The 121,896-nt window shown below is 42.2% G+C and overlaps 1 protein-coding gene across 1 annotated transcript; it reads left to right on the top strand.

Annotated features, from left to right (window-relative positions):
• The first annotated feature begins 482 nt into the window (after positions 1–482).
• SLC6A11 (solute carrier family 6 member 11) lies at positions 483–84,977 on the top strand. The gene is made up of 14 exons (XM_062500442.1): positions 483–702; positions 3,451–3,585; positions 3,756–3,896; positions 5,321–5,411; positions 22,569–22,701; positions 42,361–42,495; positions 70,104–70,207; positions 75,416–75,540; positions 77,203–77,315; positions 79,126–79,263; positions 80,950–81,052; positions 81,746–81,846; positions 83,185–83,355; positions 84,731–84,977. The coding sequence occupies exons 1-14, from the start codon at positions 483–485 to the stop codon at positions 84,881–84,883; spliced, it is 1,863 nt and encodes a 620-aa protein (XP_062356426.1). The 3' UTR covers positions 84,884–84,977.
• The last annotated feature ends 36,919 nt before the right edge of the window (positions 84,978–121,896 follow it).

The following is a 121,896-nucleotide window of genomic DNA, read 5'->3' as shown; positions in this document are numbered from 1 at the left end:
CCGGCGCGCAGGCACGGGCAGAGCCCTGGGTGAGTAATCCCGGAGCTCCCCCGCTCCTCCCGGCAGGCCACGACCATTCCAGCCCTTGAACGCATCCCCGAGAGCGCCCGGCTCAGGTGTGCGCCTGGAAGGTGCAGCAGATCCCTGTCCTCTGGTAGGTCAGCCAGGCTGGAGTCCTTGCCTGGGGAGGGATTTTTGAAAGGCTTCCCTCTCTGCTGGGAAGTTACCCGTCCCTACTTGGAATAAGTCCTTCCCTTGCACAGAACCTTTTCTCTTGTTCCCACCCCTTTATTTTCCTTTTCCCATGCTTTACAATTTTCCCAGTCTTGTGGAGTTGCCTCCTTCATTTTCACCCGCAGATTTCCATGGGTAACAAGAAGCCAATGCCACCCTGGGAGATTTCAGTCGCCGAAGATCAGCACCAGCAAGTGTCTTAACACACCTGTGTGTTTTTCTTTTGTTCTCCTCTAGGCTGAAAAGTCATGACAGCTGAAAAGACTATTCCTATAATTAATGGCAAGCCAGAAGATGCTTTGGACCCGGAAGCTTCAAGTACCAACCTTGTTCACAGCAATGATAAGAAAGTTCATGAAAGAGGCCACTGGAACAATAAGGTTGAATTTGTGCTTTCTGTAGCAGGGGAGATTATTGGGTTGGGAAACGTCTGGAGATTCCCATATCTTTGCTACAAGAATGGAGGAGGTAAGATGGCATCGTGTGTGGATTTCCATGGGAATTAAACACGGGAATGTAACAGTTAAGAATGTCTTGCAGTGATTTATTGCACTAGTAAGAGATATGTGGTCAGGATTTCAGTGCATGTGCAGACAGGGAAGCATTAAACATCTGACAACTAAGAAAAATCATTGTGTTCCTCTTTTGTTCTCTCCAAACGCCATATGGTTTATTTTTACAAGTTTCTGTTGAGTTAGTAAATGGAAGTATTTTTTTCAGTAGCATTTTTCATGCAGGAGAAGCTAGCATTCTGTTGTAGTAGTACATGCTGTCTTCTGCATGTGAATGCACACCCAGGCATGCTTAACTAAATTTGTCTGACACAGAAAAGAAGGCAGCACTCTATTTGTCACTACAGTGTACTTTGGGGAGGATGAATATATTTTTTCTAATAATGCCACAAAGACAAAATATACTTTCTTTGTCACATGAAATTTTTTATACCTCAGTGTTCTTTTTGTTTCCCTCAGTATTTCCCCAATTCCTACAGCGAGGTAGGGAGAGATGTAAAACTATGGGTTACTCAAAGAAGAGAGCAAACCCTAAGAAGTATAAAATATAAATGTTATTTGAGAGAGAAAAGAGCAGACTCAACTTCTACAGGAGTATAACATGCAGCATGTGTTTTTTTCTAGCCAACTATAAACTGTATAAGATAAATGACAGTTGAGAATAAGCACATCAGCTGTGACTTGGGCAGCAATTAAGAAAGAAAAGTAAATTACAAACTCAGTTTAGAATTCTGTGGACTGGGTTCAACCTTCTCCCCACTTAAGGCCTGAGTCAGTGGCAGTATAAACACAGAGGCTGGAAGAAAAATAGGATGTTCAGGGCTGTGATAAGCACAGATCTGCTCTTTGATGGGTTGTTTGCTGTGCCAAATTTCCATTCCTTGTCCCTCCTTATCTGAACTCAGGGAGGGTTTTTTAGCCTGTTTCGTGTGCTGTTTCTACAAGACAAATCCCACTGTGCAAGTTGTGTTTGTTGTTGGAAGTTCCTTTGTTTACATCTCTGTATTTTGGCCAAACTTAGGTAACAAAAGTTCAGCTCTTTAGAGAATGCTGCTACCAAACCCTGAATATTAATATGTATCATGTACACAACCCTTTCTTGTCTGTGGTCAAAGTGTTCCCAGAGAGCTTTTGGCAGAGGAAATGACTGGAATGTATTTTTGGTGTGTAATTTTTTTGGTTCCTACAGCCACCTTTAGCTGTCTATTTGTAGGTGTGTGCCAGCTTGTCAAAAGGTGATGCTACCATTTTTAAGGCTGTAACATGAGGTAGAAAGAATTTTAATCATTATTTTGGGTGATTTGATGAAAAAGTGGTTCCTTAAATATATTTAGTCACCACTGTATTCTTTAAGAATAGAATAAGTGGGTGTGATTTAATTGGTTGTGTCCTGGCACCATGGGACGTTTGCCATTGACCAGTTTCAGTCAATGAAAGCTCAGTCTGTGACCTGTGGCTTTGTAACCCCCTGCTGGAATTAGACCAGAGTTTGTTTGTAGTGCTTTAATCGATGCATCCAACCCTTTGGTGTGTGCTAGGGGAAGACAGTGGTAAATATCTGAGCTAGTTGTGAAATAACTTGCTTTTTACAGAACAAATCTAGAAGCTGTAGTTTGGAACTTGTGAGGTGTGACTTGTCTGGTGCCTACTCCAAGTCATAACAGGGAGTGTAGGAATAATCATCCACAATTTTAGGTTGTGGATGTTCAGGTTTTGAGGAAAATTAATTTCTTTGTGTGTTTAGAATTAGGTGTTTCTTGGAATATGATCTTTTTGCAAGCTGGGAATCCCGATGTTTTCTAATGTTCCTAAGCCTGTTGGAACAGTGCTGGAAAAAGAGTCCAAGCTGATGCTTTGGATTTCCACGGGTTGCCCTGTTAAACTCACTATGATTGTATGAGAGTGCCAAGCTAGATTTGATACTGGTCAGTAAATTGTCCAGAAGAGCCGTACAAGCATTCCATCTTCATGGAATCCCTGTGGATTGCTGGAGAGGCACCTGGTATTCATCTCTAGGGAAATTTCCTGGCTGAGGGACCAGACTCGTGGTGATGAGATGAGAAACTGCCAGTCAGAGCAGGTGGATGTAGTTGTCTCAACTTTCTGATCAAGGTGACTGAAACACCACAGTTGTTGCAGGCTGTGGGCATGCAGTATTTGGGTTTTGCTGCGGTTCACTACCTGTACTAGAGTTTCTTGTCAGCATCCAATAAAAATGTTGATGCTTTGTTATGTTCCTAGCATTTCACATCATTACTTCTGGCTGATAAGGCCAAGTCCTGCTTTCCTGTCCTTGTAAGTAGTTGTAAAGTTTGTTTGCTCATTGCCTTTTCACAATCCTTATCATCAAGCTCATATAAATAACATGAAAATAATTTCTCAGATTTAATATCTGTAATGCTTCCTCATCCCTGGAAAAAGCAAGGAAGGTAGAGCAGACTGACATGGTGCTGAGCATGGCTGGGATCTTTTCTGTGTTTGAGAGACCCCTGGGCTGACTTTATGCAGAGGAACTTTGATCTAGTCTGTTTTAGTCTCTGGCCCTGGCTTACAGGTTAACTTTGGATATTTGGGGTGGGAGTAAACCCTTCCTGCACTGCACTGACGGCTCACAGCCAATCCTTCCTTTACTGGGAAAATCCTCACTGTGCTGCTGAGGAGCCCTGTTCATTCTAACCAGCACTCCCTCAATATTCACCTGCAGGTGCTTTCCTCATCCCCTATGTGGTCTTTTTTATTTGCTGTGGAATACCAGTATTTTTCTTGGAGACGGCCTTGGGACAGTTTACAAGTGAAGGAGGCATCACATGCTGGAGGAAAGTTTGCCCTCTCTTTGAAGGTAACAATTCCGTGTTCTACTGCAAGAGAAAGCGTTCCATTTGAAGTAAAATGAAATAAATTGTATCAAAACTGAGGTTAAGATGTACTTAAGAGTAAGCATTTGTTTTAAATTAAATTCCGCCTGAACAGCAGAAGTTTTGTATCTCACTTTTTCTTTTGCTCCTCCAGGCATTGGCTATGCTACCCAAGTTATAGAGGCACACCTAAATGTGTATTACATCATCATTTTAGCATGGGCTATCTTTTATTTGTTCAACTGCTTTACTACAGAGCTTCCCTGGGCTTCCTGTGGCCACGAATGGAATACAGGTATGGCCTCAGCAGAGATTGCCACTATAGAAATCTGCCAAGTGATTGATTCATATATTGAAAGGTCATGAACAAAGCTATTGGTGTAGCTTTGTATTGTCTGTGGAAAGGGGCCAATCTCATCCCACTACAGCCAGAGAAAGGAAACCTGGAGTGAAAGTGCCTTAGACCTTTTTGGGTTAGGTCTTTGTAAAGCATTTACTCCTCTAGAATAGAATGTCAGCAGAAAAAGACTATGGATTTGTTAATTCTGTAAGATCTGGCTAAATCCCAAGACTCTCATTTTCAATCATATCTATTCTCTGTGAACACAGTGAGTGAATTCTGCAGCAGAGAATGACCTGATGACAGGTTGCAATCTTGCTCTTTCACTCTAATGAAGTCAGGAGGAGTTTGAATGGAGAGGGAAAAATATTAAATGTGGATCTTTGGATTTGCTCTTTTAAATGCCAGATGTTGAGGGATAATGTTCATCAAGCTACTTCTGGAAATTTAGTCTCATAAATAATCCTTGCTGCATGTAAAGTAGCCTCCTGCATGAAGGATAAGGTGTGTATTCAGAAGGGTTTGTGGGGCTCTGTATCTGTCCTTCCATTGATACTTACATCTGTAATTCTCTGCTTATTGAGCCTGTAGATCCCAAACATCCATGGGGAGGATCTCATCCCAGTTCCCACGTTTCTGAAGTTTTAGCTTTTATCCCATATATACAGGATAATTTCAAATCAAGTACCCATTATGTTGTCCTTCATAGTGTTCACTGATTGGCCTTTTATTGTGTTCTTTGAGCACGCTTAAAGCTGCCTGAAATCTTACTGTCTGTCAGGGTGGTAATTCTGGGCCCAGTGGATGAGGAAGGCTTTGGTATCAACTCTGGCAGCCCTGCAAAGGAGTTTGGCCCGCGTTAGCACTGCTCAAATGCTCCACAATGCTGAGCTGCTTTGGCCTTTGTGTTAGAGACAATAATAATAATAATAGTAATAATCACAATGATGAGCCAGGGGAAACATCCACTTGCCCTACCAGGAAAAAGTGGGAGTTTATGGCTGGCCATGTTGCATAAGCTGTTTGTAGCCATAAACCATGGAGCCAGCAGCTGCAGTAGGGGCATGTTTTAATTCCCAATCCATTGCCTCGGTTTCTCAACGTTTCTCTCTTCTGCCTGAGGTGAGATTTTGGCCCTGTGCCTTTGGGAAGTGTTGTAGGAGATTCCTCATGGATGTTTTTCTGGGTTATCATAACCTGGTGCTGCAGAAGTAGCAGCTCTGGCATTTAGTGTACCCAGAAACCCTTTAACCGCATCCAGAAAATGTGCTGCAGAATGGGGGCTTTCCAAGCTGCACAAACTGGGACATGAACAAGAACCGTACTTGCATGTCCACAGTGTCAACATAGCTTTTTTGTTTTGTTTTGTTCTTTTCTAGAAAACTGTGTGGAATTTCAAAAACTTAACATGAGCAACTGCAGTCAAGTCTCTTTACAGAATGCCACCTCTCCAGTGATGGAATTCTGGGAGTAAGTGCACACAAACCTTCTATTTGATCAGACTATTCATTACCTTGCAGTGATTTGATCTTTTACACCTCATAACCGTATAGCACTTAAGGATGTGAGTTCAGCTGGAAATTTTCTTATCCAGCCACAGTCAGAAGGAAAGTTTATAACTCTTTTTTTTTAGGGGGTACAAGGAAAGGAATTCCATATCCTGAAAGGACGTAGAACAAAGTGTGCCACTTGCTCGGGAGCTTGGCTCCTGCTGCTGGAGGAAAGAGCCTCCAACCCATACTAATGAGGAGGCAAAGGTGAAAGAAAGAAGATGATTTACAATATTCCTTTTTTTCTTTTTTCTTTCTTTCTTTCTTTTTTTTTTTTTTCTTCACAAATGTTTCTTCCCTTAGGAGTTTGAGAGCTGTATCTTCATTCTTGTTTCAGCTAACTAATACTCTGGCTCCTGGATCTCATTATTTTTTAAAGGACTGTGTAAGTGTTAGTTATTCAGCCAGAATAACAGGAGAGTTTAACTCTCTCCTGTCCCCCCACTCTGATTTCTGGTAAGACTAAGGGAAGAAAATCAGATCTTTGCAAAAGATGATCTGCTTTTCTGGTGACATCTTTTTTCTGATTATAAATATTTAATCAGTGCAGTGTAGCCTCCCATTTGTTCCTTGCAGGGTGTAGTGTATGTTAAGCCAATCAGAGAAATTGAATGTTTCATTGAATTCTGAGTGACTTTACAGTTCAAAGCCTGGGTTGCTGTAATTTCTTGAGGAGGCATTAATTTTATTTTTAAGACAGAGCCTTATTCTGAGGTTGTTTTGTGTTCAGGACAGCAACAGCTACACTTTAAAGAACGAGGAATTAAAGCTCCGTGAAGGGAGAACTCTACACTGACATAATTTCCTTGAATCTTGGGACATGCTGTTGTCTGCCTGAATCTCTTTTTCCTGCAACATCAGTAAACTAAGACTTCATGAGTTGTTCCAGAAAATATTACTGTTTCATTTAAAAATAAAACACTCCCCCCTCAAGCAAACTAAACCTGAACAATGAGACACATGCATTCTGGGTAAAACTGAAATTTTATTTTCTGTTAAAACTTTCAATAATCTGAACACCTTGTATCATAAAATCTATCTACTCCAGTGTTTCAGAATAAACAAGAGTTTCTCAGGTGGCATCCCTTAATGCTACCATTTCATTTTATTTTAGCAAAAACCTCTTATGGTGCTTTGAGAAAATGAGCATTAAGACTTAGTATTTATTCTTAGATGAAAAAATGAATAATATATTTTCTCAAGTATTAGCCAATTTGCCCCCTGCATTTATATGATTTTTCAACAACATTCCCAACTCAGCCACTGATGGTAGCCCCAGTTATCCAAAGTAAGAAATGTTTAGCTCAATTTTATGAAGGGGACAAAGTTTTTTACTCTCATATTTCTATGGATTTGTGGGTTTTGTGTTAGTGCTCATCTCTGGATCGCCTGAATTCCTGTGTTGGTGTTATTTTGAAGCTCATACAAATCCATTTTAAGCACATCCCTTCTCAGAAATCTCTGAAAATGAAGATCAACAAGATTCTGTAGCTCAACTTGCAATCAAGTTGCAGTGGGTTTAAAACCCTTCAATTTTGGGGCATATTTCCCAACCTAAATCAGGAATAAATTATGAAACTAGAAGAGATATTCAGATTAGGCCTTTTCTCTATCTGCTTTTATAGTCTTGTCTATAAAAAGTTGGAAATACACTTTCCAAACCTTTTAAAATCATAAACAGCAAATAAAAAAATGTAAATTAAATAACCCATTATTTATTTGAAACATCTTTCTTTATTGTGTCACAGACAAAATTTTCATAGCACTAACAGTTTGCTGGCCAAAATAACTTAAGATATTAAACTTATCTATTTTCTCTGTCCAAGCAAAACTGGAGTTGCATAGTTTTGCACATGGAAAGTAAATGTACTCTCTTCCTGCCAAGGAAGGTGCTTGGCTTGTTTGAAATTTAAGTAGTTATGACATTGCAGGACTTCAAAATTAAAAAAATAAAAACTCACAAAAAACTCATTTTAAAGTGGAAGAATGAGCCTTACTAAAAATCAAGATTGATTTTTGCCTTGAAATACCTCATTGGAATTAAGATTATAATTAAATTACATGTCTTAAATATCAGACCTAAAAGCACAGCAGGGTTTTTCTGTATAAAGAGCAGATGGCAGAGCAGTTAATACAAAGTAAATATTGCTAGAAGAGTTAATTTGTCTGGAGATAGCTGTTACCAGCAATGTTATTTCCCTCAGCCAGAGGTGCTGTTCTCCTGATGCTGCTTTATTATTTTGTAAATTCTGCTGCCAGGAGCCATAAACTCGTTGTAAACTTGTTGGAACAAATAGTAAAGAGTCAAGCTCCTGGAGTAGGGAAGGGGGAGGCTTCAGGTTTTGTCAGAGTAACCATTCAGAACCTTCACACTTTGCTCCCTGCAGTGCCAAGGCTGCCATTGAAATTCCTCTAAGTTGTGGCCACATAAAGCCAATTTATTGTGTGAAGGGTTGGCTGTGGGGGGAAAAAAATGGGGTTTTGTGGGATTTTTTTTTTTTTTGTTTGATGAGTTAATCTCTGGATTAGACTGGTAATTATTGTGCACAGCAATCCTGTTTGCTTTTTGTGAGTGAGCTTGTTTACATGTGAGACTCAGTCCTGCATTTGTGAAGTATCAGGCTGATGCTGCAGCTTTCCTTCCACAGCCATATCTCATTGCCACAGCCTTGTAGGATAATCACAATATCTTCAGATGGTTTTAATTAAAGCCAGCCTAACAAGCAAAGACCCAGTAATTCCCCCCTGCTCTTGCTGTTGCTCTCAAGCCCAGTGCTCCCAGTCTGAGAGTTCCTCATGCTGGGGAGGTTCAGGTTGCTGTGTTTCATTTCACACAAGATTTACGTTCTCTTAGTGCCAGCAGAGGTTGGGAGCAGGGGCGACAAGTTGGATTTGGGTTTAAGTGTGTAAATGAATACACCAGGCCCAGAACATCTTTCTTTCTGGCTTTGGAAAGGAATTTTTTCTCTTTTGCCTGGTGCTGCTCAGTCTTTTCCACTAGCTGGGCTGTAAGGTTCAGCTCTTACTCACTCACGACTGGAAGCAAATCCAAATCCTCAGCTGGCTTGAGGATTGCAAACCAAAACTCCAGCCTTTCTGCTGAAATATTTGCAGATTTTGCTGCTTCTACAGCCTTGGCAACTCCTGAAGCTGTGGCTCAAGTCAGGCAGGGACTGACTCAGGAGCAGAGGTGCCAGAAGATATCTGGCAGTGCTCTGAAGCTTTTCCAGCTCCCCTTCCTCAGGTGTGCCCAGAGGATGCTGTTCCCTTGCTCCCTTAACAGGAACTGATAATTCATCCTTCTCTCCCTGCTTTGGCAACTGCCTCACACAGAGGGTGAAAGTTAAATTTTTGTCTTACAAGGATTGCTTCTTTGTTAAAACAAACAAATCAACCAAAAATGATTCAGAGAGAAATCCTGCAGCAGGTCCTAGGTGCTGTACTCCCTTTGGTGCACTCCAGAGAATCTCATTAAAGTTCAAAACTTGAAATATTTTTGTGAGACGGTAATTGATAACCACATCCCTGTAGCTACACAGTGAAAATGGGATGATTCTGCTGGAAGTGCAGCAAAATCTGGCAGTTTGGACACTCTTTTCTTCTTCTCCTGCTTAAAAATATCTATCCCTGTTAGTGTTTTAAGACTTCATTTGAGCGAGCAGACACCACTGACAACTGATCAAAATTTAGGGGATTAAAGGATTTCTTGCTCAAAAAAGCCTTGCAAGCCCCAGCCTTGAGAAGTTCCACATTCTGTGTGTACAGTCTCTAAGGGAAGCAGCTAAACTGATAAAAATTCAATTTTTATTCTTCAAGCTCCCTGCTGCTGTGTTCCAAAGGATAGACAAGAGCCTGAATTTCCACATTTCCCTTCATACTAGTGCCACCATTCAGAGACTTGACCTGTTTTCTCCCACTTATGACCTTTCACTCATCCCAGCTGTATAGTTTGTTTAGGGATTTTCTACGAAAAAGTAATAATCACAGTTTCAAGGTGTGGCACATAGAATTTTTAGTGTCCAAACTTTAAGTAGCTAATAGTAGCTGCTAATTACTGGTAAATTAGAGCAAGATATGGAAAAGAGCTGTGGTTGTAGGTGAGGATGTTTTTGCAGCCTGGGAAACAGAGGGGAGATGCTCTGCTCCATCATTTTCAGCTTTCCTAGGAGAGGAACTTGCCTGGCAGGTGGGGGGGCTGCAGCCATCCATGCCCGTGTGCTCTTCTGGCTGCTGCTCCAGTCTGTCACCACGGGCAGGAATTGGAGCTTTCCAGTGCCTGGGAAGGGAGCTGGACAGAAAGAGGAGCCGTGGTTTTGTGGCTGATTCCACCTCAATAGTTTTTTATTGGCTGTGTAGCAACAACTTGGTGCTCTGTTAAAGGAGGTCTGGTTGTTGGCCTGTCACCCTCTGGAGGGGATGACACATCCTCAGCGTTTCCAAGTAAAGCCCAGTGAGAAAAAACATTGGTTTTGTCTGGGCAAAAAGAAAAGGGGCTGTTCTCAGCAAAAAGAAAAAGGCACAAACCCTTGCCTCGCAAAGTCAAAAAAGAGGTTTTTCCTGTTTCATTCAGGCTGCAAACGAGTGCAGGAGTCACACTGTGGTTAATCTTCAGCACACTGAAAAGTCAGGGGTGAGCTGAGCCTGGTCCTGCAGTGCTCAGTGCCCAGGGGAGCCAGCACCACCCCGAACCAGCCCCTTTGTGGGTGTCTTGTAGGACATTAAATCGTGCCAGACCCTCTTCTTGCTGCCCAGCTCATAAGGGACCCTGTGAAAATTGCTGTTTGTTTGGAGCCTTGTGAGCTCTCCCTCAGGACGGCTGACTTTGCCTGACTTCAGCTGAAAAAAGCGAATGGCACTGTGTCCAAGTGCTGCCAGTTTTTCCTCTATTGAGGGCTGGACCCTAAGCCAGGTAGAAGAACTTCCACAGGTTTTGATTTTCCCATTTCCCGTTGTAAATAACACTTTCTCTTTGGATGGTGAAAAAATGACCTTCAAGTTTGCAAGTTCTCCTGACTTTTCTGCTGCTTCGGGAATTTGAAGCATTTGGTTGGTTCCTGTGTTAAAATACAGTCAAGTTTTGGCTTGCAGAAATTAAGTTTTTGTATCAAAGCTTGTACATGATCTACTTATAATATCCCTTAATTGCACAATTGTTAAAGTTCTAGAAGTGCTATTATTGTTACTAATGGTAGGTAAACATGCACAAAAATGGAGAGAGGCGCTTAAAAACTATGATCTTTAGAAGCTGCTGGCTTAGATATCCAATTTTTCTGAAAACTAGTAAATCTTTTTTATTTGTAGCAATGAGGGCATATTCATTACTCCAGTTAATGCAGGAATGTGGGTTTACAGACTTGTACATCTCGATATGCACTTTTTGCTGTTGTGGGGCAAGAATTACATTTTGCTTGAAGGGGTGAAATTAATATAAATTGAAAGGTCTAAAATAGCAAAACCTCATTTGTGCCATGATGGGCTTGGCCAAATCAGCCAGGAGCGGCACAAGCCAGAATAACCAGGAGTGTTTCTCCTGCCTTTGCCAGGGGTTCACTGCTTTCTCATAGCTTGTTGGTTTGCTGGGTTTGTTGTGGGGGGGTTAATTTTTTTTTTTTAATTTATGTACAGAACCCCTCTATTGAAAGGCCTCCCTTCAGCTATGTCTGGTTTTATGCAATTATAAAACCAGCTCATTCCCTTTTTCCTGAGTTGCTATGTACAACCTCCTACAAATATCTACACAAAGTTTTAAATCTTCTAGAAAACTGAGAGTAGGAAGTGTCTATATAAACTTTTAAATCCAGAAAAGTGAAAGCAGAAAGTGTCTACACAAGCTTTTAAATCTAGAAAAATGAAAGTGGGAAGTATCTACACAAACTTTTAAATCTCAAAAAGTGAAAGTAGGATACTTCTGGTGCCATTTGCTGCCTGAGAACAATTAGTCCCCTCCAGTAGCTCCCAATGGAGCTGAAATGTCCCATCCATGTTTGACAAAGTTGCCCAGTCCAAGAATTATTTTCTTTACTGGTTGACCACAGGAAAAAGATGTGGAAGACTGGATGTGCCAACATATAACATGGAGCTCTTCCAAAGGCATGTTTTTTCATATCTCTGCAATCCCTTAAATATCCAAGTAATAAGAGACTTCTATTTCCAACTGTCCAGGAATACGTCCATTACATTTATTCCCTCTCTTGGAATTGGGAATGTGAAGGGCTTTGGTGAGAAGGATTTTAGAGCTGCACAAGTAACTGAAAACATCACTTAACAGGAATCACATTCCTCTGGTTTTTGGCTATCTCAGCATGGATATTGTGTAAAGGACAGATTTCCATACAATTCATGAAGCCCCTGTCTGGTTTTGGACTTGAAAAAGTACCATCATAAGAAAAATAAAATATTTAGACACTTTTTAAAAGAGTATTTCCAAATATGGCTTTGTAGATTCAGGGTGTTAACAGAAAGGCTTGGGATTTTAAATTGAATTAAATGCTCAAAGGAGAGGTGTTTTTACTGTGCAAAAATTATAGTGAGCACAGGCTGGGAAAACAAAACAAAGCAACCATACTTTGTAAAAAATATTCACTGTTTTGCAAGATATTCTTATATATTCTAATATATCCTATATATTGCACTGTATTCTTACATGGCAGCAAAATTGCTCTGCTGTGTCAGGAGGACTTCCAGAGGAAAGTCATTAAATATTGCACTGGAATTCCTGGAAAGGCTTCAGAACATTAATCAGTACAAGCCTTGGAACAGCAGTGTGGGCACTGCTGTCCTCTGGGTGCAAAGGAAATTACTGATACCTCCCCCAGATCCCTTCAACAATTCTTTAATTATTTCATATCTGATGTCCACAGGTTTTAGTTCATAAATGACAAATTGATCCAGTAGAATTAATCTGGATTTAATTAATAATTCTGTAATTTGCAAGTGCTACAGCAGAATGATATTTTATGAAGACCCAGGAGCTGCAAGTGTGGACAAAGCATTCAGACCTCCCAAAATAACTCTTGCCCATTTGTAGATCGCTTTTTATCCTTTTGGGCTGTAAATTATTCTTTACTCCTTGTGCCCCTGCACCTTTTCACGCCTTAGGGGAATTTTTGTGACTGGAGTTCAGTCCAAGGCCAAGCGAGATAAGAAATATGTAGACAGAGGAATTTTTTAAATTTTTAATTTTTTTTTTTCAGTCAGGTAATGGATTTTTTTTGGCCTGTTCTGTGAGGAAGAGATAAGAGCTTATCACCATTCATTTGTTACATGAATTTGTAGCCAAAAACTCATTTTTGAAGGTCTGTTTTACAAGATCATGCAGTAGTTCTCAATATTTTGTGCCCAGTAGTTCTCATTTGATGAACAGTTAATTAATAGTGAAAAGCTGAGTATAACTGTACAGGTTTTCTAAAAGGCTCCACACAAATTCTGAGAGGCATCAGCTTGACTTCATTTCTCCTGTGTGCTTTCAGTTCACAGCTGGTGCTGTGTGCTGAGCTAATTTGTACCACTCAAGGTGAATAAAAAGAGAATTTTGTTGCTAGATGACTTCTTCAGAGAGGAGAAGAGGGAAAATTACACAAAAAGCCTGAAGGAGTCATTGGATATATTGAGAAAAGAGACTGTAGAGCAGAGGTGAAAGGAACAGCACAAAAAGTGATTTAACAGGATTAAACCCTTGGGGTTGGGTAAGGAGAAGTTGCCATGACTTCACTGAAAGAGGGGTAAGGAAAATAGGTCAGGAATGGGATGTTCTGTGTGAGAGATACACAGACACACACGTGTAAAAATGAAAAAAAAATATATATACACACACACATATGCTCAGAGCCAAATAACCTGTACTGACCTTAATGAGACAGGTGATGGCACAAGAAATATGTCATTATTGTCATTTTTTTGCAATCTGTGCTATAAATTTCAGAGGAAAATCTGCAGAGGAAAGCCTAATTTTTCCTTTTAACTGGATGTGCTTAGAAATGGGTAAGGAATGGAACAGCATTCAACCCTATCAGGAATTTAAGGAGAAGGAACTAGGCTGGATAGCAGCAAATGTGGCTCAGCCAGGGATGATTCGTTCTGTTATGTGTTATTCATACAGGATCTGCTGGAAGAGGTAAATATTTCAGAATAATGTAGCTGAGGGATTCTTGCTAATGTGACCACTGGGAATTGTCTGTCTGCTGCGTTGAGGAACAAGTCAAGTATGGAACTAAGTGGATTTCCAGAAAAGGAGAATGAAAGAATTTAACTTTAAAGAATTTCCAATAAATTTCTCTCCATCTGTAACCCATGGATTATCTTCTAAAAGCTGAACTATTTCTTTCTAGTCCTTGAGCACTGATGGCTGGGGAGCACACCAATCCAGCAATATCTGTCAATGACTGTTTTTAGCTCTTTTAGAAACCTGTGGCTATATTTGCTGTTTTAGAGTTTCCATGAAACCTCCAAAAGAGAGGTCTGGACACTACTCAGAGCCTCCTACTCTTGTTCTGGATATTCCAGAAAAGCCAAAGTGTCAGCTCATGTTGACTTGCAGGGAGTTTGGCATCTAGACTGTCTCTCTTGATTTTAAACACTTTTAGTGACTAAATCCACAAAAAATCCACTGGGATTTGTTTAACTTTGCAGTTGTAGTTGTGCTTGTTCTGGAGGTGTTTCAGTGATTACCACACCAGGGCCCTGGGAAAACACTTGGCACAACCAGCCCCTTTTTAGTTTCCCAATTATCAGACTCTAGAGGGGGAAAGGAAAGGCTGAAAGGAGTAATCCCTTTCACTTTTAAGGCATTTTCTGTGTCAGACATTTGCTCTCTGTAGGGTGTTAATGCTGTCACTGTGCCACTCCTGCCCATGTCATCATCACATCACTGAGCTCCTCAGGGCGGCAAGACAAAGCAGGGACAAACAGTACCCAGAGGGTCTCTGCTAATCCAGATTGTAGAGTTTGGGTGGAAGTTAGGTCAGAACCAATTAAATGCAGCCTGGGTTGTGTCCTGCTGAATTCTGACACTGATTCAGTGTGTGCTCTGCTCAGCAGTGTCCAGCCCTGTCACAGCACAGGCAGGACCTGGAGCTGCTGGGGAGGGCCCAGAGGAGGCTCCAGGATGTCCCCAGGGATGGAGCAGCTCTGCTGGGAGGAAAGGCTGGGAGAGCTGGGATTGCTCACCTGGACAGGAGAGGCTTTGGGGTCACTGAACTGTGACCTTGCAGTGCCTGAAGGGGCTGCAGGAGAGATGGAAAGGGACTGAGGACAAGGGATGGAGGGACAGGACATGGAATGGCTCCCAGTGCCAGAGGGCAGGGCTGGATGGGATATTGGGAATTAGGAATTGTTCCCTGGCAGGGTGGGCAGGCCCTGGCACAGGGTGCCCAGAGCAGCTGGGGCTGCCCCTGGATCCCTGGCAGTGCCCAGGGCCAGGTTGGACACTGGGGCTGGGAGCAGCCTGGGGCAGTGGAAGGAGTCCCTGCCCATGGCAGGGGGTAGAACTTGGTGATTTTTAAGGTCCCTTCCAACCCAAACTATTCCATGATTCTGTGCTGCTCTGGGGCTAAAACTCATAAAGGTTATCATTGCTCAAATATGTGTTCCCTTCCTGGAAAAGGGAGAAGCCTCTTATCACATCTTCTATTACTTTTTTTTATGCAGTGAAACTCAAAAAGTCTCTAATTTGACAGTTATCTTTTACAGTCCTGTAATATATAGAAGAGAATATTTAAGTGTTAAAGCTGAAAAATGTTTCACAGCTTTGATATTTCCAGGACATAGAATGTTCTAGACAATTGTTCTTCAGCAATATTGTCTCTAAGACAATATTGCAGCATTCTTTACATTTTCAGTGTCAGAAGATAACAAACCACAACGGAGAAGAGAAATGTTGCAAACCAGTACAAGAAATGCAGTAATGAATTGACTGGAGAATCAACAAGTGTTTTTAGGTTCATTTTATTGAAGGATAATTTTCTTTTTACCTTGATCTGTATAAAGTATATTTATCTTAAGTAAAAAAATCCAAGGACTTCACAAAGTAAGCTGCCAGCTCTTTGGTTTCACAGTTTCATATTTAGCTTTCAGCATAGATTTTTTTAAGTTTACCAGTATCATTTTCCAAAGTTATCATATAAGTAGATAAGGCAGTGGAGAACATCTCAAACCTTTAATATCATCTTGTCTCCTCTGGTTCTTTCAAAACAACTTGTTCCTTCTCAGCTGTTTCATTGCCACCTTGGAGTTATGCAGTCTGGATGCATGGATCTGCATCTCCCAAATCAGACAGCAATTAGCTCAGATTAGACAGCCAAAGGGAAATGTTTCACCTTCCTGACAGGTGTTTTGGCATGGGAAGGCTCCTGGCACTTCAAGCATCACAGAGGATTCTGGTGCATGGAATTGCAATCCTACAATTTTCAGAATTCAGTAATATCTGCTCAAGTTTCTGAGTCAGAAACTGGATATTTGCACAGGATACCTGAATGCATTTGGGTATGAAATATTCAAACCAACAGATTTTCACAGAAATAAATGAATATTAATTGCATACAGTGCAATGAGAGAAAGAAAGATGTGAGTTAAGGAAATGTCTTTAGATAGAAACTTGAATTCACTTCCTCACAGAAATAGAGGATGTCTAAAAGACCTCAATCCTTTTCTCCTAAACTGATGGGGAATCTGTGCAGCACTGGCCCTCAGGTGTGTTCTGGTTTTTAAGGAGGAGCTCAGTGACGAGGTTCACGAGGTAAATGTGTGCTGGGTTTGACCTCTGCAGGGATAAAATATAAAATATAAATATATATTTATATCTATAGCTATAACTATAAATATAAAATAAGAAAGGGCTCTGTACAGGGACACTGCTCAGTGGCATGATTCTGTGTCCCTTCAGCCCCTCAGAATGCTCTGAGGGCAGAGCCTGGCCCAGGGTCAAAGGGAATTTTGCCCCCTGAGTTCCTGGCTGGACACATTCCCATGGACAAGGCACCTCAAGAGGCTCCTCTGTTTGGGTGCTGTTTGTTTTGGGTATGGAAAGCCAAGTGTCTTGGAAACTGCTCCAAATGAAAGTGGGAATATGAAGGGACCTTTCTCAAATAGACTGGAGCTGTTCTTCAGCTTTCCAAATCATGAAATAACGCAAGGAGCACCCCAGGACATTCCTTTCAACAATGCGTTGGCAGCTGTTAATCCTCTTTCTGTCTTTCTGTTCAAGGGCCTGGTCCAGCTGCTCAGACTTTAATAAAGACACTCTTTCCCAGGAAAATCCAGTGTTCCCATAGCCAATAAGCAGTGTGTAAGCTTTCAGAATGTTTGTTTTCAAATTTGGGTGGAAAGGTTGTTTTTCAACTATCTCATAGCATTTCCCTCTCCAGCAATTCCAACAAGAGGGGCCCTTCTTACTCTCCATGAACTGAGGCACCAAACTGAAATGTGTTTTAGTACTTTCTCAAAAAAACTAGTCCCATTTTCAGTAGGTATCTAATATTTGTGAAAATCATCTCCCAGGGGATTTTGTGTGTGTGAATTCTGTGTAAAGTTTGCACTCAGTGCAGTGATGTGAAAGGAGAGGACAGAGGTGACCCTTGGCAGTGGGGCATCCCTGGCATGTGGGGACCACAAGGTCCTTGGATGAGGTCTAATTGCTTTCTGTGTTCGTTATTTTATACGTACTGTAAATATGCTGAAATTTATCTTTATATGTTCCTGACTGTCCATTTTCATTTTCTTGCTAATCCACATTTATATTTAGATTCAAGTGAGATTTAAGCCAGGCCTACAGTATTTGTTACTCTAAGTAGAATTAATCTACGCTGGAGTAATTTTGTCATGGTTTTGTTCAGCCCAACTGCACAGACCCTTGTGACCAAACCTCAGCATTTCTGACAGCTACCCTTTGGAGATGTGCCCTATTATTCCACCCAAATGTATCCTTTATTCATTAGATGCCTGGAACTTTTGCCACTTTTATTCTGTGTTATTTACAAGAAGAAATGTAACAGTCTTCACTGACATTTAGCCAATTTAAATGTGTGTAATGAAACCTTCAAGCACAGTGTGAGACACCACAAATCTACCCTGGCTGGGGTTTAATATTCTGCTTACAAGCAAGATATGCTGTGGAGAATTAATACTTTGCTACTACTGAATTAAAACCTTGCCCTGGTTTGAATTAACCTTTGATTCCAAACTCCCCCCCATGGCAGTGGAATCTTTTTCCCTCAATATTCTGCTCAAGAAGCTCACATGCCACCAATCCCTTGGCCTCCCTCCCCTCCCAGCCTCTGGGTGGGTTCAGGGGGCTGAAGTGCTGAGTATTTTTATACAACAAAACAACTCCCTCCTCAAGCAGCTACAATAGCAAAACAACTCAATACCGACAATAAACACTTTCAAACTCCCATCAATTTCTGTTTTCAGTGACATCCAACAGTAATGAATGATTTGTTTCTTCAGTGCAGGACAAATGTTTCTCACAGTGAAGTCTCACACAGCCTGAAGTTGTTGCCAGCAAATTCTGTTTAAACGGACTTGTTCCAAACAGAGTTTGATGTTCTGGAGTAATTCAGATGATTACCTGCAGTTGTGCTGCCAACTACAGGGGTATCCCAGGTTCTTGGGTCTTTACCTATTAAGGAATATTGTTGATAATAATTCCTTCAAAAAAAAAAAAGTGGCAGTGCATTCTAGTGAGAAAAGAGTCAAGCCATTTCTGTATTTCTCAAGAAATAGCTGTTATTTCTCGTTCAATTTAAGGGGGTTTTAAACATGCTCAGCTTTAACAAGTCTTAATGTACAGGATAAAATTATTTCTTTTCACCCAAGTGTGGTGCAAAGCAGCTGTGGGTTCACTACAGAACTTTTCTTCAAATGTTTGTTCCTTCAGACCAGAGAGGAGCACATTCAGGGTTGATTTTACTGCTTGTTTTTCTGTATGCTGTGCATGAAGAGTGGAGAACAAGGCAGTGCAGGGCTCTTGCAGGTAAGAGAGGAGGAAGAAGGCCTGGAGGAAGTAACAGGACATTTTTGTGTTGTTTTCAGTGCTTTATGTGAGGTCACGGCAGCTTTTAGATAAAAGCCGTGGTGCTGAGGAGCAGAGCTGTGATCTGACCCCTGAATGTCAACCTCACTTGTCAGACACAGGGGACAATCATATGTTTTCAAAATGCTTCCCCTTTCCCTGTTATTTCAGTCGAATAATATAATAATATAAGAATCGGGGTAGATTCGACTGAACTGAGGCTTTGTGAGAAGAACTGCGCATTCAGACTGCTCCCTGCCAGGAGAGATCTCTCACACGGGTCCAGCAGCAGAATTGAGGCGCGGCTTTAGGGAGAGCTCCGGGGCAGGACTTCGCCCTCCTTGCATCCATTCTTGGCATGAATTTTATCTTACAGGTTAATTTTCACTTCTGGACTTGTTGCTGCTCCCTTTCTGAGGGAAACGCCAGCCCTTTGTTGTGCTGGAATAAAGGAAAGCCGAACTGATTTACAGCACCCCAGGGTAATGAAATCCTCATTATGGCGCGGACGTTCCCGTCGATTGGCACCACGTCCCTGTTTCACATAGGACCCGCAGGGATAATTAATTGTGGCGAGCCCATTCATTTGCCATTTGCTTTGTGGAACACTTGACAGAAATATCCGAGAGTCCTGGGTGGGTAAAGGAGGTGTCTCTGCTCTTTGGGACTTCCCAAAGCATCCAGAGAACTCTGAGCTCTTTCTGCTCCCAGGAATTGGTTGCCTTTAAAAATCTTCATCTCGAGCCTTCATTAAAATTTATGTTCTTAAGGCAAAGGCGTCTTTTGGTGTGTGAAATGTTTCAGTCATGAGACAGAGAACATTTATTTATGAAGTTGTTTTGTGGCTTGGGAAGAACGGTGTAGGAATTGAATTTTCCTTTTGGAAAAGGAATTTCACTCATGTTTAGGTTCACATGTACATAAATAAATCCAAACGGCCATAAACCCCCCGGTTCGATTAAAACATTAGGATTTTTTTTCAATATTATTTTGCAGTGAAAATATAGCCAAATGAAAAAGCTTTCCATTTCACTATTATTGTGGCCCAAACACAAATATTTTGTCTCAGTTTTCATCTTAAAACTGTACTATTTGAAAAGGAATTTTATTATTTATTGCCCTATATTATTTATTACTTTTTTATCATACTATGCCAGTTTTTATCCTGGTTCTCCTGCAATTAATTCTTCTTCCGGGTGATCTATGAATTCAAGGATTTCATTTGGGTTTTGAATGAGAATTTGTAAGGAGGGTGGACTTCATCCTAGCTAAAATCCCACATTCATCTGTCAAACATCTTAGAAGAACGTGAATTTAAACGACGCATTTCATCACCTCTGCATAATTATCTCTCAGTGATGCTGTTTGCAGGTATCAATTATGTCCTTCCTCTTCTTGATTAAAATAACCCTTCATTAAAAGCCACCTCTCTTCCTTTGGGTGCTTTTTGATGACAGAACTTCAGGCACTTTGCAGGTCTTGGCTAACTGAGGGTGCTTCATGCTGGATCATTTCTCTCCCAAATTAGCTGATGATAGATTTGAAGAATAAGGATTTGAAGAATAAGGATTTGAAGAATAAGGATTTGAAGAATAAAACCAGTTCCAGGATGGGGAGCAAACATAGATGAGGTGGCAGCAATTTTACATTTCAGCAGACAATACTCAAAAAGTTTGTCTTGACTTCCTTTCCCCCCTTTTTTTTCTTCTTTCTTTTTTTTTTTTTTTGACTGGGAAGATCTATCTTTATTAATTGGGAAATATGGAGATAAATTTTCTTTACCCTGTTAATTCTGTCATTCCCCAGCTAAAGGGGATATTTTAAACACACATTTTATGAGTGGCTGCATCCCTCAGGAGCAGCAGAAACATGGAAAACCTGGGAAACAAAAAACCATGGAAAACCTGGAAAACCTGGGCGTGGTTCAATATTTCCATTTTCCCTCTCTTGGCATCTCCCACTCCATCCACTATGGGGATTTCCCTCCATCCTCACCTGCTTCATGAGACAGAGCAAATTCCTCCTTTTTTTCATTTTTTAATATAATTTTATTTCATTTAAATATTTATATTTCATGTAAATATTATATGTTTCATATAAATATTCTGTATTGTTTAAATATTATATTTTATTTGCTGGAATTACAGGATCAGTCTTTATATCCCTGAATTTATTGCCTGGGACAATAAATGAACCAAATACAAGGGGAATAATTATTTTATATATTTATCTCTAGTTTGATTGGTTTAAATTTAATACTTAACTTTTCTACTAAACTGTAATTAAATTACGTGTATAACCTATGTAGATATTAATTATATAATCAATTGAAACAAGTGAAAATCAAACAATTAATTTTCACTCACAATGTGGAGGGAGAGGAGTATAAGTCTGAGGTTGGAATAATTTATATTTCTATTAACTTGAAATACAGATTTCAAAGAAATCTCTGCTCATGGATGGTTTATTTTAGGTTGAGTGGTAAAAACTTTTATGTGAATGTCTTTATGTGGGCATCTGTTCCTTTGAGTTGCTTCAAAGTCTTGAGGTTTTGAAAAGAAATAACTTAATCTTATAGTTCCAATTAGCAAAGGAAATTAATTAAAATTAAGGTTAACAGGTAAAAATAAAGGTTAGAATTTTGGGGGGGGGGGGGGGGGGGGTTAAAACCAAATTGAAAAAAACATTTATTTAGGAAGTGTTTTCTTTTTGGCTCATGTGTGCTGGTAACAAATTCAAATAATTTCTTTTTCTTTGACTGTAAGGAAAAGTTGTTCTAAAATTAAAATTTTTGTCGCTGACCTGAAATGGGGAAACATTTGTTCATTTATAACCAGATATAAAATACTGGGAATATTCAGTTTTTTTCTTTTGTCTTCCTTTCTACCTTAGTATGGGGTATTTTCAGTAGTGAGGAACGAGGAGTCCTTGAATCAAATTAATTCAGTTTTAACCCCACAAGTAATGCTGTTTTCTTCAACATTATAATCTCTTTTTTTTTTGCAATTAATTCTGTTTTTCCCAGTATTTCACATGTAGTGCTATTTTAGCTCAATATTATATTTTTTCCAATTAATTCAATTAATTTTTTTCCAATTAATCCTGGTTTTTCATATGTAATGCTGTTTTTTTTCAATAGCACCACTTTTTTTTGTAATTAATTTTATTCCAGTGTTTCATATGTAATGCTGTTTTTTCAATATTATAATAATTTCTGTAATTAATTCAGTTTTATCCCAGTATTTCACATGTAGTGCTGTTTTAGCTCAATATTAATTTTTTTTTTTGCAATTAATTCAATTTTATCCTGGTTTTTCATGTGTAATGTTATTTTCTTCAATACTATAATCTCTTTTTTGTAATTAATTCAGTTTTATCCCATTTTTTCCCATGTAGTGTTGGTTTTCTTTAATACTATATTTTTTTCATAATTAATTGAGTTTTATCCTGTTTTTTCATAAGTAATTTTTTTTCAATAACATCGCCTGTTTTATGTAATTAATTTAATTTTATTCCAGTGTTTCATATGTAACATTGTTTTTTCAATATTATAATATTTTTGTAATTAATTCAGTTTTATCCCAGTATTTCACATGTAGTGCTGGTTTGCTTTAATATTATATTTTTTTCATAATTAGTTCAGTTTTAAGCTGTTTTTTCATATGTAATGCTGTTTTTTTTTCAATATCACCATATTTTTTCATAATTAATTTAATTTTATCCCAGTGTTTCATATGTAATGCTGATTTTTTTCCATTATTATCATCTTTTTTTGTAATTAATTCAGTTTTATCCCAGTTTTTCATATGCAGTGTTTTTTTCAATATCACCATCGTTTTTTGTGATGAATTCACTTTTATACCACTATTTCACAGGCAGTGCTGTTTTAGCTCGATATTTTTTTTTGTAATGAACTTAGTTTCATCCCAGTATTTCATATGTAGTGCTGTTTTAGCTTAATGCTGTGATGATTTTTTTTGTGATGAGTTCGCTTTTATCCCAGTATTTCACATGTGGTGCTGTTTTAGCTCAATATTATAATTTTTTCTCCTGTTTTTTTTCCCGTGGAAGACGAAGGGTGCTGGCAATTTCCGATGGGATCGAGCACATTGGGAACCTGCGCTGGGAGCTCGCCCTGTGCCTCCTGGCTGCTTGGACTATTTGTTATTTCTGCATCTGGAAAGGCACCAAATCCACTGGAAAGGTGAGGCTGAAATTCCGTGTGGCACCTTGAACCCAAACCTCTGCTGGCATTCATTTTCATTTCCATCAGAACGGGAGAATTTCATGAGGAACTACACTTGGGAGGTGTATCAGTTGCAAAATTATTGTTGTTAAGAGTTCCTTGCATTTTTTTTTTGTTTTGTGATTTGCTTTGCTCCTAATTCTCTTGGGTGGTTTTGTTTAATTTTTGTGAATTTAGCAATAAGCTTTATTGGCCCGTCCTTGAACTCTGAAACCAGGTTGTGCTGATTTCTGTGCACAATTTCTGCAAAATTTGGATCTTGCCCCACGCTGAAGCCAAAACTCTCAGTCCCACAAAAGGGCCATGGAGAGTTTTGATGCACATATAAAGAGAATTTTGAAATAACAAATTGAATACTGAGAGCAGAAATAATGGAAGCACTCAGAGAAGGACCAAGATGGGCATATTATGGGGGAAAATAAAAATATTTAGCACTTTTTGAGTGAATTTGAGCCACTCAGTCCTGGGAGCAGGGAGAAGGAGCCATGGGATGAGGGAGATGCTGCCCCTGGAGTGGTATCAGCCACAGCTCTGAGCAGAATCTGTGAATAATCAACTGCACTGACACAGGAAAAGAGCCTCTGGTCTGCAGGGAGGATCCAAAACAAGCCTTGCTTTCTCATCTTGGAACTAAAGGAGATCAGTAACAAAACTGATGCATAGAAATATTTAATTTTCAATTCTTTCTTACATAGTTTGGGTTGTGGACTTTTTTTTGTTTCTACTTTAGCAACCTCAGTTTATAAATGAATTATTCGAAATGTACTGGATTTTTGAAATTTAGAAAACGCCAGAGTGAAATTTTTGAGCCGTGTCAACTGCACACATCTTTCACACTATCGATATTTTAACATTCTGGCTGTTCCCTGTTGCTGGTTGTGGGTGTATTTGCCAACTGTGCCACTCGATCTGGTGCTGCGTTTCCCATTCGAGTATTTCCACCCAGAGATTTCTGCAGCCCCACTTCCATCGAGTGACTGCCGGGAAAATGCTGAGAAACGCTGCCCAGGGATAGGCATGGGAATGAATTGTTTAGAGGAGGGAGGAATGCTCAAGAGAGGGCTAAGGAGAAGCCAAAGGGATCAAGGGGATGACAAGATAAATGTGCTCACGTCTCAGAGCGCTCCGGGGAGCTGCACCAGCACTTTGGAGTTCTCCGAGGGGCTGCAGATGGCAGGGAAGAAATGAAACTGAGCAAAACTGATTTTTTATCTTTTTTCTCCATCAGAAGGAATGACTGAGGATGGCAATGTATTCTAGCATGGTTTAATCTGCCCAGGGGTGCGGGGAAGAGCTCTGTGGCTGCCCGTGTGCGCACGCACGCGAGGCTGGGCCGAAGGTGCTCACAGAGAGAGTGGGAGCAATCCTGGGCTCAGAAGGGGCTGAAGTGACTTGAAAAAGATTTATTTTTACATTTCTGAAGTTTACATCCAGGATTTGTATTGTTCTTCCATTCTTTCAGTTTATACCATTTCCCCAGAACCAGATCTTGTGCTGAATGTCGATAACCTGTCTGACCCTGTTTTTTTTTTTTCTTTCTCTGATAGCTTAGCTAAACCCTCAGCTTTAGGTAGATGGAATAAATTGATTTTATTTCAGTGTGATTTTGATAACCACCTCTCTGATGAGGTCAGGCTAGAAAAGAACAGCCTGTCTTGGGCACATGAAATGGGGTAATAAACTTTACAACAAGCAGTAATAACTTCTAGTCTTGCAACAGAAGTGGGAAGAAAAGGGAATTAACACCCAGTATTCAGCTTTATAGGTGTCAAGCTTAAAACATTTAGATCAGGGTTCTGTAAGAGGCAGACTCATGGCATATTTGCACCATTTAAATCAGTTTGAGCAGCTGTTCTGTTTCCAGAATCCTGAGGAATTCCTCAGGACTGGTAAATTCCCACATTTCTTAGGGGGCTCTGTGGTATCCATGAATCTGCCTTCCCAGAGGGTCTCAATAATGATCTGTCCTAACCAAAATTGAAAATTTCTTTTTTCCAGCTCTGTTGCTGTGCTGCAGGATTTTTTCCCTGGGCATACATTTACTGTTTATTAATTCATTGATTTACTGTTTATTCAATATTCTTCCACTTGCCACTTTTTCCAGCCTAATCTCTGGTTATCTGGGCCATGGCACTGCCTTCCCAGAGCAGCAATCTCCCCAGCTAAGAAACAAAGGCAGCACTCAGGTGTAGGGGATGCTATAGAAAGATTAAATGTTCTGAAATATAAATCATGCAGCAGATTTCTGGGCTGAAGTTTCCATTTCAAATCTAGTGCCATTTCTAAAATTCATATTTAAGCTCAGCCATAAGCCTTCCCAGTAAACTGAATTTATTATATGCTCATTTCCAGGAAACATTTAAAATTGACTTTTGGGTTTTTTAATTATAGTAATATAACTGTCTGTTAAATTTATTACATGCTTTAATTGGATTGAAAAATTTCAGCGAAAAATTACATTTACTCAAAGCAAAAAACTTCTTAAAGTTTTATCACATTTGCAACTTTTTCAAAGGGAGGTGTCTGTGGGACAGGATAGTGGAGAGAAAGAGGACAAGGGAAACAGAGGTGAGATGGAGAAGGTGAGGAGAGACTTCCTCTCCATACCCTTGTGCTTTGTGAAATATTCAGGATGTTGGTTCACCCTTTTCCTCTTTTTTTACTCTGCATTCTAATGCATGGTGAGAAAAGAATCCAGGCCTTAAAAGCTGTTATAAAATAACCCCATCGTTCTCCAACCAGCACTCCCACAGATCATGAATGTTTAATATTTCAGGATATTCAATATATTAAGACTAACATAAAGTTTAACTCCAGAGGAAGTGCTTATTACACTGTTAACAGGATGTTCCAAACTTTTCCATTACTGTTCTTGAAATTCATCACTTTCTCACAAAGCACTTCCATTTTCCATTCCAGCAGAAGTGAAATAGCAGAATAAATCCAGGTGATTCTGGCAGCTTTCAGGTGAAATAGATTTGTGCCCTTTCAGAGGTTCTTGTCCTTAATTATTCACACTTTCTTGCCCTGAATTATCCAGTCTTAGATCCAAAGATATTTGTGTGCCAGCTTTCACATTTTAAATGTTACAAATATGCAAAATACAGAATCTTTCAATGAGAAACTCAAAATCAGAAGGAGAAAAACTGCCAATGCACTGTTACCATAATGTGATGTGTCTTTTGAAACTTGCTTGATAATACCTGATCTCCATCTCATGGAGAAGAGTTTTCAGTAGCTGAGGTCAAATGCTTCCAAAGATGAGGTAAGAACTGTCTAGAAGACTGATGATTTTAATTTTTTAACATTTAAATTATTAAATTATTATTCCAGTCTTTGATCATTAGGTGTGGTTCAGTATCTGATTTTTCCAAAATACTTTTGATTTCTGGTTTATGATAATTCTGAGTTCTTCTGTTATGTACATGGAGCTGCTGAGTCTTCCTCATTTTTTGATCTTCCTATTTCATTAATGAAATCTTCAGGAAGAAGGGAACCTGTTCTTTTATGGATCTAGATTATCCATTCATTAATTTAACTGGATGTCCTTGTGCTTTAAACTTTGAGAGAGCAACACCAGTAGTTGCCAATGTATTTTTCCTCAATTAGTTGCTGAAGGCAGTAACCCTTATATTTTCCTTTTTATTTTTTATTTTCATGGAAGTTTCTGCAACCAAAGCATTCCACTGAGCTCAGTCGTGTCTTGCTGCACCTTCTGCCTAATTCCTTTTGAAGGGAGGAGTCTGCTGGACTCAAAGTTGTAGAAAAGCATTTTAAGTCTTCTTTCCTGCTCTTTCTTAATTTTTGGGTGCATCAACACATCCCTTTCTTGGGCTGACATCCCTAGTCTGAAACCTTGGCAGGGACTTGGATTTCTAGAATTCCAAAGGTTGGGAGCGACCTTAGAATGTCTCTGGTAAAACTTCTGGGTTAAAGAAGGATCAGTACTGAACTTGGAACTGTTGTCTTGATGTTTGGCCAAAACCACCAAGGACAGGGATTGCTCATGTCTTGGGGCAACCTCTTCCAGTACCTAATTTCCCTCATTATATGAGCCATTAATCAATTATGTCCTACATATTGCTTCATTACAATATCTATGGTTTTAAAAAAATGCTTTCATTTTTATTACCTGGTTATGTTTCTATTATCCAGCCCAAATCAAAGCCCATTTGTTGTATCATCTGTGTCACTGTGGACCATAGGTTTGAGTGTCTCCAATTATTGATTTGAAAAGACTTCTATTCCAATAATCTAAATTAATAGACTCAAGTTAAAAAATAACCCAACTTTCCTGCCTGGACATCTTGAGTGGGGACAAGAGCTAATCAGCATTGATGTGCTTCAGCTTTTTGTGCTGTAGATGAGGTAAAGTTGAATCAAAAGTATTAAACCTCCAACCCCCCCACAGTCTCTGTATAATTTTTAATTTATTGATATTAGAACATTTTACCCCACCCACAGCACATTAATTAAACTGTAGATGAGGTTTTTGTCATGTTATGACTCAACACTAAGCCAGCATTTTCTGATGTGAAGTGTTAAAAGAACATTCTTCCTCCAGGATTTTACTGAGCATTAAATATCACACAGATTGCAGGAGCACTGAGACCAATTCTCATATATTTGGGGTCTTTTTGAACGGGTTCTTGATAACATCATGGAAATATTCCTTTGCCAGAGCTAAGCTCCAATAGTTCTTGCATGGTGATTTTTACTTCTCCACTAGTTACTGGTTAATAAGTGATGAGAAATCCTTTTCATTGTGCAGAACCAGCTGCAAGAGAGAAAAATCTCACAGGAATCCATTCTTCAGCATTTCCCGGAACTATTCTACACACCATAATCACTGGATATTATTCTATCTGATTCTGACTTCGGAATATTTTGATACTTTCCTTCTCTTGGTGCTCAGTTCCCTGAAGTTGCACTTCATAGTGATGTTAGAAGCTGCTGAATTTAAGCTGCCTCTCAATTTGATGAATTTTGGAGCTGCCCCAGGAGCAGAGACTCGTAAATGCAGAGGCTGATGGGAGAGGTGGGAGCAGGGATGTTGTAGACAGAGAGCCAAGAGGCTGGGATGTTACACCTAAAAGCAGCCGCTCTAAAATAAATCTGCTCAGCTTTTCAGGTCATAATCAAATTTGCAAATGCCTTGCACGTTCTCACCGAGCCTGTGATAATATTGTAGTTCTGTCTGTCACTTTTTATCCCTTTCCACTCTGCAGCTGCTCTAACCACAGCCCAGAGAGCGCTGCTGGGAGGTTTTGCTGTGCTACATGAGAAAAAGCTCTGATGGAGCTTCTCTCTCTCCATAAACATGAGCTAAGATGCTTGATTAAATAGTCCTGTGAGTCAAAAATCTAAAATAACAGGTTCGTGATTGCACAGGAACTCCTTTATACACTGCATGTCTAAAAGGACACTGCTCAGTGTGCAGCTCATCACTGTAAACCCTCAGAAATGACCTGGTAAGCTTTCTTGGTGGTGTAGTTGTTGAATATAAACAAAAAGGATGAGGGGCTCTGATATTGTCCTTGTCACCTTCATTATTCATTAAAGTGTTTGACTTTCTACCACAACCCCAATGGAAAAGTTACAAACACCAGAGCAAAGCAGAGAACTACTTTTTTTTTTTTTTTTTTAAATCAAAGGAGCAGCTCTGCTGCTGTAGCTACCAAAAGAAGTAGGATTTTGGGTTGAATATGTGCAGATGAGGGCATCATTTCTTGTTTTACTCTTTTGCTATTGATTTTTTTCTCTCTTTTTTTTTTTTCCCTTTCCCTCCAACTGTGCCTATTGCCTTAATCTGTAACGTTCTCTAAAAATTACATTTAGGAAAATGAGTTAGATTCCGTTCGGACCCCCAGCTATTTCCTGCTTTGAGCATTTAATTGAACCTTTCCATACAAAACTTAGACCAGAGTCCTGCAAAGGCTGCTGAATGCACTGGAGCTGTGATCAGCCTGAGGGGTTTAAGATGAACATGCTGGGGGAACTGAGGATGTCCAGCCTGGAGAAAAGGTGGCTCAAGGAGGGCCCTCTTGCTCTCTCCAGTTATCAGTTTATCATTATTCTTAGGAGGGTGCAGCCAGGTGGGGTCAGGTTCTGCTCCCAGGGAACAAGGGACAGGATGAGAGGAGATGGCCTCAGGCTGCAGCAGGTTTAGGTCAGATATTAGGAAAAATTCCTTCCCTGGAAAGGTGCTCAGGCACAGGAAAAGGCTCCCAGGGTTTAATCACACCCCTGGAAGTGCTCAAAGGACACGTGGATGTGGCACTTGGGGACAGTGGTGGCTTTGGCAGAGCTGGGTTAAAGGTTGGTCTTTTCCAACCTTAATTATTCTGTGATTCTCTGAAATTCATTTTCTAACTGCACAGCTGCTGTCCTTTGCAATGCTGCACTGTTCCTCACTTGTTAATTAGTGCCATTGATCACTTTGATTTGCTGAGCTGAAGGCAGTTAAGGGCCAGTTAAGCGTCAGGAAAATTCTGGAAGTCTATATTAATTATATCTGTCAAAAAAACAGAGATGAAAGAGAACAGGTACAGCCCATTTGCTGGGATATCTTGACATAGAATCCTATTAACAATAACAGAAAAATTGTCCTGGAAGGGTTTATTGATATTATTGTTAATCTCTGAATGTGATGTGCAGGAAACGGTCAATGAGAACTGGACCATTTATAATGAATAAATGAGGTGGCCAAGGAAATGTACTGAAATGTCCTTAATTCACACTCACATTTTAACAAGGTCCAACTAAAGGTGGAGAGCCCTGTTTTGTTTTGTTGTTTTTAGTTTTTTGGGGTTTTTTTATTTTATAATGCTTTTGAGGACCACTTGTCCCAGGCTGCAGTTCTGAATAATTCAATATAAAATAGACACCTGACCTGTTGGGAGTTTATTCCAACAAATTAAACTCTTCACTATGCACTACTAAAATCAATATATAAAAACCAGCTGCAACTGTAGTTAACATTGGGTTATATTTTTTCATTTTGCTGTTGATGAAAATGCCCAGAATTTTTGTAAACAACTTAAAATGCAACGTGGGAGCTCCCAGGCCTTGCTGGCTGAGTGTGGTGTCACCTCTCACTATTGAACTCCAAATATTCCCCCTTAGCTCTGGTTTTATAGTTCTGCTCCCTCCTCCACCTGCATTTGCAGGGCAAGGGAGCAGGGGGTGGTTCATGGATGTTTCAGAAAACTTCATTATCCAGACATAATAAAATACTTTTGCACCCCCCTTCCTCCCAGCTCATATTTCTTTCTATTTTGTGGATGATTTATGTCAATCTGAGAACTTTGACGGTTTCCTCCTTTCTTCCCAAGGCTTTTTGTCCTGGTTCTGAGGTGGATTTCAGCTCTCTTGGTTTGAATGGGGCTTTGGTGGCTTTGAAATAATCCACCACACCATGAGCAGGTCTGAACAGTGCTTATATTCTGACTGGGGGTAATTTTGTGTTAATTAGGGACCTCTCTCAGCTTCTCTTGAGGCCTTGCAATTTCCAGTTGTGCAAAAATCACTGCCACACGGACCTAAAAGGAGAGAATATATTGATCTGTTGGAAGATGCAAGCAGAAAGAGAACTCAGTGTGTCAAGATTGATGCATAAGAGAAGTGGGAAAATTTGTGGGATTAGTTTATTCCTTTTCCTTGAGGAGCAAGACATTGCAAGGTATCCAGTGTGCTTGAAGAGCCCAAACTCTGAGATGGGTTTTTTTATATATTTTACCCATCATTTTCCCTCCCCTTAGGAGTTAAGCCTTGCTTGCCAGCAGCTGAGACTCAGTCACTAGTCTGAAATAAAATTTATTTCTCAATAGCAGGCCATCTAAAGGCCTTAATGGATTCAATGAGGCAGAAAGAAGGAGCAAAAGGACAGAAACAAAAAAAATAAGAGAAAGATGTGTGGAAGGAAAAAAAAAAAGAAGAAAGAAAGAAAGAACTAGGGCCCATTGTAGGAGCCCAGGAAAAGGAACTGGGCAGCAATGATTGTATCTCCTGAAGTGTCTTTTGTTTTAGGCTGAAGTAACAGCAAAGAATGGCCCTTCATGGTGAGGCTTTAACTCTGGCCAAGGCTGATCTCTGTATTCAGAGGAGGAAAGTAGAACATTCATGAGATGCATGCAGAGTTCCTGCTCTCCGCCTCCTCTGTGTGAGGTTTCAAAACTAATTTTTTTTCCACTCTCCTGTGCTCTGAGCATTTAAGGACACCTCGGGTTTGTTTAAAGAAAGTAATTTTTGTGCTTCTCAGTGGTTTTCCTGACCTCGTGTTTGACAGCTGGGGAAGGTATCATATAGGAAACTTCAATCAAAATCGTGTCTTCGTGATTTCAGTCCTTCCCAGCTGCGCCTTGGGGGGGAAATTCACTTTCATATGAATCTTTAGGGTGGATCTAAGCCCTGGTCCACAGCCGAAGAGAGTAAAAAGCGTTCCAGTGCGCTGAGGCAGCTCAGCTCAGGGCACACGCAGGTGGGTGTGAGACGTTTTGGGCAGAGAAACCACCTGGTCTGTGACCATACAGTATGAAAAAGCAGAAGGGGTAGAGAGAAGCAGAGGGTGCGTGCCAGTTGTGATAGTTGCTGTGGCAGTGCAGGGAAAATTTGCTGCAAAATTAAAGGGAAAACCCAAAGGCACAGAGTAACACAGCAATTTCTGTAGGAAAAATGCACCGATTGGCCAAAGGTAACAAAAAAAAATATTTTTGCCATTGAGGTTACCAGGGGCTTTTAGCTCATTGTCAAAATTCCACTGACCCAACAAAGAGGCTTCAGAAATGTGACAGTTCCAGTCACTTCTTCCTGGATGATCTCTTCATGGTTCTCTTCTCTCACAGAACCTGCCCTTCCTCACCCATTGCCTTCCTCCCCTCCCTGCAATCAGTGAACGATTCCCTGCAGCAGAGCATCCAACAGGACCCAAAATACAAAATGTCCTGTTTATTACCATTGTTGATGCACGTGTCAGGGCTAATATATTATCCCTTCAGGTGCATGGCCCTGCTGCTGGCTGGGATTTACAACTGAGGGGTTTCCAAAGCTGCGCTTCCCAAAACTGTGTGGTTGCCATGTCCTGGTCTCTGTGTGTGCACAGAATTTCTCCACAGAAACTGCAATGAATGTTGCTTTTCTTGAGTCTTCCTATGTGTATTTGGAGTATTATTTGCACCTTTTCTTCTGAAGGAGCAGACAGGGTCCCTCAGTTCAGATACACAAATTTTCATAGCTCTTTCTTAATGCCATTCCAATTTCATATTTCTTCCCCTGAAACAGAATAGCTACAACTCCCTATTCTCACACAGATAGTTTGTCCTCAGCTCCTGTTAATCTATCCAGCTTCAAGACTGACTCCTTAATTGCAATTTTAGGTATCCATCCCCACAATGGATAAGTCTGTACGCCAGGGTTATATTAAACCTAACTCCTGCCAGTGGGAAGGCAGTCTCTGCTTTCTGCAGCCAGCAAAGTCCAGATTTCTGCTTTTATCCACAATGTGAAGATGTCTTTGTAATACAAGTTTTATTTACAAGGCTGTTCTTGTGAGATTTACAAACTTGAGTCCTGTATCCCACCCCAGTGTCAGCTCCTGTGGCTCAGATCCAAACTCATTCCCAAAAATGGCCAAGCTTAATGAAATAAATTGCCTCAGAAGCAACAAAGGCAGCTCCAGGCAGCTGCTGGTGCTGGGCTGGTAACTAAAACACAGCCCCAGGAGGGAGCTGGCTGCTGTGCACCTGCTATTCACTCCTGCTGCTGGAAAAAACTTGTCTGCTTCAGGAGAGAAAGGGAGAAACTCAAAACATCCTGTGTAAGCTTGATTGTGTCACGGAAAGTAGACCCTTCACACAATTAGTAGATAGTTGTGTTGTAGAAAGCGTAAGGCACTGCTCTTAATTAACTGTAGTAATAATATCTGGGTTCTTTCATGTGGGTGTAAAATATATTTGGGAGAATTTCAGTGGTCGAGGTCGGTGAGGATTTTTGTGCTTTGGTTTGTGTGTCCCTTTTTACTGGAGTGCCTTGCTGAGGTCAGAATCTCAGTGGTCTGAGTATGGGATGAGCACAGAGAAAGGTCTCTGCTCCCCAGGGAGAGACCCTTGATATCCACAGAGCAGCCACTCAGGGATCTCTGCTGAGCTGAGGGGATGAAGGGAGGGCTGACAGATCAAAGCATTTCCCTAAGAGAGAAAAATAAATCTGTGGCAGCCACGTTCTCCTCAGTCACCCTGTCTTCAGCCTGAGGTTTTTATCGTGTGATCCCTCTCATTTTCTCTATGCATTACCTCACCTTTTCTTCTCACCTGAAAATCTGCTCAAACCCACAAATTAATTGCAGCAGTGTCAGATTGGTGTTCTACAAGTCAGCCTGGAGGTGATTCATCAGCTGGAGTCAGAGGCTGCTGAGAGGGGAAGTTGCAGGGCAGTGAGCCCTCAGTCAAGGTGTGACTAACTGTGTTAGGAGGGATGGAGTAGCCCCAGGGAAGCGCAGTGTGCACAGTCAGGGTCAGGATGTTTGTTAGTTTGGGTGGTGAGGCTATTTATTATACTTTTGTTATTATACTTAATGTACAAGCAGTATTGCAAATGCTTCATGGTGCATCCATCTCTCAGCTGTCACCATGGAGATAAGAGCTTGTGTTCCTCAGTGGCTGGCAGGAACTGGGGCACACAAACACACCTTTTCCCATATAAACGTGAGCTCTTTATTCTCCTACAAAACTCCTGAACTTCCCAACAGAATCACAGAATGGTTTTGGTTGGAAGGGACAAGACAGTTTGTGGAATCAGGGATTATTCTGAGTTAGGAGAGACCCACAAGGATCACCCAGTCCAACCCCTGTCCCTGCACAGACACCCAACAATCCCTGAGTGAGCATCCCTGGAGCGTTGTTCCTGGAGCTCTGGCAGTCTCGGGGCCGTGCCCGTTCCCTGGGGAGCCTGGGCAGTGACAGCACCCTCTGGGGTAGAACCTTCCCCTGAGATCCAACCTGACCCTCCCTGACACAGCTCCAGCCCTTCCCTGGGTCCTGTCCCTGTCCCAGACAGAAACATTGGAGCTGCTCCTGTGCTCCTGTCCTGTCCCTCCCGAGGGAGCTGCAGCCCCAGCCCCAGTGAGGTCTGACCCGTTTCCTTCGTTTCATGATTGCAAAAATCACCAAAAAAAAAAAAAAAAAAGGAGGTCTGTGTGTTCTATAGGATATCTTTGCCTGCCAGCTTACAAATATTTATTTTTGTTTCCCAGAATTTACTGCAAGAGATTAAATAATGCTGTGGCTGATAGATTTGGAGATGGCTACTAACAAACGTGCTGGAGTGCTTGGAGGATTGATAGGATAATTTTCAAAGAAAATTTCACATATGATTAGTTTTGGAGCAAAATTCTTATTAGCACTGAATTAATGTTTTGCATTTTTAATATTTGCAATTATTTGAAATGTTATGCATTTATTTGGTGACTTCTCAAATGCTGATTACAGTTCCTAATTTTCACCTCAGCTCTTTGTCAGGCAAGGTGACAGCAGAGTCTGGCTGACACCCTGACCTTTTCCAACTTCTACCTTTTGAGGCCACCTGGATAGAGTTCTGGAAAACCTCCCCTATAATCCTCTTGGTCACAGCATTGTTTCCACTTCCCAGACTTCATCCAGCTTTTTTTAACCTGAAATTCATTTGGGAGTGTGTTTTTGTGTTGTTTTTTGTTTGTTTAAGGTTTTGGGGTTTTTTTTTAAAAACAGTGAGGAAAATCAAGCAGGAATCTAAGTTGAAGATGATAAGGAATGCTCTGGCAAATCCCGATTTTTGCTGGGAAATGTTTCACTGAAATTAATCATTTAAGGGAATCTAATCATTCCGTGAGGACAACACTTCTCCAGGAAACCCAGCTGCATGTTCTCCAGGAAGAACCAGAGAGCAAACAAACCCTGAATCAGGAGAAGGAGCTGAATATTTTTTGCATTTTGGTTGTGAAACCAAAAGCTTTGCATCCATTCCAATTCCAATTAAAGATGAGTGATAGGAAAAATCACCTCCTGCCCTGTTCTGACCTTTGCATTTCTATCTGCTCAAAGGTTAAACATTTTTAAGGTGGGTCAGGACCTGAGGAGTGAGAACTGGAAGGTCTGTCTAGAATAAGTAAAATTTCCAGTTCATGTGGTGCCTTATTGAACCTCTATTTCTGTCTGTGCAAAATCGATTACACAACTGGAAATCCAGGTGCCACTGTGGGATCACTGTGAATTATTTTCACAGAAATGGGATTGCTATGAGGAATAGTCATCCCATATTACACTTTTTTTTTTTTAAGCAAAAGGCAAACTTCTGGGTATATGTGCAACACAATATCTGGTTTATGAGGGTAAACTAGATGGCACTGAGAGATCTGAAAATCCCAGAAGGTTCTGGAAAGGAACAGCTTTGTTTTATGAAAGCTTGTACATTTTAAAGACCTTCACAAAAAAAAAAAAAACCAAAAAAAAACCCACTTAAAAAACCCCCCAAAAACAGCCCAAACAAAAAACCCAACCCTCAGTTGATTAATTACTCCTAATTTATATTTAAAATTCTTCCTGACTGATTTTTAAAGTTGACTTTTACTTGATTAAATAGCAGTCTTTAATTGAGGTATCTGTGGCTCTGCAGATTCCCTCCATGATGGGAGCTCTACATAAACACTTGGATTGCAGTGATGAGCTCAGCCAAGATGCTGAAATTTGCTTCCTCCCCATCAGTCTTCCTCTCCCTGCCCACAACCAGTGGGCAGCTCTTCCTCTTTGTGCCCTTGAATGTTAAACAAAAAAAATAGATCACATTATACTTATAGGATGCTGTTATTTCTCTGGTTTATCAGCACCATTTATGGTGGAGATAAAATAATAAACTTCAATTAATTGTCTTTTCTGGGTAAAAATTCATCCAATCCCAAAACTTCCACTGCTTTTAGAGAAAACCCTCCAACAGACACACTCCAGGTTCCAGGGACAATAACACCATGATTTTAGCATTGGAAATCTGCTTTTGCATTTGCGCTTTTTGTATTTGGGAGAGCAATATCTGCTTGCCAAATTGTAGTGTTCGTTTTGCTCAAGGTTTTCTGCAATTTCTGCCTTTGAGAAATTCCACCACAGACCTTGCCCTGCTTCCCAGAGTTATTCTGGGCACGCTGTGTTACAACTGCTGGGATTTCTGTAAGAGCAGTGTGCTAACAGCACATCAGCAGCGTGAGGAACATGCTTTCCTACACAGGGAAACATTTTTGGGATGATGGTGCTCAGGGTTGTTGCAGCCTTCACTTTTTCCATCAACATAACTGCTCTAAGAACAGTTGGCAAGTGGAGGATTAACGTTGAGTGTGGAAAATATAATTTTGGAGGCTGAGAAAGCGGTGGGAGGAGGCACTGAGCTCCTGAGTTGTATTTACTACAGATATTGAGCTCTAAAATAGAGAAATGCTTTTCATTATGGCATTTAATGACAGCCAAAATGTAATAATATCAATGCAACATTTCCAACAGTCACTCAGTTTTTAGTTCAGGTTGATCCTTGTTTAGTGTGGATTCACTTGTGAACATTTAAAAACACTTCAGAGCAGTCAAAAAATCTGAACTGATTTGCACAGTGTGTAAATTTTACTGTGAATTTGGTTCTGTGAACTTGAGTGAGGCCTATTCAGGCTGGAATAAATCCTTGAAATAAAAGGAACTGTGACTTAAAGTAGTTTTTTTTGGGATTCAGCCCATTATTTATAATCACTCCCACTTTTTTAGAAGCTGTTGGCACATTATTTGTCACTGATTAGGTCATTATTAAGCTGTGCATGTATCAAGAATTAATCTGGTTATCTGCATTTGCCATTGTTTATTTATTTCTTCTTATTAATTTATTATTAATAAACTTATTTGCCATTATTACTTATTTATTAATTTAATTTATTATAGCTTTTAAATGCAGGATCTCACATAAAAGATTGCAATAATGGGATAAAAATCACCATTTCTACATTTTCTCTAGGTACTTTTGTACACTTTTTGAACTCTTTTTGTGTTCTGGTCTCCGTGACTGGGATTTTTGGATATGTCTGCATATTCTGTTCTTGGTATTCTTGCAAATTTTAGAGGCAAGATCTGCTAATTAAAGAATTTTTTTTCCAAATACAAGGAAATCTACCTTTACATTAGCTCCAGACAGTACACTGATTTTTATTTTCTTTATTATCAAGCAGGAGGTCTGTAGACCTCAAAAGAACCAGCAAGCCTGAAGAGCAATTTTAGCAGAAAGAAGCCAGGTCTTGATTTTAATGCTCCTGGATGAGCTGGAAACAAACCCAGCTGCTGGAATTAGCTGGGAAATAACACATATTTAGAAAACTTGCTGCTGCTTCAGGAATATTTATGGGGAGAAGTGGAAGTGAATTGTTCACTCAATTCAGCTGGGAAAATGAGCTGCTGCTGTGCATGGATATTGTCTGCCCTTGATGCTTTCTCATTGTTTTCCAATTTTAGCTGCATCCCTTGGTTTCCAATAGAGCACTTTTGATTCAACCTTCCACCATAACTTCTCTTTCTTTTGGAACTTTTGACTTCAGGCAGGCAGCTTTTTGAACACAGAATATTTGAAATGGAATTTGGGAAGTGCTGAAAACTCTATAAGGTCAGACCCAATGTGAAGAATAATTCATGCTGCAAAAAAATTATGGAAAATAGGTTTTTTCACCCATTTTTAACTTGGGATTAAGGCTTCTAAATAACAACTTTGAGCTTGTTAAAGCATTTTTCATTCAAGAGAGATCTCCCATTCAGTTAAAAGAATGCCAAACTAAAATTAAACAGAACATTTTGTGGGTTTTTTGATTTTTTTTAATTGACTCAATGAATTTTGGAGTGAAGTTTTCATTTCATTGTGAAGGATACCATTCCAACTCAGACTTCCATTTATTTATTTCTTGCCTTCACCACCATGTGTAAAAAACCTGGGACTTGCACAGCTCTGCCAGGTAGGGATTTTTCCTTGTCCTGGGCAATGAGCTCAGTGTGATGTGGTGCTGGAATCATTCCTTTGTGCAGTTCTTATTTCATGGGGAATCTTTCACTTCCTGTGATCACTCAGGATCTTCACTGAGTGTCCTCTCTGGCCCCTCTTTTCTGGCTCATCTCACTGAATTTTCATTCCCAGTGAACTTTTCCCCTTTGCTACTTATTTCTCAGTCTTCAAATCTCAGTAAATTTTCTTAGCTGCTGGGTTTTGAATTTATTCCTGCTCAGAGTGAAGCTGTCTGCATTTACACATGATTCAATGGTAATTTAGAAGGAATTCTGCAGTTCACAGGCAATCTGGTTAAGGATGGTTTACCAGAACTATCCTGGAAAAAGACTCCCTCTGTGGATAAACAAAGATGACAAGAAGATGCAGAATAAATCTATAGAACACACAGAGAAAATAGAAAAAAAATCCATTTTTTCTAATCGGCCGTTTTGCTGATTCTAACCACCTCTCTTCATCCTGATTATACAAATCCACTTACCTGGTGTTCTGTCGGGATTTTGCTTTCATTTCTTTTTCTGCATGTGAAATTTAACTTTAAAATGTTGTGGACCTGAAATGTTTTCCCCCTTTTGACATGCTTTTAAAAACTTTGTGAATCAGCTCTCATTCCTTTATATCACTTTATGCCATTTTTCACCGTTTTTCTTGTAAATCCAATTAAGGTGGAAAATCTCCCTTTTCAGTTGTCACTCGTAGCTCCACAGATGGTGTACAGTCAGATGAACAAAAGGGTTTTTTTCCAAACAATGCTGCATGGAATATTTTAAAATATCCCATGGCAGTTGAAAAAGAAAATCTTTTATCATGTTTATCATCTGCTGGTATCATCTAGGAAGTCAGAATCTGTGAAACTGGCAAATATCAGTGAGGCCAAGTCTGGTTTGACTGTTGCTTTTGGGACAATTAAAAAAAAAAAATGATGGAAATCCTGCCCAAATTAGTGGTTCCTGGGTGTGTCTACTCAGACAGCAGGGCTGCCAGGCAGGGGTATGATAATTATATTTCTATATTTGTGACTCTTTTCCTTCTCACATCACTGGGTGAAATTTTGGTTCCTGAGTAATTTGTCCACACAGGAGTGTAGTGCAGCATGGGCCCAGCTGTGGGTTTCACTCTGGTTCGCCATGGTGTGGTTTCAAATAAATAAACAAACAAATAAATGAATAGGTTAAATGACACCAGGATGAAAACACTCCATGAAAAACAGGATGAGCAGGGCATGGGGGCAGGTCTGGTTTTACATTAACACTTTAATAGTGAGTTCTGACAATTCCTGCACTGATATTCCTCGTTGACAGCCCATAGAGGATTTTAGGGGACAGGGATTAACAAGCCAGTAATTTCCCGAAGAATCAAGATAAATTTTATCCCATTTATAAAATGCAGTTGGCTCATTGTAGTGCAAACAATTGCAGCTGAACATTGCAGCTTGCAGGGGAGAATTCCATCAGAATTCCTGGCCTCCAAGTGATATTTAGTTCAGGAATTCCGGCTGTGTGTTCTCAGCAAGAGCCAAGCAAAGGAGGAAGGTTCACTGCTTCATGATGCTGTGAGGAAGAGTGTGGAGCTCAGGAGGAGCTGTAGTTCTGTAGGAGCTTTGGCCAAAGAGATCTGATTTGGGGCTTGGAGATTTCTGTGGGCTGGGGCTCAGTTCACTGTATGGAAATCTTCCTTCTTATTCTCAGCAGGGTTATCCTGAATTTCTAATTCTCACAAGCCAGATCCCCCTCACCCTGCAGCATCATCTGCCTGGAGTGTTGAGAAAAAGTCCTTTTTGTTTAGGACAAAGAGTTCAACAGTGCCAGGGGGCAAATTGGTACACAGGCACAAATTTGTGCTGTTAAGATATTAAAGTATGAAAAGATGAAACTGAAATCTAGCTCAGTTCTCAAAATCTTTACGGTGCCTCACTCATGAAATAATTTCATAGGTTCCTCAATATCCATATATTAACCTTGAGTGACATCTAAGCATCTTTAAGTTCTTGGAATTTAAATTTCCAGTACTTGGTACTCAACTTATTTCCTATTCTTTGATATTTAATGCTCATGGCAGTCAATAAAATATCCATTCTCAGGATCTTTGGTTCCAATGTACTTTGAGTTTAGCACCCAAGTATAGTTCAGAGTTGCATTTCCACCTACTTGTATGTCTAAAGATCATTGTATATTTTTCTTTCAACCACATTGTAAGAGGAGAACTTGGTGCAAAAACTCGCCTGCCAGAAATTTTTATTTTGTTTCCAACTGCTTAAACATTGGCATGGCTCTGACAAGGGTTTAAAAAAAGCATTTTGAGCATTGGGATGCAAATTAACATACCAAGCAATTAAAGTCAATTAAAACAGGATGTGGTGTAATTAGAAACAGTTGTGCTCACATTGATATTCAGAGAGGTTCGATGTGTTGAAAGAAAAGAAAACAATTCGGGGAAACTTTTAATGCCCAACAGATGTGGTGATGATGCTAATAATGGCGCTGATTCCTAAATTCCCCATCCTGCCTCACCTCAGGAGCTCCTGGGGAGGGGGAGAAAATGGGAATGAGTGGCTCTTTCCTGTCACTCACCTGTTGAGGTAAAAGAGAACCCGCAAGAGCCGTGTGATCCATCCCCAGCAGTGCCAGTGGCTCGGGAAGAGGGGATCTTTCCACCTTTCCCACTTCTGCTTCCTTGGTGTCCCTCTTGCTGTAATTCTGGATATCTGCATTGGTGTTTGTTGCCAGAAATACGGAGCCAGTGGTGCTTTATTTTTATTTTCTTGTTGCATGGCAACCAGAGAGCAGGGAGAGCCCTTGTTCCTCTAAAGCTGGGGCAGAGCTGCCCTGGTGGCCAAAAAATTCATTAGAGGTTGTGGTTGCAGCCCTTGCTGCTGTGGGGTTGCACAGAGCCCTTGACTTGGCCTGTCCTGGCTGCAGAGATAAATGGCTTTGGCTTTTCCTTGATGGAGATGAGAGAGGAAATCCTCCCAGCACAACCTGGGAAGGAATCTGCCTCTGCCAGATCACGAGGTTTGCTCAGGCAGAATGCTCCAGGCACTGTGGGATGTCCAGGGAGCAGTGGATGTGGGTGCAGCACACACAGCAGTGCAGAGAAGAAGGAAATGCAAGGAAATATTACAGATATTCAGGTGCAAGGCCTTCAGTGCCATCAAATGGATGTGTCTGCTGACTACCCTCTGTTAAATGCAACTTTTGATTTAAAACGAGGAGGAAAAAATAGCTGGCAAAGAAGTAAATAAATTAAAACCATTAGCTGGTTACTCCATCCTTTCCAGCTAATTTAAGGCTCAGAGCAGGATGGTGTCCATCCATGTGTTTATTTTTTAATTCTCATTAACTGCTGATCCTTTTTTATTTGAAACCCCAATGTGGAAAGACAAGGTCTATTTGAATTCAGTCAGTCGTGGCAGTTTGCATTCCCACTAACAGTCAACAAATGTAAGCACTGGGATAAAACTTCTCATTTTGCATTGTACTGACCTAGGAATTCATCAGCTCAGGCTTTTGGGACTTATAGGTCCCAAGCAGAATGGTGCTGTCCATTTCCTGGGAAATTCAAGTTCCTCCATTATTTGGGATACCTGATGAGGTACATGAGATCATTTAAAGCTTGGGGTTAAATAGTCTGAAAATCTAATTTCAGTTCATTAATTACATGAAAATGTCTGAGAATCCTTTCACAGGTCTGTTCTTTGATGTATCCCTTTCATTTACATAGGAGACAGATATTGGGCTCCTGAGGTTAAAATGCATATTTTTTGAGGTTGCATTTCTCACCAAATGACGTTTTCCTTTCTTGCAGCTTAACTAATTTTTACTGGTGCAAGGCAGGTGTAAGAGTAACATCTCACAGGTGGAAATGGCCACCAGCAGTTATAGAGAGTCAAATTTATACAGAAGTGGTTGTCACATAAAGAAAATACTGATAGTGCCATGGAATTTATAATTTAATCCTTCTCCTTCTTTAAGCTATGTACTGCACTCAGGTTTGGGATTGTGAAAAAAGGACCAATTCTGCTCCATTTTTCCTTTGGAAAACGTGACTTCTTCCAGGTTTCCTGTTGCTCCCCAAACAAACTGATTTCTGGGGGAAAAAAAAAAAAATAACAAACAAGTGTGACCATGTATGTGAAAATAGAAATTGCTGAGGTTCTCTGGAAGGCTCTTTATAAGATAAGGGCTCTCTATGAAATCCCAAGGAGATATGGGTATGATGAAATGCTTACTCCTCAAACCCAGACATGCAGGCACAGCAGTCTGAAAAGAAATCAGTTTAGTGATTTTGGGGTGACTGAGAATCCATTGCTTGTATTGTTATAATATATATAATTAATTACTTGCTATCATGAGTACCTGTGTTTGGAAATCATACACTTACAGAGAACTTCCCAATCTCTGTAAAAAATGTGCTGACCTCTCCCACAAAACCTAAGGAGCTCAGAAGGGAATATGGTTGTAGGGTAAAAACCCCCTGCACAAAGGCATTCAAAGCACTTTTCCTGCAGCAGACGTGAAAATAAGGTGGTTCTGCAGCTGGAAGAAAATCCTTTTGTGATGTTTCTTTCCCCCCCAGGTTGTGTACGTGACAGCCACGTTCCCCTACATCATGCTGATGATCCTCCTGATTCGGGGGGTGACGTTACCCGGCGCTTCCGAGGGCATCAAGTTCTACCTTTACCCCGACATCTCCCGCCTCTCTGACCCACAGGTAGGACCATGTGCTGCACGTTTATTTGGGAAAAGCTGCAGGAGTTCCTTGGCTTGGATGTCTGAGCACAGGTGTGACTGCTGGGGAGCTGCTCCTCGTTGGAGGTGTGGAATTGGGGATAGGGCTGTAAAACACACGTATTTTAAATTGGAAAGTACCTCGGTTGATAAGTGAGGATTTTCAGAGCCAGTTGCAGTTGGTGCTTCTGCCACTGATGGACAAAAGTGTTGCCACCAGTTCAGTGGGGACAAATTTAACTGGGATTTGGCCATTCTTTGGTTCTTTGCCCGCTCCAAGTCTGAATCTCAGGCAGAATCAACAAGAGAAATTGTTCATTCAGATGATTGCTGTCTTTATAGCAGAATATGGAACCGAGGAGGAATGTAGTACTCAAACCAGGAAATCAGCCTGTTTTGTTGTTTCCAATGTAGACTAGAACATGGAAATAATGGATTAAGGTTTGGAGTTTTTTTATATCCAGCAACAGAGAATTACAATAAAACTGTATTGTCCATCATCTGTGTGATATTGAAGGGGGAAACGACACAATCTCTATAGAATCTGACAGGTTGCAGACAGCATTTTACTGATCTGATTTGGCACTGTAAAAGACATTATACAGTGTTTCTCCTGGGGCTATTACATTATTAAATGGATCCTGAGAAGGAGACAGAAAGGAATTTGGGAATACTTGTCAAAATGGATTTTTTTAATCCGCTTACTGAAGAGGCGTCAGCATAATTTTTCAAAATCTCAGTTTATTTCAAACATGTATTTTGATGCTTTTGTTGATGTATTTTGATGCAAAAGACAATAGAGGGGCTCCTTCAGGTAATTTTCTTGGGGCATCTGAAATAGCTGTAACATTTTCTTTAAACAAATAGCATTTCTACAGAAAAAAAAAAGACAACCAACCAAATAAAAACAAAATGGAAAGAAAAAGATTATTTTAAAAGATTGAAAAATTTAGATGAAAATTTGATCTTGTTGTGTCTTTTGGACTTGACAATATTTGTGTTGTGTGCCAACAGGGGTGGGAAGTGAAAGGGCTGTGGAAGTGCTAGTGCTGGCTGTGGAATTCTGCACCTCCAGCAGAGATGGCCCCAGGTCACCTGAGGAATGAGCCCTGGGACAGAGGGAAAACCAGGATTCTCTGGCACACTCCCAGTTTGCACTTTCCAGCAGGCTCAGTCTGCAGTGAATCCAGCAATCCAGGGTGGCTCCAGCTCAGCCCCAGGTGCCAGGACAAGGACCTGTCTGCCCTGTTGAAGGAGCACAGGGGTGGCAGTGCTCTGTTCTGCCCAGCTGGAGCTGGTGACCCTGATCTTGTGCCACACCCTGGGCTGTGCTCCACTTGCAGTGTCTGTGTGCAGTTATGGAATGGTTTGCGCTGGGAGGGATCCTACAGATCCTCCAGTGCCACCCCTGCCATGGGCAGGGACTCCTTCCACTGCCCCAGGCTGCTCCCAGCCCCAGTGTCCAACCTGGCCCTGGGCACTGCCAGGGATCCAGGGGCAGCCCCAGCTGCTCTGGGCACCCTGTGCCAGGGCCTGCCCACCCTGCCAGGGAACAATTCCTAATTCCCAATATCCCATCCAGCCCTGCCCTCTGGCACTGGGAGCCATTCCATGTCCTGTCCCTCCATCCCTTGTCCCCAGTCCCTTTCCATCTCTCCTGCAGCCCCTTCAGGCACTGCAAGGTCACAGTTCAGTGACCCCAAAGCCTCTCCTGTCCAGGTGAGCAATCCCAGCTCTCCCAGCCTTTCCTCCCAGGAGAACTGAACTCCTCCTCTGAACAGGGGTCAGTCCTGCTGTTTAAGAGCTGGTTCCTTCCCTTGCCCCGTGCTTTTCCAGAGGCTCTTAACAGGATTTTGCCCTGCCTGTGGATTTCCCACGTGCCACTGACACCCTTGTTGTGTTTGTCATTGAGGGAGGGCACGCCAGCTTAAAGGACATTACTGGCAGCTTAAGGGACATTATTGGCAGCTCCAAGGAGGGTTTATATGCCTATTTACTATCCTGGTGCCACTTGTAAAGACATTATCGTGTCCAGGACAGTTTGCAAAGCCCATGAGCTGGTGGGAGCAGCCTGGGAAGCACAAAGCCCTGGAGACAGGTGGTTGTGTCTGTTTGTCCCAGCATGGGAGCCTGAATTCCTTTTGGGAATGCTTTGAGGAGCCAAATACTCCTCAGGCTCAGGGAGACTTTCGCTGACAGTTCTTGTCCTTCAGCTGTATTTTAAACACCTTTTAGTAGAAAGAAGCTGAAGTAAAATGTGCTGTAACAGAGATAGTGAACACCAATGCAGGTAATTGAACTGGAGTATTCATTGGGTTTGGAAAAAAACCCTGTCATTCCACCAAAATTGAAATATGTTATTGAGAATAATTAATTCAATACTTGAAGAAAGCTTTCAGGCTAGTGGGTACAATCTCTAGTCACTTAGTTCTTGAGACTTAAAACTAGAATTTGGCACAACTAGTTTTATTTTTAAAATAGCCTTTGGTTCAGCTTTAGTGTAACTTGTAATGGTAGTAAGATGGATACGTAGGCATTCTCCATTTTATGGAAATGTAGAATTCAATGTTCAAACCCACACATATTAGGATAACCTTCCCCACTCCCTAAACCTCTTGTCAATTGGCTCTAGAGCTTTTTGCCAGGGAGCACAAATGAAACTGCCTGGAGGTTTGTGCTTCCAGTTTCCATGTTTACTCATTTCAGTGGATTTACTCCCTAATGCCAAAGCATAAATCATGTGTACCAGCAGAATTTGTTTTCCTCTTCAGTTGCAGGACTGTTTCAATAATATTTCAGGGAGGGTGCTGGGTCTGCATTAGGAGAGAGGTATTTGAGACCCACAGCCAGCTGTGTTTACTGGGGATTAAATAAATCAAGTTTCTCTTCAAGGCTCACTTCAGTTTGAAGTTCTGGACTCTTTTGTTTTTGTGCAATTTGCATTCCATGGTGGGTAAAAGCTTTGTGAGCAGCTATTCATCCTTGCAGCTCCCCTCAGCTTCCAAGGGCAGTGGTCTCCATTTCATTTTTATGTTCTATCTCTCCAGCAGACTCAGTCCTCTCACTCTGAAAATGCCAGTTTTTGTCCTGAGCATGTGTAGAGCTCACACCAATTACTTCGTTTTGCATCAGTGGAAGCTGGAACACTCCAGAGCTCTATTTAAGCCTCAGAAGTGTTTTCCTTCATCAACAAAAAGGTCTCAATAATCTTCATGCTCAAATTGGCTTGAAAGATAGCCCTCTGCCCTAATCTGCAAGATACAGGTGCTGTTTATGGCTTAAATAAGGGATCTTTGCTGAGTGTTAACTCCCACAAAAGTAGTGCTTCAGCAAGTTAATGGGATTGTTATGGGGTTTGTGTGCAGGCCTGACTCAGAATGTGGTTCTGCTTGTCCCTGGACTGATTTAAGGCACTCACTATGTGATTGTACTTGTGTGTGGCGCTCAGTGAGCCTTTCTGGACAAAACATTTGCCTCTTTGTAAGAGGATTTTGCAAACATTCATGCCTGGAAGAAGTTTAGGGAGTAGCAGATGTAGCAGTTTGATGGGTGAGGAAGTAACAGCATGGATAATCCTATGGAAAACCACTCCAATTTAACCCCTGCTCTAACAGCAGGTTGTTAAAAAGGGGAGGAAAATAAAGCTTTCTTGTTTATTGTGTGTTTCTATGCTAAAAATTGGCCAAGTTGCTGGTTCTTTTTTTTTTAAATTTTAAAGCTGTGAATCGTTTTGTTGAACATAAGCATCTATCAAGAGCAACTATCAACACAGCAACAGCTGCACACACCTCTGAACAGCTGATTTCCAAAATCTTGGACAAATTTCCATTTCTCTGTGGAAAGAGTACAGGTTGCACCTCATCTCTTATAAACTCTGATGTGAATTTTGAGCTTGAGGAACGAAGCCAAATTAATCAGGTACAGGAAAATCAGAGCCATGGCAGGTAAATTGATTTCAGCTTTCTCAGCTCTTTTATTTGCAAGGGGGAAACATTCAAATTACAGTAAGAGTTGTGATGGCAGAAATATTTCTGCAATTCTTTGGTCGCTCAGCCAGGAGAATTCACTTTTAGGCAGCTGGGATGTGCAGGTGACAAGTGGGAAATGGCTTCCAGAAGGACTTTCCCCATAAATTTCCTTGGCATTGAGATTTGGCTGATTGGATTGAAGCCCACTGTATTTTCCTTCTTGAAAATGAATATCATAACATGAATGCACATCAGTAAGAATCAGCTTAACCTGAAAACACACTTACTCTGGGTAGCTTTTATACTGCTAAGATCCATCTCCTCCTTACATTGCCCTCTGGATCACAAAATTGCTTTTTCCTGTGTGGCATTCAGGCATTTTCATGCGTGGTTGTAGAGAAAAAGGGAATGTTAGAACATCTCTTTCATAGTAGTAAACACTTATTTTTCTGGTAGAAAGACACTAAAATAAATGCACATAAGGTGTTTTTCCCCTCTGGAAATTGTATTTTTTCATTACATTTCCTTAGTTTTCGTATTAGCATGAATTTATTGTGGTGGTTTTCCCCTCCTTAACATGACATGAATCTGTTTCAGCACATGAATAACAATAGTTTTTTAAAAAGATGCTGCTCACTAAAACTGCAAACAATTGCTTTCCAATTAGTCTAATTACAATATACATACAGGTGAGAGAAGTTTGGGAATACCCCCGTGTGGAGGTGATATTTCCTTAAATCCTGATCTGAAAACCCAAACTGCAAAAGCATTTGGGAAAGTCTCTTCCCTTAACTTTTTTATTTCCAAGATTTAGGGAGGCTGAGTTGCTCCAGGAAGAAGAAATAATGCAGATTGATTCAATTTTAGGATTTGCAGCCCCGGAATCCACAATCCTATCGCCACCTCGAGGCCAGTGAAACTTTTTTCTAAGGCAGAGGAAAATCCTCTTTTCTGCCTCTGAGAATGGAGCAAACTGCTGCATTCAAACATTAATGTTGGGCTCTGTTTCTCTAAAAAATAAATGGTAGTTAAAGAAATTGTAATTTCATTTTTGGGTGCTCTCATGCTCAGAAAATCCAGGTTGCTGAGTAGTGGATTTCAGACCTGTCCTGCATTTCAACCAGCTGATCCTTACAATAGAGACCTTGGAATTTTCAGATCTTGGCAATGAATTTATCTCTGATTGCTGGAGAATTTTTGGATGCTTTTATTTTTTTGAAAGGTGACAAGGTAATAACCTTGGAGTTCTTTTCCAACCTTAATGAGTCCATGATTCCCCACGTGAAAAACTTGCAGTGGAATGAGAAACTGCTCCATAGGATTTCTTCAGTACTGTATGGTGAGTTTCTAAGGATAGTACTTGGAAAAATGGTTCAGAGACAGGTCAAGCACCCGAAATCTTACCAGAATTTTGGCACTGATAAATCACTAAACCCTTCAGTGATTTACTGCATTTTTGACTTTTACAAGAGTTTGGGAAGCAATTTTTTAAAAAGAAATTAACTGGGAAAAAATAGTAACAATGAGAGGAGGAAGATGTCCAGCTCCTATCACACTCGTGCAGTTCTGCCAAGGGTATGGAATTTGCTCTTTTTCCTCCCACTTCCTGCCAATTGTCTGGATTGTTTCCCTCAGCAGGTATTCATAGTCTGAACCAGGCATGAGGTGCAGTAAATTAAAATGAGTAAAAGTCAGAAATCCATACAAAGGCTGCAAGGATGAAAATCCTCAGTTGAATTTATTATATGTATAACTACAGCTGCCCCTTTACCTGGACCTTTGAACAATCAACAATCTAAATTTCAACCTTTTCTCTAAGTAAAAGGAAAAAGTCTTGCTGCTGGAGGTGAGGCTCTTGTACTGCTGTTAGGTAGGAATCCCCGCCCAAACTTTTCAAATTTAATGTGGGAAAAGAAGTAATTGTTCTTCAGGTCTGCTGTTTGTACCATCGTTACAAACTCCTGAGGTTTGAAATTGTTAGGAGTTAAATTCAAGGATACAGCCCAGTGTGATGCATAGAGCTATTTTTCCTATAATGCAATTATAACCGCCCCAATGAGGAATTATTTAATTTAATACGTCCTGCAGATTTTGTACTACAGATTACGTGGCTTTAAAGAGTAGAGAGAGCAACAAATCCCAAATGCAGTGAAAGGGCAGAGGTGTTGAACAAGGCCAGAAATCCCTCTTGGGATGGATTCCCCATTTTCCCCAAATCATCCCTGAAGGGCCAGCCTGGGAGCACATTGCATCTTCACTGCTCCAAGGCAGCTGCATCCCGTTCTTTGGCAGGAATCTGCTTGGCAACACGCCTTCCAAAAGAATGGGATGGAACTCCCAGGACCTTCTCCTGGGGCAGAAAATAACTCTGAGATGCCTGGAGCAGCAGTTTTTATATTGTGCAAATGTTTTGGGAATATTTAAGTGCAAAAATTAAGTGGAAAGGTTTTGGGTAAATTTAATTATTCGGTGGGAAAGGCTCAGTCTAAATTCCACACACTTCCAAACTTTCCAATAAGTTCCACACACTTCCAAACTTTCCAATAAATTCCACACAATTCCAAGCTTTTGGGGTGTGTCAATGCACATAACTCACCTTTTCATAGCTCACCGGACAACTCTGGTTCATTTATTACAGCACAGTGTTGTGACTGTTAATTTTATGTGGCAAATGTGCTTTCTGAACTCCAGCTACGGCTCTGGGATGTTATTTCAAGCCCTGACCACATAATTTGCCTCCTTCCCCCCATGGTTTCTCCCTGTATTTCTTGCCCTTGCTACACAAGCTACAGCAAGCTGAGCAGGTTTGGGCACTGTGAAGAGACTTGTTGAAAGAATGGGCTCATTTTGGAATTTCTCTGGGATTTCTGAGCCACAGGGAATCTCCTCCAGCTGTCCCTGCAGCCCCTTAGCAGTCGTGGCAATGGAGAGGCATCATCTGAGTTTCAGAGGCTTTAATTGCACTCCAATATCAGATTTTATGGCTGGTGCAGTTGCCACTGGAGGGAGACAGGATCCACACATTAACTCGGAGTGTGGGCATGACAGCCAGAGATCTCCCACTGCTTTCATGATGGAACCTGAAAAGAAATACAAGAGAAACTTAAAGAGCGGTTTTTGCCCAAATTGGAACATTTAAGGGATTACAAATAACATCAATGACTTCACTCTGTCAGCTACTTTAGAAGTCCAGTCTTCAAGCAGAGAAAAGCTGTTGTTATAAGTTCATCTTTCAGATGGAATTCAGAATTGGTAAAATAAAATGCTAAGTGACAGATGGGTATTAATGAGGAAATAATAAGGGAGCTTGCACACAGTGGGGGGAGTCAGTAAGTGAAGCAAATGAATCTCCCATGTTATTTCTGTGATACAAGTGGGTTTATGATGCCTTATAAATAGAGGCACTGGAAATATAGAGCTATTTTAAGAATTGCTAGTAGGATTCTTCTTAATCCTGTTATTTCCCAGGAATGAGAGAGAAAAGGAAAAGATAAGATTACTACACCAGTGGAATGATGTGCTTATTGCAGAAAATCTGGAATTTGCTCTTTAAAATGTTGATTGCTCCTAAGGATTATTCTTTCAAGACCTGCACAAAAAAATGCTTTCTAATCCCCCTGGCATTTCTGAAACTAAAAATTTTTATTTCCGCCCTAGAACTGGAGTAACAGCTGAACTCTCAAAATAACCCAATAAAAAGAGGGCTGGGCAAACATCTGCTGAAAAGTAGAGTGTGCACCCCCAAACATGCCACGCTCTGGGGTTGGCGTGAGGCTGGAAAGGGGCTTCCCTCAGGATTTACTGCCATGATTCTGGTATCCACTGAAATTTATGTGCCATTTGTGCTTAAATATGGGATTTACTGCATTGCTGCCTCTTCCTCCCTGGTGGATAAAGAAACTGCACCGTGTTGGTGTAGGGTTGGCATAGGCTGTTCAATTATTTCTTAGATTGTTGTCCCAATTTTAGCTCTTTACCTCCCATTACACTGTTGTTTCTTGCTTCTGTTTGATAAAACACACACCCACATATTCACACTAATGCTACATCACCAAAACTGCCTGTGAGGATAAATGACAGGATGGGAAATCAATGTTTTCCTAATTTCACATTTGGCTGTGGTGTATTATGTGGCCTCGTATTCTTTCCTCTGAAATGAGTCTTTAAAGAGAGAAATTTCCATGTGTTAACATTAAATCCAAGAAAACTTTGTAATACAGGAATTCCTATAAAGATCATGGATATTTTAAGAAAAACCTTCCTTAGCTGTGTGCATAGTCTCAGTTTCCACATGCAAACAGATTTTCCCAGATGGATTTTTATTGGTGGCTGCTTTAAAAACTGAGACTCAGTAAAGTGAGCTTTTCCCAGAATCCTGGCTGCAGGAACAGCTTTTGATGTCACTGTGGAACAGAGAAAATAAAATGGGCTTTGTCCCTCTGGGGCCAGCCCCACACTGCTGCTGCAATTTAGGTCTGTAAATAAGGAAAAAAGAGGAAAAATTTTTGGGTGTCACAACCAGAGAGGGAATGAAATGGATTGAGAAAATGTGTTACAAATTTGGCAGGAAATCTGCAGATATGGGTGCAGTTTGGGCTAAGGATTCACTGATTTCTCACTTGTTTGTGGTCAATTCCAGAGAATACCTGAATCAAAAAGTGCAGCTGAACCCCTAAAAAATGGGAAATGGGATCTGGTTCTTGGTGATTCTGCACTCAAGTTATGTTTGCACTGATATTTTAACAGAGAGAACAGAAAACATTTCACACAGACCAGAGCTTTTAAAATTATTTTTAACATTTTAATTATTTATTTTTATTTATTATTACATTTCAAAAGAAAATCTTGCTTAGGAATTAAAAAGTAAATGCTTCATTTAAAAAATGGAGCACCAGCATTTTGCTTCTCAAAATAACCTTCCAGTTTTTGGCAAAATGCTTTTATGTTTCGCACAAATTTGCAAATAAAATTAAATTGAAGCTTCATTCTTTTGCAAAATTAAGCATTTGATCATTGTCAGTACTTTCAGTAGGCCCGAATGTCAAGAAGCAAGGTCCTGAATACGGTTTCTAAATGGTATTTTTTTTATCCTAGCACTTTTTTGGTCTTGATCTGAGTTTTACTTTATGTTTCTGCCAGCTCTGTGGCATAAATGCAAGGTTTTCCACCGGCCAGCTCTCTTGAAAAACACCCAGGCTCACAGCAGAATTCCAGTGAATGTTGAGTGGCTTGTTTACTAAAATTCACTGGTTGGGTACATGGCTCCTGCCACTCTGAAAACAACTCAGGCTTTTAAAATGCTCTGAAAACCTCTGTGTAAAATAATAAAACAACATGGGCACTCTGGGGGATGCTCACAAAAAGCTCCTGGTGCTTTCCAGCCTGGGGGACTCAGGGAGTTTGTTAATCCAGCCATGAAGAGAAGCTCAACAGAGGTGGGAAATGATGGCAGCACCAAAAAATCTATTGGGGGAAGCAGCCCTCAGTGAGTTACTGGTTATGAAGGCAGGAAATGTGGCAGAGGAGGAAGGATTACAGATTTAAATTATCTCTTTGGTAATTTAATCTTCACAACAAAGTACGGTGGTCCAGGGTCGTGGGATTGAACAGGGCTTGTTCTTCCAGCATGGGGAGGGAAACGTGTCTTGGAAGTGGGGCTTGGTTCCTATAAATCATCAGTCCTAGAAATTGCTCTTTGCCCTGGTCCTGTGGAACACTGGGAATGCCAAAGAGCCAGAGCAGAGATGCCTCAGCTTGAGTGAATCAGGCAGAAATTAAATAACACAGGGCTTTTTTGACTTTCTTGTGCGTTCGGACACTGAGCAGACAATGATTTTCAGTACAGGTATATTGCTGGTAAATGTATTTTTGTATTTCTGTAACTTTTATTACCTGCAGATTTAAGTTGTTTTTAAGTAACTTAGGTGGGGTTTTTTTGTTGTTTTTTTTTTTTTTTTTGTTAGTTTGGTTGGTTGTTTTTTGTTGGTTTTTTTGGGAGGGGGTTGTTTAATTTTATGTTCTGGCTTAAATTTTTACTTTAGTTCCATGGCCATATATATGCAAATAAAAGTAAGAGATGAGTGCATATTTCCAAAATATAGAGCTGAAGAAGGCAAGTGAGCTGGCAGCAAGTGAGAATGGGAAAGAAAGAAGCCAAACCACAGTCCCTTTTTGTCTTTTTTCCATTATGTGTGGGGAGTGCTGTAGGTTGGAGGGATCAGACAGAAGCCAAAGGTCCTTCACATGGAGGGGGAACATCCAAGGAGTGATTCTGAGGGACAGATGCCACACCAAGGATGGTTTTGGGTTGGAACCACCCCTAAATCAGCTCTTGGAATACTTCAGATAAGCCTTTAAAACAAGCCCAGGACATGAGCAGTGCTTCATTTGTTTACAGAATTAACTTTGCCCAGGCAGATCTGTCACAGGGAAGAGAACACAAGCTTGTGCCTGAAGGTCTAAACCAGATTTGCTTTATTGCTTTGTCTTTTTTGATCCGTCCTTGTATTTATTTATAAAAATTATCTGTGGAGCTCATTGTGATTTTTCTGCCTGGGTGCTGTCAGTAGCTCCTTACCTGGGAATGTGAAATTCCCTAAACTCTCAGGGGAACTCTCAGTGCCTTGTAACTGAGAAAAACCACAAATCCCAAATGCGTCTTTAAAAAAAAAAAAAGAGAATTAATTCTTAAAATCAGAGATTGACTGGACAAATTGTTGCTCTGAGCTTGCTGGAGTAATCTGGGAGGTTCTTGGCACATAATCCTGGGTGGGTGCCAAGCTCTTGGTTTGGTTCCAAGCAAATTCCAGCCGCCATTCGCCAGCAATTAACTCTGAGGCAGAGGGAGCTGGGTCACCCTGAGTTATCATCTCTGCAGGGCTGCCCTGCTCTGCTCATTCAGCCACAAAATCCCTGTTTGTCCTTAAGTGCCACCCCAAATTCCTTCCCGGGGGGTGCGGTCCCATACCCTCGGTAGCTGTGCTTGTGGAATTCCCACCAAAAGAGCTGGGAGTATGGGGAAAGATGAATTTAAAGCTGATTTAATTATTTTACAATTCTATACAATGCCAGAGTAATGACTGTTTCTTGTTCAATACTTTATAATTTCATACTTCAAGGTTGAGGCTACAAGAAAAAAGAAGAAGAGTTTGTATTTGTGAATTTGGAGTCTTTGAGGCTGCAGTAAATAAACGTGTAAGGTCTTGTGACCTACATTTCAGAGGACGTCACTGCAGTGGATTCTGAAACAGTTCACTGCTTGTGCTGCCACAGAATTGATCTGCTGAGGCTTTAGTGATGAGGTGGCCTGGGTGGATTCCTGCTTTTGCTGCCTGGAGCTGTTCTGACAGAGGGAGACGAGTGCTGGTGGAACTCATTTGGGTTTGCTGTGCTCAGAGGGGACACATCCATCCACCCTCAAGTGGTGCTTGCAGACATTGGTTGGTTTTCCATCCCTGGCTGCTCCTCGAGGTGTCCCTGACCTGTTGTGCACCCAGCCAGGGGCAGGGGAGCAGAGGGGCTGGGATTCCCAGGCTCCCCGTGGGACACTGGGAAGATAAAGCCACCCTTGGGGAGCACTCCATGGCATTGTGCTCCAGCCATTGGAATTAGGATGCATTTTAACTGCCCAGATTAAAAGTGGGATTTGTTGCTGTAATCTTTCCCCAAACATCTCGTTTTGGCAACAATAAAAAAAGGACAGTGTGTGACCTCTGCATTGGCTGAACACGTTTTTGTTATGTGTTTATAGCTAAACGAATATCCCTTGCAGCTAAAGTGAAAAAATGGTTTTATTTCCATGTCTTGATAGTAATTTCAATCCTTTCCATTCTATTAAATCTTATGAAACTGAAAATGATGGTTCTCAAATGAAAAAGGATGTTTTAATAAAGTGGTTAATGCTCTAGGTTAACTTTATGGATTTTCACAGTTGTCTGGGCCAGTTTTTGCTGAGTTAGCATGGGATTATCCACATCAGTAGCTTTGAGGAAGGCTGAGTGACTGAAATGGGATTAAATGGGAATAGAATTGAATACTTCCCATCTGTCCTTTTGGATTGTTGACCTGTATTGTCACTACCGATATTTGAAGCAGTGTGTTGCCCCAGATTTCATTTCTCTGTTTTGAGGTTACTTTAGAAAAATAATTAACTCTTGTGTCTTTAGTGTTTGTTCTGCCTAAGCACTCAGTTTTTATTCTGCTTGTGAAGGGCAATATTTAGACTGTTCTGTGGGCAGCATGAAATCAACACAGCCTTCAACAAAGTTTTCCTCTGTGTGATGCAATGGTGGGTCAGAAGTTGTCACTTAGTCTTTTTAAGGGTTTATTAAACACCGGGTTTAGTTGAGGGATTTTTCTAGAGACATTTCTGTTAAATTAAAAACATTTTCCCTTTTGCTTTTTGGTCTTTGGGCAATAAATTGTGGGGTTTTTTAATAAATCAAATATAATAGAATTACTTAGTGGATAATAACTGGAAGCTGAGCCACAGTTTTTGGTGATATTGTAGAAAATTGAATATGTGGAATGGCTGTTCAGAGATTTGCATTTATTTGTGATTCTCATTAAATAGAAGTGTAGGGCACTCTACACTCAACAGTCACTGGTTGTTTTTTTTTTTTCTGTGCAAAGGCAACAAAAAATAAAGAAAAAAGGCTTCTAGACACTGTCAGACCTGGAAATGGAGCTCAGCCCTCCCGATTCCACAGCCAAGGCACCATTCCCTGTTTGGGTGGCACTCAGCCAGGAACTCAGGAGGTCCTCCTGGAACCCTGCCTTGGCTTTGGCAAAAGTCTATAAAAATGGAGATGTAGTGGGTTTAGAGAAATACAACAGAATGTGCTTTTTCACACAATGAATGACTAAATGGTGGAACTTGCTGCTGGAGGATGTGGGAGGCTGAAAGTATCAATTAATTCAATTAATTACGGATGGGCCAATTGTGGACTGTTAAACACAAGAGTCCAGATTTAACTTGGGGTTCTGGCTGGTTTCTGTCCAGCTTTCACTGGGACGTTCCCTGTCCTGGAATGTCCACTCTGCTGGGGCACTCTCTGTGTCCCTGCTGTAAAATAAAGTGGAATTTAAAGTGTATTAAAGTAAACCAAAGCGAATGGCAGCAGGTCAGAAAATTCCTGTTTGAATAGAACCGCCCAAAGCAGGTTCAAGCAGAACAACCCCAGGATCAGTTGGGTTGGAAAAGACCTTTAAAATCATCGAGTCCAACCATAAGCCCAGCACTGCAAACCCCACCAAAGATGGAGTCCAGTCAGGTTCTGAGCTCTCCTAGGATGGTGACTCCACAAGCTCTCTCTGGGCACCCTGTTCCAGGGTTCTACTGCTGTTTCCAAAAGTTTTTCTTAAATTTAGATGGGATTTGTTGTGTTTCAGTTTGTGCCTCTTGTCCTTCTATCAGCACCTCTGAGAGGACACTGATTCCCTGTCCTTTACTCCCTCCCACCAGGTATTTATTTATACACATTTATTTACACTCAAGAATCCCAAGTCCTCTCTCCTCTAACCCGTGCAGTGCCAGCTCTCTCAGCCTCTCAAACCTTTCACATTTTTCAAGATGTAGCAGACCCCCAACCATATCTGGAGCCTTTCACTGGGCTCTGGGAAGTCTCTGCTTCTCATGAGCTGGGATCCCAGCACTGAATTTGTCGTGTTTGGCAGAGGAAAGGGATCACCCGCCTCCCTCAGGGTGATCTCTGGTAACTCTTCCTCATCCTCAGCCCAGGTCTTTGCTGGTCTTTTCTCCAGGGCACGCTGTTGGCTCATGGTCAGCCGGTCCCCTAGGACCTTCCAGGAGGTTGTTCCCTAGAGATTTTTCCAGCAGTGATTTTCTTAAACCACATGTACTCAAGTCTCTAAAGAGTTTTTAGTGACAGATTTTTCCCAAAGTGTTTTTGAATATAAAACCAGGCCTCCTTCACCTTCAACCACGTGGTTGCTGACCACTTAAAAAAGCCCTTAGGAACAATAATCTCTCTTGGGGGGAATTTATCTTTCTTGTTTGCAGTTTCTAAGCTTTACCAGCAGCTCCTGTGCTGGTTCCAGTTCCAAGTATAGAAGGCACAGAAGGCGCAGGCTGTGGAGGGAGAGCGAGGTGAATTCTGCACTGCTAGTGCTATAGAAACTCCATTGGTTTCTTCATTTTTGGAATGCAGCTGCCAGTGGCATCATTCCAGGAGCTGGGCGGGCTCCAGCGTGGAGGTGCCCGCCCAGGGCACTGTGCCAGGGTAGCTGAGAAGGGGAAATCTGTTCTTGCCCTCTGGGCAGGGCCACGGTGCCAAATCCAACTCTGTTCACCCTTGGGCTTGGGTTGTTTTTGGTGGCAGCTGGAGCCAGGAACTGTGCTCTGCGGAGTGTTCCTCTGCTCTCCAGGGAGGGGACACAGAGATTTCCTCACCATCACCTGCTGGCTGCAGGTTCTGACAACAGAGGTGTGTGAGCAGAGACTGCAGGCAGGAAAAACATAACTCAGCATCAAGGACATCTTCCCCAACACAGAGGAATCACAGAACCACCAGGCTGGAAGAGACCTTCATGATCATCCAAGCCCTAACACCTCAACTAGACCACAGCACTGAGTGCCACATCCAGTCTTCTTTGAAACACATCCAGGGATGGTGGCTCCACCAGCTCTCCGGGTAGACAATTCCAGTACTTGATCACCCTTTCTGTAAAAAACTGTTTCCTAATACCCAGCCTCTATTTCCCTTGGCACAGGGAAGACTGTGCCCCTGGTTCTGTCATTACCTGGAGAAAGAGACCAACCCCACCTGAGCACAGCCACCTTTCAGGCGCTCTGGAGTGATAAGGTCACCCCTGAGTCTCCTTTTCTCCAGGATGAACAACCCCAGCTCCCCCAAGCCCTCTGAGGAACGACTGAGGGAGGGATCTGATGTGATCTGAGAAAGTGGGAATGAAATTTTTACTGTTCCAAACAGCCTTTAGTGCTGGAGCTGCTGCTGTAGGAAATGTGAGAACAAACAAACAAGAACAAAAGAAGAGTATAACCATGGAGGACACATTTCAGGAGAGCTGTTTCCACCAGGGCTGGTCTTGCCCTGGGTTGCTGGTGCCCATCACATCCTCATCCCAGGAATTAAGTGGAGCTGTTAGAGCTCACTGCAGGATGCAACCCAGGGGAAAAAACTGTATTATTGGTATGCAAAACCAAACCACTCTCTGATATCCCTTGACAAAACTGCCCAGTTGAAGAAAGTTGTTTTTATCAGGAGTTATGAGGTGTTTGTTGCTACCCTAAGTCACAATTAACACCTCGGGTGGCCTGAGGTCATGCAGGGATCTCAGCAGGGAACTTCTCTGTCTCTGTGACAGTTTACCCAAGGGACAGTCTCTGTATAAGTTTATTTTTCCCTAGTTTCTCCAACTGGCCCAATACCCCACTGCCACCTTCAGGGTTCTTTTAGCAGTCAGGGAATTGCTTTGTCCTCTAAGGGTTTTCAGGGGAGAACAAAGCTCTAATGAACACAGTTAAGCTTTGGTGAGACAAATTTTGATTTACTGCTTAGAAAATTTAAATATATTCCTGCAGGCTGCTTTTTTATTTAGATGAGTATTTGTAGCATACATTTGATTATGCCAACCCAGCTCAATTTTAAGGTCTTTAAAATGTAGGGGATGAGATTTTTTTTCTCCAATTTTTACTCTGCTTATTGCATCCTCGAGCCCATAATTTGCCAAATACTACATTAAAGTAGTAGAATATATTTATATATTAACTCTTCACATATTTTATTTAGTTTAAGAAATATTCCTGCAAGCAAAAGAAGCTGATAAAATAGTCTTTTAGTTGCATTTCTTGTTTTCATGAATTCCAGTTCTGCAAAATCTAACAAGGTAAAATCCAGGCTCCTGGAAATGGATGGGAAAAATTCCTTTGAATTTTGTGTCCTAACATCACAGAAACTGCATCTATTTGAAATGCAAAAATGAAAAAAATTTAAGCATTCAGTAGTGAGGCAGCAGATTCTTTTCTGAGCATCCTTTTCTCTGTTTTTTAAAACTGCACAGTGCTAAATGTAAGTTGACCTTACACAGAGACATTTGCATGTGATGAATTAGACATGAAAGGTGTTTGAGGTGAAATATGGAGCTTGAGTAGAATCTGCAGGACTTGAAATGGTCTGGGATCTTCAGGGCTCACTGAAAATCACTGGGGATTCCTGAAGAGCAGGAAAAACCCCAAGAGAGTGATTTTCATTGCTCATATAAGAAACAGAGAGAAAATAGGCTCCTCTGAAAGGAAGGAACTGCAGTGTTTTGGGGAAAAAACTGTGCTTTTGATGTGTGACCTTCCTTAGTGGTGCAGAGGGTTTGTTCTAAAGGCAGCAGTTCTGTTTTCCCAACACAAACTGAACCCACTCTGGGAGGATCTTTTGGTGTCAGATATTTATACAAGGTTTAGGCTGTTTTCAGTAATGGGAAGAATTTAAGATAACCTATCCTCATGCTTCTATAACTCTGTTTTCTTCTGTTTTGAGCTGTTCTTTCTAAACCCTTTGTTAGGAGTTCAGTTTATAGACAAGTATTCTTCAGGTGGCTTAAAAAGAATCCCTGAGAATTATTATTTTTAAAGAAATTAGTTTAAATAACATTTCACCCAATGTTATATAACCGAAGTATATTTTCCTCTTCATTTCTGAATGAAATCTTTGAATAATGTTCATAACCAAAACATTTCCCCTTTGCAAATATTTCAAGTATCAGTGCTGAATGTTGTGTTTGACATCTCCAGTGTTCCTCAGGCTGAAGGAGACACTAAAGAAAGTAAGAGGAGTTAATGAAAAAGCTACTGAAGGAGGGTTTTTGTTACTGGGATATTACAATTGAGAAGATCTGTAATAGAAATTGCATAGTTTGAAGTGATCAACTTGGTGAGAGGAGATGGAACCCCCCTGCCTTTGTTAAATCTCCTGTGTCTCCCTGAAAAACCTAAAAGCCAAACCCACCCTGCTTTCAAATATAACGCAAATAGAATATTTGAAGAATAAACACCTTAAAACCATCTTGGTTTAGATTCAGAGCAGTGCAGAAATCACTCAGGGTCATCTCTCCCATCAATGCCTCAGCTGAATTAAGTGTAAATATTTTGAAACCCCTGTGAGTGCATTCTGGTGGGTGTGGGAGCTGCCAGATCTCTCATCCTGACAGCACTTGTTGGTAGTGTTTCACTAAAGTGGAACTCTAATCAACACCCTCATTTTAAAAATTAGTTGACTGCACTTCCTGCATTTATTTTTAAAAATTGAGCATCTTTATTTATCATTTGTAGGAAATGACATTAATGATGCCTACAAGACCTGGTGAATTCTGGTGTCTCTGAAACACTGAAAATATATGAAAGATACATGGAATACTTGGAATATGAAAAGAGAAAGAAAAGCAGTGATTATTCTTTTTGCTTTTCCATATCATACACAGAATGAAAATAAAACTTTTATTTCTAAATGCCTGAAGCTTGATATATTAAAAAAATAGGAGAAGGTGAAAATTTTCATGCTTTTAAAGCAAAAGGGCTCTCCAGCACACTGGACCATGGGAATGCTCAGCAGTCAGGGATTTTACCTTCCCAGAGGATGGGGTGACTTTCCATACCCAACAACACCTCAGAATAACAAGGCAGAGCATCCTCCTGCCATGAACCTTTTGTACTTAAGGGAAATGAATAAGTGAAGAAAAAGAGATATTGGGATTTAATGATGCTTTGCCTCTTATTGATACCTTTTTGAAAGGGGATACTGTGATTAAATATGTGATTAAATATCTGTACCTTTCCAGAAATATTTCCAGCTTACCAGTTTCCCAAAGTTAAGTGCTGAAGACAAGTTTTGTTTCCCATCACTCAGACACAAAATGGTTCTAGATACTTTTCCCCCAAAAATCATGTTATCATAAGGATATAAGTGAATTTATATGAATAATATCTCTGGGATATTCTGTGTACCTTATACTCCCAGGTATCTCCTTCCATATGCTCCAGAACTAAAGGAATGGAAAGCTGATAGATATTTCAAGAGGTTTGAATCCTGCCCTCAGAAAATGCTGACAGGAAAGTGAATTTAAAGCCTCTGGATTTCCCTGTCTCCTGTTGTGCCAGGTCGAGTGAGGTAACTTTGAGGATGAAAACAGATAAGGCCAGAATCAAAGAGAGCCACAGGCTCAGGAGACTGAAAGTGCAAATCAAAGACACTTTTGTACCTCTCAGAACCCTGCTCTGGGTTTGGTTGCTGCCCTTCCCACAGCCCCTCATCCCTGCTCTCTGGAGGAAGCATTCCAGTTTTCTCAGCCAGCACTCTGCAGTGGACAGGGATAAAGTTTATTTATTTATTTTTAACCTATGCACAATCACAGAGTGGTTTGGATTGGAAAGGATCTTGCAGATCACCCAGTGCCACCCCAGCCATGGCAGGGACACCTCCCACTGCCCCAGGCTGCTCCAGCCCCAGTGTCCAGCCTGGCCCTGGGCACTGCCAGGGATCCTGGGACAGCCACAGCTGTCTGGGCACCCTGTGCCAGGATTTTCTGTCCCCTCCTCTCTGTGATCACTGTCATGATTTACTCAGGGAAGTACAACTGCACTTTGTGGTTGCTTCTCTTGGAATCACACCAAGGCAACCAAGATACCCCTAAACTTTGGATTAAGGACTGCAGGAATATTTCACTTGTGGAAAGCAGTGAGAGGGAGGAAGAGAATTGCTCCTGTAGGTCCTTTAAGGATCCTCAGCCTGCTTTGCTCCAGCACTTGGTTTTCCACATTGGATGCTGTCACAGGAACATGCAACTGGTATGGCTCCAGTACGGAGGAAGGTCCTGTCCCATTTTAACTGGGTGGTACTTGGCTGGAAACAGCCCCTGGGAAATTAGCATTTCAATACCTGTAAAGTGATCCCAGCTATAGTGCTGGGCTCCAAAGGCAGCAATGAATAAACAGAACTCCCAGTCTTTAGGTCCTTCTTCTCCCGAGTTTCCATTCTCCCAATGAATTTGCTGTATTCAGCCCTCTGGAAGTGACATTAGCAGAAGGTAGCAGAGAGACTGCCTAGCAACCCACAGAAATCCCAAAGAGAGGTGGAAAGGAAGTGATTTTCATGTAATTATTCACCCCTACAAAAGCTGTTGTCAGGTAGACACTAGAAACATAGCTGTTTTATTCTTCCCCTAACCTACTTTGAATCTTTTGAGAATCACTACCATAAAAGAGAAGGAAAAAGAGCTTAATTCAGCCATTTTCTGCCTGGCCGTTTAAGTGGTGTTTTCCTGCTCTAATGAAGGCTTGCTTTCAGAAGCTGTGTTGTTTAGAAAGCCCTGGGTAGTAAACTTCAGACACCAACTCACTCCTGTATCCAAAACGCACCATTTTTCTTGCTGCTTCCCCACAATGCGCAGTTCATATTTTGTTTGGGTTTAGTTCCCCATTTAATGGCATTTCTCACTGAGTTGGGAGAGATAAATTTATTTTTTTTTCTCTAAGAAGGCATTTGGGGACAGGGGGCAGGGGCTAAAAAGCTAATTTATTTTAGGTAACGTGGTTGGTGCCAGGCTGCTTGGATCCAGTGGGATTTTTCCTTTATTTTCTTCAGCCAGGCACCCCAGCTTTACCCTCAGCCACAAATCCTTGGAGCTGAGGCTGCTTGGAGATAACTGAGGGATATTTTTGTGCTATTCTTGCCATCTGGAGAGGAGCCTGGAGGAGCTGAGCTTCACTTGGCCAACATCACACCAAACACTTTTACATCAGTGCCTGTCACAAGTGCTGCCCCTTCAAGCAGCCCGAGGCACATCTTCAGTGGATAGTCTGATTTATATCCTTGTTTCTCTACATTCTCACTCCCAGCAGAGGTTCAATAAATGCAGCAAGGATAAAAGGCATTGAAAGCTGACTTTTAAAGGGCTCTATTCATTGGAAAATAAATATATCAGAAGTATAAGTTGTATCAGAGATTGTATTTGTTGAGGCAGCGACATCCAGAGTTATTTATTGTGAAGAACATCCTAAAAATCCTCAGAGCTTTAACCTGTGGCTGTAGCTGAAGCAATATTCTGTTTTAAAATTGTGTTATAATAGCCTGTATTACTCTCTGTGTGTTCCAAAATTCTAGTTCCAAGTGGAAAAATGTATTTTCATACTCAGCAATAAGGTTTTCATTGGGACCCCGGGGATTAAGTGGTTTAATTTTATGAAATAACTTCTTTCATCTCATTTTTAAACACAAAATGTCTTTTAAATTAACTGTCTCCTGAAGATTTGTAGATTTTTGTTTTTTTAAAAAAAACCTAAACATATACCAAGCCTATTTTATAGTCAAATAAATTCTTATATTTGACTATTTTTTAGTCAAATCTGAAAAACTACACAAGTACCACATCTGTGTTGACAATATGGGAAAATGAATTTTATTCTTCCGTGTTTGATTTTGCCTGCAGGATCGATAGGAATGAGATATAATCAGTGTCCTGCTAGTCAGGGAGCAGCAGGATGCATGCAAGGAATGGATTTATTCCCTTTGAACGTCTGCATCCTCCAAGTGTTTGGGTGGTTTTGCAAATGGAACAGAACCTTGACCTCTGAATTCTGTATTTTGGCAGCTGCACAGCCCAGACACTCAGCCGATTTCTATGTTCGCTGCTGTTTAGGAAAAAATTTCACTTGATTGCAAGAGAGTGACTAGAGAGTAAATGCAAACTGGTTCATGTTATTTTCCCTGCCTCTGCACAGGGATTTGTGAACTGTGTTTTGCAGAATCTGAAGGTGCTGCACCTTCCTGCTCAGCGTGGCTGGGCAGATGTGGAGCCTCAGCCTCTTCTCCATCCATTTCACAAAGCGCTCTGCACTGAAAATGCCCCAACTGCATCTCTGCCTGCCTTCCTGTGGGGGGGGAGGTGTCATGTGAATATACAATTTTTCTGCTTGAGGAACACGGGAAGTGTTCAAAGAAGCAGTCAGGTGAAGATGTGTTGCCTCCCTCCCAGTGTGTGGATTTCTCATCCCACGCTCCCCCTGCTGTCACACCAGGTCCAACAGAGGAGGCTGTGATGTGGTTGAATGTTCTTTATAATGAAAAAGCCAGAAAAAATAAAAGATCACTTTCTTGGAATAAGATCAGAAGTAAAATGCTTAGTCCTCCACTTCTACCTATTTCAGTATTATTCCTGGAAATACATGTATATATCTATACATAAAGATGGGACTTGTAGCAGAGGAATGTCATAAAATGCAATTTAGAGAATGATTCTTTACATTGCACATTACAGCAGAATAATTCTCAGTTCCCTGGTGTCACCAAAAGTTCATCTTGGGGATAAAATTGCCCTTTATTACAGAGACCTGGGATCTAAATCTGGAAAAGGAGTGTTGTACGTGGAAAATCTTAAAGTTCAGCAAGGTCAGAACACCCTGGTGGGATCTGTTTCTCCATGAGAGTGAACCCTGAATTTTTGGGTAGGTTCACAGCATGACCACCTCATGTTTTCTGTGGGGTGAAAACAGAAATTTCACCTGGTTTTCAATCCTATCTCCTCCCAGTCAGGTGTTCCAGCTGGGCGCTGAAAACAGCTTGAATGAACCCACTGATAGAAAAGAACTTCCCAGGATATTGGAGATGAAAGCACAAGGTGAAATTGGGACTTTGGCTTCTTCCCAAAGCTATTAGAAGGCTGCATTTTTATATTTTATTTTTTTTAATATTTTTTGGGGGGTGGGGATTTCCTATAGTTTATGTCAGAAATTATTCTGAGCTCTTCCAGCAGTGCTTGGAGCTGCCAAAGGCAGCACTCCTGGAACCTCTCCCACCTCCTTCTGGAGGAGAAGATGGAAGCCTTTGTTAGGGAGAGGTCTGGCAGGTACTTGTGATTCTCCAAAAGCTTCTATTAGTGCTTTAATTAAACCTGCTGCTAATTGCCCCATGTCTGATGGGGTGACTCTTTAAGTGCAGATGTTGCCTCAGGGACAAGACCTCACATTTTGATGGTTTCCTACAGTCTTGTCACACCTAAACCTATCTGGCAACAGGTTGTTTAATTCAGGCATTTGTGATAGAAGTCTGCAATTATTCTATGCCCTAACCTTGAAATTTCATTTATTATCTCCTGACAGCCACCGCTTTATTTTTAAAATTCTAATTTGAAACCAAAGGCAAACTGCCTTTTAAAATACGAACAACTGCTGAGATTCATCAAAAAGCAATGAATAATTTAAATTAAAAGAATATCTGGAGTGATTTCTTGTTCTCTGATAACAAAATGGGAAATAAATTACTGTCAACATTTAGAACATCATGTTTTAAAGAGCAAGCACAGGTTTTAACTGGTCTGTGAACTCTCCCGTATTCTCAGGCAGTGCTTCATGATGGGACTGTCATTAACATTCTGGAATTAAGGATGCTTTGAACTTTGGTGTTCAACCTCACTGCTAAGAATGAGGAAAAAAATAAGTGGGTATTTATGATGTTACATCCCTGGGATGCAGATTCCAGCCAGGGCTTGGGCTTCAATGTGAAATGAATGCCCTTGATTTTGACAGGAATTCTCGAGGAAGCAAACAGCTGTGTGGGCTGTAGGAAAGGCCAGGGACACACAGAAAACCAATATATTAATTTTATTTCCTGGAGAATCCTCCTGCTGCTCCATTGTTGTTCCTATTTATATGGAGCCCCTTGGATGTGGCAGCTCCCTCAGCTCAGCCATTACACTGGAACCCCAGACTGTCACCTGAGCAGTGTCACAAGGACCTGGTGCCACTGAGAAACCTGTGCAATGGAATTTAGAATGCTGCCAAAAGAGAAGGGGGGACCTGTGTGCTGCTTTACCCACACAAGAGAAACTGCACATCAGCCCCTGGGCTGTAAAATGAACCTTCTCAGGTGACAAAAGATTATATTTTCTTTTTTTAAGAAGCCCTGCCTATCTTTTGAGAGGATCAGACTGAAAATAGCTGCCTGATTTTTCCCATGTTGCCCAGACATGGAATAATTTTACACAATTTTTTTTTACACAATTACAAAACATTTTTTGAGTTATTCAGCTGTTTGTCATGGAGGAAGTATAAAGTAAGATTGGTAAAGTCAGAGTGTCCTGGGAGATGCTTCATGCATCCACAGAAAGATTCCCTAACAGCTGCACTGTAGCTTGTTCAAAATATATCCAGAGAGCACAGAAAGTAAAGGGAAGGTACAAGGTTAGAGGAACCCATGGAATTTGAGAAATTCCTTTGGGTGAGCACCATTATTTTTTATTCCATGCATGATGGGAATAATCAACATCAGCATATCGCACAGGTTGTCCAAGAGGTCTCTGCTTTGTTCAGGCACTGAGCTCATCTCAGTGATGCAAGACTTTGTTTTTTCCCTCTCACTCCTTTCTTGGCCCTCTAAATTCCCTGCCTAAGGCTTGACTATCACAAAAAAAATAGTCTTGCAAAAGGACTTATTTCTGCAGTGGCCATGTGCTTCAGACACCTAATTTATTTTATTTTCAGTGTATGGTATGACCCCATCTTAATGACAGAAAGACATTTACATTGAGAGTAAAACGAAGGGCTGTCACTCTTCTGGGGATTTTCAGTTTGAAGTTGGTTTGTTAAACTGTGGGTTTTTTCAGTTGTCCAGGAAGTGACTTTAATTCACTTTATCTGCAGCAATGAGTGCTCAGGAAATTTGTCCTTTGCTTTGGACACCCATTAGGGGATAGCCAAGTCAAGGAGCATATGAGACAAAGTTGCTTGAAGTGATTTATGGATATAACATCCCATAGAAACTTTATGGCAGGGACATGAAAAGAACCTAATTCTCCAGAGCACGGTTCTGTTGTCTGCTCTACAGCACATCCCACTTCTTTCTGCCTTACCCTGCTGTCCTAATTTGAAAGACAGGTGTTTGCTAAGGAAAGCAGAAGTCTCCCTTTGGACTGAAAAATGTGATCCTTCCTTCCTACAAATTATGATTTTGAAATTAAGGGAGCTCTCAGGCAAAGATATGGGGGTAGGAATAACAGTTCTTTACTAGTATAACTAACAAGACAAACAAGAACAGCAACAGCTATGAAATTACCCACAAACAGAAGAGTAACTCAGTCCCAGTGTTTTTTGGCTGCAGGCACCTTTTCCCTGAGCTGCAGTTCCCGGTGCTGGGGGCGGGCGGCTCCCGCAGAGCCGCAGGAGGGCTGGGGGTGATGGCAGAGCTGTCCCAGGGGGAGAGAGAGATGGAGAGAGAGCCCTCTGCTCACGGTGTGGGTCCTGGTGCTCAGCAGAGTGCTGGATGGTGGCAGGTTACAGTGAGAAGGCAGCAGGGCAGGGTCCGACAGCAGTGAGGATGGCTCCCGGTGCTGGGATGACAGGGATGGGCCAGAGGCGGCGATCGTCCTTCTCATCCGAACTCCGCGGGGGGAAAGGGCCGAGCCAGAGCCTTCCTTCTCCTCTTCTGGATGTTTGAATATCGAGGGATTTCCCTTTTCCCTCCCCCTGCCATGAGGGCCCAGTCAACAGGTACCTCAGCATGACAGTGGAGAAAATTCCACAGAGGGAAAAGGGAAAGAACCAACCCCCAACACCTGCTTTCATTGCATGAGCTACAAAGGAGGCAAGGGACCCTCCAGACAGCAGCATCTTGTGTTTGGCCAGCTCAGTTCATCTCCGTGGGCAGAGAAAACACTCATGGAAATGGAGATTGTGTCCTAGACCTGCCACAAGAAGGCCAAATTGAGGTTACCCAGACAGATTAAAACAGGGGCATTGACAGATTTGAGAGCTGGATGTTGCAGAGCAGCACTTTCTGGTTTTACTAGAAAATGCTCTTGTTTATTGTTTTATAAGGTTCTGTCTTTGGAAATTGCGATTTTTCAAATATTAGGGTTATTTATCAAAGTTTTTGTGCTTCAATTTTAATCTTGTTTTGGCATGGAAACATTTTACATGAGATGCAAAAAGCTAAAATAGTCTAGTTCTGTCCTTCAAGGTAGGAGCTGATAGAAGCTATAAAACGGTTCCAATCCCAAGTTTGTGAGTGCTAAATGGAATTAATTATCATTGACCTAGGGGTTTTAAAGGTCCAAAGTTCATAAAGTACCAACAGGGTGTTCTCTGGTGCAGGTCCTTTCCTCTGGACTTATGGCACAAAAGGATTGGGCTGTGTCACCTTTCAGGCCAATGCCCTCTTCTTTCCCAGCTGCTGCCCCAGGTTGGCCTCTCTCTGTGCCCCCTCCCTTCAGAATGCCATTGTTCTGCCTGGAAATGGGAACACCTTCTGGTTTAAGCCAGACTCAGCACTTTCAGAAATATCCCATAATGGTCTTGTGGCCATGAGCTAGGTGGGTGGTACCTGGTTTGCCCCTGGATTGCCCCTGGAATTGGGATTGGTGTCTGCAAGAGCCCATCTATAACCATGACCAGTTGGAATGAGAACAACTTCCCCTGGGTGCCCTTTGTGGATGCCCAGGCTGAGGTGACATGGACTAATAAACCATTTGGGACCTCACCAAATTCTCCAGCCACTAACTGAGTGCTGCAGTCTGAATGTCAGGTGGTCCCTGGCTGTTGGGCAGGGAGATGGAGAACTGATCTGAAATGTCACCTTCAAGGCTTCAGTGTTGGTGTGTCTGGCAATGTACACCAGGGTTAGTCCAGCTCTTGTGTTTTTTCAGCCACAGAAAATCTGCCTGTGGTTTCTACATTTGTGCTCCTGATTGCCACTTTGCTGATTGCTTTTTGCCATTTTAGACACCTGAACAGATTAAATGTCACTTGTCCTCTGAGTGTACAACCCAAAAGAAGCTATACAGATTGTATTATTCCATTCAGCAAATCAAATCACTTCTCCATTCCTAGTTAAACATCAACCCTAAGTTCTGAGGGAATTTCTAGACTGATGCCATAGAGTGCAACAAAAGCACTCCTCAGTCTGATTCCAGTTTTACAGAATATGTGAATGTTTCCTTGCAGAAGATGTTCCCCATAGAGTGTTTGCCACTTTTTAGGCTGAATCCCTCTGGGGATGTGACGGTCTTTGTTTCCTTTGAGGGAAATAGCATCACTTGTGGACAGAGTTGATCTGCTTTTCCGCCTGGGACAGGAGTTCCAGAGGGATGTGCTGTGCCCCTCTGCTCCCTTCCAGCACAGTTCTCCTTTGCCCCCAGTTCAGCAGGACTGGCATTCCAGGGATGAGCCCTGTGGGAGCTGTGCCAGCAGGAAGGGCTGTGCTCCTCTGAGTGCTCTGCCCTGCAGCTGTGGGACGACAGGAAGGGAAGGATCCATGTGCTCATCCAGTTTCCCAGCTTTTGTCTGGTGCATTTTCAGCTGACCCACACTCCTCACAGCTTTTTGGGAGCTTCCAGTCCTGTTAAAGAGCCTGTCTGTCAAAAGCCTCTCTGTGTGCAGCTTTTCCTCAGCAGTGGTGCAGCTCTGGGATGTAGCCAGCTGTGTCTTATTTGGTGTGACAGCAACGAAACCCTTCAAGCCTCTGATGTAAATCAAAGGTGATCTTAATGTTATTTCTAAACAGGAACACTCAACAACTCCAGAGAGCAAGGTCTCACTTGATCAGATGTAAAATGTGTGTCTAGGAGGATTTTATGGCTGTTATTAGTCCTGAAATTATTCCCTGTGTTCCCTCTTCCCTGACTCCAAGTTCAGCAGGGAATGGCTGCACAGCCACTGCCTCTGATTAAGCACTCAGGGTTTGGGGTTTTGGTTGCTCTGCTTTAACAAAGGACTTAAAGTGATCTTTTATCCCAGGAAAACAGGAGCAGGATTTTATTGGATTGCAGTTGTGTGGGTTTGGGTTCTCCATATCACTCCCATCTTAAAAACAGGACTTCAAGGGGCACCTTCAGCTCCAGTGGGAGCACATCAAAGTGTGAAAATAAAGTGAAATAAATTGCTTTGTTGCAGTAATTTTAAAGTAAAATGAGCCTGCTCATTTATGTTCCAAGGTTGCTCTGAGGAGAATATCACTACGTTATCACTTCCTTTTCCTTTTCTCTGATTTAAAATTGTTTGCATCACTTAAGGATATAAATGTTCCCACAACAGCATTACAAAGCTACTGACTGGTTAAGCTCTACAGAACATTTACTTGTTGATTGTACAGTGACCAGAACTGTAACTTTGTGCCTGTTGGATCCATGTTTTTTTGCTAAAAACATCCTTTCCCTGGATAAGTGATCCCTTCTTTCCTAGCTTAGTTTATGTATTATCTAGGAATGAGACATTTTGTATTATCTAGGAATGTCACATTTTGTCTTTAGAGCATTTATTCACACTAAATTTTTAAATTTCAATAAATAACAATGGGAGTGAGATAAATGCAGGTAGTTCTATTTAGACTGCAATTACTAAAACTATCTAAAAGCAATTAATGAATTTAACGGGTGACGTTCTTCTCTAGGAATTCTGTCTCCTTTTCTACTTTAGGCTAAAGATCAGCTGGGATGGGGAGGGGAATTTTCCTCTCAGCACATTTATTTTTAAAGGTTGTGATTTGGAAAAGCTTTGCCAGACCCGTTAACCTGCAGAGACACCTGTACAGATTTGCAGCCAATATTTTTCAGGAGGGTGATTTCTCCTGGCTGGTTTCCTGAAGCTCTCCCTGTTCTCTGTCTCCAGGTGTGGGTGGATGCTGGCACACAAATCTTTTTCTCCTATGCCATCTGCTTGGGGTGCCTGACAGCCCTGGGGAGCTACAACAATTACAACAACAACTGCTACAGGTAACACCTCCCACGCTGGAATTCTGCTCTTGGGCTGAGATTTGGAATCACTTCCCTTTCCCTTTGACATGGATAGCCATAAGCACACTCACACATTTCTGTAGGACAGAGATGTGTAATGTTTCTTGGAACTGCTCCAGGGGAACAGTGGTCAAATCTGGTTGATTTTGGTCAAATCTGAGCCTTCCACAACCCCTCAGTACACACAGAGATACAAATTTCATGTAAAGATGCAGGATTCCAGGCAGGTATAATTGAATGTGTGTGCATTACTTAAGCTGTTTTTAAAAAGTACTACCAAAAATTGTCGTTAAAAATCACCTCTGTTTGGTCTATGCTCTGAATGCCACTTTTCCCCATTTTTGGGAACATTTACAGGCCCTAGCCCTGGGGAACGGAAAGCATATCATGGCTTATCTCCATATTCCCAAGGAGGGAATTGCCAATGACTTCAGGAGGTTTTAATCTCTCCTGAGTCAATGTCCAAAGGATATGATTTGCACAAAATCCCTGTTTCACATTACTGGCATGGGCAGCAATAGGAGTACTACTCTTTTCTTCTGGAATCCGTGGTTATTGAATTAGTTTTCCTAAAAATTCCTACAAGGACAGTTTGGTGGTAGCGACTCCATTAAGATCGCCAGACAGAGAATTAAAAATTCATTTTTCTATAAAGGAAATAACACAGTCCAAAAGTGAAAGAACCCCAAACAAACCACCCCAAACCCCCCAAATTTATTTAAATTCTAAATTATGCTTTTACTTGCAGATCTTATGAGACAGTTTTAGGAAATGCTCCTTCTTTCCATGCCTTAGCAAGACAAAATGTTGTGCTGCAGAAAGTGGTGTGAGTCCCCTACAGCCTTCAGAGCTGCTGCAATTACCCTTTTCCCTAATTAGCACAAGCGACACTTTAACAAAGGCATCACTCATTTCCTCTCTTATTCAGTTTTATTCATATTTCTTTCCAGCTGTATCCCAACTAGAAATTGCCAGTGCCTCAAGGAGTGCAGGAATGCTTTTCCTGAGGCTGTTTTTTTTTTTCTTTGTTTCTTTTCTTTGGTTGTTTTTGTTTTCTTGTGTGTTTGGTTTTTTTTGTTTTTTTTGGTTTTTTTTACAAAAGGCAAGAGTTTGGAAGCGTGTGCTTATGGAGTTTTCCTCCCTTCCTTCCCCTGACCCTGGAGCTCAGCTGGTAAAACCCTGCTCTGAAGCTCCTGAACATCCAGCTGAACACCTTTTATTCCATCCAGTCTTCACAATTCCCTTCACAAAACTTTTCCCAAATTTCTCAGCTAAGAAATAGATGTTAATGTGTCCTGGTGTGTGATTTTTAATGAGTCTGAGAGAAGGGGTAGGACAGATATGAAAAGCAGAATGTGGCCAAGCTGGGCAGAGCAAGACCTGAACAGATCTCTGATGTGAAAACCACAATTTTGTATTCTAATCAGCGCTTTAAAAATGTGAGGTCAAGCTGGGGGTTTTCCTCCTGCAATCCCCACAGTCTGATTGTAACATTGACATTTTCTGTTCTTTTTTACTCCATTTTTTTTCCCTAAGGGAATATTGTAGTGGAAAATAATGGCAAGAGGTATTTCAGTAGGAAATGGGAAAGTCTGAACTGCACGTAGGCCTTGCGAATTTAAGATTTAAATCTGATTTCATTCATTAAAGTGGTAAATGAATTGCAAAAATCATTTCTTGTCTTTGAATAGAAAATGAGTTTTTATCAAGCTTACATGTCTTTCATTGAAAAACATATAAACAGCTCTTCCCTGGATGTCCCAGAGTTTGTGTCCCAAGTGACTCCTCTGAGAAGGTGAAAGCCCTGGCAGTGCCATCAGCAGCAGGCAGTGTTTCCCCACAGGGATAACAGAGGTGTACTGATGCTTCTTCTGATTTTTATCCAGCTCAGAATCCCAAATCCATTCCCAGGTGTAAGTCCTGGGTCAGCTCCCCTGTTCCCACTGTGGAGCAGGAGATAAAGGAGTGATTTCACACATGGGACAAAACTCTTAAGACCTGAAGATTTGTCCTTTGTCAAGTTTCTAGTCTAGGAGGAAAAGATAAATGGGAATTTCTCAATTGGATCCTGAGGAATCCATAAAGGCAAGGAAGGGACTGGAGGGATGCCAGGGGCTCTGTGGGCTCAGAGAAGCTCCTTAAGGAAGGCAGGATGAATTTTCAGAAGTGTCCTGCCTGTCAGGCAGGGAGAGGAGAAGTGATGCACATCTTGAATTATTCAGGTGATTGGCAGGAGTTTAAATTGGAAGAATGTGAAGTTTTCATAAAAATTTGAAGCTTTCCTTTTACTTGAAATCAGTCTGGGCTTCAGTCAGGCTCTGATGTCCTCCTGCCAAGGGTGCAGATAAAAATTTAATGTTGCCCTTCCAATGGTTCCTGAGCACTTGTGTTTTAAAACTCATTGGTTTCACAATCAGTGGATCTGGATCCCCCTTCCAGTTTCTCTTCCCATAGAAGAAAAAAAATCCCTGAACTACAGGTTACTTCTGCTTATGGGACAAAGCCCAGGAGCTGAGGGGTTGGCAGAATTCCTGCAAAGCTGAGGGAAGGGCAATGGAAGTTCTGTTTTTATGAGGGTCCCAGAGAAGCTGTGTTCAGACTGTGCCTGCCTCCCTGGGTATGAACCTGTTCAGCTGGGGTGGTGGTATCTGAAAAGAACAGGAACTCACTGGCTGGAGGGGATGAAAATCCCTTTTCCCATTCCCTTGGAGAAATGTATTCTTACCCTGCAGATAATTTGTACCGTGGTGCTGTGGTTTGCAGCACTTCCCTGAGAGTGGAGCTCCCTGGGATGCTCTTGCTCTGTGGCATTGTCCAGCTGGGCTCTGCCCCTGCTTCGGGAGGGAGCAGCAGACCCTGCCAGGGGCTCCAGCCTTTATCTCCCACTCAGGAACCAGCAGCTCTCAAATATCCTGTGCCACAGCATTCCTCAGTAGGAAATATCTGTTCAGACTGCATTTGAAGCAGGGAATTATCTAAACCAAATCTTATCTGAAGAAAACAGCTTGTGCCCAGTGGAGGCATCATCTGGCTGCATCCCCCAAAAGCAGGATCTCTTTTATTCCCCAAAGGATTATAGAATTCATCTTCCTGACCTCTCTTATCAACAGCGTTTCATCACACTCAGTTTTAATTTCTCAGGGTTGAACTCACCAGTTCCTGAGGTGAGAGAGGTGGGGTGAGAGTCCCTCCAGAGCACTTCAGAGCTGAAATTCACTGTGAAGGTCAGGAAAGGGCTGATTTTCCATTGTTTTGTATCTCTGCAAAGCACAAAGGCCTCTGTGCTCCTCAGTCCTTTATTTTGGATTGGCAATTTGCTTTAAAACATGCGTAGTGTAGAACTGGCCCGGTTGGGCATAACTACAGGGAGAATTTCATACAAAAAGCCAATAAATTGAGGTTAGAATTGTATTTTCAGCAAGTATTTCACTGCAAATGAACAGTGTTAGAGAGTCCAGGCATGAAAGAAGTGTGAACATCACTGCACTTGTCCATGTCTGCCTGTCCATTAAAAATGGGAATATTCATTCTTTTTCATTGCTGGGCATATTTTAGCAATTTGTAGACATTGTGCCACAGAGATTATTTTTACTCTGAAATAGCTGTGAAAACATCAAACCTTCCCAAAATAATAGTTAAAATTAGGTGTAGCTGAGGTGATGAGAGGGAGCCAGAGCCTCTCATGGCCCAGAGGCTGAGCTGATCCTTGGCTTTGCAGCTCAGGATTGTCGAGGTGTTCCCTGGCAGGGGAATGTGTGTGCCTGGTGCTCAGCTGAGTCCCAGGGGTGTCAGAAGAGCTTTGGACAGATGTGGGAGGCACTGCTGGGCTCCTCAGTGAAGGAAGAAGATGCTGGAACTGCTCACCTCACTTTGAGCTCAAAAAAGTGATGAGATGATGTCACAGGATAAAAATAACTAAATGAGACAAACAGCAAAGCAGGGAGATTAGCAGAGAAATTTTGAGGGAATAATTGCCAGGACTTTGAAGCAGGAATTGTCTCTGATTCTCAACAGCAAATCTGTGACAAGGATGTGACCCTTTACTGAATTATTGAAGCTGTGAATTCAGAACCTCCTGGACTTTACAGGATCCTTTCTTCTTATTGATATCTTGCACAAAAATTTCCTCCAGAACCACAGTGGGATGGGGATAAAGCGGATCAAGGGATGGCTCGAGACAGCTCCAGACTTGCCTTGTGTTTCTGTGGGTTAGAACCCTAATTTACCTCAGACATCTGGGTTAGATTATTACTTTCTCAAGTACACAGCTGTCTCTCATGGTAAACAATCTTCAAGGAGTGACTGTCAGCATAAATCATCACTGCCTCCTCACCTGTCGTGCCTGGAGAGCTGTCAGAGCAGCATGAACAATATTTCCCTGGGCTCTGGGGGAAATCACACCTTTCTGCAAGAGGATCTTCCCTTTCTTTAAAGAGATTTACTCTTGTGACGTTTCCAGTCTGGGCAAAGAAATCCTTCTTCACCTTGGCCTCGTCCTTGTCGTGGTTTCAAGTGTGGGATGTGTTTGTCTGAGAGATCTCTGTCCCTGCACTGCCTTTGCCTCTTTTTAGACACTCTTTTAGTCATGCCCACACTTCCAGATTATGTACAGTGCTTTTCATTCCCACAGCCTCTTAAATATGTCTAGAAACCAAGGTGCAGCTGGTTTTTTGCATGGATGTATTTTGCATGGATATATTTTGCCAATGTTCTTTAAGACAGATCAGATCAGCTAAGATCTGACCACAGGATTTTTTTTTTTTTTCCCCAGGAAACAAATGTTACCATTTTTATGGAGTTTATTAATGAGATCATACCCTCTGGAATCTGTTATTGTTATTATTATTATTGCTATTGTTATTGTTAATATTATTATTGTTCTTAACAATTATTATATGTTTTACATAGTTTTACATGGTTTTACATGGTTTTTTAAAATATTTTACTGGAAAACATCAAGTAACAGGTTTGCAGTTAAAACACAAGCAAGGATATTCTGATGGTATCCTCCTGCATGTGCTAATTCCTGGTTGCCCTCAGGAATAATTTGAGTTGGGACCTTACTGTTAATGAACAACTTGCTTTCCATTCCTGCAGCCCAGGGTTCTGTCAATACCTCTGGTGCAGCAGATGAAAGAAACCCCAGCTCTGGAGATCAACTGCAGTGTTTTTTATTTATATTTTCAGAGACTGCATCATGCTCTGCTGCTTGAACAGTGGCACAAGCTTTGTTGCTGGTTTTGCTATCTTTTCAGTTCTTGGATTTATGGCTTATGAACAAGGCGTGCCCATTGCAGAAGTTGCAGAATCAGGTAAGTTACAAAAGCAGATTTCTGAGTTAACAAAACATGCCCAGAGGATGTGGTCAGAGTTCAAAGTCTGTGCCATGGCCTGTGGATGAGATGATTCAGTGGAACAGCTGCTGCAGGAAGAGTTCTGAACTATTTTTGTGGCCAGATATTTGTGTGTGAAAAATATTAATGCTGCTGTGCATAGAACCAAATCCATGAATTCAAGGAGTCCCCGCTACCAAACTTACTCCAGTTGAGCATTCAGAATGTTGTTTAGCAGAGACAAACTCAGTTGTGTGTTAATCCTCATCTGCATTCCACCCTCTTTCCATGAGCATACTGAAATCCACTAATATTTGTTTCTTCTGGAGAAAAAAAAATAAATTAATTAATTTTAAAAATATTAAAAAATTAAAGGATATTAAAGAAACAAAGCTGCAGCTGTTAAAATGAGAAACCAGACAGGCACACAGGCACAGATTTATGAAAAATTAACCATCCACGACCCCCATTGGAGCTGGGCATCCAATGGAATTTACTCCACACCTTTGTGGCTGTAACATCCACAAGCAGAAGAAAAAGAACAGGAGGCTGCCCAGAAAGAAGCCCCAATGCAATGCTAGGCTATTGAGGAGGAGAAATTACTCTCATGGAGTTAATCCCAGGAAAAGTGCAAAACAAGCAGGGCTTCACTGATGCTCTCATGGAAAATATTTATCTTCTCCTAAATCCCTCAATACAACTGGCTTGCACTTCATTATGGGAGCTTGTAAATGCTGCTTTAAATGAAGAAGCAGCGGTGTGTGACAGGTCTGCACTGAAGTTACTGCAGCAGCAGCACAGAGCTCTCCTTTATTGGCTGGGAGAGGGCCTTTGTGCCCCTGCTTTCAAAGCTGGCTGACTTCATAAAAAAAGCAGCTGACAAATAAAAACAGAAAAACATGAGCAAGGTGAGAAGGTAACTTAGCAGATCTGAGAAGTAATCAGCACTGTTAGAACAAAAATGTTCTATTTTGCAGATTTCTCTAAATATGTAGCCAATGTCACACAGCAACAGCAGCACCCAAAAACACAGAGCAGGATGGGAACCAATGTGTGCCTTGCACCAGGAGAAAAATAAAGACTCCAGGATATGTTCCTAAGTTATGTAAGGCAATCACAGGAGCACACACTATGATTTATTCAGGGATGTTTGTAGTGCTGCACATCCACACACCTAAAATGGGAACGCAAAGCACTGAACAGAAGTTGTGCATCCTTTGGCCAGGATGCAGGCAGGGTTGTGCCACTTCTGATAAGCCTCATCACCAATTGTTTAGACTGTGAGGGATGTAGAGTTTGTCAAGGTGTTCAGTTTTGGGTTTAGCTCCTCTTATCTGCCATGACAGAAGTATCAGGTGTGGTGGGCTGACCCTGACCAGCAGCTGAGCACCCACACTGCTGTTCATTCCCTCCTCTTCCACAGTGGGAAGGGGAAGGGAGCAGAAGAGGAAAAGTGAGAAAATGGGTGTGTCCAGATAAAACAGTCTGATAAGTGATGCTGAGTGAGCCCTGATCAGCCAGAACCACATTTTTGGTGTCAGCAATGCTGTTCTCCCACAGCTCAGGCAGTTCTGGAGGAGCTGAACTCCATCTCAGACTCCCACACAGGTACAAACTTTTCATTTCTTTGTTCCTTTTCAGGACCAGGACTTGCATTCATTGCTTACCCTAAAGCTGTCACCATGATGCCTCTGTCTCCTCTGTGGGCAGCTCTGTTCTTCATGATGCTCATCTTCCTGGGCTTGGACAGTCAGGTATGAAACAAACCCCACTTCTGTGATTTTTTTAGCCTCCCCAACAGGTGGAAATCACACCTCAACAGCATCAGCCTGATGAAAGACTGAGCCCTAACTTAATTCTTTGCTATTTTAAATTTAGTTGTGATGCTGGATATTCCTTCATGATTCACTGCAAAGGCTGGATCAGCCTGGCTCCAGCTTTCATTATTAACATGGAAATCAGTCTGAACTTCAACAGGGCTGATTGAAATTCACGCTTCAGTAAAATACCAACCCATTTTTAAAGCACTTTGCAATGAATTTTGAAGCTGAATATCAGATAGTGATAATGTAATTTTCTATGGTGTATTTTTACTGCAAGATACCATAGCAAGGAATGTGTAGTCATATCCTGCAGCAAAGGGGCAGCACAGAAGTCATTGTCCCTGTGTGACTGTAAAAATTGCAAAAGCTGCTTGAAGAAAAATGTGAAGTGCCCGGGATTTTTAGCAGGCAGCTCAGCCCTTGGCATGACTGGTTCAGAAAGTTTATGATTCTAAAGCTCAGCAGTGCTTGTTCTGCATGACATTCCCAATCATTAAATATAATTGTTTTAATAGCTGCTGTTTGTAATGATCTAACAGGTTCCTAAAAGTTTGGGTGGTTGTTTTTGTTTGTTTTTGGTTTTGTTTTTTTTTTTTTTTTTAAGTGAGCAGCTCCTGGATTACTGCTCTCGACTATTCCAATGTCTATTTTGGGGCATTAATTTTGGAGTCTGTTTTAGAAACATTGCTCCAGAGTCCTGAATCAGAAGCTCAGGGCTTTTCCTATTTTTTGCTGTTTAAAGACACTGAACACGTTCCTGCCCTCTTTTGTTAGAAGCACCTGGCTTAGGCACTCAACACTCAACAGCTCTGGGGAACTTCTGTCTTCTGGTAAATGGAGAGAACTTCCCACAAATCCTTCTGCTCCTTTAGGAGGTTGGAGGATGCATGGCAAAACTGGCAAAACTGCCTGGAGTGACATGATCTCATGGAGGGTTTGTATATTATTTAATCCCCATTCAAGCCACGTTTGAAAAGTTTGAATTGAATTGAATCCACCTGCTACAGGGCAGATGCAGTCTGGGATAACGTTAGAGGATCCAACTGTTTGAATTTGGTGAAAATCCATAACTTTGGACTTTAATATTTGGAGATGTTCCTCTCAGATTGAGCTTCTGCTTATGGAGTGTCCCCAGGATCACCCACTGTTGCCTCTGATCCTTCCTAACCTGGCTATAGGGGCCAGAGGCTCCACAGAACTCAGCAATTTTATACAGAAAGAAAATCTGACCTGATTGTTCAGGAACTAAAAACTTTAATACTAGAAAATAACAACCAGCAAGCTGAACAGTTTGCACTGAACAAACTGGTAAAAAGATGGCACATGGAGGCTAGTTCCATGCACCAGGGCAAATGGACAAAAGCAGGTGTTAAGGCATGTCAGGGATATTTATAAACTTGGGAGAGGGGCGGGATTAGGGTGGAGTTTAGGGAGGGAGTCCAATAAAGTAGGGCAATTAGGAATGTTAAAATTATTGCAGCAAAAAGGAACCAAAGGTAACAAGGGAAGCAGAGAACTTTCTGGCATTGATGAACATACTGGAACTGGAGGATTCTAGGGATGATTTTTTACTCAACCCTGTTGTAAGCCATGGTCATCTGCACTTTTATTGGAGCTGACTCCAGCAACCCACCCTGTGTGATGAAAATATCGGAGGATATTTAAAGTGTTAGGTGGCAAATCCCAATCCCAGCAGCAGAGAAGACAGATTTCACTGGATCTTTGCTGTCCTCTGTTGCAGTTTGTGTGCGTGGAAAGCATCGTGACAGCCGTGGTGGACATGTACCCCAAGGTGTTCCGCAGGGGCTACAGGAGGGAGCTGCTCATCCTCGGCCTCTCCATCGTGTCCTACTTCCTGGGCCTCATCATGTTAACTGAGGTAAGAGCTGCCTTCCTCAGGAAAGGAACTTGTGTTTGCAGTCACAGCAGACAAAGCACAGGAATCTCTGCCACGGACAAATTCCCCTGTCAGGAATGTGACAACACGGTGCTTGAGAGATTGTCCTCAGCTCCTGTGTGATGTCTGAGATGGGAAAAGTGGGCTCGTTTTATCAGCCGAGCTCAAGGAATGTTTTAATTGAAAACACACAGCACAGCCCAGGGAATTCCATCTGCTTTGCACCAGCCAACCACACACACTGATCGTGGTTTCTGCTTGCTTACCCTGGGCAAGAATAACCACATTTTGGATGGAAAGAACAATAAAGAAGATGAAGGAAAGTGAAAAGAGAAAATTAAACCATCTTCGGTTTCCAGATCACCAGGCCATGCCACCAGTGCAGCCAGTCTCGGAGCGGAAATTTTTGTCCCTTCCAGCTTGGAATAATCTGGAACATGGAACATGAATATTTAATTACACTAATCAAATCTCCCTATCTGATAAGACATATGATGCTCTGTGTGAAATAATGAACTGAGCAGAAATTTTATATACTGATATACTTTATATTTACCTGTAAATCATTCTTATTCTCAGTGAAATAAATCATCTTTGCTATGTAAAATGGGAAATCTTGGAATGACCTCTTCACAGTGCATGTGTTGAGCTGAGCACTGAGAGCTATTAAGATACACAGGCTAAAAGAAATATAAACCTCAAGAGTGAAGGGAAAGCAAGTTCTCCAAACTGCAGGAATATCCAAGCAGGAGTTTTGTTTGTCCTTACGTTGTAGTGTCTTAGGTGGTGGATTTCTAAATTTTCATTTTGCTCAGGTATTTGCTGAGCCTCACTATGATGACTTTGCAGTAGAAATCTAGTGTTCTTCCTGTTTTAAGATTCTCTTCCATCTACAGAAATTTGTCTGAGATGTAATGGATCACACGAGTCCCCCAAACACAATTAAATTCCAACTGAGGGGTTCATCTCCAGCCCCTCTTTCCTTCCTTAGAATTCCTTTCCTTTGAAATGCTCTCTTGTGGGCTCCTCCTCATTATTTCAATATTAAATGCAGATGTGACAAATGATTAAGCGTCTCACATAAAAAGTGTGATATTATCAATATTATTTTAATTATTTTAACCATAATGTTATTGATTGGATTATTATTTTTTCTTTTTCTTTGTGACAAATAATAGACTTGTTTCAGTCATGTGGCTTAAAGTCTGTGAGCTGCATTCACACTTTTTAGGTCACTTTATTCATTTTGTGGTCCCTACACCATTAGAGCTACAGATTTTACCTTCTTTTCCCACATTTTCACTAATTATTTTACATATTAATAACACAGACACAGACCCAGTATCTGGAGGTCAGAAGTACCTGGGAATATCTACAGCTTGATGTGACAACAAACAGGTTGAAAAGCAGGGAGGTGGGAGACCGTTTTTGGAAAAAAATCAAATTTATTTCTCTCCGCTCTGGATTTAACATCCCAAAGGAAGTGCAGAGTGAAAAAAAAAAACAAACCCAAGAAATGAATATTCTTTGTTCAAGAAGGAGCCAACCTAAGCAGGAAGATTGCCAGGGAGCCAACAGCTTGATGGTGTAATTAAAACAGATTTGCTATTAACTATCCCCCCAGTGCCAACCCAACATTTTTTTTTCCTTTCCTATTTTCTCTTCCAGGGTGGGATGTATGTCTTTCAGCTCTTTGACTCCTATGCAGCCAGTGGGATGTGCCTGCTCTTTGTTGCCATTTTTGAGTGCGTCTGCATAGGCTGGGTATATGGTGAGTGATAAAAATTGCTCTCTTGTTCTGATCAAAGTTTCCTATTTGCATAAAAGCAAAATGAGAACCTTGTACCCTTATGGACCCTCCACATTCCCATGCCCCAAAAAACTAATACATTACTTTTTCTCCACAAAGATGCACACTCTGGATAATTTCACTTTGTAAAGCAACACAGAACTGCAGCTCACATGTGACCAGATATCCTTGGGTTCACACATGAGCATATATATCAATATATTTATATATAAAATAGATACTCTTTGACTGGGGTTGTTTACAACCTGATTCTACAATGAAGAGAATAAATCAAGTAAGCAGAATATATTAGGTTTAGATATGCTTTGAAGGAAAGCAAAACTCAAGATGTGGAGGAAAAAGGAGAGTAGGACTAAATGAAATGTTAATATTTTTGTGACAGCTTGTGCCACACTAATCAAATCTCCCTCTCTGATAAGAGATCTGTATGAAATAAAAGTTTTATAGCTCCTGAAGTTTTATAGCAGCAGGAATTTTATATCAACCTCTGCCACAAGCATGGGCAGATGGCAGGGAGGAGTTTTCCAGGGAAAGAGGAGCAGCTTCAGCCTTCCCAGCTCTGTCTGTGCTTTCTCTTCACTGCTTTGAATCCTGACCTGGACAACGCCTTCCAGGTGCACTTTATATCTGCTTTTCCTTTGTTTTTTTGGGCAGGCAGCAATCGCTTTTATGAGAACATTGAAGACATGATTGGGTACAAACCTGTGTCATTGATTAAGTGGTGCTGGATGGTCCTAACTCCAGGTATTTGTGCAGTAAGTACAGAATGTCCAAATAACTTGTTTTAGATATAAAGAGGGGGTGCTGTACATGGTTTTTTAATAATTTTGCTGCTTCTAATAGTTGAGGGGAAAAAAAAGCCTGTTGAGATGTTGCATGTATTTCAAATAAAAGCCCACTCTAGGATCTGTAAAAGTTGTTAAATATTCTCAGAAAAATCTTAGTATGTACAATCATAGGAATAAAAATAATACCAGGGCCCTAAATGAACATTTGCCAGAAGAGGGATGTTTTTCCCTGCAGTTAGTGCATCTTGTGTGCCAGCACACAGCTCGAGCTCCTCCAGACTTGTGCTGGGTCTTTTGTTGCTATCTCCTCCTTTCTCCTCCTTTCTCCTCCCTTCTCCTCCCTTCTCCTCCCTTCTCCTCCCTTCTCCTCCCTTCTCCTCCTTTCTCCTCCTTCCTCCTCTCTCTTTGGGGGAGTGGACATTTTCCAAAGGAGGCAAGACATTTTTTACTTTTAAAAGTAGTAGGAGAGGCTAAAAGCCCATCCCACAGGCATGAAGGAGGGGAAGGAAGCTGGTGCCAGCTCTGCAGATCTGTGGCAGTATCACTGGGACAAAGTTCCAAAGGCAGCATGATCTGATTGCCCTTGAAATTGAGAATTAGATGCCAACACGCCTTCCAGCTGTGTAATACTCCAGTGATGGAACTGCAAACCACAGGAGCTGGGCTACCTCAAGATCCAGGTTCCCATTTGCAAACTTAGGAAAATTTCCGACTCATTTGCACCAAATCTGAAATGACCTCTATACCATTTGCTCTTGTGCACTCATTTCATCACTTTGGAAAAAGTTACATGGCAGCTTTTCTCTATTTCATACATTGGAATGGTCCAACCTGCTTGATTAGAAATTTAGACAGATTTCTGGGGGGGGTTGGTAGGATGAAAGCATTGGCCTGCAAAACTGCAGATACACACAGTGGATTAAAGCAACTTCAAAAATTTTGGCTTTCCTTTTTCATTCTGACAGGTTGGAGAGAACCCAGCTCGTGTTCTTAATCACAGCTGGTTTGCTGCAGCAAAACTTAATCTTTCCTGCCCAGGTGTTGTTTGCCATCAAAGTGCGGGGTTTATTGTCATCCAGAGGATTAAACTTGAAAGGTTGCTCGTTTCTGCAGGAGTGTCTGAGATGTGTTATTTAAGCTGTACAGAAAACAGGTTGTTGCTGGTGGGTTTTTTCCTCTGAGTGAAGAGCTTCTCTCTGCTCTCCCTCCTCAGGGAGCCTGGCCTGGCCACAACACTCAGCCAAATCCTTGTTACACGTGCAGGGTTTGCCCAAAGACCTCTAATAATGTCTCTGCTTGTTTCAGGGCATCTTCATCTTTTTCCTGGTGAAATACAAGCCCCTGAAATACAACAATGTGTACATCTACCCTGACTGGGGCTATGGCATCGGGTGGATGATGGCGCTGTCCTCCATGGTCTGCATCCCACTGTGGATCTGCATCAAGCTCTGGAAGACAGAAGGCACCTTCATGGAGGTGAGAGATACCTGCAGATCAGTGATGCTGGGAAAAGAGCTGGGGAAGGGGTGGGAGTCCTCACCTGCATCCTTTAATCCCAGCAGCAGTGCCACATCCCTGTTCCCTGGGTTAGGGCTCTCAGTCACCACTGGAAAGAGAATTCTGGACTTTCTCTGGTTTATTCTGAATTCCTGTTGGGTTTTTTGCTGCCAGTGGGAAACTAACCAAAACTATTGAGTTAAGGTGCTCTGTCCCAGCACAATTTGTAGCTTAAAATGTCTGTAACATCACCCAAATCCCTCATGGTTTGTACCAGCCATTCCCTCAGGTCAGCTGCCTTTTTCAATGGTTGTTGTTTGTGCTGTCCAGATTTTCTGCAGAAGCTGGGTTGCCCACATTCTCATTTTCTGGACAGTTTTCCTAATTTTAGTTCTCTAAAAGAAAAACTCAGGCAAATAAAGAGATTCAGAGGAATTTTCCAGCTTTTGGTGCCAGGTTGCTCAGGTCTAGGCTGAGGTAATTGTCAAATTTAAGCTTGGAATATTGCTCGTTTTTTGTGGGAGCTCCAAAGAAAGGCAGTAAAGGAAGCAACAGTAGAAGAAACAAAAATACAAACCTTACTCAGCTGTTTGGGATTTCAACATTGCAGAAAAGCCTTGTTTTGTCCATATTGCAAAGACTCCATTCAGCTGATTAAACACAGCCTGGAGACAACCTAGGAAATCTTTACTGGGTACATAAACTAAAAGTGAATTGTCCATTATTTTGTTGTCTCAGAGAGTCAAAAAAGGAAGTCTGCACAAATCTAAACATTAAATATTTCCTCAATGCACCGGCCCCACCAGTCCCTGCAGGTGAGCAGACTTTGCTGGAGCTGCAGCACTGCAGACAGGTTGTTATCTTTTCCCTGCCAGGATGACAAGAGGATTCTTTTAATCACAGCTGGTAGCTTCTTGGGGAGCCAACTTCCTGCTGTGAGCAGCAACCTTGCTGTGAATGTCAGTGCTAGAAGAGAGAAAGTATATTTTTATTTATCACAGCTCAATACACCTTGGCTCTCTCTGGTTTATTTGCTTTTTCCAGTGGACATCATTGATGATAAAATAAGAAACAAATGTACCTGTAGAACAGAGACAGTGCTGAGTGTCTTCATGAGAGGGGATGATTAAATCAGCATAAAAAAGTCGCTTTGGTTTGAGCTTTGCCTTCTTTGGTCTGGTGGGATTTATCCAGAACTGTACATCCTGCAGGTCTGAGGCTGTGCCCACAACAGGGAAATAAATGGGAAGCGGAAATGCAGGAGAAAAGCCTTTTTTAATCAATCAAAAGTTAAAGAGAGGTGTGTCTGTGACCAAGAAATATGTAATGATTCCCAATTTCTCCAATTTTCTAGAAATTCAGGAAGTTGATTACACCTAGCTCAGACCTGAAAATGCGGGGCAAGCTCGGAGGAGGAGCCTACATTGCAGCAATAAATGACTGCGATGCCAAACGGAAAGGAGATGGCACCATTTCCACCATCACAGAAAAGGAGACACATTTCTGAATGAACTTTTTTTGTTGTTTTATTTTTTTTTTGTATAAAGAAATAAATAAATTCACATAATTATAGAGGCTGGCTTGTTTTGCACAGAATTTTATTAACCAGTTAATTTTAAAGTGAAAATTGTATACTTGTTTAAAAAGTGATTTTTTAAAATTACTCTATCAGCAATGATTCTGTAAAAGAAAAAGAAATAGTATTATATGATTTGTTAGTGATGATTTCTTGTAATATGGTGATTCCAGTCAATGTTCTCTTTTTTTAGACTTTAGAGGGACCTGTATAATGTGCTGTAAAACTTTTCTACTTTGATTTGTGGCAGGTGTAATGTTGTATAGACCTTCTAACCTGTAAGCATTTCAGACCATTTCAGCTGTCCATGTGTGTATATAAAGGGGACCAGCCTGTCCTGTGGTTTGCTTGGGAAGACATCTCCTTTCAAGGCAAGTTTGATGACTCAGCTGCTCCCACCTCCTTTCCTTCACCCTCCACTGGCTTCAACAGGGCTGGAAATGTGGACTGGGCCCATCCTGAGCCACTGCTTTCCTGGAGATTGGAGAGAGGCTGGTTCTGAAGGGCTCTGAATTTTGCTGCTGTAAGTTCCTGGTCTCTGAGAGGATGTGCTCCTCAGGAGACCTCCCAAACCTTTCCATTTTCCTCCGTGGGTGGCTGCTCCTGAATTTTGGCTGGCACTTCCCACTCCCTGGAGTGACCCGTGTTTGTCTGTGCTCCTCCAACAGGAGATCAAGGTTCTTCCATAGAGCTGGAGATGTTCTGAGGAGAAAAGAGCAGGTGTAGGGCTCTGTCTGTCTGTACAACTCATTCCCCTCCGAAGGGGTCCAGGATCCTGCAGTGCCAATGTGCAGCACCTTGCACGCTGCACGGCTGCTCTGCTGGCACAGGGGGGCTTTGGGGTGTCCTGTGCAGGGCCACGAGTCGGACTGGATGGTCCTTCCAGCTCAGGGCACTCTAATTCCTCTTCAAGGCCCTTTCCAGACCCCCTCAGATCAGGCAGATTCCTCTGCCCTGGATGGGATGGAGGCTTGGGCTGCAGTCAGAGCAAGGATTTCTGTAGCAGAAGCTTTGGGCAGTGTCCTTTATGTGTGCAGGAGTCCCAGGAGGTCATTGCTCTGTGGTGCAGGGGAAGGGATTCACGCAGGGCTCTTGTGACCCCTGGGTGGCACAGAGGGATTTGGCAGGTCAGACCTTGGTCTGGACTGGCTCCCTGGGTTTAAAGCTGGTTCTGTACGTGGATCCAGCTTCTGGATGGTTGCTCCAGGAGGTATGCAGGTGGCCCAGTATTAAAACCCTTAACCTCTGTCTCAGGATGTGGGTTTTTTACCTGATAACATTCCAAGCAGTGTTATTTGTTCTGGACAATTTTTGCTTGGCCTGTTTTTGTTATTTGATGGTTGTGTGAGAAACCTGTGGAGGAATATCATCCTGCACTGCACAGGATTTTGGGGGAGAGACAAGAAACAGCCCAGAAGAAATGTCATAAAACCTGCTGCCTTCTCTGCAATTCCAACCCACTGGAGCTCAGACACAGCACCTGGAGTTGTTAACAACAGAAATGGCTCCTGACCTTCTCCCAAGGAAATATTTCCCTAGAAATCACTAAACACATCTTAATACTGAAAACTGTACCTGCAGTCAGCACTTCTCTGAGCTCTTGCTGTTATTTCTTAAAAAAAGCATTTTTACAGAGCTGCTTTGTCTCAAGTCACTTCATTAAATCTAATAGAGCCATTTCATTTTTACTTTATCTTTTTTGTATGGGGTAATTTTGTGTGTGGCAAGGTGGAGGCCTAGCAGAGGACTTCAAACCCTCCAAATCCTGTTTGCATGTGTCCATTGTGAGGTGCTTGGGGCAGGACATTTGGAAGAAACTGGATTTAGGAAGGCAAAGAACCATTATTTCTGCCTCCTTCAGAGGTAGCCAAAACTCAGTCTCATGGGAAAACAATACTGTGAGAGAAATGTTCCCAGAACAGGAACTACAGATTGATTTATATACAATGAAGAAACTGAATTGACATGGATGATCCAAAATCTAGAAATTCACATTTTTTGGAAGTCCCAGCAAGTCAGAAATGTTTGTGACCCAGTGTCCCTTCCTGGGCTGTCTCGCCACCCTGGGTAGGTTATGGTCCCTGCCAGGGACAACGGGAAGGGATCTTCTGGTCAGTGAGGGAGAAGCACCTTTAGGTTGTGCTTGGCCTGTGTTTCAAGACTCTTGAGAACATTTAGATTGTACTTTGCCCTAATTTCAGGACTCCTGAGAATCTTTAGGTTGTTCTTGGCTCTGATGTCAGTGCCACTCCCTGGACAATCAGGATCCTGAGGATCCATGAGGTGCAACCCCTGCTCCTGGGGCCATCCATGGACACCGAGTGACCCCACACAGGCCATGGCAGCCCTTGGTGATGCTTCGGTGTTTTTGGCACCCCAGATGGGACAGGAGACTGCTGCTGCCTTGAGAGGCTCCCTAGAACAGACACTAGACAAGGTCAGGAGAATAAAGTGGGCATTTACTGAAGGCCTTCAATAGGCACAGCTTGGGCAGGCAAAGCCTGCCAGAGGCTGCACCCAAGCTGGACAATGGTGACGAGTTTTTCACACAGTTCTGAGTTTGGTCCATTCACATGTCAGGGGTTAATCCTCCAATTACAGCTGCAGGTAATGAAATCATTTACCCCCAGTTTGCTCACCCCTCCAAATTCACTTTTGCTTGTACTTTTTGGGGCCTGGGGCAGTGAGGTGTCCTTGATTCCCAGCCCTAGAGAGGAATTGAATTGTTTGTGTCTGAATAAAACCTGAAGACAGCAATTAACAGGCTATGTGGAGTTTAGAGTTATGCACTAATGCAGTACAGGAATTAAAACATAGAAAAGCTAAAATCCTAAGGCATCACTGGGATTGGGATAAACTGCTGTAGGAGAAACAAGGAGACAAGCCCTGTGGCTTGTGCAGGTCCCCTGGGGCTCTGTCCTGGTCCAAGGCTCTCCAGGAGCCTTGTGTTGTGTCCCCTGAGCTGTGTCCAGGAGCTGCCTCCTCCTGCTGCTGTGAACATTTCACTGTGCTCTGTGCAGGGCTTGGCGTGGGCTGAAGCATCCCTGGTATTACTGATGTGCTGTGCTCTGTGTGCTCCTAATATCTGACTTGTTTAACACCTTACTGATTTTAAAAAAACAGTTTTTTTTCTTCTTCTTCTTCTTTTTGTGGGGAGGGAAGTGGGAGGGTAAGTTTCCTTATTGTGTTTGGGGTTTTTTTGAAATTATATGAGGGGGAAATGTACAAAACCCAGCTCTATGGTGATGATTTTTTTTATTCAGTGGGAACAAACTGCCCTTTTCTGAAATATTTGCAGAATTATTAAAAATAATATAATAAAAATGAACAACCACCAACGTTTATGTAACATTTTACACAAAGAAATATTCTGTTTGGTTTTGAAGGGCACAAGATTTCGTCTACTTACTTTGTTCTCAAAAATTAAAGGAAATGGGCAAACCCCATTCTGTGTATTTTAGTTTATATTGATGTACTTTACATGACACTCCCCTAATGAATTAAATAATCACAGCTACCCTGGTAGAGCAGACAAATGTCCCTTGATGTGAAGTGGGAAATTGAGAAACAAGGGGTTTAGCAACTAAGTTTGAGGACATGCAGGAAATCTGTGGCTGAGTGAAACTGAAGTTCCCTGGGGTCACAGCTTCATGTCACTGTTATTAAATATAAATATCTAAATATTTCTATTAAATATAAATATATATATAATATAAAGCATAAGTAAATATTTATATTAGTATGAATATAAATATAAATATAGATAATATAAATTATATAAATGAAAGTGCAGAACAGCCACCACTTTCCTGCTGCTGCTCCTCTCTCACACTCATGGCTGGATTTGCTGGGGCCCTTTGTGTCACTGGCAGAGTCAGAGCCATGCAGGGAGTGGCTTTAGGAACTGCTGGGGATGAAAACCCTGCCCAGCACAAGCTCCCAGCGCCTCCAGCTCCCTGCCCAGACAGAAGCTGATGCTGGAGGGAGATGCCCCAGGGAGGGGAATTGCATCTTCCAGCTGCTGAACTGAAATAGCCTCCCAGCCATGGCCTCACTCCCAGCCAGTGCTCTGTCCCCACAATGGTCTTTTGTGCTCTGATTTTATGCTTTTATCTTCTTCTGGGTGCCTGGAGTGTTCAGCTGTGGGGCCTCCAACATAAAAGGGATGTGGAGCTGTTGGAGTAAGTCACAAGGAGGTCACAAAAGTGATGAGAGGTATGGACCCCTCTGCTTTGGAGCCAGGCTGGGAATGCTCACCTGGACAGGAGAAGGCTCCAGGGAGAGCTCAGAGCCCCTTGCAGGGTCTAAAGGGGCTGCAGGAGAGATGGAGAGGGACTGGGGACAAGGGATGGAGGGACAGGACATGGAATGGCTCCCAGTGCCAGAGGGCAGGGCTGGATGGGATATTGGGAATTAGGAATTGTTCCCTGGCAGGGTGGGCAGGCCCTGGCACAGGGTGCCCAGAGCAGCTGGGGCTGCCCCTGGATCCCTGGCAGTGCCCAGGGCCAGGTTGGACACTGGGGCTGGGAGCAGCCTGGGGCAGTGGGAGGTGTCCCTGCCATGGCAGGGGTGGCACTGGGTGAGCTTTAAGGTTCCTTCCAACCCAAATTTTTCTATGGTCCCTTCTTATATCTCTGGCCCAAGTATAGGGAGAAATTCTTGCTCTAATCTACGACACACTCACTAAAAGTTCTGCTCCTGCCCCCTGAGACACCCTCTTATACAGCAGCCTGCAATGCAGGAAATGAAATTCTTTTCTTAAAGGATCTTTCTCATCTTGACTAGCCAAGCTTGGTTCTAATAAAGAAAATATGATATGGATTTTGACAAAACCTTTCCACTCCTCTCTGACTGCACCTTTCCTGGGTGCTTCTGTGCTGTTTTACTCTGTGCCAGAAGCCACAGCCTGGCCCATGCTTCTCCTAAGATGTTGCTATCAGCTGATGGAGAGGCTCCTTCCAGACTGATGAGCTCCATGGATTTTAGAATTAGGGAGTCCTTGGGATATTCCAATTAAATAAGAAGGAAACCTAAGGATAGTCAAGAATGCCTTTCTAGCAGTGTTTAATGACAAAATATTGGAGTGTGCTGGTTAATCCAGCCCGTCAACCCCCTCTCCATTCCATTCTGGAAGAGGCACAGCAACTTTTCTTAAATATTGTTGTGAAACATCTTCCGATGAGCGCTGAGAGCCAGGGCTGCCAACACCCCCTTCCTTCCCCTGCTCCTCAAGGATGAATCATCCCTGCCCTCTTCCCAAAGGGCTGGAAACTGTCTGCAACTGAGGCATGCCACGCTCAAAAGAGCAAACAGCAGCTATTTGGGCAGGCACCTCCAGGGCCAGGCTAAGTTTGGCAGCAGCAGTGACGTCCACTTGGCTGTGCTCTGCTCAGCACTGGTGTCACAGCCCTGGCACCACGCACAGGAGGGCAGGGATGGAGCCCAGAGGGGCAGGGAGCAGGGGCACAGCCAAGCATGGCCCCTTGTGCCTTCTCCAGCACTCAGAGTGAAGGGAATGAGACAGATTTGTCCTTACAAACAAACTGGGGGTCTGCTGGTAAATAAAGCTAGGTACTGAGAGATGAAAGAAACAATGGGAAGGATTCCACTGATCCACGAAAGAAATGAGATGGATCTGCCTTTACAAACAAACTGTGGCTAAGGCCACAGGATCCATCCTGAGAGATGAAAGAAGCAATGGGAGGAACCAGAAATTCCATGGGAAAAGAAAAAAGGGGGGTACTAGGTGATTTGGGAAGTCCGTACCTCTCAGGTACCTCAGCCCATGGGGAAAGAGAGAGGGAAATGTGGCCAGAAAATCAGGATATGAAGGAGGCTGCATCCTCCAAAAATTTGACAGACCCCACAGGAAATGCTCATGACCTCTCCCTTTATTCAAATAAAGTTACAGGACTCCTCTGCCTCCTTTTTGGACATAAACCTCTGGTGTTTGTGGATCACTTTTCCTGACATGAACAGGCTTTCTGTGAGTTACTCACTCGTGACAGGGCTGTGTTTGCGCTCACAGCCCTCTGTGGAGCAGCAGAGCCTGGCTGGAGCAGCAGGAGCTGAGTTCTTCCTGCTCTGGAGACATCTGTGTATCCCCCCAGCCTGCCCCCACATCACCTTTGAAGAACAACCGTATAAATTCCAGCAGAAACCTGCCCAGGAATTATTTTGGGCTTTATCAGCTTGTCTGTTTTCAGGGGGTTTTTTTGGTGATTTTTTTTTTTTTTTTTGTTGTTGTTTGTTTGTTTGTTTTTTCTCCCAGTGAAATCAGCTTTGTTGCCTGGGTTGAAATGCAGAGGGAAAAATCACAAGCCAAAGAACTCAGGACCAGCTCAGAAAACAGAAATGAGACGAGCAGAATAGGCCATCCAGATAAAACAGGAACAAGGAACCTCTGTGTGCTGTTTGCAGGGATGAAAGCATGATGAGGTACAAGTGACACTAAAGTCAGCTTTTACTTTTTCCTGCTTAGTTTCGATATTATTTCCAGCAAACCAGCCCAGGTTATGCTTAAAAGTCTCTGCTTGCTTTCCAAGCTATTTCCTGAGACTTCACAGGAAACTTTTTGGGTTCTTGAGGCACAGATTCCTCCTGTCCCAGCTCCTGCAGGCACCACTTTTGTCCTTCTCTACATCTGACCTTCCCCTCAATATCAGCTGCCAGTGCAGCCTCTGCTGCTGGAGCAGAAGGGAAAGGCCTATTGGAGGCTATTAGCTAATTAGATTAATTAAAGTAATTTGGCTGCATGTGGTGACCATGACAGGGGAAGGAGAGTGAAATGATAGGGAGAGAAGGCAGGAAGAGATTGGATTTTTGGGAAGAAGCTGGAAGGAAGTACTATGGGAGAGCTGTGCTCTCTCCTTTCCTTGAGCACACAGTCAGGAGGGGTGGCAGCTTTATTTTTCCAGCTAGTTTTTCTAGTGTTGCTACTTCTAGACTTTGTAGGGGTTTTCATGCGTTTCTGGGTTTTCTCAGAGGTCTTTTTGTGATCTGAATTGGCAGGTTTTTGCAGGTTTTAGATACACAGAAATTGCAAGTTCTTCCTCAATTATTCCCACCCTTGGCAAGCTCAGCCCCCTCAAACCCCTGTTTTATCCCCCCAACCCCTGCAGGTTGAATTGTAAGCCTGCTCTCTGTATTACAGTGCTGTTGTTAATTTTAAAATGTTAATTATTTGGCTAATTCAAGTAAAGTGGTTTAAAATCGTTGGAATTAAAGGGCCTTTTTCAGCAGATATTGACTAAGTCAAGTGTGGGGTTTTTGGGAATGCAACATTAATTTGAGCTAATCCTATTGTGCATTGCTGGCCTTTTCAGTGTCCTTTGAGTTGTTGTAGCAAGGTAAAATAAACTTTTATCTATTCAGCTGAAGGAGTTCAATTTACCTGTATTTTTATAGAGCTTGAGGGTTTCGTATGAAATTTTCCAACCTATGAGAAGCTGTGTTGTTAGCTCTGTTTTGGGAAGGAATCTGCAGGCAGGATTGAAAGGCAGCATTGGGGGCAGGAAATGAGCTTCTGCTTCTCTGGATTTGTTACTAATAAATGAATGTGGATATTTCATGGGCTGATAGAGCTGAGGAACCCTCAGACTCAGGGTGCTCTGCACACTGGAATTCTGCTTCCTGCAGCAGCCACCACTCTGCACGTACATGGAATTATCCGAGACTGACTTTTTCTTCTTATCAAGGATAAATAATGACTGAAATCTGACTCATAAATCCCATTTCTCCCAGCTGGAAGTTCCATTTCAGAACAAATTGTAGGAAGCTTCTTGTGCTGCGTGCCCTGTGCAGTGCAGGGAAGCAGCAGCTCCCTTGGGAAGGTTCCTGTGCTGCTGTGGGAGGGCTGAGCTGTAGGGTAACTTCAGCCCAGGGCTGCAGGTGCTCCAGAAAAAAAAAAAACAAAAACAAAAACCCAAAACACAAACAAGAAAACAAAAAAACCAACCAAACAAAAAAAACCAACAAAACACCTCTGCACAGAATTTCTGCAGTGCTCTGGGGACACCTTTTGGTTAGAAGCAGTCTGAACCTGGGTTTGGCTCCAACCCCCACATCACACCCAATTCTACATTCAGCTTTTCCTACGTGGACTTGTCCTTCCCCATTCCAGTGATAAAATTTACAAATCCCTTCTGCAGCTGCTTTTTTTTTTTGGTTTTTAAATGCAATTCTGAGGTTTTTTTTCGTCCAACATCTTGGTTTCCATATCATTAGGTGGCAGCACATGCCAACACAAAATCTGTTTGTCCCCAGAGCTGGAAGACAGAGGATCAGGAGAGGTTTCCTTGGATCTGACTCGTGATGCAAAGAATGAAGCGACTCTTTACAAGAAGGTATAATGAAATTTCTTTCTTAAATATCCATAAATCTTCGGGCTGAAGCTGAGCTGCTACTGAGACTGGTATAGATGTTTAAATTATGAGGGATAACGTGTGGTGTGAGGGAAAATGATGACAAGACATCCTGGGAAAAGCCAGTCCCATAAATTTCATGTGTGGGTTTCTTGCTCAGGTCAGGTTACATGAACCTGGGAAGTCAAATTCCAATTTGACTTTTTTTTTTTTTTTGGTCATCCCTTTATTCTTGCTCTGTTCTCTGAACCCTGCCCAATATTTCTGAAGAACATCTCAGAACATCCAATCTGCACAACCAAAACGTCCCCACTGTCAGCCCATCCTCAGCCATGGTTCTGAGGTTCCTCACTGAATATCTGGGAATCAGAGCTTTAGCAGTTGAAGCAAACCTCCTATTTAATTAGAAGCAGGTGTAATTAACACCCCTAGACAGTTTTGTATCCAGGTGTGAGGTGCAGGTGAAAACCAGCAGGCAAAGGAAAATAAGAACAAAGTGCAATTTGTGTTTAATTGTGTTCATGCTTGCATTTTAAGCAAAGCCTTCCCTATCTCTATGAATTCTTTGTGACCAGAGCTGAAAAGCAGCTGTGTGAGAAGGGAAAACCACCTGAGATGGGCCAGGACATGGCTAAAAGGAGGGAGGGAAGTGAGGAGTAATTCCCACTGAAGCTTCAGCTGAGAGACCACCACAGTTACTGGGAGGTTTCTCATGCAGGACTTGTGCAGCTGGACTTTTGGTGGTCCACTGAGGCCCTTCAGCTCTAATTTATGGGAATTCCTTGAAATCCCCAGCTGGGACTCTCAGGGTTTGTTCTGGGATCCTGCAAAGGAGCTGCATTGCTGAGTTTCTGCCAATATCACTTAAAATTCTTCTGCTTTCTCAAACCCCTTCTTTTCCCAAACCTTGATAATGCTTCCAAGTCTAGTCTTGGATTGGAGCCCTGAACATCCTCAGATAATCTGAATTGTCTTGTCACCTGTGCCTAGAGTATTTCTTTGTCAGACAGGAATAAATATGTATCTCTTACGATTTCCCATGAAAAGTTAATTACTAGAGCACAGTTCTGAACTAAGAGCCTGATTTACAGTCCTGAGGTGGCCTTGCTTCCATTACTACTAATAAACCATAGAAGCTGGTGACTATTTCAAGCCCCAAATCCCCCTGCTTTTCTCCTGACAGGCTTGCACATCGATTCTGACATGCAGACTGACAGCTCCATGGCATTTTGGAATGTTCCAACTGCACTGAGGATGTGGTACTGTTTATTTCAGTGCCCCCATTCCCAGAGCAGCCACTGACTCACAAGAAAAAGCTAAGAGCAATATTTGGCATTTGTTTCCTGTGCAGTACCATTTGCCTGGTTCATTAACCTTCTTTATGTAGATGTAAATTCTGAATCTGACATGGCTATTTTTGGGGAGCATGTCAGAACCAGATTTGTCTGTCTGAGAAGCATTTGCTTTGGAAAAATGTTTGAAATTGCTTTAGCAATTTTGTCTTTTGAAGCAGCTTTTGTGTTGGATGTTAAGCTGTGTCTGTGTTGTACTTTTGGCTCTTCAGCACCATTAAACTTGCCGGACAAAGAGTGTCTAAAGCACCATCTGGAGGACAGGGTCCAAAAACTGTTAAACCAGAAATATTTTATTTTCTTGTGCATCCCAGCAGATTGATGGATGTTGAGCCTAAATTCTGCTGTCACTTGTAGCTGGACGTTCCAACAGTGCTGGCTTAGTGGCTGGGCTCAGTCTTAGGGAGCATTTCCAACCGAAATGATTCTATGATAATTCTGTCATCTTTCAATAACTTTTCTATATTTTTCCCCCTGTTTTGCCAGACACCATGTGGGGAAGGAAGGAGAGGGAGGGGGAATCCATTGCTCTGTTCTGCTGCTCCTTTCCAGGCTTTGTCTGGCCCGTTTGACCCCAGCTCTGTCTCCCCCGACTCCAGTGGCTCCTTTCTTGGAAAATCGATGCTCCAAGTCTCACCTTCCCTCCTGCCGGACTCCTCTGGCCTGGGGCTCCCCACAGCAGGAATTTCCTCGGGAATTGTCCCCCCAGTGCTGGCTCTGGGCAGCCCCAGCAGCTGGATCAGCCCTGCTGTGGCAGATGGAGCCTCCAGCTGCTGCCAAGGGGCCCCTGCGTCGCTTCCACCTCATTTTCCACCCTGACCTCAGAACTGGCCCCTTCCTGCCAGTCCAGGGCTCCTTTTGGTTTCTCTGGCTGCCTGGGCAAAATGCTTTTTGGAGGCTTTAGAGAGCAGGCCATAAAGGAAGTACAGCCTAGGAAGGATGGGATCTGATTTAACAGCACCTCAGTGGGGAGCTCAGCTACAAAGATCAGAAGAGTTGGCAAGAAGTGAAACCTGGACATAGCTCCGCTCTGCCAGGTTTAAACTGAGCCAGATCCTCCTTCTTTGTCCTTCTTGTGCTGTTCTTTGTAGCATCAGATGACACCAAGGAACTGGGCTCAGATGGGAGTGGATTCTCCACATCGATGCAGAATTTGTTTTCAATAAAAATATTTGCTGGATAGAGCTTGGTTCTGCCATCCAGCTTGAACTGTGCCTAGACTTGCATGATCACATCCAATAAATGAAACAATGAATTAATCTGGAACCTAAGCTTGCAGAAGCAGTGGGCAATAGAACAGGTTATAATTTATATTGGAATGGTAAAACTTGTCCACGTTGTTCCAATATCTCCTTTCTGACCTGTGACATCTGCCTCAAACTGGAGCCTTTCCTGCTTTTAGTGTGTCATGTGTGGGGAATTGTTTCATCTCCCTGTTAGTCTTTGGACCATTAAAGAATTAATTGGGGTGGGCTCCTTTTTGCAGGGCTTGGGGCACACATCTGCACAGGGACCTGATTTTGACGTTCTGATGCCTTTTCTGTCAGCACAGCTGGATTAAAAACCTGTGCCAGAAGAGAGAAAGCTTTCCCAGGATTGGCTGCAGGACCCAGCAGAGTGTGTGGTTATTGCATTAATGGGGATTGGTGAGGGGAAGTTTTAAAGGTGTCTGAACTCAGTGAGCTGGGATTTCCAGATCCTGCTCGTCAGAAATTTCCATAAATTCCACCATCAAGTGGAGACTTTTGCTTTTCTCAACACCAGCAGGTAATTTATATACCTACATTATCAATTTCCATCTCCTACTTTAATCTGGAGAGTTCAGCTGGTGCATTTGCTTTTGTCCTGGTCACTGACCTGATCCTGAGCAGAAATGTTTGCATAGCTGCCACAAGCAAGGAAACTTTCAATGCCACTGGATGTCACTCTAACAAAGCTCAAAGTGCTTCGGCAATCCAAATCTTTGCATGTCCATTGTGTATCAGGACATCTTAAACTTCTCAGCAAAAGGGTGCTGAAATAATTCATAAGCTCCCATGTAGAACCCGAACTCAAACATTATATCAGGCAAAAGCATCCCAGGTTTCATTTTGGGTTTTTGTGTCATCTTGGATGTTTCAGGATTTCTTTCTAGAGCCTCGCTCTCCTGCAGGGGTCGTTTGGGGTGTAGAAAGAAGGAAAATGTCAACTCTGACTATTTTCTGTCCCATTTCCTTACTTGTTTGAGAGTTTCTGAGCACTGTGGAAGTTGGGTGTTCAAATCAAAAATCAATAAAAGCTAACCCTGTCCTCAACTTTCCACTTTTAAAGAGTGACAAGAAGGCAAAAGTTAATTTAGCTCAGAGACGGTGCATGGTGCCATTAGAAAATTCAAATATAAAATATATCTGTGGAGAAGTGACTTTCCTGAGGACAAGAACAAGTGATGGGGTTGAGTTGCTGCACAGAGAACTTGAGCCACAAATCAGCCAGAAATTATAAATTGAGACTGAGTGCTCCTAAAAGAGTTAGAGAATCATCCTTTCAGGTGCTTGGGAGGGTAGAGAAACATTGAGGGCACAAGAGGAGCCTCTCCATTCATGGACTACTGCAGGAATAACTTGGATAATAGATTTTAAATTATCCAGGTGTGACATCTTGACCTCTGCTGAGCAGAGTTGCTGTGATTCTCCTACCCTTCCCACCTTGAATAACTTTTATAAACCACTGGTCACGTTCACTGTCACAAAGCCTGGGCTGGTTCTGCCTCCCTCTTCCACATCCTTTTACTCCCAGTGTGACAAAAGGTGCTGAAATAATTGCACAGAGGCTGTAGACATTGCTGAAAATCTAAATAGACTCACTAATTACTCCTAAAATATGTTTAATACCAGACACAGATAGCTGGGAAATCCAGTAAAAGCTGTTCAAAATGTAAGTGCTGTGGCAAGCTGGATAATTTCCCCATATATTACAATAGAATGGAATGTCAGGGCACTGTACAAAATTTTAATTGCATAATTAGTTGACTGAGTCACACAAGTTTCTCTTTTAACTCAAGCCCTGGTGTAGAGGGGTATGGCAAGCAGGAAACTATTCCCTGGTGGATGTTCCTCTGGAATTTGGATGACAGTAGAAATCTCAGAGGGATCATCCTAGAAATTGCAATCTGGGGCTCTTTTGGGAGAGGAGATCCAAGATGAGGTGAGATGAGAGGTGTCAGACAGCTCCAAGGGGTGATTCTTTTGTGTCATTAACGACCTGCAGTCACTCAGTGACTCCAAGTGAAAAATCTCTAAATTCCATTACCCAGCTCATCTCTGGGAAATCAATGAATGCCTCCCTGGTGACACATAAATAGCTCAGCCCTTTAAACAAGTGTCAGGAAAGGGCCTTCATTTCCCCCATGTGCCTCTTAAATGTTCATTTAAATGGGCAGAAAAACGCAGCCCTTGGTTGTTTCCAAAGGCTCATTAATACAAAATGCAAGATGCACAGACCTCCTTACCAGTAAAAAAAACAAACCCAAATCTTCTCTCTTTCTGTTCATGTGTGAGGGCTGTCATCAAAGAGGAGACGTGACTGTTATTCTGAAAATATTTCCACAGACTTAATTTATTTTTTGGGGGGGCTGTGCCAGCTCATGGCCATGAGATGCCCCTTACAGAGCCTCTGTGGGTTGGTGTGGCCACAGCCAAAACTCCATTTCTGCCCTTTTAGAAGGGCTGGGTGTGCTCAGTTCAGTTTCTAATCCAGACTTGGGGTGAGAAAAGGCTGCAAAGACCAGAGCCAGGGAGGAGAAGTGCTCTGGGACTGTGGGTTTTCATGTGGTTCCACCTTCTGCCCCAAAACTGAGCCTGGAGGGATCAAAGGCTGCTGCAAACTCCTCTGAAAGGAGTCCAATGGCAGTGATGCCTTTTTGGGGTTCTCAGATACTCTTTCAGATGTTGAACTGCTGGGGAGGGGGGGTGGGAGACAGTAGCTCTTGTGAGGCAGTAGTGACACAGTGAATGGTTTATTTCTTCCCTTTTTGCATCGGATCATTGGTTATTTTAACACCGCAGAGGTGTCTTGTTTGATTCCCTAAGCAATGTTGGCTTCATTTAGCCATAAATACATTGATACCTGGCCTTGCTTTGGCAACTCGCTGTATGGTTCTGTCTTTCTTTTACTGCAGCTCCCCAAGGTTTGAGTAAAACAGAAACACAAATAAAGCAAAAGTTGATTTCTAACAGGTGGTTGTAGTGCATTTCAAGCTATTTTGGTTGATTAGGAGCTTGATTACACTGGCTGATTGTTGGTGCATTTTACTGCAAGTTTTACAAACCACAGCTGGCTCCAGTTCATCATTCACGTGCTTGAAGTAGACACGAAATCCCTTTCTGGAAGTCCTTTTAGGAAAGGGATCAGCTCCCTGCATCATTTTGGCATTCTTGCCATGCAAAAACCTTAGAGGGTATGGGGTGGTTTTTTTTAAGGGATCTGCTGTGTTCACTGTGTGTGCAGAAGGAACATGAGAGGCTTTTCCTAAAGCTTGGCCTCCTCAGGTGAATGTCACACCAAACCTTAAACCCCCACCTCCACCTAAACAGGTTTGCAGTTCATGTAAGCACCCCCTGAGATGGATTCCAGACAAAACCAGGACTGGGGCAAGGCTCCCAGACAGGTGAGGCTCCTCTGTGCCCCCAGGGGTGGATTTGGCGCTGCACCTGTCCTGCTGCACCTGGGGAGTTTCATAACCCTCAGAAATCCAGATGGACACATCCAAAAAGGAAATCTGCAGGGTGAGTGGTCCAGAAAAGCCTTCCTATGAAAAGTTCCTGGTGACTTCAGGAAAATCTGCTTAAGAGATTTCATGGGAATATTCCTGCTTAATTCAGCAGAACTCTTAAAGTGGGGAGATGTTGCTTCTGGGCTAAGTTTAATTTTGTATCTGCAGTGGATTATTGTGGAGGGTTTGTAAGAGCTCTTCTGGATGCAGGTGGAGCTGCAAATTTTGCCCTCAGCCCGATGTGGTCAAAAGATTTTTGATTTCTTGTGCCTATTTAAACTCATGCAGGTTGAGATTTTTCATAATTAAATTTGCATTATAATGGCATAATTCTGGGCAGATCCACAGCCCAGAACCTGTTGTGCACAATGAACCCTGGCTTGGGTGGGAAGGGGGTCTAAAGGTCACTTCTGCCTTGGCCAGGGACACCTTCCAGCAGGTCAGGCTGCCCAGAGCTTGTCCATCCTGCTCTGGGATGTTCCCAGGAATCAAAACCTCTGCAGCCTTTGGGCAATCTGGTGTTACACCACCCTTCTGAAAAGAAAAATTCTGGAACACTTCTGAGTTAGTTCAAACCCACCCCACGACAGCCCTGCTGTGTTTAGATGTCCCATTTCATATTAAAAGCAGAATATGATCAGCATTAGGAGCAGATATATCCTATTTTAGGCCCTTGACATGTGCACCTATGGAAAAACACATCATCCTTTTAAAATCTTTCTGAATATCACTCGAAGCTTGGGCACAGGTGGAAGGTTTGGGCTGGGTTTTTTTTTGTTTTTTTTCTTTTGTGGTTTGCTCACATCTAGTTGTGCTGTCACTGATGGGAGACACAGCTCAGTAAATGTGAGGGGATTTCAGTCTAAACTCAAAGCCAGACAAGATTAAGCCTTGACTGCCTGATTTTTTCATTTCTGCTTTACAAGTGTCCGTTTATCTGTGGGTTTAGATAAAGATTTCCTGAAGCTCTTATCAGTAAGAGGCTGGCAATAACAGGCAGCACACTGAGCTCTTGCAGAGCACAAATTTTGTTTTTGGGGAAGCACTTGGTGTTGGAATCCTATTGAACACTTCAAATTACAGCAGCTTCTCTTGAGAGATTGTAGCCACCTCTTGCCTTTTCTAACACTTCTCAAGTGAAAGCCTCCAAAACCTTGACTGACTGTGCATGGTGGTAAAATTCAGATGCTCACTTGATTTCTGCTTGCTGTCTGAAGCCCCTACCACCCTGTAATTTGAATTTTTGAATTCTGCTGGCAATTGTTCCTTTAGGCTCTTCTCACTGCCTGAGTGCTGACCTGGTGAAATGTCTGCATGTCTGAGCACACTCAACCATTGAAATTTGGCAACAAATAGTGAAAAATAGTAAATAAGTAATAAATAGATAGCAAAATATGTTTAGCCAGTCTCCTTTCAGATGATATGTAAATTTTGCTCAGGTAAAAGGGTGTTTGAGCAGTGAAAGGTCACTTGTCTAATGACCCAAGGTATTTTGGTTTTTCACTTGTGTGAGCCAGTGTATTGACCTGAGTGCCATCAGGTCTTTAATATCATTTTATATGTGTTGGTGCTTAAATCCCAGCTGTTACCTGCAGTTTTCACGGGCAATATTTGAGGGGCTTCTTCCTTTCTCATAGCAAATATTCCAGTAGCTTCCCATAAAAAACCTGTGGCTTCTGCCTAGCACAAGCCAATTATGTCCCACAATAAACTGAAAAATAACTTCAAAGAGTGATGCAGAGTGAGCTAACCCTTAAATTATATCAGTCAATATCTAACATGGAGATCCACATAAAGTGTGTTTAGGAATAACTTTTGAGATTATCGGGAGTTTCTCGAGTAGGACAAAGCCCTCCTGCAGCCAAGACTGAGCTGTGGAAGTAAGAAGAACAACTGCTGACCAAGAGATGAATTAACTGAAAAGTTTTCCCAAACTGTGTCTCTGACCTAGAAACAGCTCTGGCCTGATCAGTTGTTGCATTAAGTATCCAGTGGTTGTGAGGAAAATTATACACTGAGCATCCCCTAACTATAGATTAGAGAAGTGTTGAAGCAGTTTTATTTCTGGAAATGTATAATCTTCTTACATCAACCCCTGCCTGTGTGGAGAGGATTATTTGCACTCAGTGCCTGGGGCTGTGACGGGTCTGCAAGGAGAGAGTGCTGAGGGTGCTGCCTGCTCCCACATTGCCTCCCCAATTGCTGGGGAGCAGATGCTGAGCTCCCGAGGGACTGGGAGCACTGGGATTGTGTGGCTGGGAGAAGCTGCTGGCTGTGTCCTTGGGCAGCCTTTCTGGAGCTTCTCGTACTGAGGAAACCAAACCTCTGCTCTCTGGAAACGAGATATTTTATATGTTTGTCAATATTGCTCGTTTTGGGTTCAGGGGATGCTGGTGGCTGTGGTGGTTGTTCTCTCCAGGCATTTCTTAGGCAATCATGAAGGATGGGAAGGTGAACTCGGTGCTCACTTGTCCCTCAGCTCCTGAACTCTGGCCTTGAGTCAGACAAAATAGAATTCTTACTTGTGGCATTGATGGGTGATTAAACTTATACAGTTCAAATTTATACAGAAAAGTGTTCACTGGGCCGTGGTTAAACAATGGTCACCTCAGCAAACTGAGTCAATCTAGAGATCATAATCTTTGATGTCATTGGTGCTCTTGGTTGCCTTAGATTAACTATAAATTGTAACCTTTTGGGGCCATAATGAAACCACCACATTATCCACGACAATGTGGCATCTTCCTGCATCAGTGACTGAGCTGGAGTCTCTGTCTTTGCAGGACACCTCAGTGGTTGATAATCTCATCAAATCTCCATTGAAGGCACAGGTTCAGTCAGTGTCTCCAGAGGCCACCAGGTCGGCTCTTCCCAAGAGTCCCCATTTTACAGGAGTTTTTGGAAAGCTGGGTTTTAGCAGGAAGCTTTTCAGCTGAGCCAAACTCCTGGGCTTCTGGCACAGGAGTGCAAGACTCTCTTTGGAAGCTATTCCAGTAGAGAGCCACCTTCCCAAAATCCAGTATGATTTACATTCGAAGCAGAACTGCAGCTCGTGACCCCAGGTGATAAAAGCTTCTCCCATTGCACTGACTTTGCAGCTAAACAGAATTAAAGACTGGGGGTTTTGTGGAGAGGAGTGACATTCATCTAGTCCTGTTATCATGGACTGAAATCACTCTGCAACACCACTCAGGTGAAAAAGGAGGAATGTGAGGGGCTTCAAGTCTGTGCTGGGGAAAAAGAAACTCCAAGAGGTTTTCAGAGACATGAGCCTGGCCCTAAATGTCTGTTCACCAAATAAACCATCAGTAAATGTGGCAGCCTAAGAGCCATGTGAGTGTTTTTGTTTCACCTGCAACTTGGATTTCCAAGGAAATCTCACCTGAGAGTGAGGAGATGGACACACATGACTTTCAATGACTCCATAAAAGAGCATTGGAAAGATGGAGACAACCAGCTGGAGCAAAATGATGGCTCCAGGAAAAATATACAGCCTTCCTTAGTGCATTTTTATAATATTTCCAAGGCCCTGTAGTGACACGATAAGGGAGAATAGCTTCAAACTGACAGAGAGTGAGTTTAGGTGAAATATTAGGACAAAACTCTTCCCTGGCACAGGTACCCAGAGCAGCTGTGGCTGCCCCTGGATCCCTGGAAGAGCCCAAGGCCAGTCTTTGGCAGTTTATTCTCTACCTTAATGCTGCCTTTTCTTTTTTCTCTAGACAGCTCCTGAGGAATTTCTTCTGGACCCTGGGCATGAAAAGTGAAACCCAAACATGCTGAATAAATGAGGCTTTGGTGAGAACACTGAATAAATTATTCCATAGCAATTAAAAGTTCTGATGAAAGTCACACATGGTGTGAGATAAGACATCTTGTGGCCATTTTTGTATTGGGTAAATAAGAACCAACATTATTTCCTAAATTATCTCCAGCTGAGCAAAAAACACTTGGGTGTTTTCTTAATTTTTAAGCCCACAGATAGATATATGGCCCTTCACTTTCTGTTCTTTATTGCTGTGTAAAATCCTGCACTCCTTCCTCAGAGATTTTTGCTTCTTATTTCTTCTAATCAGGCAAAACTCCCAATAATTCTGTAACACCCTTGAGGCATTATGCAGGTTATTTATAGCTGCCTTTAACAGAAATAACTTGGACAAATCCATCGTGCAGAGACTTCCAAGCAGCAGCGGCAGGGTGCAAAATTCCCTTTGCTTCTTTTCTGTGAATGCACAGTAGAAACTGGAAGGGCAAATCAGGTAATTTAGAATCCTGCGTGCAGCTCCAGCGGTGTGCTGGGGGATGGAATCATGGAATGGGCAGGGATGGAACAGACCTTGAGGGCTGAATCCAATCGTTAATCCAGCACCACTAAACCATGGCCACAAGTTCCATGTCCAAGTGTCTTTTGAAAATTTCCAGGGATTGTGATTGCAGCACTGCCATGGGCAGCCCCTTCCGATGTCTGACCACCCTTTCAGTGAAGAAATTGTTCCTGATATCCACCCTCCACCTCTCCTGGGGCAGCTTGAGGCCATTTCTTGTCCTGTCTCTTGTTCCCTGAGAGGGGAGATCAGCTTCCACTCTGCTACATCCCCTCCTGTCAGGGGGTAGGAGCACCGTGGGGTAGGACGGTCAGGACGGATGGAGACAAGAGATCTCTGAAGCCAAGTCTTGGAACTTGTGGTTTATTGCAAAGGGCCTGGGTGAAAGGGCCCCACTTGGAGCTCCAGCCACAGCTCAGAGCAGGCACCAAAGGGCAAGAGAGCAAGAGTAAGAAGGCTGAGAGAGTGAGAGTAAAGAGCTAAGAGAGTAAGAGCAGTAGTAAAAGGAAGGGCAAGTGCAAGAGGTTCTTGTTACTACACCATGAATTTTCTTCTGTGTTGAATATTCTAATTTTCACTAACCAATCTAATACAAGATACAAATCCCATAGCATTTACATACAGCCTATATGAATTATTACATTGCCATGCTGTGTTACACTTTAAACCCTAAAAACTCCTCTTTGTATCCCTCCTGCCAAGCTGGTAGGGTCTGCTCTGACCCTTGGAGCTGTCTGCAGGCAGAGGGAATTGTTTAATTAAGAAGGGATTGCTTTCAGTTGGCCATACTATTGTTTTCCAGTTGTTCAGTAACTAAGGTTTGGTATCTTAAAGATGGCTTTTATTTCAATTTCACTTATAGTTTCCATATTTTTAAAATCTTTAGCCAGGCAATCATGTTTATAAGGTTTTCCTGTTTTATCTTCCCCAACATCAGGGAGCTATGCAGAGCCAGAAATTGCCCCTGATCCCCCTTTTCTTCAGGCTGAGCCCCTTTCCCAGCTCCACTCCTGGGGCTCCAAACCCTTCCCAGCTCCATTCCCTTCCCTGGAATTTCTCCAGCCCCTCCAGGTCCTTCTTGGAGTGTGGGGCCAGAGCTGCTCCAGGACTTGGGGTGACGCCTCAGCAGTGCCAGCACAGGGGACAATCCCTGCCCTGCTCCTGTGGCCTCTCTGTTTCTAGCCCAGCCCAGGGGCCATTGGCCTCTTGCCCACCTGGGCACCCTTGGGCTGGTGTCCAGCTGCTGTCCCCATCACCCCCAGGGCCTTTCCCAGCTCCTCATCCCCCAGTCTGCAGCAGAACCAAGGGCAGCACCCTCACAAGGGAGGATGGATCCATGGATCCAACCTGTCCAGGTCCGTCTGTGAACAGTCAGATCTGCTGCTCCCTGCCTGAATGGCAACCGGTATTTGTAAAATTTAGCCCAGTTTGGAACGAAAAGAGAAGGTTCACGCACGTACAATAACTTCAGGGGATGATGGATGGATTTAGCTGGAACAACCCACTCTAAAAATACATCTCTGGTTCTTTTATTTTGGCACAGGAACAATGAGATGTGGGAAGAGAAGGAGTCTGAGAAACTCCACATCCACCGCTCCCAGCAGAGCTCAGAGGCAAGGCTGCAAAGTTGCATCCTCACAAATTCTCCAGCCAGGGCTTCATCTGAAAATATCTGAGAACTGATTTCACTTCACCTTGGGTTCCTGAGGAAATGCATCTTGGAGGGTTTTGACACTCATTTCTTCTCGTGCCCTCAGGCATCTTCGCACATGGTGAAGTTCAGGTGATAAGAGAAGGGAGCAGAGGGCTTGAGACAATGAATTACTAAAAGGTTTCTGAAAATATGTGTCCAGGGAGAGAGTAGCCAAACTATGAGACGTGCTGCATTTACAGGAATTAAATCTCCTTTCTCCCAGAGGGAAAAGCTGCCCTGTTGTGTTTTGACAGAAGAAAACTGACATGGAAGGAAGGTGTTGAGAACTTCCAGTTGGGGGAAATTCTGGAATTCTTTTGTGGGTTCAAAGTAGTGGAAGCTGGAACAAGGCCTTTGGAAATCCCAGCCCTAGAATTGCTATAATCTTTGCTAATAGCTCTTTCATGACAATTTCCCACTGGTTTCAATCCATGGAATAGTATTACTAGGAGATTTGGAATATCTGTTCCTCTGAAGAACCTTTCCTTCTTATTCCTCACATAAATAAATCACTGAGAGAGGAAAACAAAAACCTTTTCAGCATCTCCAGTCCTAATAAAAAAGGGACACATGAAAATGTGAAGTGGGCAATGAATATTTTTGTTTGTTTCAGACTATTTTACACTTTCCCCAACTCCTTTGTCAGTAATGCAGTGGAAAATTGAATGAATTTCATATCACTGAACAGTGCTATGAAAAATGCCATATCTAGCACAGAAACGTGACTGTGGGTTTGCATTTTCAAGCAGTTTGGTTTTCCCTGGCACGACCCTGGGACAAGACCTGACTTAGGCTTTACTCTTGTTGCCTGAATTAGTCCCAGATTCATGCTCAGAGTAAATTTAGACAGCCACATAAGTCAAAGTTCCCTCATGAAGGACTTATAAAATGTGAAGAATGCCTAAATTTTATATAAAGCACAATTTGAATCTCAATTAAAGTTCACATGAACATACACTCCTTTTGTACTTCTGTCTCTGTCATAACTAAAGGAAGGTGATGGTACATTTTCTCCCCACTGTTTGCTTCTTTATTTGATTGTAAAAATAGTATATAATATAAAAAAGAAAAAGAAAAAGTGTTTGCAAGGTATTTCACTAAAAATACAAAGAACCCACTATTGGGGGGGGGGGGAGGGTCTTGAGTCTGTGCTCTTTTCTCTTTCCACTAAAAAAATAATGAAGCAGAGGAGGATCTGAGTTGCAAACTCCAGAGCAAAACTTGAGCTCTTCCATAATAAAGGGATCTCATTCCTCCATCCTTGCTCTGCCCAAGGACAGCAGTGTCAGCCCCTGCCTTTTGCATCCCTGTGCATTTTGCAAGCACTAAAGAGGGGCTGGGAGCTCAGAGCAGCTTTTCTCTCTCATCTCCATCGGCAGAGCCTCTGTTCTGTGTGCTCTCCACTAATTATGTGCATTTAAATATGAAATTTATCAGTTCTTTTATGTATTTTTTTATGCCATGACACAATTCAGCCACACATGCGTGTGTGGAAGCACATGCACACGCCCAATCACACCAAGAGCTCCTTTTGCTTCCCAATTTTTTTAAAACACAAAATCAAGCCTACATTTTAGTCTCCCCTGCAATTATAATCAACGTCTTCTTCTAGGAAGATAAAAAGAGAAAAGTGGGAATCAGGAAAAGGGAAATGTTACAAGCCTTTTCATTAGGGTTTTATGTATTTAAAGAATTTACATTTTTAACCAGTGGCAAATTTATTTCATACTCCATAAGCTCTGAGGATCCTTTGGGATAAACAGCATGAAAGCTGTCATTTGAGAACAATCATCTATTTTCTGTTTATTGAAAGTTTGCCTTTTTTTGTGCCGCGGTGTTTTGCGTGGAGCTGGAAATATTTGTTCAAAATGATAATTGTCAAAGCGCTCGTTCTGGTTGGGATTCACTTGTTAAAGAGAGCTGCCTCTGCCATGAAAATAGAGGGAATGGTGCCAGCTGATTTCTTTGGGATGAAGGTTGAAGCCTTCCCCAAAGCCAGTTGAGGTCCCATTGCAGTTTCCTGGCAGCCACAGCAGCGGCAGAGAGGAAAAGTTGAATTTGAGGAGAAATCTGTGTGTGGAGAGCTCTGCAGATCACCAAGGCTGAAATCCAGGTTTAAGGGCATGCATGGACAGCTGTTTTCAGTGGGAATTAATCCATTCCCATGTGGAATTAGTGGAATTCTGCTTCCCATCAAACTTGGGATACTTCCATCACTGCTACTGCAAAGCCAGCATGGGCTGGGTCTTTGGGGGCTTTTGGTATGGAATACCCTTGAGATTGTGACACCAGCTTGTACAGGAGCACCTGGGCTTTAGGTTTGGGGCTTTAGTCTGGGCTTTAGTCTGGGGTCAGGAGCGTGGTGTTCACCCAGGAACTGCCCGTGACAGGAGCACAAATAATGTGATCAGGGCTGACCTCTGGCCACGGTGCTGGAAGGAGCCATCCAGTCCCTGCCACTCTCCTCAGATCCCACTCCCACTCCCAGCCCCTCTCTGCCCTTGTATCCAAGTGTCTGCTCAGGGCCAGAGCCTGTTCAAATCAGGGCCTTAAAAATCCTGTTTGGAGTGAGCTGCACATCAGCAGGTTTCAACCTTGGGGAAGAAGAATCCTCCAACTCCAGAACTGAAAGTGCCTCTTACCTGAGCAGCTAACACAAGATGAAGGAGTAGCAATATCCTAAAAATTTCCCCAGACATAAATTAAGACCCATTTCTAGGATGTACTTCACACCTTGCTGATTTGTTTGCAGGTCTATAAATTCTGTGTCTCATTGATTCTTACACTGCTGGCCATGGGATTTAAGAGCCCTGGGATTTTCTTCTCCGAATTTTGCATTTTAGTATTAATAGAAGAAAAATATGTGTTGCATCAACAGCTATGACTTCTCTGTTCAGATCAGCAGAAACAAAGGAGGATAAAGTCCTGTCCTCAGTCACTGAAGGCTTTTTATTTCTATCTTTGAGCTGGTAAAGCCTTAGGGCTTGGGCAGGATGGAACAGGAACTGACCACTTAGCCCAAGAGTATTATTCTGTTTTCTTAAAGACACAAACCATTGCTGCCTTTGCCTTTGGTCTGGATTTAGAGTAATTCATTTGTATATAATAAACAGCTCCTGGGCCTCCCACTCCTGCAAGAGTGAAATAGAATTATTTAAAAAGACCTTCATTGAGCTGAGCTGGAGTCATCTCCTCAACCTGAAATGCTTTTTTTCTGTGGCCTCAGAAGTCACACCCAGCAATAATTCATGGCAAATGGTGACTTCTGTGTGGATTTAGAGATCTCCAGATGCTGTTTGTTTGAAACCTGTGGTTCTTTTGCTGGACCCAGTGCCATGTGCTGCTCCCAAATTCCCTGAGAGAGCTGACAGATAGTTAGATTTTTTGGAAGGCAGTGACTTTCACAGCAGCAAAACCATTAATTAAGAAACTGGGGTTATTAGTACCCTTTATTATTCCAAAGCATCCTCAGAAATCAGTAGCAGGGTGATCGTACCAGGCTCAGTCCTGTCGCTAGGCAACCCCTGATGTTGGCTTTGGGGCCCTCAAAGGATAGGATTGGGATGGAAATCAGAGGGGGTGTGCTAAAAAACCCCTGACAAATGGGTGTGGTGGTGTTTTGTGGGACAGCAGACTGAGTGTCACATGGCTCTCAGTGTTTAATGGAGCTGTGGGAGGCTGAAGTTGAAGCTTTTCTTCATCTTTTTAATATCTCATATTTTCTTTTGTCACATCTCGTTTATGCTGTGCTCTTAACTGAGTTTTAGAGCTGGGGTGCATTTTATTGCAACTGTTAATCTCATAAAAATGTCATTCTCAGTTAGTTAGGAAAGCTCTGGGAGGTCTTGGCAGAATAATAAAATTCCTTCTGCAATATAGAGAAAAAGATTGGGTTCCAGCCTTTGGGAACCTGTGGTGTGGTCTGGAGCCCACAGGCAGGACAGAGGATTTGAGTTATAGTTAACAAAAAAGAACAGGTGGGAATACTTGAGGTATCTTCTTCTTCATCCTTTTAATTCCAGCTCTTTGAAATGAAATTGAAAATCATTGCTCCAGTGAATAGGAGCTGCAGTCTCTTCCTGTGCAGAGACAGAGCTTTCCCTGATGGAATAAGGAACCTTTTTGTCCCCTGCCTGGAAATCCATGGACCAGAATCCCTGCAGGGCTGGGCACAGAGTTCCATCTCAAACAGCTCAGGCACCACCAACCCAACAATGAATCCAAAGTGATTTCTGACTCCATGAATTCCAAGTGATCCCTGACTCCATGAATTCCAGGTGATTTCTGATTCCATGAATTCCAAGTGATTTCTGACTCCATGAATTCTGGTGATTTCTGACTCCATGAATTCTGATGATTTCTGACTCCATGAATTTCAGGTGATTTCTGACTCCATGAATTCTGGTGATTTCTGACTCCATGAATTTCAGGTGATTTCTGACTCCATGAATTCCAAGTGATCCCTGACTCCATGAATTCCAAGTGATTTCTGATTCCATTCCTTGCTTTTGAAGGAAAGCAGCAGGAACACCTGGAGTTCCCTTTGCTCACTCTTTGGAGTGAGGGCTGGAGAGACCAGCATGCTCCTGGGGATCTTTAATGAGACTTTAATGCCACCAGCCATCCCAGGAGAACGTGGGATTGCTCCAGACTGAGTCAGAGCTCTCCATGGAATTCTGGATCTCTCTGGGAGGAGGGAAGGCTCAGTTGAGGGAAACATGTCAGAAATAAGCCCCAAGCTTTGTTACACCAGCCTGCAGCCATCCCATCTCCTGCAGCCTCAAAGCCTTCACTGCATTTGCTTCAGAAAGGAATAAATAAGGAACCTTCCAGGGGCTATGAAGATGTGCCTGTCAGACTGCTGATGGAGCAGAACCAGCCCTGTGTCCCTGTCACCAGCCTGACTCTTCTCTAGCACCGCTAAATTGATGATTTCTGCTCTTGCTCTGTCATCAACAAAGAAAGAATTTTTTGTCTGATAAGACACACATACATTTGGTGTATCTGGATTTGTGCTGCTCTCCCCAAAACATCCCATCTCAAACCAGAGAAACCTGAGCTTCATGAGCACAGCCAGGGACGATTTCTGTGCCAAACAGGAACGTGGTTGGGTAGCAAGATTCACTGGCTGTTTCCTGACCTTCACCCCTTTTCTTCCTGGTTTTAATTGCCCCAAATAAAATCCCCTTGCAGCACATGGAGCCCAGCAATGCCCTGGGCATTCCTTGTGCCTGGCTCTTCTGTACCAGGGCACTGACACTGCTTTTGACAGCTTTTCCCTGGAGCTTTTCCTCCCTGCGGACTATATTTGTACACTCCAGCCTGTGAGCCCTGTGAAGTATTTGCAACGTGAAATTCTCTCGACTCTCTCATGTAAACAGATGAATTAGCAGAAGGCTCAGTTCATTAATTTGAACTAAAAGCTGAGTATCCCACATTTGGTTCAAGAAGAGGCAGGCAGGCACTCCAACATCAATGCATCCATGCAGGCTGCACTGCGTTTTGTATTTTCACCCCTGCCAGGAGAGGTCAGTGCTGCTGGCCCCAGCAGTCCTGATGCCACGGGGATGTGCTGTAAAATGCCCTGGAAAAATACTTTAGGAAGGTTCCTAAAAGGTTCTGAAAAGGTTCAGTGACACAGGATTTTCCAATGGGATGCTCTGCTCTGGGTATCAGGGTGTGAAGGAGGTGGGATGTGAGAAATTCTGTGCGGAAATGGAAAAAAAAAAAAAAAAGCTCAGCCATACCCTCACATCACCAAAGATATCAGCACAGAAAGAACCTTAAATACTGAAAACCTCTCTAGATTTCCCTGTGAGTAAATCTGTTGTACACACCAGCTTGTATCTTGGAATTAGCTCTGAATATCCCTGTGTATTGAAAGGCATGTGACCAGGACTGAAGAGAATCAGCTAAGGAATTAGAGTAGCCAAAGAAAAAAGATCAAAAAATAAGGAATGCATTAAAGGAAAATCTGTATTTGCTGAAAATGGGATTGACTATTCAATCTTATCTGAATATCTATATAATATATGCAATGTAAGGAATTTCTATAGAATATATGCAATGTATGGAATTTACCAGGCCAGGTGTTGAGGTCTGGCCCTGAACTTTGCTCCAGCAAACCGAGGGAGGACCAGGAATTAATTATTGAGCATCATAGTGTGCAGCACGTAGGAAAAGGACATGAAAATGTTCCTGTATCTCCAAGTGTGTCCCCCAGATTTCAAAAAGATAAATAAATCCATGAATAATAAAGCCTTTCCCTCCTTGGCTTTTGTTTCTAGAGGTATCAGCCCAGCTCTGCCCTTGTTTATTCTCTGTGAGGTGCAAAAGGGTGGCAACGTCGCCACCAACATTTGCCAGGCTCTGAGCTTGCCCGGCCAGGGATTAAAAGAAGATCAAGCCAAGCTTCTTCACACTGCAGCAAAACCTTCAGAGCACTGGCATCCTGACTGCCAAATTTAAGAGAAAAGGTTAATATAAAACTCACAGTTGAGACAGTAAAGGATATTTGAGGTGACATGCTGGCCATGAGCTCTGCTTTGGGCTCTGGGGAAAAAAAATCCAGAACAAGGTTAGTTCTAACCTTCAAATTAACCTTTTTCTATTTTTTTTTTCTGCAGCCAGAAGACCTACAGGCCAAGATGTCGGCTCGAATATTTTGTGTGTATTTCAAACCTCTACTTTGACCCCATTTTCATGGTTTAGTCTCTGCACTTACCCAATATCAAGAGGCTCTGTGCTGATTACTCTGTTTTCCTGGGACCAGAGGAACAACTAAATATTATTTGTGGGCTGCTTTAGAATTTCTACTTTGTTTCAGCTGAACCTAATTCAGTTGTCTACTGTTCACCATGCTGTTTTTTTAGGGTTTTTTTCTTGTGGCTCTACTATTTTATTTTTTTTTCCTGGCTATTTGTTCCTTGTCATTTGCAGTAATCTGATTTCATTTGTTCAGCTCTTGGCATAGTGTCCCAGTATAGTCAGCTGCTGCCATGAATATGTGGAATTTCTGCAATCTGACTAAATATCAATAGACTATTGAACTTTTATATTATGCATCCTTGTAATCAAGTCAACTGCTTGAGAATTTGCACATCTATGCATTTAGATGTGGAAAAAATAGGCTGTGTTCATGTAATTAAAGTCTATATCATAATACTTGTGCATGAAAGGGCCAAATTAAGGTTTTGAAGGCAAGTTTTAATTCCAGCGCTTCCTCTTTGTTTGGTGCTTGACTTTGCAACCTGAAAAAGATTTCTAATGTCTTTCTAAAAAAATTTATTCATAAAATCCATGTCAAATTGAGCTGCTGAATTGTCTGTGGCCACAGACCCTTGCTGTGAGTTATTAGTCATTAATAAGGTTTGTAGCTATTAAAGGTGAAGTGAGACAGGGAAGGAAAAGTTGCTGAGTTTTCTCACCAGCAATTTTGTATTGGGATAGAAAGTGGGGGAAAAAAAACAAAATCAGGGGGTTTGCGCATTTTGTGCCCTGGAACTCCAATAAAAAAATCACATTTTTTTAAGCAGAGATGAAGGAACATTTTCTATGCAAGTCACCAAAAGATAGGCAGAGTGAGACAGCTGGGACTGAAAAAATGAAATGGGTCTGTTCTCAAATTTTTTTGTAACTTGTGGAGTTTTGAGCCCAGGATGTTTGGGTCTTTCATTTGTTTTGTTTTGTTTTGTTTTAAATTTTGGGGTTTTTTAGGTTTTTTGTGGTATCAGAAAACCACAGGCCAGCTTCAAATTGTACAATTTGTACTTTTCCACCAGCTCGATATCATTTGGGTGCTAAAACAGGAATTAAACTGCAGGATAAAAACTAAATTGTATCTTTTGAGTCGGGATTGAGTGAAAGGCAGGAGCTGGAGGAATGATGATTCCTCCATGTAGAGGGGAAGATCAGCATAAATCAAAGAGATTATGTTTGTCAAGGCAGCTTGGTCAACACTCGGAGGGAGATGCAGAGGAGTTGCTTGTCATATCAAGGGACATTTTATTTTAAACATACTATTAATTTATTGTAAATTTATCGTAAAATTACCATAAATTTATCATAAATTTATTAATTTATTATAATTATTTCATTGATTTGTAAAAAACTTTATTCTAAAATATTTAATATTTTGCCTGCTGTCTGCAGCCTTTGCATTAAAATCCTTTCATCAGTGCTCTGCCAAATGTGCTGTGCTGGATGGATCCAGCAGCTCCCACCCTCCCAGAAGAGCAGGAAAAGTTTCCAACCTAATTGCTTCCAAGAAACTTGTTTAGGGCACAAATAGAAAGCTGACAAAGGATTAATTTCTTAACTGGAATAGCTGGTAGGGAAGGCAGGAATGGAAACAGAAAAAAGAAAAATCACTAAATTTGGTAACTGCAGTGCCTTTGATATGGCTTTAAAAGTGGAATTATCAGTGGGCAGTTATCACCAGAGAAGTGTCTTAAGATGCTTTTTTAAGAGGCCTTTTTTGTGCTTAGATCTTGGACTTTCCTTCAGTTTAAGCTTTAAGGCCTATCCCCATTGGCCACGGCAAGAACCCCAAAGCCTGCAGCCCCAAAATACAATAATTCACCCAGAAAGTGCACAGGGAGTTTCCCACCATCCACAGACGTGCAGAATTCCTGCTCTTCTGTGTGGCAGTGGAGTCCTCTCCGAATTGTTGTTTTTCTGCTCTGTATGTGGCTCGTTTTCATGAATGTCAGGAACATGGAAATTCTGCATTTTTTATTTTTGAGTATTCCAAGATGTCTCTGATTTACATCCCTGGATTATCTGTTTGCCCAGCACAGGATCCTCTCCAAAACACACACAAATAAAGAAATTTCCCTACTTGTTGGAGGCTCAGCTGAGAATTCCTTCTGCATTTCCTTGAGATGATGAATTTTCTCTGCAACCCTCCACGAGGCTGTTTGCAGTGTAAACACTCTGTCTTTAGCTGGAGGTGCACACAAAAATGCTTTGAGGAAGTTCCTACTGCTCCTGCAGCACCATGCTGGGAATATTTTGTGCTGTTCCCAGCAGATCCTTCTATTATTTCTGTAAATATTTGCTCTGAGGAACAGCAAGCAAAATTTTGGAAGACTGTAAAGATGTTATTCAAAATTATGGTTAATATTCAAGGAATGTTCTCTTGAGTCACTATCTGCTCTCTCCTGGCTGCCTCTTTTTATTTCTTCTGTGTGAATTTGAATTCAGATTCTGTATCTGAGAAATACCACAAGTACTGATTTCTGTATCTGGATACAGTGTAAGTAAAAAAAATAATAATTTAACACATTCTATGCAGCCACTCTGTAACACAGTGCATAAGAGATCATAATAGCTAAAAGGGGTTTTGACTTATATTTAGCTTTAACATAATTTTTAAAGTATCATGGATACACTTATAAGCCTGAAACTCTTTTCAAAATGAAAATAAATTCAGTATTTTCTATTTTATTTAATATTATATATGTTCAAATTAAAATTTAGATGTAGAACAAAAAAAAGTTCATGCCAGATGGGGTGACCCAGCAAAAGAGCATCACTATTTGAATCTCAAAATTGCAAATTCCCAAAATATGCATCTCAAAAATTTGATGTTCATAATTTTAAAAATACTACTGGACTTGCTGGGGACGCAATTTTAAAGATGCTGCTTTCACACCTTTTAAATTGCAAGTAGCATGATTAGAAATTAATGTCAGGTCTTTGATGGAAGCTGAGATTCTCAGGTAATCACTTGGCTGCTGCAGATGGGCTTCCAGAATCATCCCAGAAATGCAGAACTCACGTGCACCACGAGGCCAGCGAAGGCCTGGGGCTGAACCGAGGAGATCCCTGGTGGCTGCTGCGGAATCCCATCATTGTCATCTCTTTTCTGGGACAAACTCTCCTGCCCCAAGAGCAGGAATTCATGGAATTCTTCCTCCTTCCATGAAAGTCGACACAAAGCTCTGTCTCCACTGACTTTGTCCTTGAAGCAGGTTGGGGTCCAGCTCAGTTCTCCGATATTCCCTTTCCTGAGGCCTCTCCTGACCCTTTCTGGCCACTCTGCCCCTGCTCCCACCCAGGCAGGTGAGGAGCCCTGGTGGGAGGCTCCAAGGGGACAGAACTGGGGACCCTAAAGGGACTTTCCCCACCCCCAGCTGTGATTCCCATTTTTTGTCTCTCCCCAGTCCTTGGAGCATCTCCCTAATTGCAGCACTGCTGTTGAGATGAATTTTCCTGAGCGTTCTGACACCTTCCCCAGCCTGGTGAATAGATTTCATAATTAAACAATAGGATTTTTCTGCTCCTGCCCACCCTTGCTGAGTGCTGCTGGTGATTCTATTCTTATCTGGCATATCCCAGCAATGTTCCTGCTTTTAAAAGGTTTTGGGGAGTGCAGCAAAATATCAGAGGAGTAATTCAGCTAAAGTTGGGGAGAAAGGGCAACAGGCTTTGTGTGCATTTCAGCACACCAACAGCCCCACAGGGTTCTCTGTTCCACCACCCCACTCTCTGGCAGCACAGTCATTTTTCCTTGCCCATACTCACAGCTGGAGTGAAGTCTCTCTCTTCTTTGTTGGTATTCCTGCTCAGAGATTAAATGGGGATCATTTCTGTGGATAAATAAGTGCTGTGAGTGATTTCAAATGTTTTTCTTTCCATTCTACAGTCACAAGTTCTCCAGACTGCTAAAAAGAACACAATGCATGTGCTAAATCAATATTAAACATCAGTATCTGTGGTGCACATTTTATTTGAGGAGGTGGTAGCTTGGAGGACCTTTGTAAAGAAAACAAGCCCTTGAACTCTATTTCTTGATGTTGTTTCTGCTGCTGAAAATGTGTTTTACTTGATAAGATAATTCTGAGGTGAAGCAGAGGGACAGAAATGTGTGGGTTTACACACTGCTCTTGTCCTCAGCTGTGTCACCTCTGGATGTGCCCTCAGGCACACAGCAAGCTTTGTAATTCCTCCTCACATCAGTGTGGGAGGGAAACTAAGTAAATTCCAAAAGTAGGAGTATTTCTTGTTTCTAGTGCACTTATAGCTAAATATAACCTGCAATAAAACTTGAAAATAGGCGAGAAAATCATCTGGTGCAGAAAACACAACTGCATCCCTTCATTGTACAACAGTCTGAGCTGGCTAAAATATTAAATGTAAGAAAGAGAGGCAAGATTTCCTGAATCTTGGCTCGTCCTTATGTCAAGTTACACAATTCTGTTCTAATTCCATAGACTCAAAATTATGGTAAAGATCAGAGATCAATAGAAAAATTTACTTTTCTTCAAACCAAAAATCTGACTCTGTGACTTTGGTGTCTTTGGTGCTATTTTCACCAAGATTGGAATTAAGAACCAGGTTTGGTGGGATGCAAACATGGAAAAAAAAAAAAAACAACAACAAAAAAAGTCGTTCTATTCTGCATAGAATTCAAAGATAATATTTTGAGCAAAAATTTCTCTGCTAAGCTACGCAATTAACTTCTATCAATACTTGTTAGAGCCTGGGATGACTCTAAGCCCAGTCTTTCTAGAGGACAGAGGAGGTTTTTGGTTTTTTTGGTTTTTTTTTTTTGTTTTTTTTTTTTTTTTTTGTTTGGTTTTTTGTTTTGTTTTGCTTTGGGGTTTTTTTGTTTGTTTGTTTTTGTTTGTTTTTTTTTTTAATTGGGACATGAATCTACAAACAGGAGAATTTTTCTCCATCCTGACAAAATTTTGGGTCTGAAAAAGCTCTCTGAGCTTGTGACTGGTTGCCAGATGTGAATAAACAAATACAATTGCTCTTGCTGTCAGTTTTATATCCAGATTTCAGCAGAACTTGAGCAGTTCCTGGGGTTTGAATTGCTCTGGTTTAGGTTTCATCAACAGAAATTTTTCTTTAAGAGGGCAAATTGCAGCAGACACCAAAGGAGGTCAATTCCCTTTCACAGATAATAACTAAAAATGGACATTTCCTTGAGAAATTATTGGTCAGTGGAGATGAAGGCCCTGGTTAAACTCTCAGTGAATTCACTGGGGTGAGATTTTTTTGAAAAGCTGAGAGGAGGCTGGCACAGAGAAATCCCTTTGTGATTTTTGCAGCTCACTTGCTCGTCCCCAGATATGTGCTCAACGTGCTAATTAATCCTCATCCCAAAAGCTTTTTAACCATGGCAGATGAAGGCTGTCACTTTGTGTTCTTCATCATCCCTCAGAAGAGGGGCAGAATCCACCAGACTGATTGTTTAGGAGCTCATATACAGCAGGTTGAGGTGTTTGTTGTGTTAAATTATGCTCCAAACAGCTTTTGTGGGGAAAGCCAAATAAAAGCTGGCCCTCTGCTAGCCTGGAGGTTAATTATCTGTGTGATGATGGTGAAAGGAGATCCAGAACCACTGGAATCCCACGTGAATGGATTTACAAGGAACTGGGGGTACAGGCAGGTTGTTAAACGGGGGATTCTGGGTTCTGGGCTTTGGGGTGGAGGAGCTGCCCAGGGCAGGAGGGAGCAGGGAAGCGGCCACTGGAAGGAAAAGAGCGCTTGATTTTGGAACCAGAACAGCTCTCTGAAAAGGGCCTGGTTTGGTTTTCCCATGACCACAGTGTCCTGAGACATCAATCTAAGCTCTTTGAGATACACGTGTGAAAACCAAGCCTGTGCCCCTGAAGGGAAGCTGGGACAACTTTTCTGCAGGTAAATTTTCTCTTAAACAGAAAGAGTGGACACTGGGCTTCCCCAAGGCACATTCAGACCGAGCACTGCCTATTTTACATTCCTTTGCTGCTTTTCATGTTATTTTGGAAGATCATTTGGCATTTTGTTGCTGATTACCACGATAGCAAGCAGAGAATTCTTATTTTACAGGGCTGTGAAGGCTTGTGGTGGTTCAGCTGCTCTGGGTTGGTCACTGGAATTTTCCTGCTTGTGCTGCGTCCCACACTCTTCCAGGGCTTTCTGCTTTGGAATTTCAGCTTGGACTGCACTAAAAGGGTGGCTTTGATCAGTTCGTGGAGCTTGTGTAGCTTCTACCCCTCCTTTTCAGGAGAACTCAGCAAAATCCTATTTTAATTCTTCTCTTTCATGCTCTGCCTTCTTAATTAAAACCTTTAACAAGACCATTCTCTTGTCGTGCTTGGTTCCCCCTGAAACAGCTGTATCCAAAGAAATTGCCAGAGCACTTGGATTTGTATGTAATAATGAAATTAAAACCTTTCTTCTGTGGTGGCCTTCAGGTCCCAAATTCTTAGTTTTATTAGAAGAGCTAAGCTACACATCTGAGGTTTTGTTTCTCCTCAGATAACAACCCAGCAGGACTGCGAATGAAATGAAACTCTCTATTAGAGTATTTCTGCAAAATGTCTCAATTTTACATCCTAAAAATAACCCTAAGAAATTACTTAGCTATCGTCTTTGGCCACCTTTTTATGGACTATTTCTTCATTGCTTTAAATTTAAGGAAGTAAAAGATTTTTCTAGGCATTACCCAGCTGCTGCTTGCAGTTTTTAAAGGTTTTAAAGTGAAAAAATTGTGTTTCTTGTGCTGTCTCTGCCCTGCCTTGAGCATGTGTACCTCCACAAAATGTAAACTATAATGGCAGTTCTCCAAGGGAATAAAAATAAAAATAAAAATGCAGTCTCAGGAGTTTGGGACTTTTTGCCCAGGTTTTGCTTCTGAAGTGATTTCTCCAGTATTTTTTTTTTTTTCTGTTCTTTTTATTACCTAAATTGATCTGAACAAAAATTCATTCTTCTTCAACAAACAGCAATATGGTTTGAAAGAAAACCCCAAAACCTCAGAGTTCTCACTTATTTTGGTCACCAATATTTCCATAATTTTTATGTAGTTTCATTTATACAGGAGTTATGTATGAGAAATAAATTGCTGGGGCAGTGCAACGAAGTCTTCTATGTAAATGCCCTGCTAGATAAGGTACTGTAAATAACATTTTTTATCTTAGTGCATTGTCTGACCACTGAAAAAGGTGTCCCACAGTTCAGAAAAACTTCCCACAGAATGTTTGATTCAATTCTGTGCCTTTTGTGGTGATATTTTTTGGTGATTTGGGTTGCCAGTGTTCATTCCTGCAATTCCCTTCCAGTTTACTGGGAACTGTGATACTAAAATATCCTGGATAGGTTTTGGATGGCACCAATCTCTGCAGTTTACTGCACAATCCCACGTCCCATGCCATCTGCCACATCTGCATGGTGGAAATCCCAAATACTCCCCCAAGGGGAATGGGGAAAGCACCAGAGCTGTTCTGCCATGGAGAGACCAGAGCCCTGTCCAGGGGAACCATTCCAAAGAGATGATTTTATAAAGGGAAAAGCAGGCAAAACTTGGAAGTCTGGTCCTGAGGCAAGCAATGAAAAGTCCTTCAGATGCATTTGAGCAATGAAATTCCCTGTGGCTCATTCCAACAGCACCTTTTTGCTGCCCATGCTCCCCCAGCCCTAAAATCCCTTGACCATACATCTGGGAGGGCTCTGAGTGCACGTGAGCTGGTGAGAGCTGAAGCCACCCTGGAATTTGGTTGTGAGATGTGTTTTCTCTTTGTGACTGGGCCAAAAAAAGAGGATCGTGTCACTGTGTGGGCATCCTGGCTGGTCCAAACCCTCAAGAGCCCTTCTGAGCTTGGTGTCTGGCTTTGCAAACAACAGGGCTGGTTTTCTCCTGCCAAAAAAAACACATTTAGCCAGAGTTCTGCCTGGTGAGAGGCTGCTGCAGATAAGGGAGCAAAACCTCCTGGGCTGCCTGGCTGTGAAATAAAGGAGGTGCGGCACAAAGGAGCCCTCTCTTGGCTGGCTCTGTTTATTTTGTTCTCCCCTTGGACATCTTCCTTCGCTGCTCCACTCGAGGGAAAGGTTTGTCCTTGGGTGGAATCAGGATGTTTTTCATATTCTGCACTTTGTTGTGTGTCTCCTCCTAAAAATAAATAAATGAATCAACACTTATTCCTTTGGCTCACGGCTCCCAAGAAATAGTTTTGGCTGGGCTAATTATTTCTACATTGCCACCAGCTCTGAAGGTTGACTTCTCTTACATTCAGCAGTAACTTCCACAAATGAGGGTGGCTTGGTCTCTCCAGAGGATGGAAGAGACTTAATATTCACATAAGCTAATTCATATTTTTAATAGGTCTTTCCATGGCTTTCCAAAGTTTTTATGGACCCTGACAAAAAATAGTTTTAAAATCTCTTCACTGCCATAGGATTTAGAGGTCAAATGCATATTTCCTCTCAAAGCAGTCAAAAGTAATATGCAGGACAATTTGATTAACAGAAAGTGTACTGAAGGAAAAAGAAATTCAGGTACTCCTTACACCTTTATCTGTGGAAGCTTTCTGGTCACCCGGGCTGAGAGCAGTGATATGAAACCTTTCCTCACTGAGATTTAAGTGAGCGCAAAAGGAAAACTGGCTTATCAGCTGTGAAAAGCTTCCAGTTTTAATTGCTTTTTAAGGTTCTTGTGTAATTTTTTACCTGGTGAGAACGAAAACACTTGTCTGTGCATTAATTCTCAATATCCTCTTTGTGCTGAGATTTTGAACTAGATTAAAAAAGAGGAGAATTGCCACTGGATACGTCCCAGAGTGAACAAGCTGCATAATGGGATGTGAACACTGCTAAACGACCCCATGGTGCTTGAGGGAAGTGTTGAGATACACTGAGGTCAGAGAGGAAATATATCCCAGTCCTGTCACATCCTGCATTTCCAGATTTCACTCAGACACCTTGCTGGGTGTTACACACCTGGCCTGGGCTTGAGGTGTTGCTCAGGAAATTACCTGAGGCAGGAAGGATTAATTCCCTCTCAGATTCCCTCAGGCGTGAGAGCAAGACCTGAGGCAGCAATGCCACAGGAAGGTGCCAGGAAATTCCTATTTAATACCCTCCTCACCCAGGTGTATCACTGATTTTATTGAAGCACCTGGATATCCACACTCACTCCCACCCAAACAACCCCCCTCTGCAGTTCCATGGTCTGCTTGCACCGAGGTCTTTGGTTATGTTTGATTAATTATCCCTTGCTGTAAATCCCAGCTCCAGCTGTTTGCTGCTCAATTTCTCCCTAAAATATCAGCGGTGGTGCCCTTGAGTTTCAGAGAAAGGAACCGGCACCGTCCCCTGCTCTGCCTTCCACCTGGTCAATCTCAAGTTTTTACAAGGTAACTCAACCCAACAGACACCAAAAAAAAACATCTGTGATGACACCAAACGAACATGTGAGAGAGAAACATCAGTCTGTGCTCAGATGAGCACCAAACCACCCTCTGCAAAACCACAGCACCAGGGAGAAGATCCTTCCTTGCCTCGATCAGAAATTCCAGCTGGAAATACCAAATGCCAAAAGGCAGCGGGCTTCTGCTGCCATTCCCAGGGGTTTGAATCGATGTGCTCAGAGGTTTAAGCGAGGTATTGAATTCCTGCTTTCTCTCTGCCAAACACGGACGTGGAAATTAATGAGGAGGAAGCTTCTCCATCAGCCTTTGCCATCAG

This window comes from Cinclus cinclus, chromosome 12, assembly GCF_963662255.1.
Source record: "Cinclus cinclus chromosome 12, bCinCin1.1, whole genome shotgun sequence".
NCBI lineage: Eukaryota > Metazoa > Chordata > Aves > Passeriformes > Cinclidae > Cinclus > Cinclus cinclus.
The sequence above is the reverse complement of the archived record's forward strand: the minus strand, read 5'-3'. Positions and strand labels throughout refer to the sequence as shown.

Excerpts from the sequence above, each read along its gene's own strand:
- SLC6A11 (XM_062500442.1), top strand. The coding sequence starts at position 483 with ATGACAGCTGAAAAGACTATTCCTATAATTAATGGCAAGCCAGAAGAT. Across the intron at positions 3,897-5,320 it reads TGGCCACGAATGGAATACAG|AAAACTGTGTGGAATTTCAA; the intron begins GTATGGCCTCAG and ends GTTCTTTTCTAG. Across the intron at positions 42,496-70,103 it reads CCCGCCTCTCTGACCCACAG|GTGTGGGTGGATGCTGGCAC; the intron begins GTAGGACCATGT and ends CTCTGTCTCCAG.